We start from the raw sequence: 133,174 nt of genomic DNA on the forward strand, positions 1-133,174 counted from the left end.
AGAAACCTGGAGAACTGCAGCTGGATTGGAATAGAGTCGAGCTGGGCCAGACCTCAACCATCTCACTGTGTCCACTGACGGGCAGAGTGTAACCTGACACTTTGAAATACTCCACACATCCAGAAAGCCCTGCCATTTAAAAGAAAAGAATGGAGAATATTTGGTCAGTGTTACTCAAATTGCTACGCTCAACAACATATGTTGTATAACAATGAGTGCAGCAAGGCTAGTCAGGAAACTGTTGCTGGCAGCCGACCACTGGTGTGCCTCAGCTGCATGTTCACCTCTTTCACCAGTCACAATCACAGGATGATTATTTAATCGGGGATGAAACTTCCCATTCCTTCCCCAACACCAGGGGAAGTCGTTCCAAGTGTCAAAGTAAAGAAAAGGATTGTCCACATGCGATGTTCTCACACAAAAAGAGACGAGACCTGATGAAGCTGAGGCAAAATGTTGTCTCTTTGTTTGGTGTGTCAATATAAAGTACAGGAGTTTGCACAATATCATGTTTGGATAACCCCTTACCTTCCTTTGACAGAATTTTTCATTTTGTTTCAAATGTTCGATCCCAAAACACACTTTGGAACGGTTAAAACAAAAAAAGATGGTTTGAGAAGGCAAGCAAAGATGTCAAAGGATTTTGCTGTCTAATCCTTTGACATCTTTGCTTCTCTAATGCCTTTCTGTGAGAACATTTCCATCTACCACTATAATAATTGATGGAACTTAAAATAACATTATGAACCAGTTACATTTTGGTTCCTCCAAAAATGTTATTTTTTCAGATTCAGTTTCTTCCTTCCCCTTCCCTCTAACATTGCTGCTGCCACCTGCTTCAATCTGCTTTTATGTGCTGTGTGGGTGAATGTAGTATATTCCCTGCATGGTGGATTAATGGTGCACTTAGTTAAGTGTGCAAGAGGTACATCCAGTCAAAGAAGATTAATTCATCGCCAGCTAATAATGCCTTTTCATTACATTAAAACCCATGAACTATTAAAACCGCACAATATCTGACTATCTCACTAACTCACTATCTAAACCAAAAACATGAATTGTCCTGAGCAAGAAAAAAATACTTCTGTAAATTTGCTGGCCTTTGTTTTATATCTGGTCCACACATCAACACACCAAACTCAGATATGATTTGTCAGTGACAATATATAACCCACCTGGTTGTTGCAGTGTTGAATCCGTTGGTGGAGCGGCACCAAGAACAATTTTGTCCACACTAACAGGAGTGAGATCAAGACTTTTGTTGGTGGTGTTCATGACCGGTTTTGCATCCAGCAGGAGGAAAGTGTTCTGCCCATTGCTGAACAAGGAGAGGACATGCCAGACACCATCAGCCACTGGGGAGTCCACACTGAACTCTGACAGGTGTCCCGATATGGTGTCTTTGAACATGTACAGAGGTTTTCCATCCTTTATCTGAATTGGACAGACAAAAGAAAGGCTTACTGTTTCACATTACAAATACAAATGAGACTGAGACGAGCACAAATCCATCAAAGTTAATTTCAAGAGCATTTCATGCCTACCCTAAGCACTGTATATCCTTTGCTTCCGAGAACAAACACCAGCACTCCATCATCCTGGGTCTTGAACTTTATATCAATCACTGTTAAGTCTTTGGTGTTTGCTTCATTACTAAGTCCATCATCCACCAAGTCTCTTAGAAGGTAGTCTCTCTTGAATCGCTCCTTAATGACATACTCAATGTAATCGATCCCATTAAGTCGCAATACAAGCTCCTCTGATATTTCTGTTCAAAAATAAACATATGTTTAGTCATAATTCTGAGGGTAAAAAAAAACTATTATGAATATTAAAAGCTATTTTACAGTACCTGTGGCACAGTTGCTACCACTAAACGGACTTCTGCATTTGCAAAGATAGTGAGACCAAAGGTCATGGCACACACCGCCATTCTTACATGGGCTGCTGTGACATAGTGAAACTGTCCCCCGAGGACAGCTGAAACAAAAACAAGATACCCTGAGAGCTTGTGGAAATCAAGAAAGACACATACAAAAGTAACAGTGGCATAATATATATGTTAGATAAACTGCTAGTATAATGTACTGTACCTCTGTTTAAAGTTTAACAATAGCGTTGTCATGTTTTGAATTTAGCATAACTTACCTCTCAAGGATGTTGTATGCTGCAAGGGCCATTGAAGGCCTCAACAGTATGCCATTCACATTAATGTTTCGAACACACCCAACAAAGTCATGAGTTTTTATCTGAGCAGGATGCAGTAAAATGGATTCAACAGTCCTTAGTCCTCCAAATGTCATGTTACTGCTGCCAACATCTAGCGTCCTGAGTGCGGAGGTAAAGCGAGGGAAAGAGAGACAATTGTGAGTCGTGCTGACACAAGGCTTAAGACAGAAATGGTGAATTATGTGACAGTAGTAATTAATAATTCATTGCTACCTTTCTGAGCTACTGCCATCACTCTGGGAAAAACAAAATCCATCATTTCCAACATCTGTACAGTTGTCCACATACAGAGAGCCCATCTGTTAAATACAAAGAATTTGTAACATGAATCTCTTTGTCAACCTAAGCCATTTCTCCCATTGCTCAGAACTATGCAAAATGCAATGTGTCGTGTGTGAGTCTCCATATTTAGAACTCACGTTGCCGATCCTCCGGGCAGTGATACTGTGAAAATGTCCATCTGCCACTTGCTTTTTTGTCTCCAGCCTCACAGGTCCCGCCCCCAGGTCATAGGAGAGGTGCACGGCCCCGTCCAGTATCTCCAGTGCAAAGAATTCCCTGCTGGACGATCCTCCTGGGTTGTACAGCAGCAGCGAGTTCCTCTGCACTGTTGCAAGTTCTAGAGAGATTAAATTACTCCTGCGATCTAACGAGGGAAACTCCATGAAGGACAGCTCCTCAAAGCCATAACTGTACTCCTCACAGTGGACTCCGCTGACTCCTAACATAAAAATGAAAAAAGTCATAGTATGTTTTAACACAGAAGTTCAGTTCAAATTGTAGCTTGGTATGATAACATGTTTCAGTACAATTCAAGCAATTTAAGGATAATTCCTGTTTTGTTTTTTGTTTTGTTCTGTTTTGTTTTGGTCGCATGATATTTAGATGGCTTTTTGGCCTGAGAGTAGTATACAGACCAATTCTAAATGAATGGGAGCCATAGGGGCACTTTACATGTTGCATAATACATGGTCAACTCACTTAAAACTCACTTACAACCCTCTTTATGCTATATGAGGATGATGTTGCAAAAACACATCACAGTTGCCAGTGTGACTCTCTTTCATTTAGCTTAGACAAGCCTGAACTTTGCAGGAAAACACCATGCGACCATGTACATAAACAAAAGATGTAAGGAAAATCACATTAAAGGTAAGTGCAAAGTTGGAATTCACTGTATGAGCACTCAAAAGGCAGTAGTCAAGCAAGATCAGGGGGCAAAACGAAATAGTTCTTGGGTAAAATAAAGCATAGACAGCTCATTATTGAGTCTGCCTCAAGATCCTACATAATCATTTTAACTCATCAAATGAGATCAGCTCTTTCAGTTTTAAATCATGTTGTAGTGAGTTAAACACTACAGTAGGGGGAGTAGAGTACATGAAAGCTCAAGTTAATGAGGACCTTAGGAGAAGGTAGCAAAAACAATTGCTGTGACTATAAACAGTGGTTTCCATCAAATCTCTAGAGATTTACGGGCACAATTAGGAAGCAGCACCAGAATGGCCATATAGATGAAAGTATACCACTGAATAAGTCTATGAGTTAATAAGGTAGGCCAATTAAACTGAGCACACATGATACATGATGAATGAGAGTCTGTCAGTAATGAATCTCAGTTCTTCATGACATACAGTGTGTAAAGCGTGAAGACAGTGGGAGGAGGCATATGAATATGAAATATTGCCATAATCAAAACTATGCAGCAACCAATCTAGTTTTAGTTGAGAAAGAAGCTTCACTTTCCTTAGAAGCTGAAATGTGGCCTGTAATGAAATGTGCAGGGGCAGTTCTTTCATGATTCTGACAACTACATGAAACAAACAGGAATTATCCTTTAAGCAAGGTCACAATCATCACAGTCAGACAGCATTATTCTTACCAAATGGGCAGTGACAGGAAAATCGTGTCTGAGAATTGATGCAGTTGCCCTGGACGCAGGGGGATGATTTACAGTGATCTATGAACTGCTCACAGATTTCTCCTGAAAATAACAAATAAAGCCTGGAGGTCAAAAAGATTCTGGCCTGTATTCATGCTAAACAATGATATTTAACAATGACACCGTCTACCTTCATATCCAGGAACACAATGACAGTGAAATCCATCCTGCGTGTGCACACAAGTTCCACCGTTTTGGCACTTCACCTTCAGGCATTCATCCACATCAGTAGAGCAGACAGAGCCAGAGAAGCCAGTCTGGCAGTGACAGTAGAAACCTCCTGGATTATTCACACAAGTGCCTTCATTTTTACAGGGATTCCTCTCACATTCATCGATGTCTGTCTCACACAGCGTTCCAGTGAAGCCAGCTGAGCAGGTGCAATTAAAGAGCTCCTTCTGTGGTGACACAAAGATGACTGCCATGCTTTCCAGGACAGCAACATCCTGACTGATGTAAATATTTTTGCTGCATGTTGCCCCATTTTGACAAGGGTTGGTGAGACACGGATCACTGGTGATGTGAGATATCGTTGAATTGCTCTGAGTCTCCAGTAATCTCTTATGGCCCGCAGAGATACCACTAGCAACCTCTCGACTGAGATACTGACCGTTGTAGTTTTTGACCGCAGCCAACAGAAGGATTTCAGCGCCGACGTGCTTGATTCCAAATACATGGGTTTTAGAAGCCTGCAGGTTAAAAAGACTATCCAGAGCTTTGACAAACCTCAAATACTTGTGAGATAAGAAGTCTTCCATTGTGGATGATGACACATAGAATAGTACACAGTTGTCCATAGACCCATTTGTGAAACCTTTGTAGTTTATGTAGACACTGTTGTTGACTGGGAAGTGAAGCTGGTCTGTTGCTTCAATAGTGATGTTGTATGTAGCTTCACCTTGAAAAGGAGATGACCACAACTCACATGTGCCATTAGGTATCGTGAACATATTGAGAGGCCCGCTTTTGATGCTGCAGTTAAATCTGTCAGACTCATCCTGATCCTCCGGACGGACATTACCGATCATGCCTCCTTGGAAAGAGCTGCCGAAATATTTCACCTGGATGACGATATTTCTAGGCAATGGAGGATTATCATTTTCATCCACAGCACTGATCTGAAACACCGCTGTAGATGACAGTGGAGGGATCCCCGCATCCCTAACAGCCACCAGGACACGATACACAGAGTTTTGTTCCCGATCAATGGGCCTTGCGGTAAATAAAACTCCATCAGGAGTCAATGAGAAAATATTCCCCACCGGAGGCTTCACAAACCAGTAAGTAAAAGGTCCTTGGTTTGGTGGAAAATCAGAATCAGATGCATTTAACCTGGCCACTATGGTGCCTTGAGGCTGATTTTCTTTCACCTGAGCCTCAGTCAGTGTCAATTTGGGGGCATTGTCATTAATGTCGCCAATAGTCACAACTACATTAGCAGTCCCTGTGGCTGGTGGAGAGCCATTATCGGTGGCTGTTATAGTCAGATTATAAACAGGCCACTGTTCTCTGTCAAGCGGTGAGTTTACTGAAATAACACCACTGGATGGATCCACAGCAAAAGAGAAGTTGCTGTTTCCATTTTCAATGCTGAAGGAGAAACGATTCCAGTCCAAGATGGAGTCCTGATCCAGAGCGCTCACTGTTATTACAGATGTCCCAACCATGCTGTCTTCAGTAACGTTAGTCAAATAGAGAGCGGAGGTGAACATGGGTGCATCATTCGTGTCTATAACACTGATCTGGACCAAGGCCTCATCTACATCCATGCCAGTAATAACACCCGAGTTCTTTGCCAGAACCTTTAGAGCTGCATGGCTGTTGCCTTGCTTTCTCAAATCGCCCGTTGTGTATATTTCTCCAGAATGTCCATCAATTTCAAAGCCCATATATTTGTTTTGGCCAAACATTAAGTAAAACACCTGTCCCTCAGAGCCTTGGTCAAAATCTGTAGCTGTCACTTTTCCAATTCTAGTTCCAATAGGCACATTTGTGAATACGGAAAAGTTAAATTCCTTTGTCTTGAATGTAGGGATGAACTCATTGACATCTAGGATTTGGACGATGACATGTGCCACACTAAATAAAGGATGACCGCCAACGTTTGATGCTTTGATTGTCATATCAAATATCTGCTCTCGTTCATAATCAAAGACATCCATAGTGGTGATTGTGCCATTTCTTGAGTCAATTGCAAACTTATCAACATAGCCAGCAATGAGAGAGTAGGTTATTTGTGCATTTGTTCCTGAATCAGCATCAACAGCCTTCACATGGAGGACAGTTGTTCCAATGCCCGAGTTTTCAGGCACTGAAATGATGTACTCCAAGGCCGAAAAGACTGGAGGATTGTCATTCACATCCATAACTATCACCGTAACGTTTAACATACCCTTTTTAGATATCCAACCTCCATCCATGGCTTTGATTTGTAGATGATAAATGCCTTCTTTTTCAAAGTCAAGGTCTCTGATCAGTGTTAGCAGCCCAGAGTCTTTTCCTACAGAGAATGGTAAATATTGATTTTCTGGCGTTATGCAATATGTGAGGACACCATTGGCACCATAATCCCCATCTTCTGCTTGGATTTTTCCAATTACTGAACCTACTGGCAGGTCCTCAGGAACAGAGAACGTGACATCCGACTCTGAAAAGCTCGGGGAAAATTGATTCCTCCCAGTAATTTCAAAAGTAATTTCAGTCTGTGATGACAAAGGGGGGAAGCCTTGATCCTTTGCCATAACTAAAAGCGTAAAAAATAAATTGAGGCTTTCCCTCAAACTTTGATTTAACATTACTTTTCCATTGTCAGCCTGGATCCAAAAGAAATCCGATGCATTTCCTCCGTTCAAAAAATACTCAATACCAGTGCTGGTGTTATTCAAATCTTGATCTATTGCTGAAAGCTGGACCACCTCAGTTCCCTCTGCCATGTCATAGGGGACAGACATTAGAGGTTGTGAAGGCAAAAATGTCGGTGGGTAGTAGTTATATGGTTCTAAGCTCACAGTGATAGTGGTGTTACTGTACAGGGGAACACTGCCACAATCAAACGCAAAAACTGTAAATTGAAAGATTTCAGAAGCAGAATTATGTAACGTCATTGACTGCTTGGTATAAATATCACCAGAGGAGGCATTCACCCAAAACTCCTCATTTGGTGGTTCAATGACATACAAAATTTCACTGTTTTGTCCCATGTCTGCATCTGTTGCATGAACTTGCATAACAAACATGTCTTGATCTTTGGTTTCAGGGAGGATGATGGTGTAGAAGTGAGCAAAAAATATTGGTCTATTATCATTGATGTCTGTAATGAGTATAGTGACGTCTGTGCTTATGCTCCATTCTGAATCATTTGCATTCACTGTCACGATATAATGATCCTGCATCTCTCTGTCCAGAAGTCTGACAACAGTTATGTAACCACTGGTGACATCAATACTGAATGGGATATCATCATTGTGGTCAATTATTGAATAAGCAATCACAGCATTGGCACCAGTATCATCATCATTTGAAATGACTTGTATAATAGTGTGTCCAGTAGGAGTATCTTCTGGTATCTCTGTGAGAAAAATCTGCGAAAAACGAGGTGCGTGGTCATTTCTGTCTAAAACAATAACGATAACAGTTGCTCTATCTTTATGAAGAGGGTTGTCTAGTTCTGTAGACTCAACTGTTAAATTGTATTCAGGGATATACTCTCTATCTAAACCCAAGGTGGTGCTCAATACTCCATTTTCAGGGTCAATTGTGAAAACATCATCAATATTTCCTTCTATAATGTTGTACTGCACTGTGCCATAACTTCCAGAATCGGCGTCAATGGCAAGAACGTCACAAACCCAAGTTGGCGGGGAATTCTCAAAAACTTCACACGTGTACTCGACTTGAGTGAACTGAGGGAAGTTATCATTTACATCACTGATGTTCATGTGGATTTCCGCAAATGATGAGAACGGGGGAGAGCCCGAGTCTCTGGCTTCTATCAACAATGTAAAGTCCTTGGTGTTCTCATAATCCAGAAGGTTCTCGACTGTTAATTCGCCACTTAATTGGTGCAAATGAAACGTCTCCTCAAGGTTTCCAGAGGCTAGATAAAAAGAAACTGGTGTCACTCTGGTACTTGTTGCAGAAACCACGGCCACTAATGTTCCCACTGGCTCATCCTCAGAGAGCAAATATCTAAGATCATCCATATTTATCACCGGAAAGTCTGAGGCGTTCTGAAACCTCACACTAATGGTAGTCATGTCAAATTTAGGCTCTTCTCCACCATCTTCCACATGTACGTTGATGGTAATGTCTTCTGTTCTCCTGAGAGCACTTGAAGTGAACACAGTGCCGCTATGTGGATTGATGGAAAACAGATCTTCACTTTGTCCATATAATGAAAACTGAAGCTCTGCGTTCATCTCAGTGTCTTCATCTGTTACTCTCACTGCGCAAACAACTGAGCCTGTGGACAAAACAAAACACAAATGAACAATCTAAAATGCGAATCTGATCACATTCCTATTTTCAAAACCATGTTATTCAGGATTAAATCTATAACTGAGTCCCCTCACCTGGAGTCATCTCAGTGGGCACATAGGCCACATAAGGACTGTTTAGAAACTGGGGCCAGTGGTCATTAATATCTCCAATGAGTACAGTAACAAGCACTGAGCTTGATAGAGGATGAGTAGGATGCTTATCACTGCCAATCACCGTCAACCTGTAGATGGCCACTGTCTCCCTGTCCAGAACATCAGTTGTAAACAGCTCTCCAGATGTTTCTTCGATGGAAAAAGGTGCATCAAGATTCTCCATGAAATACCTTAAGTAGAGTAACACAATATCAGTGTACTGGAATAAAACATAAGGAAACATATTAAGAATAATTTTAATGCAACTGTTTTTAAACTTTTTCACCAGGGAAACAGCAGGGAAACGCTTGGCTAAAAACTGATTAGACAGGCCATTGCATAGGAAAAGTTACATGTTTTTTGGCTACTGTCCTTAAAGCCTATGGTATTTTACTCAGACTACCTTATGGTCCAGGGACATTGGTATCAAATAGAGAGAAGGAGGCTTTGATATCAAACAAGGTCACAGTCAAAATACTGTACTTGAACACCAATTTCTCCAGAATATATTACAGAACCATTTTAATTTCCCCGCCCACCTGTCAGATATTGTTCTAATTCTTTTTCACTTCTTTGGGACATGACATCTTTACCTTATTTCTCCACTGACACCCTCATCGATGTCAGATGCTGTTATCATGGCAAACACAGTGCCTACAGGGCTGTCCTCATATACTATGGTGTTGTAGCCATCCTCAGTGAACTCTGGCCTGTTATCATTCATGTCATCCACTATGATATGAATGGTTACAGTGCCTGTTAGAGGTGGTAACCCTTAAAGTGACAAAATAACAACAACAATAACAGAATTATCAAACCGTTTCAGGTGACATTAAGAATTTTTACAAGAGGAAACAATCTAATAATACAGTTTATTGCATTGTAACATCAACCTGAATTACCTGAATCAACAGCAATAATGGTAGTGATGTACAACGATTCCTTCTCCCTGTCCAGGCTGTGTAAAATTTGAAACGTGCCATTGGGAGTGAGGGAGAACAAACCGTCTCCATTTCCTCTCTGTATGAAATAGGTGAGCTGACTATTGAAACCTAAATCTTCATCCAAAGCTGAAACCTGGTCAAAGAAGACAAAAACAATCCACAACCGAATATCAAAACTTGCATCAACATTCAGTTAACTCTTCAGCAATTACATTTACTCAAGTTACTGTAATTGATTAGCTTTTTTGAGTATTTTGAGTCAGTAATTTTACTTTTACTTAAGTGTTAATATTATATTCAGCTACATTTTAAATGACATCTGTTACAAATGTTATAGTCTCTCCAGAAACTGGACCAAAATTGACAAATTGTGGAGCCCAATTCAGGTCAGGAGAAGGGTAATCTGGCTTTACTTTGTGCACTTTATTTTGTAATTTCCAAATTTTCCAATTAAAAAAATCAAGGTTGACCTCTGGACTCTCTTCCTTTTAGAACTGCATGGGATAGATCACATCTAACAGCGCTCTCTTTTCTAAAAAATAACTCAACTTTTAATCTGAGTACATTTTAAATGAGCTACTTTTTACTTTTACTTCCGTACTTCAGGTTTTTACACCAGTACTTAAGTAAAAAATCAGCTAACAACTAACACTACTTATACTTGAGTAGGACATTCTTGTATTCTTTCCACCACTGCTCTTCGGTTAGCCAGAGCCAGCAGTACCTGGTGTGTTAGCTGAGAGACATCCCCTTCATTCTCCATTATATGTATCGTCAGTGTTGCCGGAGAAAAGAGGGGTGGGAAGTCATTGACATCCAAGACAATGACACTGATAGCAGCAGTGGCAGACCTGGGTACGTCGCCCCGATCTACAGCTGTTACGATTAACGTGTAATTGGAGTCCCTCTCCCTGTCCAGTTTGTCCATGACTGTGATGACGCCTCGAACTGCGTCCACCACAAACGGATTCCTCTGGGACAACGCATACCGCACTTGTCCATTTGCCCCAACGTCTAGATCATGAGCGTGAACCTGAAACAAGCTTGTTCCTTTGGGGATATCCTCTCTTACTGTCAGGCTGTAGGTGCTTTGCGAGAACTCAGGGTCATGGTCATTTGCATCCTCGACATGCACTGTGAGATTCATAGAGGTTGCCATCTGCGGTGATCCATTATCAGTGGCTGTTATAGTGATAGTCAGCCTGTCAATCTGTTCCCTGTCTAATGTCTCCTGCAGGTATAGGATTCCGGTTTTATTATCGATGCTGAACACGCCACCAGCAGTGTCATTTAAATAATATAAAACCTCCCCGTTGGATCCAAAGTCTGCATCCTCAGCATGTATGGTCATTACAACAGAATGAAGTGCAGCATCTTCTGGTATACTAGCGCTCCCGGCTGACACGAAGGATGGAGCATTGTCATTGACATCATCAACCACAATGATAACAAGCGCTGTGCTGGTGAACTGTAAAGACGAAGGCCGGGCACAGTCGTTGGCCGTCACGGTCAGATTGTAGGATGATCTTCTCTCTCGGTCTAACTCTGTGTTCAGGCATAAAATGCCTGTGGGGTTCAACAAGAAGATATTCTCTTCATCTCCACTGACCACTCTCAGGTCCAAATCTCCATTCTCACCTGACAGAAAGGAAAAGACAATGCTTGCTTTAGATTATCAGATTATTATTATTATATATTATGGCATATTCTACCAAGGTTGTGGTCAATTCATGAATGAACTCATGAGGAATTGGAATTGGAATTTGAAAAAACCTACAGGAAACAGAATTGGAATTTCAGGAAGTTGAATTTAATTCAATGAAATTCTGTGAGATTCCATGTTTTTTTTATTTTTTCTTACCACATACAGTATAATGAGATTACATGTAGTGTTATATATTATCAGTACTGAATATCATAAAGGAAGGTGGTATGTGATGCATTACATGTAATCGTAATACATACAGTACATTATGATTGAATGTATTTGATATGTTTAATTTATAAATTATTTTATTTATTTGATTAATAATGGTTTATTTATAATGTTTAGCCAGTCAAGACAGCCTAAAGTGGAATTCAATTCTGGAATTCTGGAACTCCAGAAATTGAATTGGAATTTACCTTGCATTCTCAATTCAATTCCTGAATGACCCTAACCCTGTTTTCTACTCATAAAAGCTAGATGTGCTTTTATATCAGTCAAGGAGAAAAAGCTTCTGTACTTTTTGCACATCACTGACCCTGACACTGGTTGGCATATCTTAATAGCATACTGTTAGAATTCAATTAAATGTTCAGAAAGCAACAAAAGGGGACGAGGATGGGACTATAACAGCGCCTGCACTGGCAGTCTCAGTGGAAATGTCTTGCATTTCTTCTCTGAAGGCTTAGCCTTCTACTCAAGAGGATGTTTTTTATGTAGCATTTGCAGCACAGGAAGATAAACGGTTCCTAACCAATTTCCATGATCCAATGTTCCCATGGCATGTCAGTATCTTCACCTCAGACTATGAATATTGTTTTACAAATAGTTTATTGAAATGTACAAGGTTTTGATTTGGCTTTGGCTTTGATTATGCCAAAACATGGCATATGCAGCCAGGAAATGTGTGTATTAATTATGCCTTTAAAAGTACTTTACTACTACTACTAACAGTTGACTTTTACAAAAGTTTTTAGACAGAATTTCCCATAACTTTTCCCAGCCAGGAAAATACAATTAGAAGAGTTTTCCAAGTTTTGAATAACCGTAGGAGTCCTCAAAGATGTGACATTTATACAAAGTTGTATAAGATTGGAATATTTCTAATGCACATTATGCACTTACCATCATCGTTATCTGAGACATTCAAGGAAAGGAAACAAGCGCCAACACGCGTGTCTTCCAGCAGCGAGACAGAATAGGTATCCTGACTGAAAATGGGGGGGTTGTCGTTCACATCCAACACATTAAAGTACACCCTGACACTGGATACCTGCGAATCCCCCTGCTGCACCACCACTGTGAGAATGTAGAGTTGTTGAGTTTCAGAATCCAGGCTGCGGGATAATAGGAACTCCCCAGAGTGCGGGTTGAGGAGGAACAGGTTGTCTCCAACATCCTCCTGCACTGAGTATATGATAGGCGTGAGACGCTCATGCATTATCTCCACCTTTCCCACAACTGTTCCTGTCAACACATGGGATAAGGCATATTTATTGGGTGATCTAATGACTGTGGAGTGAAAAATAAAACATTTGCCAACATGATTAATCCATCGCCATGCGGTGCCACATGTACAAGAAGCTTATCTATCCTCAACAATGGGAATGAGGAATGAGTATTTAGCACAAATTACAGGTTGAATAATTTTATGATTTAATAAACTTTCATAAATTACTCCAATTAACTGTTGCCTGTCATTGCTATTGAGTTATATGAGATAGAAGATACTTTAAAACCTACTTTACATGAGGAAGGCCTTGGTACACAGTTGACTAACCTGGTACTGTGTCTTCTTTCACTTCAAATGAATAGACAGATTTGGAGAAAGCCATCTGTGTTCGCCATCTGTTATGAGAACGCGAGCTGACTGTGCCATGCTTAGGCTCAGCATCCGCAGCGTCACCAGCTGTATAGTACCAGGAGGGAAGCGTATGCTGCCCCGGGACAATATCTGCAACCTGCTTCTTGCTGCTTGCATTTACTATGTTTGCAGATGCAGATTCATGAGAGGATATGGTGTTGAGCACCTGTAGAACCACAAAAAAAAAAAAAAATAAAAATGAAATGTATGCCGTGTGAGGAAATATCCCTCCTGTCTGAGGACAAAAAATAAATCTCTGGTGGTTTACTTGTTTCCCTTTTGAGAGACAATGTTTTGGTACAGTGAGATTTACATGAATAGGCAAAGGTCTGAACCCAACGTACAGTGTCGACTTTTTTCTTGTCTATAGTTGCAGCTTTACTTCCACACCATCACTCATCAATCCATCTTAGTATCTAAATATGTTAGATATGGTATATCTTATTTATCAGCTTCTGCTTGATTTAGGATACATACTTTAAGCAGTGATTGATAGATTTAAACATACATTTTGATCAATTGTATCATACATCTAGCCCAACTGCTACTAAAGATCAGCTAAAATGAAACAGGCCAACTTACCAGAAAATGAAAGAGTAAAATTGTATATTTTTTCCATTGTCCAGTAGAGTCCATTATCAAGTTTACTTGCTAAGTGCAATTTTTACTTCATTATTACAGAATCAAGTATGGAGATGAGATCCTGTGCATAATAAAATAAAGTAGACTAGGCATTAAAGTGAAGTCCTGGGCACTGCATAGCATTACTTCCACACAAGACTAGCAAATGAAAAACTATAAAAGCAGTATCCATAGTGATGACTCAATCTTCTCAGCCTGTAATCCTGAGTGGCACGCCCCTTTGACATCACCCTATGCAGATCCTGTGTCAGAGAAGTTCCTTCTGTGGTCCAAAACGCAGCAGATTGAATGGGGGAACAAACTTTGTTACCGTTCTACAATGATGTATTTCATTCAGAAACGGGCCACATAAACTTGGAATTAAATTAGTCAACATATTCTTGCTTTCCTCAAAAAGTGAAATCAACTTCTGAAAACGCAAAAAAAGAGAAACATTATAACCTACTATGTTTTGTTCAATCAGTCCATCTTATATTCTCTCCATGGGTTTTGCTATTGTAATACTTTGGTTCCTTATTGTAGAAATTAAATGGACTATTTGAATGGTTGCCTCTAGTAAGGTAGGCTGGAGTGATCCTTTCTTGCCGCATGTCAGATGGGGGATTCATTCAGACTGCAAGGCATTCATTCAGCGGCTGAAAGGAGAGAAAAGAAGAAAAAAAAAAAACTGCCAGACTGAAGCACAGATTTCAAAAGGGAGCAGAGCTGAATAACATTGTAGCACAGAATGTTAAAATTGCTCTGAGTTAAGATTAACAGATTTAGTGTCCCAACATAACTGAAATCTATTTAACACGCTTAGTTTCTAGTTTCTTGGAGCAGCTGGAAACATTTAATTAGGCTATGTGACTTGCATCAGCAAGATATTCGAATGAATCCCCATCTCTCTGTGTGTTATTTAGAACAAATTGCTGCCTCTGCTACCATGAATGGATTACTTATCGCTATTATAATACATGATGTAACTGGTAGAGACCAGGGACAACCATCATTACAATATTTCATATAAAAAGAAACTAATATAATCCAAATGTTAACTACATGCAGGAACATTCTCTGGATGAAAAGCCTGTTTTGAGCTGGACTCATTGAATGGAGTCCACTGTGGATTCAGTCATATTTGCAAACACCTTTGAGAGGGGGACAGTTCTTTGTATGGCAAAGGGCAAAGCTGCTGAGAAAAGTCTGATAAATGGATATGTGAACCCCCTTTAAGTGACTCTGAGGCCACCGTGACTGTGAGACTATCTCCAATTACAAACAGAGGGAACTCTATCCTAGCACAGGCTCACAAAAGGTCCCTGCTGCGGGCTCACCGGGGGATACACACACAACACACAATACCTACTTTTCTCTGGACACTTTGGCTTCACTTTGGCGACACTTAATTTTAAGTTCCTATGTAAATGGGGTCAAAATACCTAAAAAATTAGGGCTCATCCTTTAGTCATGAAACAAACACCATAAACTGTCATGTGTGGACATTTGTCTTTTGTTTGCATGGTGCACCCTCAGACTGAAATATTGAACTATAGCCTTTGAGTAGTATAGCATAGTAATATATAGTATGGTATAGCCTTTAAGTATACACTCATTTTGCTTCATCATGGCGCCACCTTCTGGATTCAATTGTTTAAACTACAATGACCAACCAACACTAGGCCACACTCCCTCTGCTCGTTAAAAATGGGGAGAACCTATACAGTTACATTACACACGCCGATATCTAGGTGAATAAAATAAACTGATTTGTGGGGCACTCAGTGTTTTTAATTCTTTTCAAAGCACAACCCATACATTTGTGCTCGAAACTAATATAAGATTAGCAAAAGATTAGCATATTTCCCAATAACGCCGAACTTGGTTTGGATTCGTGTTCATTATAATTGGTGCTGTGGCTATTTCCTGTTCTGCTGGCCAAATACAATTCCCTGAATCTAACCATATCTATGCAGAGGTAGTAGCCTTTCATTACATGGAGGCAAACAATCCAACACAAACTAAGAATACAAATACAAAGTAGAGATTAAAAACAATCCCTCAGATGGTTTCAAGAGCTTAAAATAGTGATTGTTTTCAGCTACACTGAGGTCTTTTTCCTTTTTTTTTTTTTTTGTATAATTTGACAGCACAAACAGGGAATAGAGGGCTGTCATGTGATCAAGCACATATTCACTGGTGCAGTCATCATCCATGAATATTTTTAAAAGAAAAGCCTCAAACCCCATCAAGATTTATGCATTATTTATCCAAAATATGAAAGGCTAGATGTTCTCCAAGTTGGGCTGGTGGTGGGATACTGGATACCGGGATACTACCTTAGTCATGGTGATAACTGAATTTGGGAGAGCAAAAAACAAAGTCACTTTCTTAAAAAAAAAAAAAACCTTTATTGAAGACATTCTTGAATGTCAACAGCTGCATTTAATATTAGAGTGGTATTCAAAGAACAATAAAAAGACATTGTGACAGCACATGAAAAAATATTCCTCAAAACAAAGAAAAATACACTACCAACTCAGAAATCTCATTTTTGAGTTGTACACCTAAGACTAAGTATTTCGATACTGATTTATAGTCCTCCTAAATTGTTACATAGTATGGCAGGGATAAAGAACTACCACTAGAAAAGTTCAAACTTAAGATATGTAGTGTTAACTTTACAAAAAAGGAGGATAACACTGTACATCTTAAAAACATTAAATATACACATGTTCTTGTTCAGTCTGACTTTTGTTTCAAGATGATAAATTGAGTATAATAGGGTTATATGGCATAAACAAAACTTCAGGTCCCATCCCTACGCAATCTACTCATCATCGTCGTCGTCGTCATCATCATCGTCGTCGTCTCCCTCCTCTTCATCTTCCTCGTCATCATCATCTGCTGCAGCAGCTGATGCTGTATCCAGTTTCCCCTTTGTACGGTAAGCAATGATATCCTGTGGAATGCAGGGGGAATTTTTTTATTCAGTGCTACAGAGAAAGGCCTATTGTTTTACTTGCTCAGAGGTAAGGAAACCCAGTACATTAATCAAGTTTTGAATTCACAAAAAAAAAAAACAACACAATCTAGGTTAAATTCTCTGTTCACTATTTACCTTGTCATATTTCTCCTTCAACTTGGCAGCCCTCTTCTCATATGGCTGCTTATCTTCTGCAGATGAGCCGTTCCACATCTCTCCCAACTTCTTTGCCGTGTCTCCAATAGAGAGTCCAGGATGCTCATTCTTTACCTTGGGGCGGAAGTCTGCGCAGAATAGGAAGAACGCAGACCTGCGGAACGAATAACAAGTCATTGTCTAAGTTACCTTAATCCATTCAGCATTTCTTGTCAACGAAAAAACATTAGTCTGAGAAAAGTTAATTAGGGTACATACGGGGGTCTCTTGGGGGCATTGGGGTCCTTGAATCGCTTCTTCTTCTGGCCCTTGAGGGGAATGTAATTCTTCATTTCCCTCTCATAGCGGACCTTGTCTTGTTTCGCCATATCCTCAAACTTGCCTTTCTCCTTGGGCGACATTGTCTTTGGGCAAACACAAACACTATTTAACACCCACTCACCTTGCAAAATGCACATTTTATATTGTAAACAAATCAGAGATTCAGACAATTATAAAAGAAAACCAAAACAAAGTAGTATTGACTCTACCCTCCATCTCTCAGAGCATTTCTTGGAGAACTCTGCAAAGTTGACACTTGCTTCAGGATGTTTCTTCTTATGCTCCTCCCGGCATGTTTGCACAAAGTAGGCATATGAGGACATTTTGCCCCTTGGCTTCCGTGGATCTTTCACCATCTTGGGTTACCTAATGGGAGGAAAGAGGTTTTGAGTGAAATGTATCCAAGTCTGCTACACAACAGCAGTGGCTACGTCTAAATATCCCTCTGCTCAATTGTCTGTCTCTGCTTTGTCAGTTCCATCTATTGTTTAGACCGGGTGGAGGGAGGGGGGTGTCGGGGGTGACTGATGATCTATTGTATGTAGAGACCAACATGCTGCTTCTTAAAATACTGCACTTAACTACAACCGAGCTTAGTGGTGGTTAATTTGCAATGCTCATTTATATGGATATAGCCTAGACGTTGCAACAAAACAACAGTATAGTATGCAACATTATCTAGCAGCATCATATTGAGATAACATGTAACCGGCTGTAGCCTTGTAGATGCATACATTAACGTTAGCATTAGCTTCCAACTAGCCTCCCGTCTGTGCTTCTTCGCTAGCGTTAGCCATTATGGCTCCCTTCTTGCTTTGTGTGCTCTTGCCTTGAGCGTCACCGTTGGCTTTGCCAACTAGCTAGGCTGGCTAATGATAGCAAGCTGCCTTACAACAGTACTCATTTTCATATGACGATGATTCAAATGCCTAATTAGATATGGCTAGGATACTGCTAGGATAACTTTTAAAAGCTTTTCCATTGTTTTAACCCGTTAGTGGGATAACTCGTAGCTTGCCATGTTAACATGGGTTATTAAAATGTTTAAATGAAAGAGGCTTCGGGGAACTTCGGGGAAAGATGCTCCTGCCTGCACCGTAGCATTGCCTAACGTTACCTCGGCTCCAGTGAGCTTTGTTAACCTAACGGTACATTCAGTTACTAGCTAGCGTTAGCCTTTGTGATATCGATACGGCCGTATCTTACCAGCTGCCATTGTCGGGCTAAGCTAGCGGGCTAATTGAATGGCTCGTAGCTGCAAGTTACACATTAGCGGACGGTACGCTAGCCAAACGTAGTAATTTAGCTAGTCTTTGGGGAGTTATCCTTCACCATGCATATCACTTGATCTCGGCAGAACTCTTTATTGGCCAGATTAATAATAACGTGAGCTAACTACCTAGCTAGCAAGCCAAGTGTTTGTTACCATTAGCAAGCGCTTGATACCATGTAGCAACATAACTACTAACCAGCTCAGTCATTCAGCTAAAAATGTTCACTGCCCAAAATTGTGCAAAATGCATTAATAACAACGGACTGTTTGGTTCATAAAATGTATGAAGTAGGCGCTACGTCAATAAGTTAGTAAATGTGATGCTTACCCAAATAACGGTATATGAGGCCAGATGTGCGTCGCTATGTCTCAGACAATGGGACGAAAAGCACCGTCAGTGCGCGGTCTTTTGGCTGTGAAGAGCACTGCTCATTCTGCGTGCTGGGGCTCCGGTTACTGGGCATTGGCTACCGCCAACTCCTTGGAGTATCTTATTGGACGCTTGCTTTCCAAGGCCTGCATGTTGTGTGATTGGTGGTCTTGACAAACACGACGGGGTTGATGGCGCTAAAATTGACTAACAAAGACGCACAGTGCCAGCCAGGATTTCACTAGTGAAAAGATGCATAGTAGAATACAATATTACAGAACCTGGGAGACAAAAGAAACGACTATTCCTGTTGTGATTATTTATAGTCAACTTTACCTCTGCGTGTGTTTTGTTAGCTGATCATAGACATAACATAACGGGATTTCAGCACCACGGAGCTGTTCCCCTACCTTATTTTCAAGGCTGCACTATGAATTTATGAGGAGGCGGCACACCGACCCGCCGTCTAAATCTGACGAAACGTTAGCATCTACTACCAGCATGGTGAAAAATAATCTAACACCCTCAGTGGATTCAACGAGCGGTTGAAAAAGTGTACATATTTTGCATATTGAAAACAAACCAGGCTACCTAAGACAGGCTATGAAGTCGACCGCTCTGATCGAGGCGGTTGATGCTGAATCTTTAATGCAGCATCCCCCCTGCTGAGCGGTTCACAGTGGCAATTCAAATGTTGTAGGCTGCGTCTCCATAGCAACAGCGCCTATAACATAGCAACATAGCATATCTGCCTGCCTGGGATCATCTATGCCTCTGTGGCATATACAGGAAAGGTAGACTAATGCAAAAGTTTCTGTCTCTCATTACACATAGGCTCAGGCTTATAGACCAAGATTCAACAGTTCCCGAGTTCATCAAACTGCTGCAGCCAGCCATGAAGTGAACTTTCATCGGGAACTTGCGTGGAGGAATTGGAAAGGTTTGCATTAAATCGACTGGCCCAACACAAGGCACCAAAACTGCGGTTACCATGGCAGCCAAAGGTAACGTTAAACCAGGAAGGGCAATGGCAGATTTCCTGTATTGGCTAATTCTTCAGCTAACTAAAAAAATCCTGATACAGAATTTCTCATCAAAAAATATTTTCTAGATGGGAAACAATGGTGGGACCCATATGAAACATCTCAGCGAAGAGAATTCATCTACCGGCCAAACACAGCTTCAGAGGTTTTACTGTAAGTTAACTGCTGTTTTCCTGACTTTTAGACTTGCCATGAAGGATTGTCTTATCACTGGTTGTGTAATATGTGTAATATGTGCAATATGCGTAATGTGCAATATGTGTAATTTGTGGTTGTGATTTGCTAGAGTATGTGTTTCTTTGTTATATGTTGTTTGTTTTTTACTATTACTACTATGGAGGCAGTTATATGTGTGCAGCATTTGAGTCCAAGACAAATTTCCCCACGGGGACAATAAAGTATATTGTATTGTATTGTATTGTATTGTATTGTATAATGTTTCAGTGTTTATGCTGCATTTGTGTGTGTGTGTCTGTGCTTGTGTGTGCTTGCCTATCTATCTGTCTGTTTTTCTGTCCGTCTGTTTGTAGGTCCCCAACATCAAAACCATTCAGAGACTCATATTCACAATCTGGACCTTTTGGTTCAACTCTGTACAATGAGGATTTCTGCTGGAAGCCCGCCTGTAAACCTGAATGCATTCGCACAGGAACCGCTTCAGGACAGAGGAGAAACAACCCTCATCCAAATCGGGTTGGTATATTTAGGTTGTATTATATCCTCAACTGAAGGGTTTACATTTATCTGGTGCCATGCATGACCCTTCACAGCGGATGGTAACCTTTTATCCAATCTATTTTCCCCAAGTCTTTCATGATGTGGAGGCTGCCTCGGGGCACCGCACAGAGCTCTTTGGATGTCAGATTCCCCTGGAAACGTCCCCCGTCTGAGGAGGAGATCCGCAAGGCCTTGACAGCGCAGTACCGCTCCACCTACAGAACCGATTTCATGGGCGTACCACAAGGTAGAGAAGCCTGTGTATGGGCTATATGAAAACATGTAATGACATTCAAGCACTATCAAGCATGTCCAAATTAAATCATTGCTATATTGGGCTAATATTCCTCCTTGTTTTTCCTTTTTGTCTTGGATCTTGTTTGACAGGATGCGGTCACATTAATAATGCAGAAGAGCGACTTGCACCTCTGCACAGCAGGCGTCAGGTGCCGTGCTGCACCGACACAGAAATGAGGGACAATTACCGCCAGCCAAAACAAAGATCTGAACTGCAAGGCATCCAAATCCGCCGTGGCTACAGCGCACATCATAGCGCTTCCTGCCGGGGTATAGGTACGGTAAACTGACAAAAAACACATTATCGATGCATGTGAACACGGTAAAAAAAAAAAAATCACCAAGCCCAAGGATTGTTCTATGAATTCATTGTCCTCTACGTTGCAGTTCCAACTGTTGTTCAAAGTCACATCCACGCTCAGCAGAAAGCTTCGGACTTGACAACCTACGACAGGTTCTTTGGAAAGAGAGTCGCTAACGTCACGTCTGTGATAAAGACTCTGCCGCCTCAGGAGCTGCGGCAGCTGTGCAAAATCTTACCAGAAAAGGGTTAGGATCAAATAATGTGCTGTGAACTTTTGAGCATGTGAACAGACCGCTTACTGATAAGTACGTTTTAAAAGTTTTAACAGGCAGGTAACTGATGTTGATGTGTTTTGGCCTTCACAGAAAAGGAGGCGGTAGAAACATTTATGGGTAGAGATGCTCATCCAAACCACGGGGAGAAAGTGAAGAAACTTCCTGCTGTCACGTTTACTTCCAGTTCACCGGAGTGGATATCAAGCTGGCCAGGACCTCACTGAGCATTTTTTGGATCTGTGTTCATAATACAGAAGCCATTACTGTGTCACTACTGTGCTGTAACTTGTGTTTATTGATAATTAAACCTCTCTGCCTGATGAAAAGATATGAACATCTGCCTAAATGGTTCATCACTGCGTCACTGGTACATTAATTTTAATGCATTCCAACTGCAGTGTATCACCAACAGAAATAGAATATTTTTTTAGTTCATCATTTCTCTGTATCTGTTTTCGTAGTGTTCTCATCTTTGCAAAAGGCATAATAATAATCATTGTTTAATTCAGCCATTCTCTCATGGAAATATAGTGAAAATAGTAATATTCATAAGCATTAGGGAGATGAATTAAACTACATGATTGCCTGCAAAATGCTAAGTTAACAAATTGGGGATTCACTAAAAATACATACAATACAATAATTTATCAGTTCTAAACAAGATTCAATAAGTTATTTACTGGTAAAAATGGTGTTTTCCTCTTTGGAAATACAAGGCCTTGTATCTAGTTGTTTCGCAAGTTCAGTTGTCACGCTGCGTCTCTTAGTTACCAGAGCCTCCCATCTTGCCCAGGTGTAACATTAGAGTGAGTGTCAGGTAGACTCATGTGAGACCTGACTGATCGAGGTCTGACCGAGGGAATGTGCTGCGATAAACTCTGCTTTGCTCACAGAACCATAGACAACCAACAAGGATGCCGTTGGGGAACAAAGTCCGTCCTTCCTCAGCTTCAGGAAAATTAGAAACCCTGCATGTTCCCAGGTAACCTGCTGCTCCTCTAAAGCTGCCTCACTGCCACTGTAGATCACATGTTTTTGTTTTGAGTGCCATTCCAACTTAATCCTCTGTAATTTTGTCTTCAAGTTGCACTTTTTTCACACTGGGAGGTTTAATCTCAGCATAGAGAGGGGATGTTGAGATGATTTGGGTGGAGGCGTTGTCTTGTTTCTCTGCCATGTATGCCTCTATACAGGCATGTTGTTGTTCAGTTTGCTGTTGTCAAGGTACAGAAGTCGCCATCAGTGGCAGCACTGAGTAGTTACCATGTAATACTGGAAGTGGTGTTGCCTGGAACTCATAATCACATTCCCAAGCTTAAATAGATTTCAGTGCAGTTTTCCCTGCTGCCTTCTATTAAGTAAGTGACTGTAAGTGTGCCGCAGTGATAGCTCAATAGTGTCAAGTAAAGTTCATTTATAACCTCAGATACAGTAAGTTCCTTCTGGCGAGGGAGCAACAGAAGTCAGCTTGCTGGTATTTAACCACAGTAACAATGTAATATGAGAACAATATAATGACAAAATGATGTTGACCTATTTAATCAAAATAACTGAGAAAATCTCAAATCCTCTAGCATCCTCTCTGAACTGGGGAGTGCAGGAGAGAGGACGATAAACACTTCTGGGCCAGGTTGTCGGGGTGAGAAAGCGACAGATGAGGACAAGAAACAGCAGCCTGAGTGGCTGGTGCGAGAGCTGCTGAAACAGAACAGGCGGAGACACTCTGTTACACTGGGAGATAAGGCTCAGCTTACGACACGACTTCACCACAGTGCCGATTCAACTCACGGCCCCTGCAGCCTCAAGGTACAGCTTTTTATCTTGATGTGAAATCAGAAAGGTCAATCCAACCCATTTAGATGTCAACCAAAGTATCTCTCTGTTTAAAAAGTTTGTCTTATTCTATGTAATGGCATCATGACATTGTTGCCCTTCCCCAGTAAACACAGTAATGTATAGCTGCTGGTTTTAACCTCAAGGTGTCACTAGAGTGTCAGCTGTGCTCTTGCTGTGCTACATAGGTCTTAAAGTACAGTTGATGCAAACCTCACAAGCAGAATGAATTAATGTGAGGTAATGCCAAAAATGCTATTTTAAATCAAGCTGATGATCTATTTACTCATTGTCTGAGAGCGCATTGGGCTGGACAATCTGTCCCGATGGCCAAGATGGCCATGTTTCAGGCCAAAGTAAAACACAACACAATTGCTGTGCCATCTACTTAAAAGCATTCCAATAGATTCAGATTGAAGCTTTCAAGCTGACAGGAGTGATGGGATGACATAGGAGGACACTGGCTGAAGTTTGAGGGGTTCAGCTGCAAATGTCAGTCACTCGCTCCTGCTTAATGTAATGAGAAATTTACCATAACAGATTAGGCAGAACAGCCTCAAGAGTCCAAAGTTATGCAGTTCAAATAAAGGGATTTGGAAGGCAGCTGGGGTCATATGAACACTTTCACCATAGCCATCATGCTACACCACACACTGACTGATTAAGCAATTATTATCTCTACAATTCAGGAGATACCGTGGGGAAACCATGACTCCAGTTACATCCTTGAGGAATTAGGCTGTTTATCCCTGTTATTTATTAACGATAGATCAAAGAGTGTCATGGATGAAGGGCCCGTTGCTAGGAAACCATGGCAAATTGAAGAGAGGCCATTAACACCGAGCGTGGCCTGTCATCTGCCCTTGTGCAAGCTTCTCAGGGACATTTTCATGGGTGTCCCTTTGTCTCCAGTGGCCATTACAGATTGCCATTAATAGTCAGAGGTGGCACCCTAATCATGTGTGTGGAAATCCATTCTTACTATCTTTTTTCTAACTTTGTGTTGTACTATAGCACTCAGACTTTATTAACTGGCTGGTGAGTTAATCTTAATAACTGTTTTAATTGTTCTGCTCAAGCTTATCACTCTGTTTTTGTTTTCTCCTAAAGGTTTTTGCTCTAATATTCATAATCAACCTGCATGACAGTAATTTGGCGTGTTATGGTATATCACGCACATAATGACACAATTTCTTTCTCTTCCAAATAAGATTGATCAGACAGTATCTCTTGACAACCTCCAGAAACTGAAACTGGCATTTGAGGTATGAGCTCCATCTTTTCTAATACTGACAGTCTGATTTCTTGATATTCAGTTCTTTTACAGCATTATTTTCCTTTTGTAAAGGAATTTGAAATGGGCGGCTTGAGATCTGTTGATGAGAAGAATTTTGGCCGCATAGTGAAGAAATGTTTGGGTTTGCATAACACAGTAAGAGAGCATGACCAACTTCTCTCTCTCTCTCTCTCTTTCTCTCTCTTTGTCTATATCTCTCTCTCTCTCTGTGTCTCTCTCTCTCTCTCTCTCTCTCTTTCTCTCTCTCTGTCTCTCTCTCTCTGTCTCTTTCTCTCTCGCTCCTCTCTCATCCTCTCACATTCATTTGTTCTCTCTTTGTCTTGCATCCTTGTAATTAAAGACATACTTTACAATTACCTGATTAATTATGCCAATTTTTAATGATAATACTCTCAGTGTTATTATTCTTGATGCTTTTGTTCTCTGAATTTCACAGAGCAATGCGCAAATTCAAGGGCTATTCATGAAGATCGATTATTCAGGCCAGGGAAGAATTTCGTGGGTGAGATGAAATTCATTTTTTGTCTCTTATAGGACGCACAGCCCTTTCATTCAGTAAAAGAGAAATTGCCTTAACTAAAGCACTTCTCCATGCATGCTAACACCAAGAATCTATGAGTGAAAAAAGTTAACTATAAAATGTGATAGGCTTATTTCATGGCAACTGTAATTCAGTTTGGATTCATGAGCAAGTGTAACTAAATCAAATTTTTAGTGCCATCTTAATTGTACACTAAGCAATATTTCATTTATAAGACATGTGTGTTAACCTTTAAAAGGGTATGCTTTCCTGAATAGTACTTTTTTATCCACTCTGTTTGACTTTTTTGTATTTTTTCACTGGTTTTCAGAGGAACGATTAGTTTATTATTGGTTTATGTTTATAGATTGAAAAGCTGGAAAGAATGATAGATTGGTTAGTATACTTGAATTGAGGAGTTTAGAAGATATCTGTGTTTGTGGTATTACACTGTAGCATGGAAATGGCCATTTTTTGATTACAGGCAGCCATGGAATTTGAAATATGGGGTTTGAATAATCGCCTGTGAACTTCAAACCCTGCTGCTTCTTCTTTCTCTGCAACATCTTCATGTTATGGTCTCACACACCTCATCCTCTTTAAATTTTGAAAGGTCAAAAAGTAGGAAAAGGTTGTTGTGCTTAAGAATTGGTGCAAAAACAGTAATGCTGGCCTGCAGGTGTGTTGACTCATGACCTAAGGACCAGCATGATTCTGAAACGCCCTTACACCTGCTGAATCCCCTCAATCTTCTGTAACCTGTTGACTCTCAGTTTCTGCTTCTTCCTCTTCTTCTTTCCAGTCAAACCCTCTGTAACCTCTTCCTCTTCCTGAACTGCAGTTGCTGGTCTGCAACGGTTCATCGTCTGCAACCTCTTGATCCCCAGAAAACTTACATTCTCTGTAGGGTCTTTGTTCTGAGAAACTTCTCTATCCTCAGCAAAATTTTAAAGTATCAAATCTCCAAACGCCAGATGATCTTCTGTCTCCCAGTCAGACCATGTTCTTTGCTTTCTGCTGCTAAAATTGTATTTTGTTTCCACAGATTCTTGACTTAGCGTGCTTTATGTGACCATAACAATAGTTGGGTAGCGTTGTATATGACTGTAACACTGATTCCCTAAGTAATGATAAGATTACTGCATAGTCCACTTGAATTGCTTGTGTATAATATTATGCAAGATGCAACGAGAGGACACATGCATGCAGCTGCAGCTCTCTACAGCAACATAAATCTTGTAAAACGTATTCCTCCCTCTTCAAGCACTGGAGATAATCTTCTAGTAGTCTCCTGACCCACTTCTTTGCTGCTCGCAGCTAAATTTTAATTATTATTTGTAGAGTCTTTTTGGCTGATCTTGACCAAAAGGTGCCGATGATTATGGAGGACGCTTTATATAACCGCAACAAAGATTTCAGAATTATTAACATGCAGGATTGGCAACTTGAACTTTAATGGTTCCTACATAATATAATGCAGGATGAGTTCTGCACGTACATGCAGCTGGAGTACAGAGAGAAGGAGGAATCTGTAATTCGCAGTAAGCAGGTGGCCTTTGCTCTGCCAGCCACTGTGAAGGCCTTGAGTCATGGAGTTCCCATCGTAAACATCCACTCCACCCCTGATGGCACCGCTGTAACGCTGCGAGAAGACGGGGCTGTTTGCTGCTGGAGCCCCGACCTTCAAAAACAGAAGACCAAAAGCGTGTTTGTATGTTTAAACTTGTATACATTTACCTGCATTGATATATTGCCTATGCTATATACTATGTATGAGTTGCATTCATAATTCAGAAAAATGGAAAACACTGATTTGAATTTATAATCCCTAGTTCTGTATTGTAACTACTTTATTAGTTGTGTAAGACCATTTTAGTAAGGCTTTTACTGAACTAAACAAGGCATAAATCAAGTTGAATTTCCCGGAGATAGTACTAATGCTGCATTCAGATTAGGTCAGTAGAAATGTCCAGGGTTTTTAACTGGTGGGTTCTTTCATTTATCACAGCATGAAAGACCTGTAAACAGGAGTTCGAAGTGGGCAAGTGACTTTACCCCTATGACACAGTACAACAAGCTGATCATCGGAACAGGGTAATATGAGAAAGGGGTCTAGTAAATTGACTCATGCCTGGATTATTTATTCACTACATTCATTATACGTATTTACTGCAGGTCCCAGACTATGCTATGTTGGTTTTTATGTGTCTTTGCTGTCTTGCAGGGACAGAGAGATCCAGCTTTACGACCTCTCCTCTCTGGAGCCTTACTGCCAGGTTAGCGCCCTAGAGACCGTGCCGCTGACATTAGACTACTGGTGAGCAACACAACTGTATGTTAACATCATCTTCCAAACGTCCTGAAAAGCCCAAATTGTTCTGACGCTCTATATGCTTTTTTTTTCCCCCCATAGCTACACTGGCGCTGATGAATGTTCTATTCTGTATGGAGATGCCCAGGTAGATAGTTTCTCTTGTTGACACCAGATCCAATTAGCAGAGGAAAATCATTCATTATATCCCATTTGATTAATACTGTGAAAGGTTCATTTTCCTGTTTGTGATCCAGGGATGCGTGAATATCATATTAATTTCCTCTGCTGGAGAAACCCTGAGGTAATTTTGCTTTTCTAAAGAACTTGGTTTACTTGACAATATTTCAGTTATTCACTAAACCCTCATACACACTTTGATTCAACATGATCCCAACACAAATTTGAATTTGAAAATGAACATTAATTTCACGGTCAAAAAATTCTAGACTTTAATTGAAGAGTGTGTGATGCATCATCAACACATTATAAGAGTATTACTAGCATATATGCGCTATTCTTACATTATAAAATCACAAAATTTAATGCATTACAATGCAGCATGACATGTGTCACAATAATTATAAATCTTATACACTATTACTGTATTATGAGATTTTTTTTAATGATTTTTTCTGTTGTGATCATAAAATGTGTTTATAATATTTTGCCAAATATTACAATTATTCATTATTTTTCATTATAACTTGGGTTGTCTTGATGCAACATAATTAGTGACATCCATTCACTTCAGCTCATTACGAATCAGAATGTTTTCATATTTATTTTTCACTGTGCATACAAACTGCCAGAAACTCAAGTCATTGATTGAACTCGTCCTTGATTTTCTACAAAGGAAACTCAGCTGAACCTTAGGGAGACATCAGCCATTAAAAACCAATCAGATTTTGGTGCTTCCTCATTTCCCTCCTGCTGCGAAACAGTTCTGTGGAAAAAATGTCTTTAGCTGAAATGAATTAGTGACTTTCCCATGAGCCAGTTACTATTTGCCGCAGGTTCCTGACCAAAATAACACCTCTGGTAGTGAGTCCCATCATGAAAAAGTTTGGGAACCTCCATTAAATGACCACATGACCAGTAATGGTCACTGTAGGCTGACACAATCACCTTGCATGAGTATAGCATAATCAAAATCACACATCACAATCACACATCAGAATGGCTTTGTTAGCATGACAAGTCTACCCGAGTTACCAAAGCACTCATGCATGTTAATATCAATTAATATTAAAATGTACAAAATATGAAAGCAAGTTTATTCATGTACACAGTACAGATCTACTTTAACAGAATAAGGTAAATCAAAAACAATTACACAGAAAAACAATCAAACAAAGGGATTACATGATGTTTTTTCCAGTACTATTTTGTTTGACTGGTCAATATTCATCTTGTCACTCTTGGTCTGCAAATTGTGAGATAAATATACTAAATTTGCAGCAATATAAATTGTCTGGCTCTCCTCACCTAATACAGTTTTCATCTTTTCTCTATCCGATAGGGCATGGAATCCCTTAATTCTATCACAGAAATGTGAGAAATGCATAACTCTAATGGGGAGCTATTTAAGGAAGTGTAAAAGGAAATGCATTTCATATTCAGTCTCATTTGGTTGCAGTGTGAACAGAGACGTTTGTCTTTCTTGCCATGAATTTTTATGACAACCTTTTTAAATTGCCCAGTCATGGTGTCTGATTTGGTACTTTAAGTGTTTTTCTTTTAATGTATTTTACTGAGACAAGTATTCTACTGGAATATAATTTCTTTCCACAGATTTATAGCAGCTTCAAGCCAATTACATATGTATCTGGGTTTCTTTTTTTCCTATATATATTAATTTGGTTGTGTAAACCTTTGGGAATTTGTTTCTGGGTGTCATATATCTTCATGGCAAGTTGCTCCAGAGGGTCAGCACCTAGTGATTCATTGGCTTCTAGTGCCTTGGCATTGTGCTTCAGACATTTTAAAATGTTCCCAGAACCTTTTCGCTTTTTTTCTACTAATTCCATACTAAAACGTAGCCTATTTCAATGTATTCAGAATGAATGTGCATATACGCTAAATCTTAGAGTCCTATTCATTACATCTGCTTCACAGTAATGAAATTACATGTTATTTGTATCAGGTTATACTGACACAGAGTGCATCTGTACTATCTTGAGAAAATAGGAGGGTAAGAGTCATATCAACATGGCCACTCCATAAATATCATGAGAAATTACATCTTTACCTTTGCTTTCCATAGTTTCCATGCCAATCAAAAAAAATATGGAGACTGAATATGAGGCTATGCCATATAAATGTGGAAAATGCAAAGTGCATGCATGATAATACATTTCAGATCCTTTTTTTTTTTTTTATAGATTATGGAATAAATTACCAAAGATTGAAAATATGCCCAACATAGGAATTGACAATGCAGTGCTTTCTCCAAATGTGACTTACATCCGATGGAAGGTCCATCAAGACTGGGTGACACAGGTGACATTTTACCTTTCCAAGTGTACATTTCAAATCTGTTTTCTCTGTGGATAAATATCTTCATAGGTTGAGACCGAGAAATGAGATTGTCTGCCCAAACAATGGAGGTTAACATTGTTATTTCAGTGGTGTGGCATTTTCCTTGTTTGATGCACAGATAATGCCAGCTCTGATGCACTGAGTCACTAATGCTCTATTTTCAATTTAGGCAAGGTATTTTCAAAGTATCCGTGCCGTTGTCTCCACCTCAAACGAAGAGGCATCTGCTCTCGTTATAGGTAATACAAGCTCCAAAATAAAGATTAAATAATCTGAAATTTCCTTTGTTATAGCTTGGACACAAAACACATACCTTCATCTCCTCCCTGATTAAAGATAGAAGCCAAATAAGAAATGCTGCATGCTGAAAATGAAGACAGAAATTTATCAAAGTCCATTCACTGTAATGTGCGGTAATGAAATTTTGTGTTGAACATTAGGCAGCCCAGTAGGAGAGTTGTGAGGGATGACTCATGATGACTCATCTATCACAAATTCACCAATCAATGCCAGTGTGTCTGCGTGCGCGTGTGTGTATGTGTGCGTGCGTGCACGTACGTGGGCATGTCCACTTGCTTACTCTACTTACTCTGTGCCCCAGCTGTGTCATTTATTCTGATAACGACTTACCCTAAAGCCAAGAACATGTTTTGATTGATGCAGCAACTGTTAATTCGCATGGCCTTGAAATGAAACGCTTATTTCCCCTTGTCAGGCTGTGTGCTCCCTTCAACGAACCTTGAGCAGCAGCTGAAGGAGATCAGAGAGACCTGCTACGAGGGCAAAGCCAAGAAGGCCCAGCTGAACTCTAGTCCGCAGCCCCGGGCATCCTGCGACCAGACCGCCTTCACCATCTACAAAGGTGTGAAGACCTTTGACCTTTGTCGAAAGCACAACTTGCTGGTGACGGGAGGCATGGACAGACTCATACGCATGTGGAACCCGTATTTCCCTGGGTGAGGAACCAGATTTTACCGGGTTCCCCTTGAAGACAGTGAATATTGGGATTTTTCATTTGGTAGTACCTTGGGTTGTGCAGCTTCCTGGGCATGATATAACCCCAAAATCGTCAATTCTCCGGTGCTTTGGTAGAGACGATAAGCAGAATTGCATTTTTTTTCTCTCTCCATTCACTGCCATTGTATGGTAGAACAGGTCTGAAAATCACAGCACATGAACAAATGCAAACAAAGCAGATTCTGACAATATATAAAAAATGTTCTTTCACTTCTTCACTTTCTTTGTGTTTAACCTTTAACCTCAGTTTGAAAAAATATAACACTGGAATTCTTCTGACCGGATTTCTGTGTTAAAGTTGTCAGAATCTGCTTTTTTCCTGTTCTTTATGTGCTAGAAGTGTGATTTTCAGGCCTGTTTCACCATACAATGGCAGTGAATGGAGAGAGAAAACAGAGCTCCGGAGCAACAGATAACAGGGAATTGGAGTTATATCACGGCCAGGAAGCTGCACAACCCAAGGTACACTGGCACTGCCAAAGTTCAACATCACTTTAACTCCTCTTATTGCCTCTGCTTCTCTTTGACAGGAAACCAACTGGGATTTTGAAGGGCCACTCTACTCCCATCTTCTATCTCTGCATCTCCTCGGAGGACAGTCAGATCTTCTCTGTCTCCATGGACAACACTGTTAAAGTGGGTCTCAGAATCAGAATCAGAAATACTTTATTGATCCCCGAGGGGAAATTGGGTTACATTACAGTTGCTCACATTGTAGAAGAGAATATATATAAGCATAGAGAAATAAGAAAAATAGAAATAAGAAAGTAAGAAATATGTAAATATGTTCATTATACTACAATATATAACAATGAGAATAATAATAATAATAATAATAGTATAGAAATAAAAGAAATAATAATTATGTACAATATGTGCATCATACTATATACACACATAATATATACACCAGTGTAAATAATTAAATAATTATTGCACAGTTGAATTATTGCACAAAAAAAGGTCTTCCACAAAAAAGGTATTCCACAGTTAAATGTAAGTAATAAGTTATGGGTTATAAACTGCTGACAGGGGTGAAATAAGTCAAAGAGCCGGTCTATTGACTCAGAGTGTCTGACACTCTGAGGGAGGAGTTAAAAAGTTTGATGGCCACGGGCAGGAATGAGTTCCTGTGGCGCTCTGTGGTGCATCTCGGTGGAATGAGTCTTGCACTGAATGTGCTCCTGTGCTTGACCAGCATGTCATGGAGCGGGTGGGAGACATTGTCCAAGATGCCATGCAACTTGGACAGCATCCTCCTCTGTGATACTGCCACTAGAGAGTCCAGCTCCACCCCCACAACGTCACTGGCCTTGCGGATCAGTTTGTTGAGTCTGTTGGCATCTGCTGCCCTCAACCTGCTGCCCCAGCACACAACAGCAAACAGGAGAGCACTGGCCACCACAGACTCATAAAACATCCTCAGCATTGTCCGGCTGTTGAAGGACCTCAGCCTCCTCAAAAAGTAATGACGGCTCTGGCCCTTCTTGTAGAGAGCTTCAGTGTTCTTAGCCCAGTTCAGTTTATTATCAATGTACACTCCCAGGTACTTGTAGTCCTCCACAATGTCCACACTGATCCCCTCGATGGAAATAGCCATCATGCCATCATGTTTCATTAGCGATTACACAATGTCCTAAACCAGTGGTTCTCAACCCTTTTTGGCCCGCTACCCCTTAGAATGAAGTGGTGAACAGTTCAAACAAAGAATGATTCTCCCTTTTCCGGTTGTTTCATTCAATTTACTATGAGAGGAGGCCGAGAGGCTGAAACGAATCAGTATTTCACAAGAAAAATGCAAGAATTAGAGAAAAATCAGAAATAGACATGATAATAAATGTATATAGCAGCAATGTTTATTTTCCTATCCCATAAATCATCTCACGACCACGCCAAAATCATCTTGTGACCCCCCCCCCCCAGATTGAGAACCAATGTCCTAAACAATGCAGAATGAATACAGTATTAGCATTCTATTAATTAACCACTGAAGACATTTTACTGGCTCCCATTTCAGATCTGGGATATTCAAGATCAATGCTGCCTATTTACGACACACTCCAAAGCGAGCGGGATTCGTGGCGACATATCTGCATGCCTGTATTCTCCTTCTATGAAATCCCTTTATATTGCGGCAGACTCTATGGCTTTGCTCTCTCTTAAGATAAGGTTGGTTTTTTCGTTTTTTCATGTCTTTGTGCTTTATACATCACAGAATCCAACGCGCTCTGAAGATATTTTGAACATTTTGCTCAATTGTGTCGATAATTTTTAAGAGGACTAATTTACGGGCACAATGGCCACTGTCATTCTAACATGGACAGCGTGCGATTTTGAAATATTTCCTGTTAAGGGATTAAATGCTCCAGATTTAACCAAAAGATAAGGGATATAAGCTCTTTTCAGAATGCAGAGACGACTTCAGTACCTTTTTATAATCGTCTTCCCGCTCTTCATTTTTTATTTCTTTATCTTTTTTTTCTTCTAATTTAAGGCCGCAGCTTCACAGCCATTTGATTGTTTCACATAATGAGCCTGTAATGTGCTGCGGCTACAGTGAGGAGTTTCGTCAAGTTGTCAGCTGCACTGAGGGATCTGTGAGTAAAATATAATTGCACAACTTGACATCTCTATTGAAAAATGAATCTTGTCTAGCACTATGGTACGACAATATACAGCGTGGGAAACAGGACCATTAGTTCACATTTAATCCCCTACATATCAGCTGTTTATGCCAAAAATACTCCTTTGTTATACAATTCTCTGTTAATATTATTGGTCTTAGGTGGTGAAAGTCTGGGATTTTGACTCTGGGCGGCAAGTTTTTGAGTTTGGTGGCGCACATGGCCTGTCTGCCATTACATGCATGACTTTTGACCCCAAAGGGAGGAGGTACTGTACATGAGGCAGCATGTGAAATGTTTTCTCTTTATGAAATATACTGTATTTACCCACTTTATCACAACACCATGTTTTTCTGTTTACAGACTCATCACAGGGGGAAGAGACGGCTGTCTTAAGATCTGGAACTTCAACAACGGTCAGTGTCTAAAGATACTAAAGAGAGGTATGTACTGTAAATTTATATTTTCCTCCTCACAAGAAAATATTTCAAGCATTATATGTTCCAATTACTGTGAAATACCACATATGATTTTTCCTGTAGATGGTGAATGTCATGAGGTGTGCGACTGCACCTATCTGAAAGTCCACAGGAACCCGTAAGTATTGATGTGGTGTTTGTTTGGCAGGTGTTGGCTCAATATAAATTGTAATTCATGTTGATGTCTCGCATTCTGTGTTTGAAGCTATGTGATGTCTGTTGGCTGGGACCGGAAGATTGGCATTTACTCTGTGAGTACAAAAGAAAAGAGAGAGTTCTCTGTAGCTTATAGGTATTATTTCTCTGTTGGATTTCAGAAATTCACTGTCTTCCATTCCAATTATTGCTCCAACTCCTCCATTCTTCCAATTTATTGCATCCCACATAACCACTGCTACTTCATTGCCACATAGACATTTGAAGAATTCTCCACATCTTTGTTGCAAGGTGAATTATATTTCCTGGCTTTGTCTATTGTTTGCTGTTTATAAGGATTTTAATGTGCCGCTACATAGAATGTTCTATTGACTACCACTTTCACTACAGATCCAAACACAACAAAATGCTTTAATATGAGATGTGAAATGTCTCCAGTGTGTTGACTGCGTGGCTGTGTTTTGTCAGGACGCACCAGAGGACCCTCATCATGTCCAGAGGCCGCAGCCTTCATGGCAGGATGATCTGGTGATTAATGACCACCAAACTGTTTGGACAATAACTTTCAGATAAAATGTTAGGCCAGGCAAAATTGATTAGTAGTTCAATGGGCGCCGACTGAGACTTTGTATTCCCCCAGTGGCTTTTCTTTCAGGCAGACTAGATGACGGGGGTGTAAACATGAGATGGATTCAATCGTTGCGCCTCCGTTTCTGAACATACGGCTCTTTGTGTTGAAAGTGACACAGGATAAGTCAAAGTAAAATTGTTTCCTTTTGTCGTGGACTGAATATGTGTGATCACACAACGCATATAAAGCAAGAGTACAAGGTGTGCCAGCTGTGTATTCCTTCATTGTAACCACAAATGTAAAAAAAAAAGAGGTAGTATCTTATATATATTGTGCTTTCTTAACATTTTGCTCTTGAGTCTAGAAAAAGACTGAAGGTTTCTGATGCATTTTTACCTGTACTTGGTCATCTGTTGCATAATGTATCAACTCTGAGTCTGTGTATGTTGACTACTGTTTATCACAGTGTGTTGACATCTGTCACAGACTGTAAAGCCCTCACTCATTGTTTTGCATCATATCCTAGGGCTGGTTGACTGTTTCTGCCCATGCACAGCCTCAGTAACTGGTGTGCTTATAAGGCCATAGTGGGAAAGCTTTCCCACTGTTTATCTATTCATATTCCACAGACACATGGAGGAGACTGTAGTCTTAGGTCCCACGAATCGTTTTTGCTGACTGGCTCAAAACCTCAAAGCGAGATGGGTAAGAAAGCCTCCCTGATCTCTGACCTGCTGTGCGGCATCGCCTGCAGAAAAAAATCTAAAACTTAAGCAATCTGTTACCGGGCCATCCCCCTCCCCTTTGTCTTTCTTTCTCACTGTGTTTTCTTCCTTCTTCCATTTCTCTCAGTTTTTGAGATTGTGTATTTCTTCCTGTAAACCTGCCACTGCCCTTTAAAAGAGATCCTTGATCTAAACGGGACTATCTATCTATCTATCTATCTATCTATCTATCTATCTATCTATCTATCTATCTATCTATCCATCTATCTATCTATCTTAAAACATGTTAGAGAACAATATTTTTCTGCTGCTTACCAATTCCAGGTGAAATTTAGTTACAGTTATTAGTCATATTTCGTGGTTTGTAGTCCATGTATAACATTGTTGATATCTTCCCCTGTGATAGCATTATTTGTGTCCAAGCCCCAGTGCAGCAGAGCTTTGGCATTTCAATAGATCTCCAGTGGATTGCATCTGTATGACAGGCTCCGCCCCACTGTGTCTCAGCATGGTTTGAAATGCATGGATGGTTTTATGATTGACTCAGTTCAGCACCTAAGGTATAACTACCAAATAACCTTTGCCCTTCCATCACCATGCCTGAAGGTTCATATATTATGGGTTACTTCAGTATTGACGTTCCTCCAAGCTAATTCCCCATTGTTTCCATTGGAACATTTGCCAAGAGCTTTGATCCCACTACTAAAATGATCGGTTATAACTTTAGGATTTGTGTTGGGAGAGGACAAGTTTATGGCTGATACATAATTAATCTGACTCCAAAAGGCTATATATCCAATAACAAAGACAGATGATTAGACCCTCTCAAATATCACTATTTTGTAAGCCAAGGCACGTAAGTTAATAACATTGCTGATACTCCTTAGGGAATATTGTTTGGTAGTCAGTGATCATTTTGGCAGAGTAGGTTTCGCATTTTTCAAATGGTGGGTTTCTCATTTAGACAATCTAATCTTTCCCATAGCTGAAATTCAGTGAGATGCATTGAGATGCACAAAGTGACATTTCGGGCTTTCCGGACTAATTCAAAGGAAAATATCAACATGTTCATGGTTCCCAAGCTTGCCATATTTATCATATGTAGGTGGTGTGAGGCAAAAATTGACATTTTTCTAACAAATATCATCTATATAGTCTGCGGTCTGTACTTCTGCTTCATAGAAAGCTTTTAAACAGGAATATAAACTTGAGCTCACAGCAGAAAGAACCAAACTGTCCTGAGACATTTCCACTGACTTTAAATGAAGCCTGATGATAATTTGTCCTTGACTCCTTGCCTATTTTTCCTTATTTCAAAATTTTAACATTTAATCATGTAACTTCTAATGTATAATGTAACATGACAAATTTCCTATCAGTACATTACAGTGCTCTAAAATAACAAATATTTAATACCCTTTGCAAAACTCTCAAAACTAAGTGAACCTTCACTCCACTATCAGCTAAAATCAATTACTTCAGCATGTTTCCTTTAAGGTTAATCAGCCTCTCACAATGGGAGAATCAATCCCCAGTAACATCACACATTACACTCCAGCCCTTTTCTCCTATTTTACCTTTATAATGTGATCGGCCTCCCTCTGACAGCTGAGCACAATTCTCTCCATAGGCTGTAAGAATCAAAATTGATTCTCACTCAAGCGCTTTGATCCATTGTCGGAGGAGCCATTCAGTCCCTTGTCGTCCATGTGATTATGGCCGATGGATACACACACCCCAAAGTGGCCCATTAACAGGGAGAAAGATAGTATTACAGTAGCCAGTAAGTAATGTGACCTCTTTTGATTATCTACAGAGCCCTCTCATGAAATTGTTTTTCATTAATAGCCTGCAGAGGAGAGATCAATGTGTTCTATATATATATATTGGTCTACTTCCCCAAGCCTATAAGCCTCCGGTTAACTGTGAATTCTTATGGTGCGCCAGATGGCCAGTCTGGTATTGTGTCTCATTAAACTTTTTTTTTTTTTTTTTAAATGTGTCCCAGTTCAGCTTAACAGTATTTTGCTTTGATGTGGAAGACAATGTGTTTACTGATTGATGTCCAAGTCCAAAATCCCACCTGCCTTGCTGAGCTGCTTCATGCTGTGTATGGGTCCTTGTTGGTGGCGTCTCTCCAAGCAAATATTCCCGTTGTGTTCAGTAAGAAAAAAACACATAAGCAGTGATGAATCACTCTTTATCAGTGTTAAGTATGGTGGCAAAACTAGTGTTTGGCTTGTCTGCTTGCTCAAGGCTTCAACATCAAGTCAGTCATTGATCCAAAATGTATGACACGCTTGGCCAAAGTACTGTCAACAAAATCAAGTCTCTAATGAAAACTCATTGGCTTTCATGTGCAGCATACAGTACATGCCTTAAAACAAAAGCTGATTCAATTTTCAACCAGGATTCCTCTCAGCCATTGATTAACCCAGAGAAACATGTATTTACGTTGTTTTTGGTTAAAAAACCTTTGATGTTGTACTGAAATAGAGGTTCACTTATTCTGCTATAGGGGTGCAAACTGTTTGATCATTTTGAAGTAGATAATGTAAAGGTTGAAGTTGCTTTATATCACATCATGCTTTATCTATTAGAAAACACATAATGCTCAAATATTATTTTGTTTCAAAATAAGATCAACAGATGGCAGAAGCTTCACATATGCATGTTCCCCTGCCAGTGAAGCAGATTAACTGGCAAGCTTAATACTTTTGCTCAGTTTGGTTAAAAACATACTCATGTGATGGAAAAATACATAATAATATTGTATTTTTTAATTTGCAAACAAAGATAGGAATTCCTGATACAGTAACAACCAAAACGGAAATAAAGTCACGGTGGCCCTGTTGCACTACAAATTAATTTTTGCACGGCATCATTAAACCTTTCATCCTTTTGTTGTTTATTTATGTATGTTGTTTGTTTATGTTTGTTTATGTAGAGCTTCCCTGTTTCTGTCCCCAGAGAAATGGCCATAAGGATGACATCCTCTGCATCGCTCAGTGTCCCCCGTCTCTCCTGGCCACCAGCAGCTACGACGGAGAGATCATAGTGTGGAATGTGGTTTCCGGACACATACAGAGCCGGTTCCTCAGCCCTCTTCCACCTGAATACCAAAATGTTCAAGGTGATTTCATACCTTTGAAGTGAATGTTGAAAATATAGATTCAGCCTACAACAAATATCCAGATCTGGTGATTATATCTGGTGATCTGGTGATTGACCAGGTGTTTGTCATGGTCTGTATGCATACTCATGACTGTGTGCGTATGTGTGTATGGGTGCGTCCATGTGTATGTCTACTTATTTTATTTTTCTGCTCAGATGTGTTTTTATTCTTCTTGCATTTTTATTCTCATCTTCCTTTATTCTTCGCATTTTTATTCTTGTCTTTTATAACCGATTCTATAAAGCACTTTGGTAAAAACTTGTTTTAAGTGCTATATAAATAAACTTGAACTTGAACTAAATGATACTAAAGGAACTATTGTTCTCATTATATTTTTTCTCTGTTATTCAGGAGTGGATACAAGCGTTCCAAGCATAATTTTCCTCAGAAACTCCACCTTACATGTGGAGTTTTCCTCTGCTACAGCTCTTCTGTCATCAGGGAGCAGGGGTCAGTGTTGTGAACAGCATTCATTACAGCACATGATTGCACTATACAACCCTTCGCAATGTCTTGCAATTCAGCGCTAATCATGTATTTTCTTTCTTTGTTTTTTTTAAAAAGGTTATATTAATTTCTGGAATGTGCTCAACGGGGGAAAACTTGTGAGCAGCTTTGAAGCTGTAAGATATTTATCTGAACATTATCTCTCGATCTCCCCTTTGAATATAAAGGGATAGGACACCAGCTTCACTTTTTTTTTGCAATGGTTCTCTCACCTCTAAAATTGCTGATTAAACAGTAACAGAATCCACCATGCTCTACTTTGCTCTAGTTACTGAGCAGCTAGCAGTTACCTTCCTTGCAGCCACTCATTATTCCCACTGCAGGGAAGACAGGACCCTCTCAGTATCGGGAGATGGGTGAAGAAGATGGAGGCAGTGAGAGCAGCAGTGTCTCCTCCCCAAGGTTGAAATAAAACCTCTGCTTATAGTCCGTTTAAAGAAGGCAGAAAGTTGCTTGTAAAGTGTGTAACGTAAATGCTGCTAATATGTACAATGAAAGAAACCTGAAAAAAACTGAAAAGCTAATTTGTTGGCTTTATCAAGCCACTTGAATTTGGTAACCTAGCAACACAGGTGCACCAGGCAACAGCTCTGAACAATTTTAACATACTCTTATCATTTTCATGTAATTTCATTTCTTCATGATTAGTTTCTACAATTTGCTATTTGGCACATTTTCTATTATATAGCGGGTTATTTTGAGAGGGCTATTATCTGGGGGGTTGTATTAGGCCTAGCTTCTGGGAAGGTAACACTTACTTGCCGCAGGGGAGAAAACTGTTGGTTGGTATTAGTAAAGTGGAATCAGAAAAGGATGGATTCTGTCCCGTCTGTTCAAATAGTTACTTTAAGTGTAAGAGAACCATGGTAAAATAATGAATAATAGCTGACATCTACTTTTAATGTTAGACAAGAAATCGTAATAAGCTCCTTTCTTTTTTGTTTCCATTTTTCAGTCTAAATTCCAGCAAAAGATAACAAAACTGGCTAAAACAGAGGGGGACACGTTGCTGTACGCAGCTGACCAAATTGGTTACATCTATGTTTACAACATGGAGGAATTTGCTCTTGCCCCAGAGCAAAAGCCACCAAGAGGTCAGTTTAATTTCCTCCTGCCATTACCTATGATCTGATAACCTGTGAAAATATGAGGTTCTCTCTATCAGAGTATTCAAATCCACAGAGTATTCAAATCCATTTTTTTTTTTTTTTTTTACCTTGATTCAGCAGAAAACTATTGGCGTGCCCACACCAGCAGCATCACTGGGTATGTGAAATATGGACAATTGATACACAACATATTGCCTTGTGGTTTTCTGTTATTTCAGCCAGAAATCCCTCATGCCATAAGTTTAAAATTAGCCAGTGACTGCAGTCAAACTGCAATTAGACTTTGCATTATGGCCCTAACTTTTAGTGTGTTGCATACTCCAAACACCCCATGGCTACATCCTGGGTGGAACCAATCATTCTTAGGCTGGTTGGCTGGTTTAGCGGTGGCAGGAGCAGCATAATTTGCTGTTGCAGCAGTAGACAAACAAAGCGTGGAAGGCACTGTGTGTGTGGGACGGTCTTATATAAACGACCGAATCAGTACAGGTGAGGTGCTGCCTGGGGTGCATCTGCCATCAGTCACCCCGACACAGTGGATGATTTAGAGTGTCCTGCCAGAAATGCCTTCTCCCATTTCATCCCATGTCTCTTAATTCTGGTCTAGTCTGCAGATTGTTGACAATGATCAAGTGGTGCTTACCTCATCCACTGACTGCACTGTGCGGCTTTGGAGCGCCTATGGAGAATTCATAGGTGCGTGTCATTTTGTATTTGTCATTCCTCTTGTTGTTGACATTATTTATGTTAATGCAAATAACATTAATCTCAAGCATGGTACAAAGCATTAGGTGGGCTACTTTAGTGTGACAGTAGATCCACAGCAACTCTCGCTGACTTTTTTTTTCCAGTGTTGTTTCTTTAAATGCTAGTAAGCAGTCAAGGCATGCGTTTAATTCCATCCTGAGCCACCCACCTAATGAAAAATTTAATGCCTACTCTTACAAGATGATTGCTGCCTGGAAAGTAAAATTCATTATGGAATATCATTTATCAGCTATCTTAACACTTTTGCTCACCTTGCTTGTGAAATAGTAACCATGGCATTTGAGAGAATGTCATTACATTTTTGAAATATTTAGTAGCAAGCATTAGGCTTTTTAAAAAAAAAAAAAAAAAGATTTATTACATTTTCTTCTCTGGGACTGTAGGAGGGATGTTGCGCAGTAAGGCACCACAGAAGAGAAAAGATCCCAAATGAATTCAGACGTTTTGACATTTTAAGAAGTTAGGGTTTTGACTGTCACATTCCTCCAGCACCGTGGCATATAATTTGAATAAACAGTGATATGGAGAATTTGGTCTCCATCCACAGGGACCCTTGGGCAATCTGAGAAGTGGAGCATCCACATCTCCTCTTCCTGGAAGCATCCCGCTGTCCCCTATGAGGTTTTGATTGATCCCCTGAGTATGCCAGTTCACGAAATCCTGAATGGAAAAACACGTGTCTCTGATGCCACCGATCCTGACAAGACCGAGGCTCATAGAGAGGAACTAAAGGTGGGTATGGCATGTTAATAACGGAGTGTTTTTTTCCTGCATTACGTCACAAATGATTATCTAAGCCGTGCAGGTTATGTTTCTCTCTCTCTCTCCTCTCCAAATGCTGAACTGAACTGAACTGAACTTGCCTGTTCTTCTTGAGGCATAATTGCAGTCAGAATCACACAGCAAGCTAGAAAATCCTCCACCATCCATCAGTGACACAGACATCGAGGAAGAGATTAAAAACATGTTGTACCCAGAGGAGCATGGGAAACGGTGAGATAAGAATGGCAAACACTACATATCATGCAATACAAGTCAGACTCAATTGTGTGAGGAAGTTAATATATGCAAAGTGAATATGGCATTTTTTTTGCATTTCAGGCTCTGCCATGAAATAATCAAGCATAGTAACAAGCTGTCGGACCACAGCGGTCTGAAGTGCTTCGACATTGTAGAACCACCAAACACCTTTGAAAGACCTGACCTCTCCCTTGCTGCTATTGATCCTTTCATATGCAGCACAGAGGAGCTGGAGTCAACTGAATGAGATGAGATTAAACTTTATTGATCGCTGTGGGGAATGTGGGTCATTGCAGTAGCAAATTGTAAAAGGATACAGCAAAGAAAAGCAGAATGTAATTAACTTAATAGAGTAAATGGGGGTTATGCCTACATACTCAAGTGACTAGTCCATCCATATAAAGTAGAAAAGTAGAAAGAGTGAAAAAGTATTGCATTACAGCAGTCATTCGCAACCTTTTTCATATCAAGGACCCCTAATTTAATTCACATTAGAGCCACGGACCCTGATTTGATGAGATTTTGTCTCTTGGACCTAAATCTGAGAATATTTTTATTGTTTGATACGATTTTGTCAAGAATTCCATGACTGTCTGTATTGTAGGAGAGATAACAGTGAAACTATGATCACAATAGTCATTCTACATTCTCTAATTGTCTCAACTTCTTGTAAATGAAATAATGGTGAAGTTTAACACTTCATTAATTTTCCCCCGGGAGCCTCCTCAAGGACCCCTGGTGGTCCCAGGACCCCACGCTGAGAACCACTGCATTACAGCAGTGCAAAGATGCTGTGCAAAAAAAGCAGCAGTGTTAGGAGCAGAACTTAGTGGAACAAAAAGAATGTGAAATATGAAATATGTGAAAATGCTAAAAGAATATCACAATATATGCAATATACATGTTACGAACACAGGACACGGACAGAGTGGTGTTGGTAAGGAAAAAGGTTTTATTGAAAAGGAGGATCTGGATGAGGGGCTGATGGCAGGGAATGGGGAAACTGGTGGCAGCAGGTGTGAGTGATGGTGAGGAGGAGCGGGGCTTGGCGTGAGCGTGGAATGAGGGGGAAGCGTGGCAGGCAGGCAGGGAGACTACTAGCAGGAAGACAGGCAGGTGGGTGATGATCCTGGGACACAAGAGAGGCTGGTCAGTAACATGAACACGAAGAGACACAATCACTAGGAGTGCAAACTAAATTGGCCTTGAAGCGTAACTACCACTGTGGTTGAAACAACAATCTGGCGAAGAATGGTTGAAGAGCCGGGGTAGATATACTGCAGGCAGATGAGCTGATGAGAGGCAGGTGAGCAGACTGGGAGAGGTGATGAGCCGATTGCAGACAGGTGTGCAGGATGAGCAGAGCCGGGAGCCAGGAGAACGAGGAAGGGAGACCACGCCCACGCCAATACACACACCAACAAAACATAGACAGAGAGAGAGACAGACAGGGGGGCACTGGGAACACGGGGAAGGGGAAACACAAGGAAACACTAGGGAATCTTCTGGGGGTACGGCCACGGTCGTAACAATACAAAGTACAAAATATTAGTAACATCTTCCCAATATTCAGTTGCAGCCCCTTTTGCACAATCCACATCTCAACTGTCACCAAGCTTAAAAGTCCTTCACTAACTCATCTGCTTCTTTGTCTACATGTCCTCATTTGTGATTAATAAGTGAAATAAATAAGTGATAATAGCTTTTACCTGCATTCACTGTCAGTATACTTTATGATAAGATTAGGTGTGCCTGTGAGAGGAATATGAGAATATGAAGAAAAACAATATATGAAAATTACATTTACAATTCCATTTATTTCATTTATGATGTGCAAAACATGTGCTCATATTCAAATTAATGTGTCTAGACGGCCAGCGTTGTTCTAGTTATGTAGACGTTCATTGTAAAAGACTATGAACTTTACAAATGTTTCCACCTTGTCCACTTTGTCAAAAACTCCAGATGGAGGTACCAGAAAAAGTGACAATGAGACCATGATGCCGTGAATCCAAATGAGCCTTTGCAAGTCCAGAGGGATTCTGGAGGTTTCTGCAAGTTTGCAGCGAGTACAGCTCATCTGGTTCAAACTGGAAGGACACAAACTCGAAATGCTTTCCAGAGTAATGCTACACTTACTTCAGCCTGCTCTCTTTTGCATTTCGAAACACGCAACTGTCCAGGTGTGGCAGCTGGCAGGAAGAGAATTGGAAAGGCGTTGGGGACTTGTTACCACTGGACTAGAGCAGCGGTGATAACGTTCTCATTTATGACTTCAGACTGTGCAGAGGAGCACTTTTTCCTCAATGTTCCTGACACACAAGTAACCAATTTAGGGAGTGATCTTCTACAAAATTACCTAATTAATGTCTAAAGTAACATCAGGATGTTGTCCTGGATACCTTTCATTATAGCATGGCCAAATGTCTAAACTGAGAGCTGACAAAAGTGGTTTTATTGGGAAATTACTTTCACAGGCACAGAGTTACTTACCAGCACAGCCTACTACCTAACAACCCCTCAACATGGATGTAGGGAATGTATTTTTTTTATCATTATTATTTTCATGAGGGAGTACTGGCTGGGGGAGTGTGAGTCTAACTTTACTGAGCCAGCTGCCCATACTGGATTCTGATAATAAGCTAGAATTGGCTAAAACATAATATATTTCAGCGTTATAGCCTACTGCACACCATAAAATGATAATGGCTACTTTGCATACTATATTTGTTTATCTTTAAGATAATGATGTCTTCTATTGTAATAAATGTAATACTGATGCTCTTTAGGAGGTTATCTGGCTTACATTGTATTTACTTATGAAACTATAGACTGTAGACCTTCAGATTTGTCGGCCTTATTTTACAAATGAATCATGTTAAGTTTCCCCCTTTTCAGTATCCTCATTAAAGTCTGATGTAATGCCCTAGTTTTAGCCTTTCTACACCTGCTGCACAATTTCCAGGGATGCGACAAAGTGGGCGGCCTATCTGATTCTGGGGTTTGTCCCATTAGACGCCACCTGGCCAGTGTAAAATAGAAAAGGACAGTGAGTCTCATGGTACTTGATCAGACCACCTCTCTCTGTTATAAATAGTGGGGGCAGTAACATTTTACAGCATGTAGCAGAAGACCGAGCAAACACATCCACTCAGCTCTGCATACCGGGTGCCACATTCAGCCAATAGGAGGAGAATGAGCCACATTTACTGCCTGAAGTGCTGACACAAAATCATGTTTGTGCACACAAATTAAACAGTGATGTAGAGGAACCCAAATGAGGGAATGAGGTGTGTTGTATGTGCATGCAATTGCATTTTGTGCACTCGATCAAGAAAATTGTGGCCATAATAATTTAGGTTTTGTTGGGACACTGTGGGGTTCCGTAGAAATCTTACCCCACTGAGATCATGGAAAACAAACCTTTATCAGCTGTTCTACACACACACACACACACACACACACGCACACACACACACTCACACACACACACACACACACACCACAACAACCCACCTCCCTCTCCTTCTCCTATTGGGAAGGCATGGGGTGAATTTACTGTTAACAAACAATAATTACAATAGTAACCCTGGGGAGGGGTTACACAATGCATTTATTTATTGATTACAGTGACAAATAGGACTTGGCCTTAGCCTATAGCCGTCCACATACATTCAAAGCAGTGCATGCTATAAATTATTCAGCATAGAAAGCTGATAGATAGATAGATAGATAGATAGATAGATAGATAGATAGGCAGCAGCTACTGGCCCAGTGGCATTTTACTGATCTGTTTTCTAAAGGTTCAATAGTATGCTGATGTAATGTTGACAAAATGAGTCAGCTTTGGACTTTGTTGAGATTTTAACCGGACCATAAAGTGAGATGAGATCAAATTTGGGGTCTTTTATTATCGCATAAGCAGCCACTATATTTAAGAACTGATACAAAATCCCAACATTTGAAATTAAAAGGGAAAGCTGGGAGAGCTTCCCAGCTTTCCCAGCAACATCTGAGTTGCTTCATAACCTTCTGGGTAAGTTAATATGTAAGCCAGAAATAGCCTATTCTGGGCAGAAAAACTCTTCATTATAGGTCAGTGGTATCAGCAAATCCATGGGTTTCAGTTACACCAAGGCTAGACACCCATTAGGTAAAAAGTAGTATTGGCTCCATCAAAGAAAATGCCATGTTAAGGTGAAAATCCATCCTAAAACACAACTCATTCATATGTGTTACTCTAATTAGGTACAATGTATGTGTTATTCTTAATCTTAGTCAGGTTATTAATATTTATGAACACGATCAACTCTCTCCCAAAACTACAGAGCCAAGGCTTTATTCAGACAAAACTTGTAGCTGCTTAATTGATAGTGAAACTGGAGACAGACTTTGCTTCTTTTGCATTCATGGGAGCTTTACTTCATTGTGGTGCCAGCAATCACGAAGCAGAAAATCCGACCCCGTCTCTGCGAAATCACACTTAGTAACCGTCACTGTCCACAGATTTGCTCTTTTATTTACTGTCACTGGAGTAAAATCCAGGATGACGCTGTGTTGGTTTTCTTGTTTCTAGGTTTGGGAGAGACTTGTTCATGGTCACAAATCTGGACTGAATTGTCAAAGAGCATCTGAATGAATGCTGCCTTCAGGTAACGTCGGAAATATTGCAATTATGAGTTGATCAAGTGGTGAATACTGGGAAAGTTGCGGAAGATGTGACGTTTATGGGGCAATGTCAAACTGATGGTAAAAGTTATGTATTTTATTATATGTTATTGTTTTGCCTTCTGTCTACTGTATATAAAGAGTATTGTTCCATGTTTTCTTTTTCACTCTTTGTTTAAAGCTGCACTAAGCGATTTTCCAACCACTAGAGGGTGACAGAAACCGCAACACATTTGTAAATAAACCACAGCAAAGCTGCTGGACTATAGAGGCCCCAAACGCTAATAGCTAATCTAAACATACCTACAGAGTACCTAGTGTCGGCGATTACTTAGTCTCACTTTGACATATTTTTCTCTCGCTGAAGGTTAACAACATGTCCCACAATGACAAGTGAAGAGGTAGGTAGCAAGTTTACTAGTTGAGCAAGTTTATTCGCTCGCTTCATCGATTCCGCCATTATGAGAATTTTTTTCAGGAATGGGAGGTGGAGAGCGGCGCTTTTAAACAGCCAGGGAGGAGACAAGCTAGTATTAAAAAAATGAAAAACTACTGGATGGGTCGGGATCGAGGAGCTTTGAGTTGGTCCGAGTTTGAAAACAAGCTTTAGAAAAGAGTGTGTGGATATTAGTTTATATCATTATGTCTCAAGGAAATCTCCACATAGCACATGTTAGTTTCAAGATTGGTTACAGGGTCTGAAATCGCTTATTGCAGGTTTAACTTTAAATTGAAACACATTTCTGTTTTCAATAAATTAATCTAGAACATCTTTACATGCATTCTTGCATTTGGTAATTAAAAGACAAATTCATGTCAGTGGTGGTCAGAGGTGAAGACACTTCACTCCTCCGTAGCTGCACACTCTCAACTTTGCATTGCATTTGCATTGCATTGTACAGAAAATTATTTCCTACAAATTGTGTCTGTGCTTCATTGAGCAGTACTATTTAATTCATAAAAGGAAATAACACTTTATTAATGTTTAACATTAATTATGAATCTTAACTGAAATTAATAATTTAACTTTAATTATGAATCTTCACACCTGAGCTGCAAATATTCACACATTTCCTCAAAATCCTCTTCTCAAATGAATAAATGAATTCATGTGACACCCAAACTTACTTCTACTTCTTACTTCTAGATTGATTACTTTGCATGGACTGCATGGGCTACAGTGATGAATAGCCATACAGTATATAAAGCTATCTTTTTAGGATCATAAGACAACACATACTATGGCATTTCATTATAAAGCACATAAGCAGTATAAGCAGTGCCTCTATGACTCTATGTAATGTAAAAAAACATGTTTGCAAATGGTTCAGGTACCGTTAACGTAACTGTATTTTCCACAGAGCAGATTAATGCATCTGATCAACCTGGGGAGCCAGAGAGCTGAGTTCACATTCAAATAAACCAATATTTAATTAGGTCCACACATCATTGCCACACATATTATGAGCTTTGAATTATCAGGTGTTATCTGGATGGAGTGCAGTTCTGAGATACTGAGCATCAAAGATTTGACACCATCTGGCAAAACTGTCCTGTACTTTCTATGTGTTTAAATATTTAACCCCAAATATTCATGATCTTTAAAAAGATCATGAATATGTGGATAACTCAATTCAAGTCGAATAAAACATTATAATTGCAAGCTTACAATATGCCATAGGAATGTATACAATCTGCATGTCTCCTTCTCTCTGCTGCTGCAGCACAAATTAGCTCTGTGCTGCTTGATTTCTAAAATAAAACAACTACCAAAAAAACCCCCAAAACCTTGTTACAGGGTCTAAATTGTCTTTATTTCCAACCAAAAACACTTCACTGAACACTGAATGTGTGACAAGTTTTATGTGCATGAGTGTGAGTGAGTGCTGGGTGGGTGTTAGGTAGCCTACGTGGGTGAGGGTGTAATTGTATGTTTTTTAATTGGGTATTTCATTGTTTTTTTTATACTCTTTTATGTCTGCCTGTCCAGGGACTACAGATGGAGACGCATCATCTCTTATTATTTTTCAGACTTATGTTTTGTTGTGCACTGTCCCTGCATGTCTAAATACACTTAATACATACAGTACAAGCATACATACTGTACATACATACTGTACATACATACATACATACACAATGTACATACATACATACATACATACATACATACATAAAAAAAAAAACCATCCATCCATACATAAAAAACTTAAACATGCATACATACATTACATATATACATACAATGTTGGTATTTACGACTTCCGCGCTGGGAAGCAGGAGTTTCCCAGGAACACTTGAAGGCAGCAGGACGGCTGTGTGTGTGTGTGTGTGTGTGTGTGTGTGTGTGTGTGTGTGTGTGTGTGTGTGTGTGTGTGTGTGTGTGTGTGTGTGTGTGAATCATAGCTGTGAATAGTGGAGGGGTTTCCCTTTAAGGTCTCCATTTGGTCCGACTGTCTTACTAGTATAGCCGAGCTCAGTGAATCTATCCGGCCAGTAGAGCGCGTCCCTGCGCCTTGTACAGAAAGTGGGGATGCCTCCTACCAGAACACACTCCCCGTTTTCCGTGAAATTGTGAAAAGGAAAAAGCCTGCTTCTTCTTCTGTTTTTTTTTTTTTGGTAACACTGTCAAAAAGCCCATGCACTGCGAGCTTTCTTTGCCACCACACAGCTTACAGGAGTCTTTCAGGATGCTCTCGAACAATCCTCACGTCGGACAGAAAGTGGCAGGCTATTTGATTTTCCTCTCATTCTGTAAGTATACTCACTTACTTTCTAATCCTCATGTCAGCGGGGCTAGGCTGGACAGCTATGGGGAAATAATGACAGACATGCGGGAGACAAGATTGTTGACTTGCAGACGGTAAACTGAATTCTCACTTAAAAGCTGAACCTGGTGTTTGGAAAGCGACTGTACTGCTGGTCCGACCCGTGAAAAAAAACACAGAAACAGCTTTGTGTATTTCCATAACTGTTTCAGAAGTGTGGAGCCATGATTCTTCTCAACTTCCCGAGGAGTTGAAAGGCGAATAACACCCTACGTGGGTAGCCATGTGGGCTATGCAGAGTAGAGACTGTGATATGTTACTTCCAGAGTTAAATATAAATACGGTTTTTAAATCACACTTCATTTGCGATCACCTTTTTTTTCCTCCGCCCTTTCGGTTCCCACTCGCGACAAGCGGCAGTAGCCTCCTACTGACACATCGACGTTGCAATAGTGGGAGTCAAGCCTGCAGGATAAATGACTGTAAGCTGTGCAAATTCTATTTTCAGTCTTTTTTTTTTTTTTTTTAGATGTGTGCTGGCCTTTTTTCAACAAAAGTAAAAGATGAAATGACTAGCGCTATTATTTGATCCATATATACAGTGATTCGTTCCTCTTTTTGTTGCCATACAAAAAAAAACAAAAAAAACAAAACTCAATTCCCAAAGTCTGCCCGGCCAATGAAAGGGCAAAAAAGACTCTGGTGTTGAATTTTCATCGTACAATGTGTATTTTTATTTTGTATTTACCTTCAGTGGAGCTTAGTGCTTTAAATACTTAATTGGAGCAGACTCCAATACTTAATTGCCACAATGACAATTATTTAAGGTTTCCTGAGTTTCATACTAACACATGTTAGTTACCAAGGATACCAAGGTACCAAGGACAGAAGACTAAACATCTATACAAGCGTACAGAATATATTTAATGCTGTGTTGTGTCGTGTGCATTGAGCTGGGTGACACACAGTGTGGCTGCAGCTGTAGAGGGGATTGCAGTGAGTGACCAGAAATGCCATGGCCCACTGTACCATGAGGGTGTTATGAATAGAGGGGAGGTGTATCAAATAAATACTGAGTGCTGGAGCGCCTGCATTCCTGTGGCTGACAGTTGTCACAGTGTAAAAGGCCTGAAATGCAGAGTTTTGCAAACATTGTAGTAGCGCAAGAAAGGGAAACATCCACATGGGCAAACAGCATGGGGGGATAATACAGTGCTGTCATGTAAAAGACATAAACAAACCATGTACAAGCTGACAGTGCAGGTTACTACAGTATCTATAAACCTGAATCTAAGGAAGAATCAGTACGGATCCTATTGAATAGTAGTGATTTATTGTAAATTGCATTCCACTTAGCATAATCAATTTTATAATTCATTTAGCCTGCTCTTTATGTCACCCTCTCCCCTACCTTCCTCCTCTGCTTGTATCTGGTCATGCTCCTGCCTGGCTCCTATTTAGTTACCTTTCATCATTCATGAATATCCTGGGAAGGCAGGAGTATTTGTTCCATATATTGTCTAGGTGCTGCAGCTTTGACCCTTTCACTCCTTACTGCTGGCTGGGGCTCAAAACATTGAAGATCATTCTACTGTTGCGCTCTTTTTCAGTCACTTCTGGATAACAGTGTCGCCTAAATTCCTGAAATGCCTGAAAATGTTGTGCATTGAACAAAAAAGTACAGTTCAGTAAACCAGCACAGCTATCCAAGGATATAGATATTTAAAAATATATCTGCTGAGCTAGTGTTGGTGGAGCACATGTTGATTATCTGCTGAATTGCACTGACTAGCTCCCTAAAGATTTCAGTTGTGAGTCATAATATGAAACTCAGTATCTTCATTTTACACATTTGAATGATAATTTCCAAAGAAAACACTAAGGACAAGTGAAGAAGTGTATAGCCTTGCCCTGTGAAGGGATACTATGCTCCATAATGGGCCATCTTACTATAGTATTTATTATCATCTGAAGGACACATCACCAAAGGAAAGAGACTGGCAGTAATGTTAGGGTGTCAGCTGTACCTCCAGTACCCAGTTGGCCTCTATACTGCATGTGTATCTATACTGGAGTGAATGTTGTAGTGGAATTCAGTCGAATTAGAGAGCATTGGGTATTGGTTTACACTGTATTAGTCAATTTATTTATTCCAGACCTGCATTCATATTTGAGATATGTAATCTAATCAGATATGTAATCTAATCAGAGGAAACGCAAGATAAATGAATAAATGATTCATGCTGTCTATGTCACTGTGTTTGTTTACTTGTCAAGCTCATATTTTTGTAGTTAGTTCAGTCAGTTGCTCTTTTCTGGCCAAATTGCGGCAGTATCTACTACCACTGGGAGTGTAAATGTATTAAACAATAGGCTTATGCAACATCATAGTAAGTTTCTGTGCTTTCAAAATCTATTTGAAAGCCAAATAGCCTGTCCTAAACATGAAATAAACATGCCGTGTACGACAGGCTGAACTGATCAAATGGGTGAGACAAAGGCGTCTGCACTCCCCAACGCAGCCAGATCCTGGGGGTCAACTTCAATGCTAAGCCTTGTCTTCCTCTCAAACCACTGGAAAGTTACTTTAGCCATAAAATATTTGAGCATTTCAGCTCAATTATAGGTAAAAAAAAAACCATATATATAATTTCCTTCTTTGAACACTGGTTTTCCCAACAGGTAAACCAATTTGAGAATAAAAATGATGGAAAGTGGATGCATGCTTAAAATATGAGTCAGATTACTTTCAACTTGTAAGCACCAGTTACGTATTGATCACTGGAATGCGTAACCATTATGGGTTGAATTTTAGATGGTAATCGATGTGTTTGACTATCTTTTGTTAACGCCTTTCTGGCAGACACTAATTTAAAAGTAGTGCTAATTGTATCTCAACATTGCTGTATCACAATACCAGATGAAGCCTGTGCCTTGTCTTCACTAATATTTTGGAGAGCAGTTTTCAAAAACAGACACATCAGATGCTATTATTACACTTGTATGTGCAGTGACTGCACCCCATCTGTGCCAATCTTTTGGGGAGCTATTTTTATTAGAACGTAGCCTTTCTTGCCTGTTTGCTCACACATTAAAAGGAAAGGCAGGATTCAAATGAGTAGCAGTTCATTCCCCATTTTAACAATGGGGCTGCAAAGGAGTGAGAACTAAGGACTTCATTAATAAATAGACGTCTTTATTATTAGACTGGACAGAAGTATAGGAAGAAACTTCTGTGAGAGAAGTATACTTCTTGTAATTGACTCTCCACAAACCATGGAAAACGACAAAAACAAAGGTTAAAGAAGGCTGAAAGTCAAGCACCAGATGGCACAGTGGAGCTTAGTGTACATTGGAGCTGTAATGGAAGAATTGTGCATGTAAATGAGTGTGCTTGTCCATTTTCAGCCCCAATGCACTTAATGTTCTTTAGGAAAATCTTCCTCCTAGACCGCTTAAGTTAGCCTGCATTTCCCCTGCTGCTACCTTTCACATTATTTTCTGTTATGTTTTCACTATTTCTCTGTATGCCTGCAGGCCTGAATGGATAATAAACGGTATAAATACAGTTGTAAATATTTGTTTTTTAAATACTTTAGAAGTAAAATGTGTCAGGTCACAATTCCCTATTTCATGCAGTAAGATAATACAATAGTTTGCCCTCCAACTCCTACACAGATCGGTGCCTCATACGCTACAGGATGTTCTGTTCAAAGCCTTCTATCGCACATTTGCTGGAAAGCCATCGAGGGCAGGTGTAAACAGAAAAGGAGCCTTGTTACAAAAAGTCAAGATGGAATTAAAATAGTTCATTCAATTCCTGACTATATATGAATATGAAGTGCTGAATAAGGAGTAGGCCCACCCTTTGCCTTCAGAACAGCTTCAGTCCCCCTTGGATTGCTGTAATACAAATCCTGAGCTGTCTGTAGTGGGATACCTGACCATTCTTAAAAAAGGAAAGTCTTCATTTCTTTGAGGGATGAAGGAGATGGAAATCTGCTTCATACCTCAGGCTCCAGAACTTGCCTTAAAGGTCCCATATTGTGGAAAATGGGATTTTCCTTGCCTCTTTGATTATAAAGGAGTTGGATGTGCTATCTCAACATTGTGAAAGTATCAAAACACATGGTAGCCAACCAAATCCACACAATCCATATTAGAAAAGCAAGCCTCTAGACGAGCCGTTTGGACTTCCGTAACTTTGTGGCGTCATAAAGGCTTGCTCATTACCATTTTTGTAAGAAATAATAGACTAACAAAGTGTTTTTTTCAAAGCAGTTGAGTGTTTGCCATTGTCTATTTACCGGAGAGTTTTCCCTACCTGTAGCTGCCGTGTCTGTGGTGTCTCACGTTTCGCTCTTGAAACGGTTAGCCAATCAGAACAGAGGGTCGTTAATATTAATGAGCCTTAAAGACACAGCAACAGAAACAGCCCGTTCTTGGTAAGACTCAGAATAAAAAATGAACTCAAAATGAACGTGTAAAAATGGATTGAGAGTGTTTTTGGTACATGACACCAAATGACAAACAGCTTTGAATGGACCTCAAGACATAAAATAAAACACTGGAAAGTGTAGAATATGGGACCTTTAAAGGTCCAATGATGCTTAGATCTGGTGAATCTGAAGGCCATTGACTTCATCCTTGTGTTCATGAAACCACTGAATGAACTGAATTTGTTTATCGATATGAATTTGTTTAGCAGTATGCATTAGGTATCATCATCTGGGATAATATGGGAACATCAGGGAACTCTGTCTGCACTACAGGGTGCAACTAGTCCTGTTAAATGGCCTCAGATTCCCTGGCCGTTAAACAAGCCACCCAGAGCTATCATTGGACCTAATGACTCTGACGAGATGGCTGCCTACACTATTACTGATCCACCACTATGTTTAAGAGTCTGCAACAGACATTGTGAGTTGCAGATTTCATGATCCTCACACCAGCTTGTGCGTCTTTGTGTGTTGGCCTTGAATACAAATGCTTTTCAAATGGCAGCTCTGCTGTAAATATCAGCTTTGTTAAGCTCATGTACATTTTTTTTTTTGGAGATTATATGAAAGAGATGTTGATTCAATTTAATTTGAAATGCCACAATCAATTTTGTGGTGTTTAGCAACTATGTCTTTAAGCATCCATCTCCCCCAGGAGTAACCTTTGACTTCACTGTTTCTCTTTGCCAAAGCATTTGATCTGTGTTCGGCATATATTGTGATTTTCAAGACTTTCCCCCTTGCCACGTTAAATAATGTTGCAGTTTTTGTGACCGATGCACCTGCAGTTCAGGCACTGACTATTTAGCCTCTTTCAAACCCTTTTAGTTGCCTCATGTTGCTTTGAAAACTATGAAAGTTATATAAAAGTTGTGATTGTCAGACCTCCTTTAAGGCTGACACGTTCTGCGAATTAGTATTCAACTTATTCATGTAGTTGCCTTTGTAAATGGGATTTAGTTACTTCAAAGTTAAAGTCCTTTTTCATGTGTTTCCATTTTTTGTCCATGCCCTGTAAACCCATTAAAGAGTGTTTAAACCCTGGATTTGAGGGTTAGTAAGTAAATCAGACTGCAGCCATCTGTCGAATGAGCAGATCACTATTTTTTACTCAATCACGCATTCATCCATGAATCTTAAATTATTTTTTAACATTATAGACAAATCGTGTTATATATAGGGTTCCTTTGACAAAAGTTCCTAAATAAGAGCCCTTTGGAATTGTTATTTTGTAGAGCATATACCTGCAATTACATGTGTATATTTTCTCTGTTTCTTTAAATTTTGCTGATATACAGTCGGGACTACCTGTTTCCCTCACATTGTTTTGAGAACAATATTTGTTGGCAAGTTGCATTGGACTGATGCTTTTGTTACAATGACAAAGGAAAATGAGTAGCGTGTCGAAAAGCTTTCAACAAAAGTTTTCTGAGCTTTCATCATGTAGAGTAATTTTCCTGCGTTGCTAAAATCAAAGGAAGCGAGTTCCCTCGGTGCAACTCAATTGAAAACATGGTCGGAAACAAAAGTTGATTATGCAGGTTGAGGGGGCGGTGAGAGAGAGGTTCTCCCATCAGCGCCCGTGACATCATGTAGGGTGACCCCCCCCCACTCCATCCTCCACAATCCCCCCTCCATGCGTCTCCGTCTCTTCCTCTCCAGGGTGCGCCATGAAAAGATTGGAAGTTTGCGGCAGATGTAGCAGAACGTATTGTGAACTTGGATGTATTCCTGTAGGAAGCTTTGTTTCAAGCCAAATGTTGCATTTTTAATCCTGACAGGAACTGGGATGCCAGATGAGAACGCAGCCGGTCTACACACTCTGTACGCCTCTGTGTGCAGAACCCGAGATTTGGTTGGATCGGATGTTGACATATTTCTGAACTATACATTGCAATTTGGATTCACTCACTTTTGAACACGGTTTGCTCGGCTTGAATAATGAGATTAGATGGTTTCGCAGCGCTGATGAAAAATGAGGCAGTGAAATGATTAAAGTTATATTTCCCATATTGCGTTGAAATAGCACTCCTTTTATCACAAAGCACAGGCTTTTCTTTAAGAGCCATATGTCCTGTGAGATACAGTGCACTTGCATGCTGGTGCTGTATTTAGGCTAATGGGATGGTTGATTAGAAACAAATGAATAGGGCTTTGAGACTTTCTCTGTATGATTACGACCTTAATTAGGTAGGCTTCTGCTCTTCTAAACCCAACTCATAGATTCATGAGGGTATTTCGATCTCAGACATCGAGACATCTGTCTTCCTTTTGAAAGGAGCGTAAAAAAAAACAGTAGCGCTACAGCTGGGATTGTAATTTTGGACTATGTGAGAAAACTGGCATGCATCCCTGTTGTTTTTCCTGGTGCTTTCATTACTAAAATAATTAGGTTCATTACATTGTTCAAGTTTGTTCTGAAATGGTGGTTTTACTCCAGGCTTTACACACAGAAGTGTTTTGAAGTTAACTGAGCTCTTTGAATAATTTAAGAGGAGGTTTTTCCGTGCAACTGGTGGCATTAATTTCTGACCAATTTACTGCAGATCGGGTCATGAAAGGATACTTATAGAGAGTATATTTATGTTATGAAATATGTCGATTTATATTAGACTTTTTACCACAATACTGTGTGTGTCTTAGGTCTTAGTGGATATTCAACCATAGGAGCAACTTCTATCAGTGTTGGCCTGTTCCTAGAAGGCTTATCTTCTGCTTTTAGATTTTCTGTCTTCAATCAACACTGTTGGTCGCCCTGTGATGGCTACTTCAGAGAGACAGAAAATAAATTTGACTCCTCAGCCCTATCTTCTAATTAAAATCAGATTTAAAGCTGACTGAAGTTGGAGTGCAGGCTGTTGCCAGATTTGATATAGACTGGTATGTAAATTCATTCTCTATGACGCTGGTGTTTTGATGTATTGATTTGAAATCCTGGGAATCCTCTCGCTAAGATTTTCTTGTCTCGGAATCGATGGCAATATAATTGGATAGAAGCTCTCTGGGTTCTAATTACAAACTTGGATAGATGAATGGTGTACAGCTCAGGAATCCAGCATAGACTGAACATGAAGGAATTAGGCTGCGAGGTATCTTTTTAAATCCCTCCCAACTAACCTTTTCCAAAAATGATATCAAGTTGCTTTTTGATGTTGTCTTTTAATGGCAGCTTTTATTTAGAGGAGTGAACTAGCCCCAAGGCAGAAGGAGACAGTCTGTGGTTCAGTTTAAAAGGATTCGTTGCTCTTTGTATCAGTGCCAAAAATCATATGATTTTTCTCCTTTCCTTCTTTCAGTTCACATCAACCTTGCCACTGGCAGCTCAGGAAAAGGCTCACAGGTAAGGATTGCCTTGGACATTGTGTGATTTTTTTTTTTTTTTTCTTCTCCTGTATGCAAATTGGGCTGAAGCTTTGTTGGGCTCTCGCTAATTTCTTGTTAATTACTATGCTTCTCGTTCATTTCCTGGTTTCCTTACCTCTATTAAAGCCTTTATTACCTGAGCAACTCAGATAAACCCTCATGCTTTTTTTAAACGGATTGATCAATGGCCTTAAGATCAAAAGTTTAATTTGCACTGCGATACAAATCCATACTCTCTTTCCTCTCCCTCAAGTGTCAGATGATTTTCTTGCTGTTGCATTTCTAAGTGTGCAGTTGCTCAATAAATAATTAACATGTTCAGTTGCTCTACTTCTTATTGGTGTGAGAAAATTTTGACAGTAAGGCTCTTGGCAGAGGTGCTTAGCATCACAGAAATGGGAAATTACTGTCTCCCTTTTTACTGGTGTCAGCCATTTCTGTGCCCTCAATGGAAGTTTCACCCTTTCACTTTGTCACTTTTTCATATAGCTCATTGTAAAATGATGTTAGGCAGAAATTGTCATCAACAAAGAACTCTGGTGCAATCTGAAGGAAAGAAAAAAGAAACACCCTGAGACAGCTGTTTCTCTCTTTTGCATTGCCTTTATGAGAAGCACACACAAAGATATTGATCACTAATTTGAACTTCAAAGATTTTAAACTTTGCTTAAATCTGTTTCCTTCCTGAAGTCATTTTTCTTACTACATCATTATTGTCATCTTAAAAAAACATGCATGCTCAGTTAAAGCACATTCTCTTAAAGGGCTTTTTTTTTTCCCCATAAAAAGGAGGATTAGGGACAGCTGTGCCAAAGTAATGAAGGGAAGATTCAATTCACATCCATTCAGGAGAAGGAAAGCCGTTTAGGGAATGAAAATGAAAAATGGAAAAAGAACAGTGTTTCTGAAAGGACGGAAACACAACCAGGAACAAAAAGTGATGTCTAATGTCCTGGAAAGAAACCATTATCCTAAAGCTGCGAAAGCGGTCAATCATGTTCTTCTGTTTTTTGTCTTGACAGTTATTAGAGTTTTAGATGTAAATGTTGTTGGAGAAAGGCACTAGAAAAGCAACCCCAATGAACATGTTCAAAGTTTATTTCTTTCCCTCGCCTTCTCCTCCTCGTTCTTGACCCTGGCGTCTGCTTGCTAGTGGCTTTGAGAGCTCGCCAAGGGGGGCGTTGCCTGGTTACCACGGGACCATGGTGGTAGCTTGTTTCCTTCGTTCTGCCTTCATTCCACGTGTTTTAGACAAATGAATTCACAATCCAGGGTTCCCACTGTTCATGGATTTACTGAAATATCACAGTTTTTAGAGGTGTGTTCCAGGCAGAGTTAGTGGGAGGATTTGGTAAATTCTCTGGCAAAGTTAGGGGATATGAAGGAATTTTACAAAAGGGTCACTTTACAGCAATATACCAAATTGTATTTTGCATCTTATTTCTCACATTTGTCACATTAGATAGTGGTTTTCAGCTGTTTTTCTCCACACCAAGCTCAACTGTAGTGTAAACCACACTGTTCACCCCTTTTTAGACCCCTTTTTTAGACACCCCTTTTCTGAGCTGAAAAACAATATTAACAAACCAGGATGGAATAAAGATTTGAGGTCATGGAAGCGCTCCAGTTTAGTTACGGAAAGTCAAGGAAAAGTCATGGAATTTTACATCTGGGCCTCGGTGGAAACCCTGACAATCACTATGCTTACGAATTTGCAGACTCTAACGGAATTATATCATTAGCTCAAAAGTAAGTCACTCTGTGAACAAAGCAATTAATTATGGCTCATTCCACAGAGGATTAATCTTCACGGAACGCCATGCAAAGTTATATGCATAACATTTTGGTTAGTTACTCATTCAAAAACAAATGGAGCTTTAGCACTGGAAGACTATCTTTTGCATGTTTAGGCTGTAGTTTTACTTCTCATATCATCCTGCCATTCACATCTCCCTCGCATGCTCACTCATTATTTCCTTGCTGTCTTTTCCCGGGGCCATCAATTGAGATATCAGCTGTTCACGTCAGCTGGTCACATCTATCCAATAGCACAGCGACACACCTCCATTGTTAGCCTATCATCTTGCTGCTGTATTTTTAAATATGTTTCTCTCTCTCCGCTTTAGTCCGTTCATGCTGCTGTTATGCGCTCATCTGTCATCGTGCAGGTCGTATGGCGAGTTTACGTTTTGTATTGCTGCTAATTCTCGGCCTGTCATCTTATTTCATGATGTCAGACTCAGAAACGTAACTGTTCGATGTGGAATTAATTGAATCGGCTTCTACCTCATCGGCAGCTCGGCGCAGTGCTCGGATTGCTGTTCGTCAAGGAGAGTCAGGTTCAGAAATTCTGGAGATGTTAAAAGCTCATGGCATTACTCCGGCTCCGGGTCTGGAGCTCTCGCAGCTCCATGACCTGGCTAACGAAGTGGTTTGTGAATCACCAGTCCGGGATGAGCCCGCTGCAACCTCTGGCCCTTCAACAGCTCCTGGTTGCAAACGCACAAAGAAAACTCATCATCTAGCTCCTCAAGCCAAGTGCAAGAATGTCGGCTCATCCCGATCAACCAAATGCTGCCCTTCATCCATCAGATAATGCCTTCACATCAACTCTACAGTCTCTGGTAAATTCTATTCAAGCAATTGATGCTCGCCTCCAGTCTCTGGAGAACACCCAAGCCTCATCATCTTCCTCTGCAACGCTTACTGCCTCTCAAATCCCACTGATTCAGGCACCAGCTCCGGCACCTGCACCTCAGCCATTCATTCCCACCACAAGTGCCCCAGACGTGCCACAGCATTCTCTGGCCTCTGCTGTCTCTGCTCGGATGCTAGGTAGGCCGTATGTTCCTTCTGGAACATCTCTCCTTGTTTAAGGTCAAAAATTTTGCAGGGAAAAGACATTAACCTTATCAGTCTAATACTCCCATCTCCAGAATGTGAAAACAAGGTTTCCACCGGAGAAAACTTCACAGCTTTAATTAAATCTGCCGATCCCTGACTGACAAGAGACATGTCAATTGGTGAATTCGTAGTCGCTTTTGGTATTTTTCGTGATGTGATATGCTCCGTCTACCCAGAGTGTAGACAAGAACTGGACTCATATTTGGCTCTGAACGGTGACTTAAACTTGAGGTATGGGAGAAATATTTTTTACCAATACTACAAAGGTTTCTCCAGCAAAGCAGCTCTTTACATCGCTCAATCAAACATTTGCTTGAACTGGTCTGTCCTGGACACTGAACTGTTGGTCCTGCTAATGGGTGGTTCGCAAGCTGTGTCATGCTTTACTTGTGGCAACATGGGTCATTCAGCGTCTCTCTGCCCTCTGGTACCATTTTTTCCCCAAGAGCATGGGGCCCTGCCTAAAGTTAATCATGATCCATCTCCCTCTGAGAGTTATTGTGCCATGTAGCTGTGATGTTATAAGTGGTGGGTGATGGTGTCATTATTAAGCCTAATCTTTACTATTTAAGTCATTCCTGTACACTAGCCATTGCTGGCTAAGCTCAAAATTGTTAGCCATTCAGGTCACTGCTGACCTCTAGCCATTGCCATTTTGGTTAGTCTCATTCAAAAACAAACCGTTTCAAACAAACAGTCTTGAAACAATGAATACAGAACATTTTCAAATTATAATATAGATTGGGACTTTTGAACCGAAATGAAGGTTTTGGAACAAACCAAAAGCAAAATAATTTTGGTTCCCTCCTCTAGATCCATTTCACCAAAACAATCTGAACAGAGACAGAGGCCAATTGGTGCCAGATTTTTGGTTCCTTGAAAGTTTCATTCCCAACATTCATTACTAAGCTGTTATATATGCAGGACATTATTGATAATTCTCCCACCTGTACGATGTAGCGAAATCCAGATCACAAAATCAACAAAATATCCCAGTAGGACATAGAGGCAGTCGGTAGAAAAATAGGGCATGAAAACATCCTGCTGACTTAACCTTGGGGCAAACTGCATGGCCCAGTTTAAGCCATAGTTTGGTCATCAGCAGATTTTGGTGCAGTCAGACCTGGTACGGTCAGCATAGACAATCTTTCACTTCAAAAGAGAAGATGTAGCTTCAAACACCTGGGCCCATTATGATTGGAACCTGGACAAACATGCATGGACTCCTATAGTGTGACATCAGTCATACTGATCTAAGAATGCAAACAAGCAACTGCCAATGAATGTTAAATCTGCAAAAAAAAAATAAAAAAAAAAAATCGGCAAATATTATGGTGTTTTCTTAGGGAACTGTGGCATTCAAAACATCTCTACTAGCCTACATTGCCTACTTTATGAAATCCCTCTGTCTTGCTGCCTTGGTTCTTGCATAAGCAGGAATACATACATATGTTAACTCAGTATGCACAAACAAGTTTCGTGCAGATTTTTTATATTGCATCATACGGCTATCCCTGAATATTGTGGTTCATTTATTCAGGTGATCCAAGTTGTGTAGTGTGATTTCCCCAATCATTGCCTCATCACTCCCTTCCAATGGAGAGACAAGAAATTATTAAAAGACCATCCATTCATTGTGAATTTACCTCTGTTTTCATTCTTGGGCAGGATTCAAAAAGTCATAGCCCAGCTTTGATCAGTATTGGCTCCAAAAAGGTTTATGGTATATGGCAGCATCAGTAGACATCACACTGTAATTTTCAATAGTTTTCTTTGAACACAGACCATGGCCTCCATGCCTTTTCCCCACTATATCCCCTCCTTTGAAGACAGCCCTGAACCTCTGATGACTGGCATCAATTTTAAGTTAGAACGACGCAGAGAAGTTGGCACAGGCAAGCACAGGTGCTGAGACGATCTTCTGCTGCAGGGCTTAATAAGCAACCTAAACAGCTAGTGCGCTACAACGTTGCTAATGTAAGCACAGGGGCCTTGATCTTCTGCACTCAGAGGATTCACAACAGTGAGGGGATGCAAGAGGACTACACACTGTGAGAAATTATTTACCAACTCCCTGTAGAGCGTCCTGCAAAGCCCATGAATAACTTCAACTTGTTAATGTTCCTGTCACTCCGCTACCACCAGAGCCTTCTCTCGGTCCGCTGGGACACGCTCAGAAGAAATGGCATGGCCCAACAACGACGCTTTACACCAAAAGAGTGAACGCTTGCTCTGCTTCACTTTCAGGCTGCGTTCCCAAAGGCATGGAAAAGGCAACAAGGTTTAACAAGATTTACTCCATACGCAAGAACACAGCCACATCATCCAAGTAGAGTAGAAGCAATTGAAAGTGCTGAACCAGTATCCTCTCCGTGAGTCATTGAATTATTCCAAGTGTTTTTCAGAGGCTAAATGGTGGCCCCATGAAGTTATATAATCCAAACACTTTCTCGGCTTCGTCTTCCGGCTGTGTTCCCAGAAGCAGGATAAAACGAGATTTGCTCTGCAGACAAGAAGAACACAATTTGAGTTATTCCAAGGTTATTTCAAATGGTGTCCTCGTAAATGTGCAAACCAGACAGGAGACATGAACTCTTGTTCTGCCTGTTCTTATCTGCTGCTACGACCTAATGGTAAATCTGACAAAATTATTGACAGCCGCAGTGTCCCACTTAAAGCGTTGATCAATTCCACAATCCTTTCGGAGAGTAAGGATCTTTCTTGTTTTCCACTTCAGCTTCCTGTAGATAACACACAATCTCAGAGTGCCATCCATTTGTTTACATAATGACCCCGCTTGAGGAATAGAGGCTGAAGCACTCCCTAATGACACACTCTTTTCAGCTTGTCATGTTTGATTTGGCAATAACGTTCGTTTGTAAATGATTTTTTTTTTTTTTGCTTTCTGCCTTTCTACATCGTTTTGCAAAGATTTGCATGTTAAGTCACATCTGTACAACTTAAATCACTGTCACTGCATGCAAAAAGACATTTATTTTCCCGTGCATCACCCCCTCAGCGTGTACAGCTGCTGTTTCAGATGGGCTAGGACAATCACACTCAAAAGGAGATGACTGGGTCTGATGTTTTAGTTCCTTTAACTTTGAGTGTAACCTCAAGAGTCCGTGCTCACATCTCCACTTCTGAGGCCCTGCTGAGTGAGAAGCCGCCGCTCTAGCTCCCCATGCGATGACCTTCGCCAGGCAGAAACTAAGGAATCTGTGTCTGAGATGCCAAACATGTCTCAGCGCTGCCAATGCTAACCACAGGACTCACCTTTTGCAACCGGGCATAATCTGTGAATACCAACAGTTTGCCAGGCAGTGCACACTCATCTGACTCCATTAACACCTGCTATTATGTTATTCTGTAACCGTAGGCACAAAACCCTACGGGCACTGCACCAGGAGGAGCAGCTGACAATATTTCATCAATTCCCTCAGTAGGAACAGTTGGTGATTTTGACAAGAGGATCAGGTGGACATGATGGACATTCTCTGGTTTTCCGCAGTACGCTCATGCCAGCTCTGCCTGGGAAGTTATGTTTTCATCTCGGTGACAGGGTCAGAAGGATCATTTACAACCATCGCACAACACTGAAGATGCACACTGTGATTGATACATACAGCACTTCAAGGCTAAAGCAACTCCAATGGTTCTCTTCATCTTTAAGCGGAGCTGGGCGATATGGTTGAAATCGATATCACGACAATCATAAGGATTGTTTCGATATATATATCACGATATGACTTGCATATGCAAAATCACGTTAAATAATCAAATGAATGTTCGTCCTATTGAACCAAATGTTAGGTAATGTTAGGTGTGATATCAAACAAAATTCAAACAATTTCCTACCTCATTATGTCAGTTTTTAAATAATAGTTGCTTGTTATTATCAATTTAGACATCAGAATTGTGTGTCACGATATCCCAAAATCACCATATCATTACAATATGATTCCACTGAAAGGCGATCAACGATAACATTTCATTATTGCCCAGCCCCATATTCAAGCTATACAATATGCAACTTTTTGACATTAAAATCGCAAGTAAATATATCATACCTTTTTAGTCTGGGTCTGTGCAGGACCCTGTGTGTATGCATTGTATGTAGTCTGTATGCATAAATCTCTTGTTTACCTGAAATTGCCTTTTCAATAATGAACATTTTTGGGTGTATACCATTTGCTGTAGGCGTGGCCAACGGTAAGCTGGGTTGTGGCTGTCTTGCCAGAGGTTTACACAATCTGCTGTGGCAAAAAGGTGTTATACTCGATCCCTGCAAGGAAATTCTCTTTATGCTTTCCCTCCATACGAGGAGGTGAGAGCGCATTGTCAGATACAGAACAACCCCCCCAGGAGATGAGTTGCTCAAGGACACTTCAGCTGGGCAGAAACCCCCAGACACTTTAGATTTGTGTTATAAAGCTGCCTTGACCTATGCAGACACCTACCTCCCTTTGCCTGAAGCCATGCTAGCATCCGTGTTAATCTCTCTAGCCCTTTCCTCCTCTTGCCCTCTGCTTTCCATCAAAGAAAAACGGCTTATGTTAAGATCAGTGAATGACCATACACCTCTTTTACACTTCTCAGACATGTTTTGGGCCCGTCCTCACATGTTCGAGAATGTTAAATCTCTCGCTGCACCTTGCCTTGAAAGCGATAATGAAAGTAAACAAAGTACGCTGTTGCAACAGAAATTCACAAAATTCTGCAACTCATCACTTCATAACAGCACAGTAAGGTAATTTAGCTCCAGCCTGACCAAAAAATTAAATATTTTTCTTTCTTAAGGAATGTAAACAAATTTAAGGGAAGGGAATACATTTGTGGAAGAAGTTAGAGAGTGTTGCAGAGGGGAAACATCGGGGCAAGAAGCATACTGTGACCTTAAATAACCCGCACAGTATGGACGAAATGGTTGGCGTCAATGAGTTAATGGTTTGAGTCGTGTGTCTACTTTTTAATTGTCATGTCTCTGCTAGAGATTGGCTTGAACAAAAATGTTTTTTTTCTCCTGACTAATTTTCCTCCTGACAAATGCAAAAAGGCTTCGAAGAGAACCTGATAATAAGATATCAAGAGCCTGGTGATGTTCATAGGCTGCGGACTTTTCAAGTCATTAAGCCATTACACACTAAGAGCTTTTGCTTGTGTGAAAAGTGACTATTGAATGTTGAATGTTAATCTGTCGGTACATTTGGCAGCCTGAAATGGAGGGTGGGTACAAAAAGGGCTTTAGTTCTTAAAATGTTCTTCTGCAGATATCCTCAAAATGAAGCTGACATTTTGCACTTTAACCACAGTCAGCATGTCAGTTTATGTGCTAAATGCTAAAAGTGTAGAGAGTGAAAAGAGTAATAGTATGTAGCTCCACAAATACTCATGGAGCTCAAGGTAAATCTAAATTGTGTCAAGACAGCACAGCAAGCCTTACATTGACATTTACAGATTTTGATGTTTCTTTATTATGTCTACATGATTATATTATTGTAGCATGTTTTACTGTAAACACAATAAAAAAAAACAAGCATTCACAGATTCTGAAGTTAAATGATACGTATCTAATAGAAAAAATACCAGCTTTCGTCCGCTATCCCGACTTCTCTATATGTCACACATTTTCCAACCGTATCTCAAAATTCAGAAAATCCGGCAACCTTGAATAATTCCTGCCGTCACCGAACAGAAAGCTAATGTGACATGATGGGTCACTCATATCAGTGGAGCGTCTGTACCCTCTGGGAGTGAGAGAGGCGAGGCAGGAAGCCAGCCTTGCCTTGTATGTGAAGGGCTGCCAAATCAAAGGCAGGGATCAAAGGCTTGTCTTACCAGGTGTCCTTGATTACATAACAATTATAAAGTAGGTTCAGCATCGGTCTTGACGAGTTTACAAATTTTCCCCACTGCAGACAGGCAGGCTTTTTTTTTTTTTTTTTCTGCCGCGGTGCTGCCGTTTTTCTGTGAGGTTACATGAGAACGCTGTCAGATTTATTGGCAGACACAATCTCTCTGTCTGTCTGCATCAGTATAGTGGAGCCTCACTCGTGCTCAGATCAAAAACACTCAAGGGATGGTGAGACTAACCCTTTCAGATGCACAGTGTGGATTCATTGCAATTCCTTTTTTTAACACCCGTGGGTTTCTGGACCCCACTGCAAATGGCTGACAACCTGCTGTCAAATGGGATTAAGGAGAGCGTTACCTGGGTGCAGCAGAAGCATATAAAGGCCAGAGAGAACAATTCATCTCTCGGTAATGGCAAAAATGATGCTGGACCTGATCTGAGTGCTCTCTGCCACTGACCATAAAATCATTTACAAGGGAAAGATTTGTAGCCCGCCCTCATGTCACTCAACTGTGGAGGTTTTCGAAAGTGCCACCCAGGAATATGAATTGAAAACTCTTTTGCTAAAGGTAAATTCCACCCTTATTAGCAATGTACCTTGCATTTCTGGGTCCATTTTGTTGTTTGGTGATGGTGTTATGTTGTATATTTTTATTCCCGCGGATAACGAGGACAACGTGATGTCACATCAAGATATTTCCGTCACAGCTACATTGGAGTTTGATAGCAGAACATTTTTCAGCTATCTAAAACATCAGTAGTAAACAGCAGGTTTTGGTGTCAGCCCCTCTAGACTCACTATTTTGCACCGATGTTCAGCAATCATACAGGGAGAAATCCATCATAGACATAGACAGAGATACAAATTTCTCCACAGACAGGAGCCTCAGTAGACCACAATGCAATACTGCCATAAGAGGCAGAGATCACGGACATGCCACAATGTTTACAAACTAGTTAAATAAATAAAGCTAGCTAGCCAGCTGTATTTCTATCCCCATACGCCCACCTTTGATTGAAAGCAACAAGTTCCCGGCCGTTCTCTTGGGTTGTTGAAAGTCATTCTGGAAAACTAACTCACAAACTGAAGTAGAGTAGATCTGGCATAAAAAGCAAATTACAACACCTCATCACAAAATAACTCCTAGAATGCATTGAACATCACAAATTTATATTTAACAATGAAGGAGTATCCGAGGGTGGATTTTTCCTTTAAGGCTTCTGAATGCACACTGAGATATCCTTCTATATAAAGCTTGCTTCAGACCTGTTTTAGGGCCGTGCAGAAGCATGCACTGGACACACATGCACGCATGCATGCACAAACACAGTCACACACACACACACACACACACACAAAAAATCCATTTAATTGGCAACATTTCACAAGCCAGTCAATTCATCACAGTGGACATCTTAATTCATTTTGTGTGACAGTGACAGTGCAGTGATTTACCAGTTCTCCTCTTCCTGAGAGTGGAGTTCTGCTAGAAGAGACTCGAGTGGAAGGCTGCTGTCGTCCCTTGAGCGCCGCTGATAAGTCCTGTTGCTGCCACTCTTCTGTCACTCTCCTGTCACAGCCACCATCTTCATCTAGGCAAAGTCCTACACCTATTATCCTTAATTTCTGACTTGTTTATTGTCATTTGCTTCATATTTTTCCCTAACTTCTCCTCTGAATTGACATATTGCTCTGTATTTTTATTTATTTATTTTTCTCAAATGGAAAATATTTTAAATGAGTAATTATCCGATAATTCTGTCAGATCCCTCAGACTTCTGAGATGCAGTTTTCCTTGAGGTTGCCTTCCCTCTTCAGCGAAGGAAATAGTTTCACAGGAATTGTGTATGATGAGATGAGACAGGAACCTTGTGGGCATGACTAATGCTACTGAGTCCAATTAAACTGATGTCTTGTACCCACTGAATTAAATCAGCCTGATATGATCTTGTCTGTCTATGCATATATTTGCCTCTAGCTCTGATCACCTGAAAAAATATGACAACACGGAGGGCTTGAAACATGCGCAGATCTTCGTTCTCGTTGGTGAACTTCTACTTTGCCCTACATCCTGTTATTCAAATGCCTTCGCTGGAAACTTGTCAGGATGCTCTATTAGGGATTTGATGTATATCAGAGGAAAGGCTGGAAGTGCGGGAAACATTTTAAATGATATGTAGATATGACAGTTGCAGGGAGCCAGTCAGCAGCAGGGAATGAGCTAAATGAATTAATACTGTATTATTTAAATCGGTAGCCCTCTGAATGTGCTGAAATAGGTGGTTGCACTGGCTCACTCGCACAACCGCCACCAAATTACTGTGATTCCCTGGCTGTAACCACTGCACCACACCCAACTGAGCGTGAATTTACGACTTGGTTAAGTTGTGCTCTCCGACGGCTGCAACAGCTTGGGTGTGGAATGATTGTTAGTCTAGAGGAAGTCATAAATCAAAACAGGCCTCGGTTTGTCATTATCTATTAATACTCTGCTGCTCTTGCTCTAGAGTTCTGGAAACAGCGAGAAACTTGCACATTCTCGCTCTCCCCCAAGACTGAAAGATTTCCTTCTGAAAGATGGAGGTGAAAAGACAGCTCTTCAAAGTTTGCTTGGGTTGTGATTGATTTACTCATCCCACCATGGTCTGCTGCATGCGCTGACAGCTCTGGAGGTGGAACAGTGTTCAATGCCTTAATTGAGCCGAATGCTCAGAGCTTAAATGCTGCAGGCACAAAACCCACACAATTAGGAAGGACTAATGACGTGGAGTATCGCCCATTATTTCTCCAAATAACCCATAGGGGTTTCCACATTTAGCATCACTAAGTCTTAATGAGTGATTAGGAACAGGGAATATATAGTCTAAATTTGTGTTCGTCTTCACACGAGTCCATTTTAGTCAGTTCTACATCTTCTTGTGAAACAGAAAAGTGTCTGTATGTAGGTCGTTATTTGAAGACATGTTTGTTTGTTGCTGTAATTATTAAAATGTCCCTCTGTCTTTTCAGAGCCAAGATGATATGCATGTCATCTACAACAGTCAACTGGGTAAGTCTGATTTTCTTTTCCATTTTGTTGCAATAGCTGCCAAAACAAAGAAAAAGAAACAAGAAAAAGGAACACAAAATCAGTGTTAACAGTGTTGCTATCCTTTTGTTAAGCTCAGTTCTTAGACAGCACCTGTATTCAAGGCCACTATTAATTTATTTGGGTTCATATTTTTGAATCTGTTATTGTGTTTGATATTTGGATGCATCAGTGCAAATGAGTGTAATCTTGGATGACATTCAAACGGATGAACTATTACTTAGTATTTTTTTTTTCAGTTGTAGGAGAATTATACACTCAAAGGAGGGAGATGTATTATCACTTTATACGATCATGAACATTAAATCTTGACATGAAATATGTTGGACAGAGCGAAAATTGAACTTGCAAAATGCTATAATGAACATTTATTTGAACTTTCTGTCTGATGTCAGTCTCGAAGAATTCATCTTTTCCCATCTAGGAAATCTAAGAATAGTTTAAACTTATTCATAAATAGAGCCCCCCCCCCCTCTTTATCGATTTGACAACAACCAGGAGTTTCATAAGTAGAGCAAATAAAAAGATCTCATGCTTGCTTTTCATGCTTGAGAGGGCTCATACAATTGCAGAGTGCTCCATCTGAGAGTGATTTTCAGGAGCCTGCAGAGGAGTTTGGAGCCAACGTTCTGGACCTCTGCCTGTTGTTCATTCAACTGGGTCACCATAGAAGCAAAAGCACACAAAAGCAAGTTCATAATGCTCTCATTTGGCACCTCAGCACTGAGAGGAAATACAAACAGACAGCTATCTGAAAAATGGAGCTGCACTATCTGGCACTGCCATAGTAATTCCCTTTGTCACACCAGCAAAGCTACGGTCGCCTGCAGAGAATATTGTTTGTGGGCAGGAATTCTAAAGATGATAAAATGAAAGCTGTAGTGTATGTTGAGGCAGGACTTTTTCTTTGTTATAGCGATTCTTTGAACATCTAAAAGGTAGAACTGATTTATTTTCAGGAAACCTGCGGTGACCTTTTGTGTGTGTATGTGGCTCAAATGATGTTTCTTTAGAGAGAATACATGGTGCCGAATCTAACTGGAGTAATTGCATGATACATGCTGTGTCGTTATTAAAAAACATCTCATACTCCTTACCAGTAAAATTACACGGTTTAAAAAAAAAAAAAAAAAAACGTGTTCCATTCCTCCCCTCTGGCTGGAAGGTATTGCATGTAATTCATAAATATGCAACATGCCACCTTCAACAACACAGATTGTCAGCAGAAACACAGTTCAGCGTCGCCTGTCTTAGGAAGAGACATTTCAAACTTTCAAACTAACGACAATGTTGAGATGACTGGAACATCAAAATGCTGGGGCAGTTCATGCTCAAAAACGTGCATGCATGCACAACATACTCCAAAAGTAGCCAGAGCCCCGTGTGCCTGTTCAGTGAACCGTAACCCGCTGCAAAATAGTCAACAAAAGGGATGCATAATTCTGCGAGTGTTTCCCAGTTGAGCAAATAGGCATTTTCCGATGTACCGAACGTGCCTTTGTAGCACCAACATCACTGCTGTTAGACAGGAGCGCTCTTCTCCAAGTGACCATTATATTTCAGCTTGTGCATGTAGGAATATCCCGCTAACACTGGATCTGTTCTTAGATCTGTTTATATTAAATTACAGTGTTGATATCAAATGTCTAGCCCTAGCAGTTTAGCTAAAATGTTGATTTATAGGCAAAGTGTCAGGATACATGAGTCACAAAAATGAATAATAATGCGAGTGTTGCAATTCATCAATCAATCCAACCTTTTAACTAGGGATGGTGGTGAGATTCACATCGCAATATTCCACTAATACTGTATCTCTTCTTAGATCTGTTGATATTAAATTATAATTTTGATATCAAAGCAGCATTATGTTCTGCGGCACCACCACCAGCAACAGACGAATAATACAGATCGGGTAAGGCTATCGACTGCCTAGCCCGAGCAGTTTAGATAAAATGTTGATTTATAGGCAAGGTGTCAGGATAGATGAGTCACAATAATGAATAATAATGCAAGTGTAGTACTCCATCAATCAATCCAACCTTGTAGGTATGGATGGTAATAAATTTCAGATCATGTCCAGTGGTTTAACTTAGAAAATCAGATCTCAGGCTCATGTTTAGGGCTACATACAGTATGTGTATATAAATACACTTTAAGACAATAATATTTATTTATGAAGACTGTGGACAATCAAAGAAGTTTCGCCAACACTATAATTTTGTTTAAGATACACTCTGAGCCAGTCTGACATTTTGCTGTGCTTGCCAACCCCAGCTTTTTAAGTAAGTGGAACCAAGGCAATGATGTTCTGATCTATTATGCAATGTTTAGATGAGGCAGTTGGCAAAATCCAGTTGGCTGTTCACCCAGACCACAGAATCAGGAATGTTAAATTGCATTTACAGAGAGTGTTATCACTTATTTTATCATTAGACTATAGCTTTATGATTCTATATACTTTGCGGTGGCAATTTATTTATTTCAGATGTTGATTACAGATGATTACAGATGTTGCTGATCATTAAATGTATTTTTTTTTTTTTTGTTCATTTCGCTTGAGCAGTCAGTTCAGATGTCTGAATTTTGAAAACACAAGATTTTACTCTGCTGTATGATATTACAGTTGGCCTCATTTGGATTAAATTATTTTTCCAGTCAAACTCTATCAAGATTTCCCCAAGGGTTTTGAACTGAGACCCACTGAGACCTGGTTATGAAATCCCACATCCCAATATATTAGATGTCCCTTGACCCACTTTTGGGTTGTGACCCACCAACTGAGAAACACTGATTTGAGGAACATGAATAACATGGAAAAACAAAACAAAACAAAAACCCTTACTCTTTCCACCCTTGTATACTGTTATGGTTATGCATCATATTTTGTGATGAAGTGTTGTAATTTACTTTTTCAGAGTGCCCACTTTCCCTCAACCTGCATTGTATACTTATACTTCAGTTAGGGATTTCCTACATTTCCCAGAATGCCTTTCGACAACCTCCAGAAAACGGGTGTGAACTTGTTGCATTCCACTGTTGATTATATGTGTAGGTGGAGAGAGCAGCAGTGATAGCAATAGTGGAGGAGTTTTTCCTTATTGCTTTCTGTTGAGGCTCTACTGCAGAAATTGGTCTCTCTGCCTCTTCTACGGTGGATTTCTGCCTGTATGGTTGTTGAAAGTTGGTGCAAATTGGTGAGTCTAGAAAGAAGCCCTTGCTCTTTGATTCTGAGAGACTGACACCAAAATGTATCTGCCTTTGTAGCTGCACTGGAAATATCTTGACACGACATCACATTGTCTCCATTTGGCTACTTATCCACGGGTATAAGAAAAATACACCACCAAACAACAAAATGTGCCCAGACATGCAAGTTACATCACCAAAAGGTTTTTTTACAGTGTTACATTGTTTTAAGGTGGATTTTTCCTTTTAATGTAGAGCGTTTGATAGTTGAGAGTATAGGGCAAATCTGTACTTCAAACAGTGAACAGTGCCGCTTCAGAGCAAAGAAGGTCTGCCAGAATTTAAATCAGATTATCGCTATAACAATAATTAGGCCTAGGAAGGCAGCGCTACTGTCCCCTCTGCAGCAGCATTATATTCGTGCAGTGGCTGCGAGCCAGGCCCTCCAGGCCATGGGAAATCAGCATTGTAGCTCCTAGAAAGTATGTTCACAAGATGTTGATTGGACTCTTCCTGCCTACCAACTAGCATTTCTTGTCTCTGTCTCTGTCTCTGTCTCTTTCTCTCTCCCATGTTTGCCAAGAGCTGATTGTCTGCATGCCTGTCTCTAGAGACAAAAATCCATTGTCTGTGCTATTTTTTCTGAGCCTTTTTTTTTTCTGAACATGGCTGATGACTTTATTGTCCGGATTAAGATGGCGCCACGCATTCAACCTGAAATGTCACAAACCCTGCCAGCATTTTTGGACACCTCGTGTTGCCCAGACCAAGACCTAATCTGCTCAAATCAATGTACTGTATATCAAGCAGTTTCACTATTATCTGCTTGTCTTTCATGCTGTGGCCCATGACAAAGTGGTCCTAATTTTTGATTTTATTGTATCCTGATTTTAAACTCTGTGCATATGTTCTGGATGAATACTGTGTCTTAGTGGGACCCCAGGAAGAATAGCTGACACCCTTGTGCACAGCTAATGGGGATCCTTATCAATAAACAAAACAAATAAACAAACATATCACTGTTTAGCAGATAAAAATTGTTCATCTTCAAAAAAGCTTTTCAGCTTTCCAGGAATGTAGAAATACAGCCTTATTTTCAAATGGACATCCTTCCATTTCAGAAATTCTATTATGGGTATTGAATGGGTTTCATAAGCAAAACTTGGAATCTGTTAAAAGTTAATTGCCTTAGGGTCCTGAATTATTGATGCAAAGTGGGGTTTAAGGCTGACTTCAACACTCATTAGTCTTCGCCAGAGTTGTCCATGGAGTCGTGAACTCATGAGAACCTATAATGAGTGTGATTATTACAGGTTGCAGACCCTCTTTCCGAACTTCACGTGTTGAATCTGGTGTGTGATGTTTGTGTATGTGTGTGTGTGTGTGTGTGTGTGTCTGCTTTCCTACTTGGAGAGAATTGTAATGAGCTAATTTTTTTTACAGGCTTTTTCTCTCTGATGGCATTCCCCTCATGCGTCCTGCCTCCCTCTCTCCCTCCCCCACTCTCTCTCTCTTTCTCTCTCTCTCTCTCTCTCTCTCTCTCTCCCCGACTCTTTCTCCAATCTTAGTGCATCTCCCTATCTATGTTGGTTTGCTTCTTCATTTCACTCCCTTTCTGTCCTGCCACCCCCCCTCCCTGCTATTTTTCTCTCCTCTATTTTACAGAGAGATATTTATGACACTGACCTTTTCAGCGGTAAGCTAAAAGTTAAATACACCATGCTCTCTATTGATCCTTGAGCAGGGTAATTAAAAATCTGTATTAATATGAGAAGAAGGCTGATAGGAAATCGTTCCACTTGCTGCATGACACATAGGCTGGCGCCACACTGGATGGTTGCCTATAGAGAATATAAATGATTTTTATATGGCTAAATCAAACTCTCTGCAGCCTAAAAGTTGGTTGCATTGGATTTGTGCCTCTAGATTGAATATCACCGCGTGTCTGTGGATTGGCTATTAAATTCTGGTGTTATCCAGTGTGACGGTCATGGTTAGCTTGGTCAGGAAACTGCAGCCCAATTCTCTCCGGTGGGCTCTGTCTCTCGGAAAGCACCATTTGGGCACCGGGAAGGGAGAGACGGAGGGGGGATTTTTTAAGGAGAAGGATGATTCTAGGCCATCTTGTCTCGGGGAGTGCAATGATGTGAGTCATCGGAGTGTGGCGGGTTTTACACCGGCACAATCAGCCGCTGGACGGGGGAGCCGGGCCTGCCGCCTATGGAAATGAGCTATTGACATCCTCCATCATCCCTGACGATGTGCCGGCGATGAAGAGCTCAGGATCTGTCGCGGCAGTTTCATTGTTTTCCACAACAGCCTAATGGCCCCCGCTCACACACTTCCAGCTTTTTTGAGACATTCTCCGACGTTTGTCATCGCAATTGCCCTATTGATCTGCCTCCCGTCCTCCTGCGTGTTCTTCTTTTCGTAGTCAGAATTTTCCACTAGACTTAACAATCCCCCTGCCCCACAGTTAGTCACACTTTCGTTTGTGTGTGTGTGTGTGTGTGTGTGTGTGTGTGTGTGTGTGTGTGTGTGTGTGTGTGTTTTTCTCTCACTTGCATTGCCACGGAAGTCTGTTTACTTCACTGTTGGGATGTAGACTCTCCAGGCTGAAATGGAAAGTTACTGTGACAGCTCTGGTGACTACACACACCTGCTCTGTGACACTGATGGAGATGACAGAGCTGCAGGAGAGCCCACAGGTCAGTGTGCTCTCAGCTCCTCTGCCACTTGGCACCGTCTGCCACCCTGCTCTAAGGAAGTGTCACCACTGATTTGTGTCAATGAGGTGACAACACCGCAGGGCCAGGCCGCCACGACAACACACAAACTACATTTATGTGCAGATACAAATGCACACATACCAAATACCTTCTTGGTTTTTTTTTGCCTGTACCTCTCCCCTCTCATGTGTAGAGTTGAAGAGGTAGTGAGTACACACTGCATAACACTCAAAGCCTTTACCGAGAGTTTGCCATGGACCAGATGGTGATGGTCTTAAAAGGATGGCTCCATGCATTGAGAAAAGCATCAGATCAGAGAGAAAGAGGCAGAATTCTCCCGTGTCTCATTTCATCCAATATATTTCAAGGCTGATACAGTCTTTTTATCTATGGAGTGGCCTCTGTGGATTACTGAACGAGTGAGGGGAGATAAACGAACACTAGACTCATGCTCTCTAGTTCCAATGGCCTGGCAAAATAAATCATCTGTGCTGAGGTGACCAGAAGCCGGCTGCGGCTCTATCTCCCTGGGAACCACCATCTCTTTCATTTGAGTCATATTTTTCTCAGCCAAGAGGCATCAGCGGATAATCTCAGTTTGTCATTGAAAAGTGCTTTGCGCCATCTTTGGCACCAAAGGTGCTGTTTCAAATTTTTGCCCTATAATTCAATAGATTTATTGATTGCATACTTGCAATCTGGGATGGCCTGCATTGAGTGGCAATGGAGTGTACAAAGGTGATTGTGACCGCAGAGGAGAAGGACACAGGAGTGATGGAGATGAGAGGAGAAGGGGACTCTAAGAGGATTTTTCCTTTTCCCCTTTTTTCCCCGTTGTTTGATGATTAATCGAAACCCATTAGTGTAGAGCCGAGGCCAGTGAATTCACTCTTAATTAGTTTCTTTTTTTACCCCTCATTCTCCTTTGCTTTGACATAGGGTACGCATTATCTACACAATGAGGGATTGGCAAACTGCTTATCTGATTCTGCTGTGAGTCTCATGCAGCTGGTATTATTGCTGTACTTTGCAGTATCATGGGGCTGGTACCTCACCTGGGGCTTTAGAATACACTGCTTTATGTGAAATAAAATGCACACACACGTATATACACGCACACACACGTACGCGCACACACACTTGTTCATTTAGCAGACTCAGCAGAAGGACATTTAGAGGTGGTGTAGTGGTATGGGAGACATATTCGCTCTCTAAGCTCAGCTCTCGGCGGAGGTTAGATCTGTTGGAGATGGACATGCTGAGATTTAGCAAGTAAATCCCCCCCCCTTGCCAGGGCTTGAGGATCAATGGGAGCTTTGTTATGTAGGGAGCAGGGCAGAGACACACCCACCCAACTAAATTAAAAAGATCTGACACAGATACAGTGATCCGACATAGTGTCTACCCCTGACCCCGGTGCTAATATCCCAGCCCAGGGTGGGAATAGGTTCAAGTAGTGTAATTGAAGAGGAGGCAATCCATCTAATCCTGCCATTGTCAGCACTCCCCCTTCCTCTCTCCCCTCGCATTGCTATCGCGCAACTATTCCAAAGGGAAGATTATAGACCTGTCAGCAGCTGCTGTTACTTATTTATGTTTTTGAAACGCTAAAATACTCGTACTCAGCAAATTTTGTGAAGCTTCGTAGAAAAACTCCTTCTGGTAATCAGAATTTATGACACACAGTATATCCTTTATGACTACATTCTGTACAAATACTTAAGTAGCTAATTAAAATGTCTCGAGTTTGTGTGAATTATTTGGCACCAAGCCCCTTATGTTTGTTTGAGCCCAGATTAATTGGAAAGTATACACAAGAAGGCCTGCACATCTCATTACCGGGAGTATCTGAGCCACCCATCATGGCAGGAAAACTTTGACATCTCTTCCACTTTTCTACTTACTCCACACCTGGATGTGGGCTGCCACCTCTCAGCTCTAAATCCTGGCTTGAAAAGGTTTTTTTGTTGTCACAGTCATTCCAGCCAGGTGCTGCTGGAAAACTTCATTTTGATGTGGAGGACAGCTTAAAGGATTTAAGAGCTGGCAGATGTAATTGTACAGAGCAAAAGACAAAACTGATGATTTTTTATTTTTTTTTATTTACACCCCCCAATCCTTCAGTCTAGTTTTGATTGTATTGGCCATGAGAGCCACAGGGTTTATGTGGACTTGTTTGTGCAGCCAATGTCATTCCTCACTGAGTCCTGTCACTATTGCTGCACTCTAAATAGATTTCACATGAAGCAATAGACCTGCAACTTGCAGGGCCAATGACAAAGATAGTATCTAAACATGTCGACGCTGAGGCAGCTTATATTAGCAGCAGTTAAACTGACATTGTTGAGTTACCACACTAAATTGGCTCTGTGTTAACCTTGGCCATAACATGCATTAAGAATACTGAATAATATCGACAAGGTGGTTCAGATGCTCAGCCAGACAGCTGGGCTGTGTAAACCTTTTGGTTTTTTTAAGGCACCAGATACAAAAAACTCATCTGACTGCTAATCATTTTATTAAGTAACACAATCTGGGCTGTGACATTTACATACACTCTCCCCAAGCCAATTAAGCTCTTGATGTGGTGGTTATTATCACCAAGCCAATAAGGGAGATTAGCAAAAGGAATCTGTTAACGCTGCCCTCCGCTGCAGAAGTCACCTCGGATATACAGACTGTGTCTCTTATCTTGTCTTGCTCTCAGAAGGTCATCGATTGCCATGATCCTTTTTCACAGTATGTGAGCAGTCTCTGATCTCTGTCCTTTGTGTTTCCTCCAGACCTGCGGGAGATAGTGTTTGTCATCCAGAGTCAGAGCAACTCCTTCCATGTGAGGCAGGCAGAAAGACGGAGAACAGATTTACTCAAGCAGGCACAAAGTCTGACAGAGGTAAGAACCTAGTGACCCTTCACTCACACACATGAACACACACACACACACACACACAAACATACACACACACTCTTACATTCACCAACAATAAACCTGTACAGGCTCACAATTTAAGAGAAAGATTCAACAAACAGTCGCTCTAATCCGGTACTTATCATCACCACCAGCACCTAAAAGTCCCATCTGAACGTGAGCTGGTGTAAAATGTTTTTATTGCCACATGGTGTCAGTACTGATTTTGAAAACAGATGCAAATACTGGTTGTTTAAATTGGTAATCCATCTGGGAGGATGGATTTCATACGACTCGCATTGCCTACACAGAAAAAAAATGTCTGTTTTGCTTGATGTTTGCTATTTATTATACTGTCATTTCAACACTATCATTATAATCTTCAATATTGAATTCTGGCACAAAGAATTATTCATGATAATCTTCAGATTAACCCCCTGCAGTACTTTCAAGTATGAAACATGAAACTGCGATTTGAAATATGCAGCATACTTTAGAACATGCATTAGAAACCCACAGCGCCCTGCAAAGTCAAATTTATTATTTATATGTTTATAATGTCATGTATTTATAAGGAAATTCCAATGTTTGTGCATATAAAGTATAATGTGTTTTGACATATTTTAGTCTTAATATCCATTCGATTAAGTTGTCATGTTAGATATCTGATTTTCAGATATGTATTGCTCTACTCAACTCAACTCTCCATGTCCGGGCTTCTTCTGGGTAAATTCTTGATGGAAATTGGTTATTATCACATGGCGAGGAACATGCAGTATGAGCATTAAGTTCATCTTAATGAATATTGTAATGCCTGCATGTGATTAGGGGACTCCAGGGACTATTTTACCGAATATTTGATGTAATTTGTAAAATTTCAGTGAACATACCAGGATCATGTCATAGCAAGAAAAAGAGCAAATCTGCAGGTCAGGATGCCCTCTGCTCCTGTTCATTAAATCCCTTCCATGCCCGATGAAATGCAGCGTAATACATTATTATATTCCACGTGGCTGAATAGTGAAAGCAGCATCACTAATTGTGATATTATAGGAAATTAGATGAAGAATGTCTCTGTTCGCCGTATCTAGAGACCAAGTTAGATCTCTTATTTGGGTTTAGATTTCTGTGGTCTTGGATTTGTCTCAGACTCAGGTGTTTTTTGACTTCGTCTTGTCTCAGTTTCTGCCACTGCTGGGTGTCACTTATCAGTTATGTATTGAATGACTGATTGATTCATTGATTCATTGGTTGCACAAAACACACGTTAAAATATTTAAATAATCATAGTTCAGCTGTGATTTCTCTGTCCCATGTGTTAGTATGATTGGAACATAATCACAAAATATTTAGTATATCCCACCATTTAAGTGCCATGGTCTTGAAAATGACTTGACTCTCTGGTCTTGTTCTGGTCTTGTTCTTGTCCCCCTTTGGCCTTCACCTGACTTGGACTCACGTAGATCCAGTCTTTGCCTCAACTGATATTTGTCTAATGTGGTTTTGACAACAGCTCTAAAACCCTGCATCTCAGTTATGAAACAATATAAAGTCCGGAAAAAGAATTTATGCAAACCCAGATCACAATTGCTTGGATAAAATGACACCAAGCCCTTATCATCCTGAACTTTCAAATCTGTTCATACATCAACTGTTGGGACACCAACTTTGATTGTTGGTTGTCCACAATTTTGAAAGACATAAAAGGAATCTGTAACATTTCAACTTGCATGCAGTGAATAGTGACATCAGTTTTTCCCAATAGAAAAGACTTAGTTACACTAATGGACATCAAATTGACAAGATAAGATGGACTTCATGAATGCCATGTCAGTCCTGTGGCTACATTTATGATCCCAGCAATCTCTAGCGTTTTGCTATCTGTTGAATGCAATTACGCAAACTGAACCCCTGCAGAATTTAAATCCGCAACTTTTCAAAGAGGCTGCAGTAAAGGCTTGACAGCTTTTCAAAGAAATATGAGACTCATGACCTAAATGAGTTATCTTGACACAGTTATAATGGAAATAACTTTAACCATAAACACAGGAATAAAAAAAGGCTAAAAAAAAAATGGCAACAATGGATAACACAGCCAGCAAAATAGCTTGGAAAGTAGAACCAGCTCACTCTGACTCATATTTGTTTGTGTAGCACATTTCCTTACAAATACTCAATGTGATTTCACAGAATAAAAAGGCAGAAGAAATAAAACCAAAGCAGAAAATTCTGATTACATGAGAAACGCCAAGTTATCCACACAAAAATATACACAAAAAATTGCACTCCCCCATGTGACCCATTTACCACCCCAACCCTCCTAAGTTATACATAAAAGCTACACTCTCAACCTGCCAGCACCACACTCCCAGCCCCACAGCACAACACACAGGCACTATCATTCTCACCATATTATGTGTAAGCTATACTGAATAATAAGGTCATAAGTTTATTCTTGAATGAGCATATTGTTGGGGCTCATTTCAGGTCAGCAGGCAGGCTATTCCATCGCTTGGGTGCGTAAACGTTAAATGCTGTTTCACCAGACAGTGTGTCTGATATATATTGTGCTGCGAGGTCAGTGAGAGCTTTGTAGACCAGGAGTAAGATGTTTGAAATCACTTCAGAAATTTACTGGAAGCCAATGGAGACATATGTTCAGATTTTTTTAGTCCTATAAGACACGAGCTGCAGTGCTTTGGATAAGCTTTAGTCGTCCAATAGTTCTCTTAGGAAGTCCTGAAATTTTAATTACGCATTAATGACTGGAAGTAAGTAAGTAATTTTCAATTAAAGTAGATGCAGTATCTCATTATAGCATTACAATGACTGGTAATTATTAATTAATATGAAGGTAAACAAAAGGTGCTGTTTACCGAGCTAGGCCCTTTCTGGGGTTTCTGTTGTTTTCTGTTGTTTGTGTAGAGTTAGCATGGAGTCTTTTGTATACATATGTAAATATTGTGCAGTGTCAGTATTGATGTGTCTTCTAAAATATATAATGTATTATTGTATGTATTCAATATTATAAGCAAACGAAAACCTAATGGAAAAACATTGATTGTCTCTGCACAGGTGTAGTCACTTTCTCTAATGAATGTTCTTGCCCTCTGTGGAAGATAAATCGATGGAAATAGTGTGCGGAAGCTTTGTTCCTTTTTGAACCAGCTTATATAACCTTTTTCGCCTCCAGCACCTCTCTAAGTCTTCAGAAGTGTGCAGTAGTTTCCCTTATCTAATACAATTACAGGTAAAAGACCTTTTCTTTTTTTACTTATATATTACTCAGTAATGCTATAACTAGTTATTACATATATTTTACCTGGATATTACGTAGTTATTTCCACTCAGTACTGCATAATTAATGGCCTGTAATTTAAAGAGTTACCCACTAGTCTAGCCTGCTGGTGAGATAGGAAATTTTGGTAACACTTTAGATTAGGGAACACATATTAACTATTAATAAGTTGCATATTAGAAGCGTATTGTTTCATTATTAGTCATTACAAACCGCTTATTAGCACCTTATTCTGCACTATTGTATTCTACAAATATGCCCTCAGTAGCATCCTAAGTAGTACTTATAGCAGTCAGTAAGGAAGTTGTAGCACATGAATTGGGCTTTTAGCATGCTTTGCTCAGAATGGGGCTTATAAGGTGCTAGTATCACATATAATTGAGAGAAATTATTAACCTATTGAGGGAAAACCCATAGTTAATAGTTAATGTGTTCCCTAATCTAAAGTTTTACAGAAACTTCTTATTTTGGAAGTATTCTTCAAATGATAGATGGCTGACTTACTGATACTACGATGATGTGATTTTGAAAATTCAGGTCAACACCCGTGATAACTCCTGACCTAATCACTGCTCCTCAGAGAAGTAACCACAGACTTAACACCCAAGACAAGTATTTCTGTTGTATCCTTGCTCAGCTGTAGCAGGTTTTGTAACATCCACAAATTTACATCTTCCAAGCAGTTACACAGTCTACACCAGGAAGGAAACCCTGTTTATTCTGTGTGATTGCTCACACGCTTTGCTCCTACAGTTCAAGATGCCTCCTGCCCTCTGGGAGGACATTTACATTACATTTATATTTCAGGCATTTAGCCGATGCTCATATCCAGAGCGACTTACAAGCGCAACAGTAGAATGAGCTTAAAGTCCTAAATCTCTAACAATACAACCTAAGCTGCTCCACAGCACCAAGGGCAACTGAGAACGTCTCTCAGATGCTGTTCATGTCAAGTACAAACAGCCTCTCGACTCAAAATGAAACGTAGCCTTGGAATTTGCACAAGCCTCACTTGCAATACCTCCACTAGATATATGTGCATATGTTATTGTTTTTTTAGTTTTCTACCTTGCGTGGGCAATAATGTTATATTATTTTTTTATATTAATGGAAATTGATTCAAACACAAACTAAGGATGACTTTACTATGCTTTTACACAAAGATTGACAGTAATTGTGACATTTTTATCATAAACATTAACACACACTTGAAGTAAACTTCCATTTCACTTCCATCCTTTCCCATGTATCACTTGTCTTATCTTAAGAATTTATGCCAATGACTAAAGTCAGACAATTCTGAATCAGAGCCTAAAAAAAGACTGGGAATGAAAGTGTTTTAATAGGGAATGCTGCACTGAAATTACAGATCGGGCCTTTATTGGCTTTAGCTATGGATAACATATGTCATTCTTTACTCCAGCTCGTTATTGTTGTGGCTTTGACAGGCGGCAGCTGTATCTGCAGTCTGCCCCCAGCCTCCTCTATGATTAAAAGCATAGCTTCCTGTCCCTCCATTATAACCGGGTCTCAGTGACCCCCATCTTCTCCCAAACCACCAAGCAATCGGTGTCCTATTCATTGTTAGCATGTCCACACAAGGACAGGCTCTTATCTCTTGATTAGGAGTCTGCAGCTGGCACACAATGGCCATAAAGAAATCACTTCTGCTCAGATGCCTCTCTCATGACAGGAATGTTGACAGCTCTTTGAAGCAAAAGCTATGTTTCTGAGGCTGTATTATTATCTGAACACTACAATGTTTCCTTTCTTTTTAATTATTTTTATATGTTTTTCTCTTTTTTTCGCAATGGACGTAATGTGAATATCAAGTTAAGACAAATTGAATAAACATGGTAGGTGTCATTATGCCATTAGCTTTGAGATAAAGCTCATCTTAGACGAGTGCTAACAAACCCCAACTGACTAATAGGGTTTAATAACAGTAAACAGTGTCAGACTCGTTGCTTAAATCAAACAGGCTGCAGTTAGACAGAGTGTGAGAGTGGCTCAGAGGGAAATGTTCCCCCTGACTTCCCGCATGATGAGTGGACCATGCAGTAATGAACCACAGGGTCTTACGCTCTGCTGCTTTGTTTTCCTCACAGTGTGAAACATCCCCTCTCATGGCTCTCACTGACAGTCCTCACACGCCTTCTCCATTCCTTCCTCACTACACAAAATTGTACTGAGACAGAATTTCCTTATTTTGGAACGACCGGAAATTTCCATGTCCTTGTCTTGAGGCCTAAAATAGGCTGCCCCTTTTTTTTCCCAATGATGTTTCTGGGGTGTGTTTTTTTTTAGGAGTTTGTTTCATATATAGAGTGCAAGAAGCAGCACCCCTGTAGCAGATAGGCACCGTAACCGGTTGCAGGAATCGAACCTGTGGCCTTCCAGTAACGGGACAGTCTCTCTAACTGCCCCTCACTGTACAAGGCCTACCTTAATCATCCTTAGCTTTGTGTAGACTTTATAAACAAATGTTCTGTCTGCTTGTCTCTTTCAGAAACCACCTGTGGTATTGCTTCTTCACAGTCTGTCAGATCATGAGGGAGACTGGAGTATCCTTCCTCTGCTGCCTTAGTAAGTGTGATAGAGCTTTCTGGTTTAAATGAGCACATGGTAGCCTGATTAACCAAAGATTTGAGGCTGCAAGATGTGGCCAAAATAATATAAACACCAAAACAGTGTCTTCTCACAGTTGGGTACTTTTGGTGGTTGTGTAGCGGTTTTGGCGGCGTTTAGTTTGCCATGGTTTTAGGTTCAGCGGCTCTTCAGAAGGCTATGTAAATCACTGCTAAAAAAATAATTGTGATTGATGCAGTCATATTATGATGCATGTCTCGCCCGATGGGTCTGTAACAATGACAATAAGCCTATTGGCAACGTGTTTGTAGTCATCCAGTGGTCTGAACAGCATGATAATGATGGTAAGTGTATTCTCTGGTCTCCTGAATAACCAAATATGTATTCCGTAAATAATTTTGGGAGGTGCCAAATAGCGTCGGAATCTGTCTTTTCTCCTGCCATGATAAAGATTGATGACCCAGATGATCAAAAGCCAAACCGTTACAGAGACACCCTCCATGAAAGAAGTCTGTATGCTGGTGTTGCTTTTATTGCCTCTCTGCCCTCTAGGGAAAACTGTGTGGCTGCTTTGATCTGACTGGGTCAGGAGCCGCAGTTAGGTCACTCAGAGTGGGCTGGAATAAAAAAAAACAGCTTTTCTAGGTTTTCTCTGTGCATGGCTATGTTCAATTGATAATTTATCCTTGTTGTAACCCTGTTTCACCTAAGGGTACAGCACTGCTATTTGGCTTATTTGTTGATACCTTATGTTTTTTTGTGTCTCCTAAGTTTATCTCACTCCTTTGGGAAAAACTCATCCTGGATTGTATTTCTCGAGGAGGAAACCCATGTGAAGATAGCTAAACTCGTTCAGGTCCTCGCAAAGTTTGACCGGAATAAAGTGAGTAGATACGCTCTCCTACTTTGCACCTCTCTCTCTCTCTCTCTCTCTCTCTCTCTCTGTCTTCAGCCAAATTCATCAAGACTAAAGATTTCTGTTTCAAGCTCCAACTTGGTTGTTGATCATCGGCTCAATTAGAGGCATCAGGTTGGCTCCGGTTCCAGGGCAGCTGCTGAGCTTCACTGCTCAGTCAACTCACTGGAACCTGTCAGACATGTGAGTCACTCCAACTGGAGATGTAGATTGGAACAGTTGGAACCTGGAACACTGTCTTATCAGTTATAAAATTGTTTTTTTCTGTGTTTTGTTGTAGAATTTCTTTATATATCTGTTGGTGAAAAATATTGGATAAATGTCACTGTCAGAAAGTGATGAATTGGCATTGTAATGAAAAGTCACATTACTTGTTTTCTAATCAAGCATAGCAAAATAGCTTTCCCCACCAATTCTGTTTGCTTTATGAATTTTTTATGATTTCTTTTTCTGAGCAAGAATTTTTTTTATTTTCATGGCCTGATCTGTAGATTTAGCAGTTTTTCGTGGCTAATTGTACTTGTCGACAAGCCTTGACAACACACTCGCATGCTTTAGTAGGTTTTCCACTGTAACAAGAGCCCAAAATGTTGCTAATTACTCTTGGATGTAAGGCCTGCAGGAAAAAAGTTACCAGCAAAGGCTCAAGTTTGCTTTGGTCTGCCTGAGAAAAGCTGTGCATAAAAATTAGTAGAAACCCTTTCATATTCATGCTGGGGCATTGTGGAACCTGCATGCTGTTTCAATTCCAAGTCAGAGATGGAATTCATTATTGTGTCAGTATCCGTGACTTTACCCTGAGGAGGAAGAGACAATGGATACAACATCTTATGATTTGATTCATTACAACGCGCCCTAAAGCGCAGACTTGCGAGCCCTCTCTCACAGGTGTTACAATTCAATATGACCAGCCTGGTATTGTGCTAAGCAAGATGAAATTTGTGCTCTCTTCAGAATGTATCAAGTACGCACGGCTTGTCTCGTCCAAGCCACTTTCAAATTAGCATACACTGAGACACCAAGATAGATAGCAAGACAGTTAATTAGACATGCAAATTTTGACACATGTATTGATTAGTTTGATTGACAGGCATAACTTCTGCATTCACAGACATTTAACGGGGCTGTAATAGAAATATTGTTTATGCAAATATTTTTGTAATGTCTGTGAATAATATACCTTGGCATTTGGAATAAAAGCCAATAGACTAACAACATGCATGAAATAGAAATATATTAATACAAATAGAATCTTGTGGTAAATTGAAGTCAATTAATTTGCTACTGCATGAATTCAAATACCTCATTACACACGTGTACAAATGGCACTTTTAAACTAACTGTAATAGGATTTTCTCTGAATATAAAATTAATTTTACTCCAAATATGCCAAGAAATGTGATGAGAAATTTGGGACTACATTCTGGCAACTTTGAGCTGCTTACTATCAGCAAAATCTCATTATTTCCCCACCCGGTTACTTTTAATGCACAACTTAAGTCACCGGAAAGAATTTCAAAGATTTTGTGGCAAGTGGAGTGTGAGAACTCCCAAATTGGGCCAAAAGCACAAATGTGTCATCACAATAAATCTCACAGTTATACAGTATCTAAATGGGAAAAAAAAAAAGTGGAGAGAACTAACATGCACCTGGTAATGACACTGTGTCCATTTATCAGGAGTGGTTTCTGGGTAAGCCCCTCCACGATGCGGAGTCAACCATCATCCATCACTACGCCTTCGCAGAGAATCCCTCCGTCTTCAAATACCCGGACTTTGCTGCTGCTTGGGCCTTAAGCATCCCGCTTATTGCACGGTTAGTTTGTGTATCTGTAGACTTTAACCTGTAGGTTGTTCAATTCATGTCACAATGCCGTGCTGTGTTTTCTGCTGAACAAATTGGCTTTACTATATAATGCATATTTCATTGTGCACTGCTTTAGAATTGTTGTTTTTTTATTTTTTTAGGCTTGCAAACAAAGTGAGAGACGAGCCGCTTAAATCTGACTTCACTATTGACCTGAAACATGAGGTAAGACAACATGCAAATCTTGCCTTTAGGTTTTGTATTGAACATCCCAACAAGGTTCCTATAGCCTTTCAGCCATTTTCTCTTACTGATTCCTTGTTTCTCACACTGAAGCCAACACCAGCCTACTGTAATTTATTTGTGCATAGAGCAAGGCATGAAATTCATCTAACCTTGAAGCGAAATCTCATTACTTCCTACAATTGTCATGGTGCAGTATTGAGGTTCTTATTTCTTCACAAGGGAATACCACCGAATTTCAGTCCAAGAGGGAACGAGGGATTTTGACACTGGATAGACACGGCATCAGGCTGCTCAAGCACAGTCTGAATAGGTGGTTCGGTTACAGATGGCGTGGAGTTCATTCTTCAAGATCCAGGGAAAATATTGTATAGCCTTTTCATACAAAAAAGAAGATCCATTTTAAGTGAATTTTTCTTGCAATGGAAAATAAATAGATGCACCGCAACATTATGTGCATATAAAAGGAATTTCAAGTGAAATTAATATCAAATTATAAATTGTTCCTTTAAACACTACGATACACATTTGCAGCTTTTGATATATATGAAACTTCATATAAAAGATATTTTGTATGCAAAAGTGCAGACAAATGTTGCATGAATCTATGGAATGAGTCCAGTTTATTGTCAACAGATCGACTCCAGGCTGTAAGTTGGCATATCATCACAGTAGTTTCTACTTTTTGGAGACAATCGCTGATATTCACAGTACTGATTGTGCTGTTCTAGGCTATGGGAACGGCTTATGTGAATGCTTAAATTGGTGGTTTCACCTCATTGCACATTCTTTTACTGTAACTTCTACCATCTACCTCCTTAAAGGATACTCACAAAATCCTAGATCTTTTTTTGTATTCTTTCAGGAAAGTGGTAATACTCACCATTTCTCTTTTTATCCTCCCTCTCCCTCATCGCCTTTTCTCTTTTGTTTGCCTCTCTCTCTCACACATAAAGTACACTCGCCAGGCTTTTTACAGATTACCTGACACACTGTTGTACCTAGAGCATGACTGCCGCATTTACCTTGAAAGACAGAAATGATCTCGGGCTTTTCCTGTTGAATTTAAAATAAGGCGTTTTGTGTCTACAAGGTGTTTTATCGTGGCTTGAAATCCTGACAAAATCAATCTCTGTCACCGCAGGTTGCGCTGTACATCTGGGAGAACGGGAAAGGTCCACATCTCACTGCCGTGCCTGAGCTGTGCACGGAGCCGGACGACGCTCCTCGAGCCCAGCAGTGTGCCACCACTCTCAGCAGCTTGCCTCCCCTGTGTGTGGGTACCTGCTCCATTCCTGACTCTTAAAAGCATCATTTTGATTCTCCTTACCCCCCCAGAAACTGGAAAGAGAACACAATGATGATGGTTTTATTATTGAAGAATCGCTATTGTATATCAGCTTTTAAATAATCGTTCTCATATTTGGCTTCTTATTTGTCAGATGATAGGAAGGACGATGTAACAATTGTTTTTTGTCTGCGAGGGGGAGAGGACTAGGAGGATGAAGGGCGGGCCAAGAGTGGCAGTGGCAGATTTAGGGAAACAGACAATAATCCCACGGGAAATAGTGAGCACTATTATAGCCAGACTTTATTTTGTGGTCAGAGGCATAGTGGATTTTCTATTTTGTGGAGAGCACCGTGCCGTGGAAGAACAGAAGTTGAAAGTGAACAGCCAGGTAAAAAGAAATATCTGGATCTGAGCCAAAAATCGTAAAAATAAATAAATAAAAAAATCATCCTTCTGGAGGGTTTGTGGTCCTAATTCGATGAAACATCTGTGAAGGGAGATGCCCGCTTGATAAACCCACTGACATACCCGCACTCACACACACTCACACACTGTAACATTTGGATTAGGTGGCTGGTGAATGGTGCTGCCTGTCTGACGGCCCAGTAGATTTATGACTGTGTAGCCTGGTGTTCTGTATGGTCACCGTTTGTGGGGTAGTACATCATTCCTTTGACATCTAAAATGGGCTTCTGTACGAATGCTCGCCCCGGACCTATTAGAGATTGTTACACCACATCCTGTGTATTGGTAAATGCTCCCGGAAAAACTCACACTGTAGCTCACGCTGAAGACATTTTTTAATGTATTCTTTCTGTTGTTGATTTAGTTAATCTCTTCATGTGATTTTTTTTTTTTTTTGGAGCTCGAGCAAAACCATTCCAGCATCCCGACAAGTGCACTTCCATTTTAGGCTGTAGGTCTATGTAGTGATAAAGGGCACAGAGACGCTCCAGTTCCAATTTCACTCTGTCGCTCTCTTTCCTTTTATTCCTCCACATGCTATCACTCCGGTTCTCATCTGTTGCTATCATCCCTATTTCCAAGCCTTTTATATGCAGGAAATGCACACCTAATTCAGCATAAAGCCCTGAAATTTCTAGATAATGCTGTAGTGTTATCAGCAGAGTGCATTGTGTCCCTGTAGCTTCAGATGGAGAGCCAAAGTCAGAGGGCCAAAGGACCTGAGACCAAGTACAGAAACATCCAATTCAGATTTCACTCTCAGATAGCAGCTACCACTGATTGCTGCCACACTTTACATAGCACAAGAAACTCTGGACCTCAAGTTTCAACCAAGTGGCTGCATAATTTAAAAATGTAGTTCAATTATATTTGATTTGTGCAGTATTTTCATGTGAACATTTCTTTGATTCTTGTCTCTTACTGCTTTCTCCAAAGGGGGAGCCAGTGAATACAGAGGATATATTTGTTGCTGTGAAAACGTGTAGGAAGTTTCACAGTGAGCGAGGTGAGTCATACACCCACTCTAAGACGATCCACCAAAGACATAACATTTCCCTGAAATGGCACACATTTTTCTCTTGTTGTTTTCTCATAATGGATTTGTCGTACCTTTGACATGTGTGACTGTGTAAGTGCTTTTTCTCATTATCATGATAAAGTCTTTGACTAAATTGTTCCGCTGTCATGTCTTGTGTGGCCTGAATTGAAAACAGAGTGGAAGCTGAAAAAATGCTCAGTATTTGGTAGCATTCCCCCCTTGATGTAGGAAATACAACATCCAGCAGATTTTAAAACATCACTTATTGACGTTTAGACATTTTTTGGCAAGCTATGCTTGACATTAGGCTATCTACTGTAAATCTGCTTCTCTTCCAACTTGATAAAAATGTGGCAGGTTGAATGAATAGATTGTATAGCAGATTTCAGAGAGATCAGACAAAATCTACACCATGTTCAAATGATGTCATACAAAACTAATTGCACTGATTACCTTCATTACCATATCCTCTGCCAAGCTATCGTGATAATAAAGGTAGCAGGATTAAAATGAATATTAGATTTATAGAAAGATTAACTTAGACCCATAAGGGATACACATGAAAGAGCCTCTCATCTAATTTACTATTTCACTAAGTGTTAAGGCTTTCTAATCTTCTAAAGGGGTGTTTTTCTAGTAGTTTTTGTGCACAAAAAGAATGGGATGAACAGAAAATACACACTGCAACTATTTAGAAATCAGAATTAAAATATTATTGGGTTTTGACTGATTGCTTTTTATGACAGCTCTGGGGAGCACAAAGGAATAGTTCACCCCAAAATAAAAATGTTGTCATTATCTACTCACTGTTATGCCAGTTGAAAAACTGGTCAGGTTTATATGTCAGTATCACACACAGCAAGCTAGCCTTCTCCAAAACAACTGTGAATGGAAACCAATTTTTTAGAGTTCCAAAAAGGGCAAAAAAATGGCCATAAAATTACGCCAAACAGCATAACCCAAGTGTTATGAAGCCAAACGATCACACTGTGGGCCCAAAAGTCCAATATTTACCTCCATTAAGTTTTGCAAAGATAAATTAATTCCTGGAAAGATCCAGAACTGAGCTTCAAGCTTTCAAAACTATTTAAAACTTAAAACAGAGCTGCAGACTTTCTCACTGTGTCTCTCTCCATACAACTGACTGAGATAAAGTGTTACAGTTCATGGTTGAATGTTCAAGGTCATCTTGAATATTCAATAAGTTGGGAGGATTGAAGAAAATATAAGATTTCTTCTTACTATCCTCATTAATTTCCATCTATTTACCATCTGTCTCTACTAATGCTTTATAAACCTCTTCGGTGGTCTTTAGTATTTTTTTGTGCACAAAATAAAAACAAAACATCTGGGAGAAAGTGTATTGCAGTTAATGAAATAACTTGAGTTATTCATCATTCATCATTTGCTCTGGGAATAACAAACCAGTCCACATTGCACAGAACCAGAGGTCTGCCTGTTGTGGAACTTTTAACCACTGTATTGATTGTTTTTTTGGCCTTCGCCCTAGTTCCAGTGGTAAAGAAGACTTGGGAGAAAGATGCCTTATTTTTAGAGTACTACAGTGACCATGCCGATCCTTCAATACCAACCATCAATCTAGGAGTACCTAACACTGAAAGAGGTAAGTTCTCCCATTGCAAACTTGACCTCTTGGACCAAAGTTGCCCCAAACAGATGCTGGGTAATAATTCACCCATGTAAATGATAGATCTTATTCAAAACAGTTTGAAATAAGTGCATTTTTGTGTAGTTCATAATACATAATAAGTGAGATCTGTTGGTATTATGTACACTGCATGTAATGTTAGTCAGGTTATGATGTTTTTGTGTTCCATGTTGTTTATTCATGAGTTTGAGGCGCTCGTCCCTGACCGAGAGCTATAAACGGCACATTTACTCACCAAAAGCTTGACTAATATCCTCTGCTGATTTTTAAGTCCAAAGACTGGAGGACTGTTAGCATTTAATAACAAGATGTTTGCTCCAGATCTTTGTTTGTTTTAAGAGGTGGTGATAAGCTAACATTAGTTCATTTCACCACTAGCAGGCATATTGTCAGTCATAGGGAGTTTTCATGACTGCCGCTCCTCTGCATTGAGAGGAGCCAGTAGTTGGGGCACCTGGTAAGGACGCCCCCCGGCCACCTCCCTTTGGAGGTGTACCAGGCTTGGCTGACTGGGAGGAGACCCCCAGGGCAGGACTAGGACACTCTGGAGAGACTGCATCTCCCCGCTGGCCTGGGAGCGCCTGCGGATCCCCCAGGGGAAACTGGAGGATGTTGTTTGGTTAAAGCATGCTGGGCTGCTCTGTTTGCCCTGCTGCCTCTGCGGCCCTGATAAGCAGCAAGAAAACAGATGGAGGGATGGATGGATGAATATGTATATTGTGGCTCCACTGCTGCTCCTAAATGTATTTTACTGTGCCCTCAAGTGAGAGATTATTTTGGTATGGCAACTTCACCCTTTTATAGCACGTACCTTCATATAAGTTTGTCAGGTCCGACCTCAGCTTTTGGAGGCCTGAAGCAAGATTTTGGATGTAGCACTAATGCGCCCATACCAAGAAGGCCCATTTTTGCCGAGTCATGGAATTGCAGCACAAGTGTCACCAGCCCTCTTGAGACGATATTGAGGCCACTCGATCTACGGGCCCAGATCTATTTCAAGTCTAGGTTTATGATTAAATTGTAGCATTAATTTACGAATTTGATAAGATGAAATGATCAATGATCCCTGTGGAGAAATTGTTGTTGTTTCCGTAAGCAAGCATTAATCAGATACAACAGAGGAAAATAAACAGACAAAAACAATGTAAACAAAAATAAGGCAAATGGGAGTTAAATGAACATACACAACTGACAGATTAAAAAGATCATTAAGTAGAATGTATGAATGAAAAGCATTGGAGTATTAGGGTGTTCAAAAGAACAGCAGTAGAAATTACTGAGACAAAGAATAAATGCAGAATATGTACAATATGAAAAAAAACACAAATGCAAAATATATGCAGTATGAAATGGGTGGAAACACTGCAAAAATATCAATATGTATGCAGTATATGACAATGAGAAGGATATGGGAACATGACGAATGTGTATTTACAGCAGATGGACATGATATGCAAATGTGTGCCATATTCATATTAACTGGTCTACAGAAGGCCATACCTATGCACAGAAAATGGCCACGTGTAGATGTGCATTTTAAAGGTATTTATGTATTCAATTTACAGATGTGGATAACATATGCAGAGAATGTGCTGATCTGGATACATCACTCGGTGTCCCCTTATCAAGACTCCAGATGGAGGCATCATATGCACAGAAAAATGACAATGTGCTTTGTCTGTTCTCAATATCACTTTCATCATCAGAACAAGAAAAGACGTGGCATAGGCACAGAAAAGGTGTCATGCAGCAATTCATATGCAGAGAATGTGCAGAAATACAGATCAGAAACGAGTACGAGAGCAAATGTTGGACAGAAAACCCCAGAGCATAGGAATGCTAAAAGCAATACAGTGTAGTTTGTAAAGACAGTGCAGGCACCCTGCTTCAGCACCCTGCTTCAGCACCCTGCTTCAGCACCCTCCCAGTTGCCTGAGGCAGGGGCCATTGGGGCAGGAAGCATTGTACAGTCTGATAACTGTCGGCACAAGAGAGAGCCTAAGACCTTTCTTGTTGCACTTTCTTGGAGAGATGAGACATTGGCTGAAGGCATCAGCTTTTTAGCAGCATCAGCTCACCACAGAGGGGGAGGGAGGTGTTGTCTAGGAAAGAGTTCAATTTAGTCCTCGTCCTCCCTTCTGCTGTTACCTCCAGGCAGTCCAGGCTCAGTCCTACAACAGAGCCAGCTGTTTTAACCAGTTTGTTAATCCTCACTACATCCCCTGCCTTGATGCAGGGGATACAGGCTGCTACCTTGCACCGGCTACAACAGATTCATAGAACATGTGGAGTAATCCATATTGAAAGACAGGAGTTTCCTCAAGAAGAAGAGTCTACCCTCTCTTGTACAAGTGCCTCTGTGTTATCAGTCAAGTCCTGTTTGTTGTTGATGTTGTTGATATGCAACCCAAGGTGCTTATAGGTAGGGATGGGACAGTATATCAAAATTGAATATACTGCAATACAAAAAAGTGACAATACGTATTGTGGGGCACAAAAATGAATCATGATATTAGCTCCATTTTATTCTGCTGTAGTAATCACACATGAGACGGCTTGACCATTGACCGTCACAATCTCACAAGCTCTCCATCCAAATTATATTATTTGCACTTTGTAATGACATTTTTAAATTGTTGTTTACATTCCAGGAAGCCGATGTCGTTGCTAGAAAGATCTGGGACTCAGAAATAAACATGATTCTGCACAGTCAGACTTTGTTGTCTCTGAACTTTCATTTATTACATGGTATAGTGGTTGCATTGAATCGTGAACCCCATATCGCGTATCAAGACGTATCATGAGATAAGAATCCCATCCCTACTTATAGGGCTGCATCGTCTCCCCCTCGGAAATCCACTACCAGCTCCTTTGTCTTACTGACATTTAGCTACATTGAACTGACTAAGCTCTCCCCCAGACTCCTCCTGGTACTCCTCCTCTTCCTCCTCTGTGCCCTCACTGATGCATCCTACAACAGTGAAGTCAACATTGGAGAGCTTCTGGAGATGGCATAAGTTATAACCCAGAGTTGAATTGGAAGTCTGATGGGTAGAGAATGAAAAAGAGGGGTGACAGTACAGTTCCCGGAGGCGCCCCCATGCCACTCTGCTGCATGTCATGTACAGCTAATGTACAACGATTAGGAGTTGGGCCACGTTTGATTTGGAGGAAAAAAAGCTAAAAAACATGTTGAGTTTAAGCCCCCCAAAAAACTCTTCAACATGTTCCTACCTTGTTGTATCGTATTGTACTGTGAGGGACTGCTTAGGGTTAATCGACGTTGGAACAAGAAAAGCTCAAGGGAGACTGATGCTGTCAGAAGAGATCAGTCATGTAGATACTGCGCAGGTCTACTGTGCACGAGTGATTTTGAAAAGCCTTGTTGAATTTACACTTTGGACACAACAGAGCCCTTTGGTTTAACTAAGGTATTAAACTCTCTGATTGCTTTTCTGTTTGCCTATTCTATTGCTCTTATTGAATGACATTAACATATTGGCTTATTGATCGCATGCCTCCCATCCCATTTTAAACAGTGAACTGAGTGAACTAATGCCCCTGTAATGGATGGTATTTAAAACTGTTGTGTCTTTGCCATTACCATTTAACTGATTAAGATGCAGCATTTGCACATAATAACAGGCAACTTGAAGAAGATCTTGCAATGATTTTCTAACATGAGGCGTGTCATTTTTTCTGTTTTTTGATGGTTGATCTAATGTGTTATAACTGCTTTAGTGCCTCTTTCTCTATGCTCAGACAGTAGGTGGGGGGGGGGGGGGGTGCTGTCCACATGCTTAGCACTACACATTTTGTCTTGGCCATCATGTCCTAAGGGAAAACATATACTTAACATTCACAGTACAATCGGTGCTAAATAAAATTCTTTCTTGGAAAATTATTTAATATATAATATTTTACTATAAATACGTCAGATTCCTTGCCAAATAGAAAATACAAGCCAAGGGTTATCAAAACAGAGGTCTGTCTACTTCCTTCTCTGCGTTACCCACACACCCACACACATGGACCAGGTCCCTCACTTTTTGCTCATCTTGTCCACTTCACTTTGTTAGTCTGATGAAAAATAATACATAACAATACAAAACAAAACTCATACACACAATATACAACTCCCAGAACATCAAATTAGCCTAATTATGGAAACAGTAGACATACTGCATCTCATATTGCATTTAATGAGGCTAATGTTAACCAGCATTAACGTTAACAGGTGCCAGGGCCAACAGCCCCGATACGTGTCGTACTATCTGGTGTGGAGAGAGGGTCAGGCCAAACTCCATTAAAATGGTTTAATGTTTGCTTATTGACAAAGGTGCATATATGGTATAACATAACTTTAGACCTTTTACAGATAATTTGGGTCTTCTGGTAAATTTGCCATATAAATGATCCACCAAGCATCACTTCAAATCAGACTTCTTTGGTTTAAACTGCTCGCTACTGCCCATCACATTGTATTTAAGTAAAAAAAAAAACTGTGGGAGTAACAGGCAAACAACTCTAAAAGTTGAGATTTTATCAAAACTGCTGCTTGATGTATTGTTTCTATTCAGAATTGAAGAGTGGCTTCTAAGGATTTGTAAAAGGTCTTATGTTCAACTAGGTATTTATCATTGCCGATAAGCAAGGCAACATTAAATTGCCAGATTTTTGAATCGTGTTTGGCATGACATTCTCTCTGTATGAGACAGAATGGCATACTGGGGCCAGGGCAAGCAGCACTGCTGTGCTCATATTCACAGTTTGAATGCTGCCAAGCTAACAAGCTGGCTGCTAGCTGCTGGCTGTGCCATGGCAAGAAATTCCAGTGCAGGATGTCTGGTTTCTCAAACACGGTCATTTGTCTAACTAGACAAGTTAGCTAATCCAGGCGTACCTAGCATTAGTGTTAATTACCTCGAGTTTGTGACCTCTTAGTCCCCAAATAGCCATGGTACAGCTCCTTTCGACATCAAATTACAAGTAAATCTAGTGTTTTTTTAAGCCAGCAGTTAAAGTCTTCCTTCCAAAAGACAATGCAGACAAAGTTTGTAAGACAGAGTGAGTCCATCCCTCTAATTGTGCAATCCACTGCATACCAATCCTTTTATTTTTGGGAGTGTTGGAACTGCGACACCCGTCTACAATCTGTTTTAATTTTGTCTAGTTTGGTAAGCAGCCACCTGGCCACTGTCTGACAGACTGCGGGACACCTCATTAGCTTTGCATAATGTTGACCAATCAGAGCATTCATGATGTAATCTCTACCGAGATGTAATTTGGGTTTCTAAAATAGTTTGATTCTGTTGACCACCAGAGGGAGAGTTACTCAAAGGACAGCAGTGACAGTGATGGTGCTTTGGGTGACTTTACATAATCAGGCTTATGATTAAACGATACCAGGAGAATAGGAAATGCAATTCTCATTGCACTGTATCTTTGAGATAAAATATGGAGTATAATTTATGATTAAGTAAAAATAAGGAGTTCATCTGTCCGACAATACCAAATACCTACAGTATCTACTGAATCAATCATGGGACATCATTTGGATTTAAAATCAGGACACATATAATTTATTTTTGTTTGTTTTGTTTACTTCTATCTGTTCCGTTCCCAAGGCCAGTGGAGGGCTCTAGGTGTGTGCTGCTTATTGCTGAGTGCAGACCTGGAGTTCATCAACAGTCGACAGACATCAATATCCCAGGAATCTGCAGTCACCACCATTATTCTTGCTTTTTCCACCTTCCATTGAGATGCCTATACTTCCAGAGCCAAATCCAAAAAAAAAACATACCGCTGATGCATCGATGGACTACAACAATGCAGTAATAACTTTATTTTCCTGTGTTAAGGGATAGTTCTGAATTTCAAGAGGGCTATCTAATTAATTATAAACACAGTGTCCTTTCGGTCCATAAATGCAGTGCTTGTAGAACAAAAAACAAATTACCATTATGATGTGGAACATTATTTGATTACCATACTGATTAAATAATTATGATGGCCTTCATTGTAGAATAGTGGAATTTGGTAAGTGGAGTTTTAATTAAAGCCAAGTAAAGGCCTTCAGTAGATAGATAGATAGGTAGGTAGATAGATAGATAGATAGATAGATAGATAGATAGATAGATAGATAGATAGATAGATAGATAGATAGGGTTGGCTATATAACTATAACCAATAATAATTAAAAGTGTGTGTAACTGCAAATGAAAGACTGATACAATACTATCTGATAACTCAGGCTCATTATACTGCAATTATACTAACTTAATGCCAAATAAATCTTTAAAGTGCAAGATATCATATATTGAAATTATTCTGGAAACCCCAATGGAAACATCAGGAAAAACTGGCTTAGAGACCTTTAAAACTTAAAAATAAACTTCCCTCCTCAGTGTCTGTTTGCTTCCAGAAACGAGCTTTGACCCCATTTGAAACTGTGTGGGTTATCGCACTGCCATCTGCAGTCACAAAGAAATATGAAATCTGTTGAAAACACACAAGCTTTATATTTTGAAAATGGAAAAACAAAACTCTATAGTTGAAGGTTAAAAATTCTCGATAGTCTGAGCAAGCGAGGAGAAGAGTGATGCAAGAGCTTGAAACAGGATCATGACAAAGAAACTATATACAGTAAATACACTAGCTGTTCCTGGTCAAGTGTATTGTTCTTATGTCCAGTGATACAAAAAGAGGCTTAGAGAGCAGAGACTTACAATATAGCTTCTTCTAATATAGCATTATGTTGGTGTGAATGTGCTGTTGTTTTGTTTATGTCCTATCAAATGAATGGGAGTTTCTTCTGCAATGTCTGGTACATAAAGTCCACTTTACTGTAGTTTATGCTAATGTTTCAGCACTATGATTTTATACTCCGTTTTTAAAAGAAGTAATTAACTGTTAATGACCTTTTTATAGAGAAGCATATCTGCTAATAGGTAAAAAAAAAAAAAAAAATCCCAAATTTAATTAACATGAGAAATGATCACAAGACGGTAATAAAAACTACCGAAACAATGTGTGGAAATATGATAATTCTGGATTCACTGGCTTGCGCTCTGCATAAATTTGATCCACAGTTGCATCGGGACCCGGACTTGTATTACCTGTCGTGTGGTAAAATGTATCTCAGGCCAAACGCTTTCTGTCATTTTAATGATAGATCCTGCATGAGAATTGGACTTGGTAGCTGCTGCGTCTTCCCCCTGAACGTCACCCAGTAACCTCTCTGCAACGGGAAACAAGAACACCCGGCTAGTCTGGAGACCTGCCTCTAAAAGTGTGTTTTTGGATTTTATTCCTGACAGCGGTTCAAGGTGTCCTTTCTTATTCTAAATTCGGATACTAAGAAAAAACACCTTGGGTGCCTTATAAATAAAACAGTAGGGCCTCAGCATTCTTTGTGATGCTTGCCACCAGGGATTTCCGTGTCTCAGCTCTCAGCCCTGATGGTGTGTAGATATTTGGATTCTGATGGGTATATTTCCCTGGCTTCCTTGTATTTGTTGTGAAGTGCCCCCCCGGCCCCTGCTGCTGTTGTTTTCAAGGTGATGGCAGAACATTTTGCTGAGTAGTTGTTTGCTCTTTCCGGCCCATCATGCCAAACGCACCGTATTGTTTCTTTGCAATGGCAGAGCGTAGACATCGTAGCCTTTCTTTCTGCTCGCAAAGCTCTACAGTACATGTCTTTTCCATTGAAACCCCAGAGAGGATTCATTTTAATGCTTTAGATTACAAACCTTGAAAAGGTGTCTTAGTAGTTTGTCAGACAATCCCATAACCGTGAGGTCACTCATTTGATCTCCACAATAGCCAATGTGGCCGCCAAATGTGGCCTGTTGAAGTGTCCTTGAGCAAGACGCAGAACCCCCACCTGCTCACTCATTGTAAGTCGCTCTGCACAAGAGTGTCAGCTACATGCTTAAAATATAAATGTAAATTGTAAATGCAAAATAGAACTATTCAGCTGAAGCAGATATTCAGCAAACTATACTGTGGTAAAAGCCGAATCCTGTCTTATTGAGCATGGGCACAATAGTTCCACTTAGTTTCTGTCTCCTCAAGGACTCTTCTGCGAGTAGAATGAAAGTCCAATTAGTAAATTGTCTGTTGCAATGGTTTCCATGTTGTAAAACTGAAATACTATAGGCTACATTTAGTGGTTCTGCAGCATAATGGGTAGAGCATTGGAACTACCACTGAAAATAACACAGCCTGGGTTCAGTTCCCACTGGGGCCGCCCATGCTAAAATATGTACACACTCATGGTACTGAATGGTGCTATGGCATATGTTGTGTTAGTTCCTTAAAGCTGAGGCATTCAAACAGCATCCAGCCAAGTCATGTATCACTGTTCTGGCAATTATTGATTGTGACTCTTGGTCAGGCTGCATCCTTTCAAGTGACTTTATCATAAGGATGTCTGCGGCTTTGTGTGATTGTGCTTTCGCGCATGTGCGTGTCAATACCTAATTATGTCAAGCCTGTTTGTATTTCAGCAATAGGGTTATTTATCTTTATGAAACAGAGTGTATCACCTGGTCAATATGTGCTTAAATCCTGCAGGCCAATCTATTGAAAGCATGTCTCTATTTGCAGGCCACTGTGGGAAAACCTTTGCAATCCTAAAGAGATTTCTAAGCAACGATGTCCCAAAGACCAACTGGCTCCTCGTTGTGGATGATGACACACTTATCAGGTATGTTTTCAAAACACTCCCAATGCATTCATAGCTTGCAGTAATTGCTGCTTTGCCCCTTTTTCAGCTGGTGTACCATTCTACAAACACCCTACTCTTGTTTCTCAAAATTTAATCGTACATTTTCTACTAGTATCTGTCTCATAGCCGTGAAAAAAAAATTGTACAGGGACTGAAAGAACCGCTTTGAATGCAGTCATTTTGGGAAAACCAGCTCCAACGATATCGCCATTCTGTCGATTATCTAAAATGCTCAGTACATAAATTCAATTCCAACTGGCTTCACTTTGTATCTGTCGGATTGCCTCTTCATGTGGAAGTTACTGGATGTGTAATAGTGCCTTAGGGAGAGTAGCTATTTCAGCATCTAAAAGGAAAGTTTCATATGTGTGTGTGTGTGCGCACGTGCACCTGTGTGTGTGCGCAGACATCGGTGTATGATGAGTCTGATCTGTGCTTTTTCCAGCCTCCCCAGACTGCAACTCTTGCTGAGCTGTTATGACCCCTTTGAACCGGTGTGTCTAGGGGAGAGGTACGGCTACGGCCTGAGCCAGGGCGGCTACAGCTACATCACAGGAGGTGGAGGGTGAGTTACAAGGCTCCGATGCTTGAGGAATATTGATGAAAGAACCAGACTCAGCAGAGGGACTATAAAACTTGTAATGAAAAACCCATAATCGGTAATTTACAGATGAACCATTTCGGTTCAATTCAAAACCGTGTTGTCCCCCTAAGGGAAATTTGCTTTGCAGACGGCCTTTACAGTAAAGGCACTCAATAAAAACCTATAATAAATCACCGCAACATACAGCATACAGACAAACATCAGTTGATAAGACCAGACAGGGAGTCAATACTTACTCGTACCCACAAATCCAAAACCCTGCTGTTGGTCACTGCAAGAAAATAATCTCTTTGTGTCATATAAAACAATTGCCAATACATAAGATGCATTCTTGAAAGTGAATTCTGCACAACTTTCCAACCTTCTTTATAACATGTAAGTAAATTTCAAAATGAAATTGGTACAGATTTTTTAAAGTCGACAAGAAGTAATTTCTGAATGCCAGCTGCTGTCGCTGGAGGTAAAGATGAACTGCAGGTAATAGTTGAGCTGCAGGAGGAACTCTATTTAGGGAGACTTCAGTTGCTGTGACATTTTACAACACTGCAACTGCCAGTTTTCTCAAAAGCATTGTCTTCTAAACACTGTTTTTGAGTGGCAATGAGCTATTTTCTGGCAGCCTAAGATTTTGTCTTTTTCTAGTGTGATTGCTTCCCTTTTCAGAGAGATGTGTCATCATCAACATCATTGTAGTGCAGAACCACACCAAATGATTCAAAGAAAACAACATATTCCTCTCAGCTTGATTTGCACAGTCCCTACTTTGTCTACCTCTCACTGAATAAATAAAATAAATACTGTGAACCTTGTGAAAATGATTGGAAGTGGAGATATTGTTTTCGGGTCATTTTCGAACAGTAGCTCCTAAAATGACAGTGTACAGTGCAGCAAAATCTGCTCTCGATGTATATATTTTTAATGATTAAATTTGTGATGTCCCTCTCTGTGTTGCTGCAGCATGGTGTTCAGCAGGGAGGCAGTGGCCCGACTCCTTAAGAGCGGCTGTAAGTGCTACAGTAATGACGCGCCGGATGACATGGTGTTGGGAATGTGCCTCAACGCTCTTGGACTACCTGTCACACACAGCCCCCTCTTCCACCAGGTTATACTCACACTCTTCAACTACACACTGTCTGTGTCGCTCTATAATTTGGGTTTTTGAAGGCCGACACCTACTGTTTTCGTGCCGAATTATCTATTCAGCGTTTCCCTGAAAATGTTATTTTTTGGCAGGGTGGGAGAGCATCTGAAACTTTAAAACTGTCCAGCACTTGTTCAGTAGTAGAGGAAACTCTGGGATGGGATACATTAGGCCTTCAAATGAATAAGTAATATACAGAAAACGTAATTTAACAATTACATGAATAAGTAAAACAAAGAAAAAAAAAAAATCATTGCAGGTTTTACAGACTGTTTTTATGTAGCTGTGGTCAGGGAGGAACCTCCATCTTATTGGCAGTGGACGACATGACTGGCTGATATCCAATATTTAATAAAAGGCCATTATCGGCCCATTATATCAGCAAACCAATATATCAGCTTAATGCTAATTATATGTTTGTGTGTGTGTGTGTGTCAGTCTGTCTATCAGTCAATCAAATAGACAGACAGACTGATTACCAATTTACCAATGCTTGCGTAAAAATATTTTTTGCAAACATTACAGTATCAGATATCACTCCTTTAGCCTTCCATGTATGGAACATAATCTTGCACTTTCAAGCTCTCACTCTTGCACTGCGCTAGACTTTTTACGCAGTCTCTTGTGAGTGCTTCCAAATATAAATTACTGCACTTAATCTTACCTTTCAGGCACGCCCAGAGGACTACGCCAGAGACTTCTTAGCTCACCAGGTGCCCATCTCTTTCCATAAACACTGGAACATTGACCCCATTGCCGTTTTCAACAAATGGCTGAAGAATGACCTGAGGGCAGCATCTTCGGATGGACTTAATAAGAGCGCTAAGACAGAGTTGTAATCATTTAAGCACACAACTAGCCTGTATGTGTGTGTGTGTGTGTGTGTGTGTGTGTGTGTGTGTGTGTGTGTGTGTGTGTGTGTGTGTGTGTGTGTGTGTGTGTGTGTGTATCGTGGAGTCATGGACAGACATATTGTCAGGATGTATATCCTTCATAGATGTAAATGTTTTTTTGTAATTGTGAATCTTGAAGAATTATTAAGAGGGACCATGCAAGCCTGTGTCCATGACTTAAAATTTGAGTATTTTCATGACTGTGAGGTTTCATTGAGTTGCATGTTGAGGTTATTGGTATGTTGGAAATATGAATATAATGTGTGTGTATTTATATCACATGGATAATCTAAACCTTGCCATGTACAAAGAAGGATCTCCTTTTCTGGCGGATCTGTATACTGTATCTTTCAAAGGTATCACTAATGCTGTACAATGTGCTCTATTTTGACATAAAAGTATCAATATTTGAGATTGTGTTGTCTTTCAGTTTCATTGGAGGCCTTCATTGGAGGTTTTATACCATTAATGTTCTGTAAAATGTGCAGTTGTTAAAGATTAAGTGAGGCTAAGACCACATTTCCAATATGAACACACACAGTGTTTGGTGCAGTTTAAAGGCAGCATGGATGCTCTTACAAGTAAAATTAAAAAGAAGCAGTCAACATGTAAAGGGTTGTAATTACTCATTTTTGAATATCTATAAGGGTCCAACTGATGCAGATAAACATCTTACCTTTACTTTAAACCTTAACACCTTACTCCATCAATTATTTTGGCCTAAAAGTTAAGAAAAAAAAGTCAAGTTAAAAGGTTTTTTTAGGCTTTGACCTCAAGGAATGTCACAGACTAAAAACGTCCAACTTAGGCATACTTTCATGGGCTTTAATGCAGACATAGGAGAACTATTAACTGATATGCTAATGAGGTGTTTGGGGGGAATTGGATTTTATCAAGACAATTACCAAATTTTCATTTTCACTTTTTTTTTCTCACTAAGTAACTGTCACAAATAATTAATTGACAGACTCAGCGATTCGCTGACCGTTATTAAAGGTCTTTCAAAGACCTTCAGGCTTATTGGCTTTTTGCCTTCTTCAAAAAGTTCATTTGCAGCTGCAATGCTTCGTTCTCTCCAAAAACTGTCAAGTTATTGCTCTCTCATAACAGTACTAAAAGCTTGAGTACCCTGAGGATTATTAAAAAATATATATTAATTACATTGAATTAATGGAAATTTAAAATCATAATAATAAGGCAATATCCAATATTCTCTCTGTGAAATTGACACACTGTAATAAAGAAGATGTCCTGATACTTGCTGATTTTCTGAATATTTTCAGTGATAAATGTACACTTCCTAATATTAAGTTGGCTTGAGTTCATGAAAAGTCTATCAGCCTGAGGCATTTGAAACAGGGCAATAAGTCAAGTAGACATCTCATAACACACCTATGAATTGTAACCTACTTGCAGGAAATAAGTTAAATTCCTGCAGGGACTGGCTACTGCCACCTGCAGATGGAGTGATGAGCATTGGTAAAACAGAGTATATTGCAGTGAGAAATGTCTCAAACAGCAATCTTGCTCTTGGTCAGGTGTTGCATTTTGAATTTGCGGTTTCATCCCTGTCGAGCACAGTGGACGAGGTGGAGGTGTGTATCACTTTATTTTAGCTCAGAGTCTCCTGGAGCAAACCCCACCAAAAAAGGTGGCTGTGAATGTGGCTTTTATGATCTTTTAAATCACTGAAGGGATTTTGCTGCATCATGCACCAGTGTGCTTAAAGAAACACCACAGGCACACGTCTGAACAGTTCCAATCATTATTTGAGCCACAACTGTTTTTAATTTGACCAGATTATATTTCTTTTTGTTCATTTGGAAACACACAATTCATGCAGTTCATTCAGTGATGAGGTCTGTGATACACTAATCCTGTGTTGTGCTTTTTGGGTCAGTTTTAACGTGTTGAGTTAGTTAAAGCTGCAATCTGGGGTGTTTTCCAGTAATAAATTGTTATTTTATCCATCTGGACCGTGGAGTCAGGTTACACAATACCAATTGGCAGTATTACCATGGTTGGAGATGCTTTCCATAGACTGCTATCAAAACTTTTGACCAGGTAGGACAAAAGTCTGCTAACTATCCAGTTAACGTTAGCCAACACAGGTTACCTGCGCTGGGTAGCTGAGTGCTAGTTAGCATACTAGCCGACCCAAAGAGCTTACACTGAAAATATTTTTTGCCCAACCTGATATGTTAGCGGCACACACTGTACGCCACTGTTACTGTCAAGGTGCAATATTTATACCAAGCAATGTTATTGCCTAATTTCATTACAAATGTTACAATCATTCAACGTCAAACTACCTGGTCTGGGGAAGCCATTTTTACTATAGGGGGAACTACTGGTGAGCTGATGGTAACACAAGCAACACCAACTGCTACACATACTGTATATGGTTGGTTGGTTGTAGTCTGAACATCATTTGAAATACTTTTCACCACCAGAGGAGGAGACAAAGTAAAGAAATCAGGGAAATCCTGGTTCAGCTTTAAAGGGACGCAGAGGGAGAGAGAGGCCAGTGTTTCTGAGCAGGTCGACTGTGCAGTCAATCTGTCTAAACCCATTTAATCTTCCCTTTGAAGCAGGCCCACCAAATCACATATGTGAACCTTTTGCCTATATTAAAATAAGTAATGTTTCTTCACCTTTGGAAATAACAATTTGGGTTCAGATGGCTGGTTTGTTATTTGTAAGCATTTATTTGAAGAAAAAAAAAAAGAAAAGTGGCTAAACTGCAGAGATTGCTGGCTGGAGAGAGGTTGCAGGGTTCACAGTTGTCAACTGGGGCTGTTAGGACATGAGTGTGTTTTTCTCAGAGGTTTCAGTGTGACCAGCAGGGCTTCCAAAATAGAGCAGATGAGAAGAGCTGCAGTCTGTGCCATCTCAAATCTCCGTCACAGCCGGCTCAACTGAAGTTTCTCTGTTTTAACATCACTCAGTTTTCTCACTTGTTGCCAATCTGCTTCCCAAAAAACAGTGCCTGCAAGGATCTGTTTTGCAAAACAATTATGAGACTTCAGCTAGAAAGACTCCCCAGTTACTGTAAGAAATCTCATTAAACTACACTGAACAAAAATATAAACGCAACACTTTTGGTTTTGCTCCCATTTTTCATGAGTTGAAATAAAAGATCTAAGACTTTTTCTATACACACAAAAGGCTTATTTCTCTCAAATTTTGTTCACAAATTTGTTTAAATCCGTGTTAGTGAGCACTTCTCTTTTGCCAAGATAATCCATCCACCTGACAGGTGTGGCATATCAAGATGCTGATTAAACAGCATGATTATTGCACAGGTGTGCCTTGGGCTGGTCACAATAAAAGGCCACTCTAAAATATGCAGTTTTATCTTGAAAAAAGACATTTATTAGGCACTGAACTATGGATCTCACATGACTAGGGTTACAGATATGCATTTTTTGAAAACCAGTCAGTATCTGGTGTGACCACCATTTGCCTCATGCAGTGCGACACATCTCCTTCGCATTCCTGTTGATTGTGGCCTGTGGAGTGTTGGTCCACTCCTCTTCAATGGCTGTGCCAAGTTGCTGGATATTGGCAGGAATTGGAACACGCTGTCGTACACGCTGAGCATCCCAAACATGCTCGATGGGTGACATGTCTAGTGAGTATGCAGGCCATGCAAGAACTGGGATGTTTTCAGCTTCCAGGAATTGTGTACAGATCCTTGCAACATGGGGCCATGCATCATCATGCTGCAACATGAGCTCTGATGGACATTCCTGCAGTCAAAACTTGCGACATCTGTGGCATTATGTTGTGTGATAAAACTGCACATTTTAGAGTGGCCTTTTATTGTGACCAGCCCAAGGCACACCTGTGCAATAATCATGCTGTTTAATCAGCATCTTAATATGCCACACCTGTCAGGTAGATGGATTATCTTGGCAAAGGAGAAGTGCTCACTAACACGGATTTAAACAAATTTGTGAACAAAATTTGAGAGAAATAAGCCTTTTGTGTGCATAGATCTTTTATTTCAACTCATGAAAAATGGGAGCAAAAACAAAAGTGTTGCATTTATATTTTTGTTCAGTATAGTTCCTGTATGAAATCTGGTAATATTGTACATGTTGCTGTTGTAGCACTTTTCATTCGGTTGTAGTAGAAATAAAAAAAAATTTTGACATGTGATTAAGGTGACATTTAGTGAACGCATGTTTTGTAGATCTAAAACTGTGCCCAGAAAGGTGCCATGTGCTTTCAAACCAAACTCCGATTGCAGATATCAACTGATATTATTTCTGTCAGAATTTCATTTTTCTTCCTTTTTGATTAAACTTTCCTTGCCATTCAATAATGCATGTCGATAACATAATTGCAGTAATTTGTGTCTTCAATGCCAAACTGAACCTTTTATGAGTAGTGAAGACCAAGAAATCAATGAAGAGGCTTATTTTCCACATGTTCCAGCGAGATAAAATGGCGGTTTGAGAGTGGAAGAAGAGATTCATTCATAACTTATCAATTTCTGACATTCTGTTGTTGACGTGAGCCCACTGACAATCACCCTCCCACCACTTCTCACACGTCTCACACACACAGGGCCAGGAGTCAAGTCTAATGAAAGCTATAGTGTTCATCGGATAGGCGATGAACAGTTTGATGCACGCAGAGCAAACTTAGAGGTGTCCAGACTCTTCCTGATAAATTGAAATTTGTTTTACCTGAGGGAAATTTAACTCTGATGGCATTCAGTAGAATTAGGCTGTATTGATTGTGAGAATTATGTATTCAAAAGGTGTCCCTCAGTTGGGGTCAGCTCTTTCCTTGTCTAAGTAATAAGAAAGTCACTACCATAATGAATACAGTCTGGCCCAGAAAATTAATTATTTTGATGTAGATGTATAATTCAGCAGTGTCCTGAAAGTGTAATGTGAAATGTGAATGTGCCCACATAATATAGACCCTTGGTATAAATTCACTGTCTAGGTAAAATACTGTTTGAGAAGAATCCATTCAATGTGGATAAAAGTATTCAACTTTTGCGGATGTGGTGGTGATTGGAAGGTCTGCAGTTTAAGCCAGGCCACAAGGACAAGTGGTGAGAGACGAAATGCTTGCTGTTGGCCAGTAACCATTGGTTACGCAAGTCTGGTTTAATAGCTCAGTCAGTTGTCAGATAAACAGCATACTCTCACAGTGTCAGGCAACTGTAAACGATTAATCTATTTACCTTCCAAGAGTTTATCACCAGATATTTATCATAAAATCAGATGAGATAAGATAAAAATAAACTTTACTGTCCCTGCAGCAGGGGAATTTATCATGGGCATCAAATCCGCAGCACCAAGGACATAAAAACGGTCAAAGACAGCAACAACAAGCAGCAGCGCAGGACAGAAACACCGTGCATCATACACCCAGCGCCATGTTTAAAAAAATGCAATCAATCGCTCCTTTAGATAATTCAGCATACCCACATTACAGGATGTGGGTATGCTGTACAAAATATGTTTCTTACAGTCATACAATCAGTCACTACACTGCAAAAAATCTCAATAATTTTCTATTATTGAGACCCAAGATCATAATTTTTTAAAACAAGTGAAAAAATCTGCCGGTGAGGTTCGATAATTTCACTTGTTTCCAATGCAAATCCAACTTGTTTCAAGTATTTTGCAGAATCATGTGTCGTTTTCTTGATAGTAGTGCAGTGATCTGCCTTATTCTGACTCTCATTTCTAGAAAACTCTGGAAACAAGTGAAACTGCATTGGAAACAAGCAAAGTTATCTCACCCCATTTGCATTATTTTTCTCGTTTTAAGAAAAGGAAGATTTGAAGACTGACTGACATGTTAAGATGGACGTGTTTTACAGTGTATGATTAAACAGAGAGGAAAGTGATGTAATGTGTTGGTGTGGGGAATCAGGGGCAGGAGAGACCCAGGCTATCGTATCACTGCTGCTATAGCTGCTATATAAGCTGCTATAACTGCCAGTGATCCCACAGCATAATGCAATCACATAATCAGTATTTGGTGTTTCATCCCAAAAGCTCTGAGTCGATAGGGAGTGCAGCTGTGTGTCCGAGAGCACAGGCTCTCTGCAGTACATGTATGTTCCAACACAGCTTCGTATCTATGTGTAACTCAATGTGTTTGTATGTGGCTGCCTGTTCTATGGCAGCGTTGTGGAATTGCCACTGGCTGGTAGTCTTCTGCTGATGCTGAATTGAAAATCATCTCCTTTGTTTTGCTTCCATTTATCAGGAGGAAATGGTCGTCCCACCACTGGGCAAAACTGTCAGTCACAGATGTATGTACCGCCATGTTGGATTCTGTTTTTATCAAGCCAAAGATGGCTGAGTCATCAGAGAAAATAACAATGTGGATGTTGGGAGTGTTGATTTTACAGGAATTAGTGTAGCCTAGCGTGTAAAGAGAAAGGGGGGGGGGGGGGGGGGTCACAGTCACAGTCTGAGAGAAAGTGTCATTAACTTTAACGAGCTGTGTTCGTTAAGTGAGAAGGAAGTGATACCACTTGATTACGTGAGGGTTCGCTTCTAATTCCTGCAACTGTCTGAGTAGCACGTTTGGAGGTGTGACACAGACGCAGGATTAAGGAACAGTTTTGTATGAATGACACCGTAACGGAAAATGTCCTCATTCTGATTCTGCCCCAGCTGTAACCCTACAAACAACATCTAGCTTCATCCATGCAAACATGGAGAGTAGAAAGAAACTGTACCATTGTCAGCATTTATGCTCTGCTTTTACTGCAGACCGAGGACTATAATGTGTTTGTCCACTATAAATACCCTGCCCCTCCATTGCCCTTACATTATGGTTTGTGCAGTATGGCTATAGAGGTATGCTAAAAGCATGCTGGTCAGCACTGGTCCACTTTAGGATAGTATACCACCATTATGTTGGTAATGAGCAACAGATGCACATAGTTACTGAACAACAAATTAAAAACCAGAGTGCATACAATGTACCATACCCATATGGCTCAGTGTGTGTGTGCAACTTGGTAGCTGTGCAATGCAAAAACTCCCAACTACAACATGGCTCCGTATGTGTGATGAAACTAGTCAAAATTCCTCCCACACATGCTAATCCTCGTTTATCTTTGAGACACAGAAAGCAGAGGAAGATGGCCACCTGTTCAGTTTAATCTCAGCATGAAATGTAATTATTTTGTGAGCTGTGAGTAACTTTGAGAAGCTTAAGCTCCATAAGTTGAAGCTACAGTCTCTGATGTGAGAAGAAAATTATGAAAATACTGCACTCGGCAATTTTGCACTTTGGCGGCTCAAAATGGTAGTGGGAGATAATTTGAATTTGAAGGACTTCATTACCCAGAAATCTCATGACATCATTGAGCTGCACACTCACTGGACCTAAATTTATTCTTCTTAGTCGCTAGTAGGGGTGGAAAAAAAAATATTTTAATAATATTATAAATAATATAGATTCAACCATCCTTGATGAGCGCTCACTCGCTGCAGTTTAGTAGACAGTTTTGTATTTTTGATTTGTCACTTCCAGTGCGATGAGATTTCCCGCCAGCGACCAAACCCGACACCAGAATTTAATTTGGGCAAATTGGGCGAATCTGCGGGGTTTCAATTAGTGGAGATGGAACGCTCTTCTCTGCTGCAATCCCACTTCATGACTTCAAGACTGATAAAATGGGTGTATTTTTACCGGCTTTAATTTATTGCATTCATAAAGATGAACAATAATATAGACGTGTTGCACTTGTTGCAGCATGACATGTATGAAAACAAACAAGCAGTATCTTGCCATTCAATTATGTAAAAAAAAAACCTTAGAAACACTTTAGAAATTGTGATATTTAACCTATGTAGCTTGTTTGTAGCTATTGATAGTAATGTTTGGGATTTGCAAGATCACACCATTCATGTTTTTTTTATTATACCATTCTTGTTTTTTGTTTACTGCTTTTAAAAAATTATATTTGTTATTTTAAGGTGGCGATTATGATTTTTTTTTTTTTTTTTCAGAATTGTCATTGGTAACTGCATGAGTTCTGTATCCCTTTCTGCGTCCAATGGCTTGCAAGCTTGTAATAGTTGAGCACAATTAATATTTAGTCATTACATGGCTGAAACACTACGTAATTTGTCTTTCTGTTGTAATGCATATCCATTCATGTGTTGCTTGTTTTAATATACCCTCTTCGATAACACTATCATGTCAGAGCTGATATGAACCTGTAGGGTGAATTGCTCTCTTGCTTCAGTGAGGTTTGACATGAGGGATTATACTCAACCTTTGACGAAAATGTAAACAAATTTGTCAAGCATGAAATGATACTATAGCTTAATGTCTCTACATAAACCCCTTTGCTGTTTTTGCATAAATATTGAATGCTTTGGGTTTATCTTAAATGCTTTAAGTTTATCTTGTATAATGTGCTAAAACATTTTGTATTTTTTATGTGAAGTGAAAGCAAAGCACAACACTAAATCATTTGATGAGATCATGTCTGTTAGTTAGGAGATGGGATTTTTATTGTGTTTTTACTATATTACAACTATCTCATCCACAACTGCATTGTGTCATTAAAGGATGATGTATTTTAGGGATCTGTACAAAAAACAACGGCTCGAAGCACAAGTACCACTGATTGAAGCAGCATTGTATTCATTTGAATGGGGCAGTGTTTGAATAATGGTATTACAACTGTGTCTATTTTTCAAAGATAGATTCATACAATAATGGATTATTTTTTTTCCATTTGCTGTAACAAGAGCTATCATAATTATTTACTGTCTGCCTTAATCTTGCTCATTGCTCTCATTCAATTTTCAACACGGAATTTATGTGACTAGTAAATTTCTACCTTTCATGTTTGAGGTGCTGTGGGTGAAAAAAAACAAAATTGGAATGAATTCAGAGAGGCAGATAATCCTCTTATTGTAATAGTGGTTGGTTGTTGGGTGATTGTTAAATAAAGCTGTCAACTGTCAAGATGAGAAGTACTTTTTTATTTATTTTTTTCAAAGAAGAGTGGGCAAGCCAGCCGCCTCAGAGCTTTCTCTAAGTATTTCTGTAACAGTATCGAGAGAAGAGGAACAACAAAGGGAGTAGGGAGATGTGACAGTATAGTGTCATGGACATTGTGTTTTTTTCTTTTTTGTTGCAGGATTGCTGGTGCATTACAGAGGCTTGGAAAAGCTAAGCTTACTGTGAAATATTATTCATTAGATTTTCTTCTTTTTTTTTTTGATGTGCATAGTTCAATCGATTGGTGGGATAGGTGCAGTACAGGATGATTTTTATAGCATAAGCAAAATCTAACCTCACCAGTTGGAAGCGGTTGACACTCCACTCTAGCTTGCTCTCTTTATCTGTCTTTTCTCTTGACATCATCAGCAGCATCATACTGCAACACCTCACTACTGTTGGTGATGTTACACCTGAGGAACAAAACCGATGGGAGATCGTCTTCTATATGCAGAAACCTTTCCAACAAGAAACCAATAACATTACCTGTGCAATCAATATACAGACTGAAAAACAATCTGACACACACACACACACACACACACACACACACACACACACACACACACACACGCACACACACTCACACACTGACTATACTAGACTAGTGACTAGTGTAGGCACTGTGTACGCATTTGTGAGATACACAAAACAAACATGTAGAAAAAATACAAAACATATTGCACAACCATAAAGCACAATGATGTTCATTCACAACACCAATAACATTTGTTTGATTCTTCTATCACTGATAAGACTATGACATTCATTGTCATGCTAATATGCATTACAGTATGAAAGTGCATATTAAAAAATATACAACAATGTTTTTGCCTCAGGCAAATAAAAATAAGAAAACAAAATTCTGATAGTCCATCTCCCTCGATTCCTCTCCCTCAGTCTAAACAGGCCTATTGAGGACTTGTGCACATTTGTGAGGATGTTTGGAGTAGGTGTGGAAGAGCGCCTGAATAACAATACTTTGAACTTATAACCTCTAGCCCTTTAGCCAGAATAATATGGGGTGGAAGACGAGAGAGAGCAGTTTGGCAACAAGGTGCAACATGCATTTTAATGAAGACCCGGATCAAGTGTGAGCAACATGAATAAGCAAAAAAATTCCAAAGATTTAACCTAAAAAATAATGCAGTGTTTTTTAAAGATTACTTTATGGCCTTTCTGTATTTTTGTCATTGGACAGATGGGAGAGATGCAACTAAGTTCATGAGCTGGTTTCGAATCCATGTCACCATGAGTACATGGTATATGCCATTTAGTGGATGCTTTTATCCAAAGTGCATATATTTTTAGCATGGGTGGGCCCGCTGGGAATTGAACCCCTAACTCTAGCTCTTGCAGTGCCATGCTCCGCCCACTGAGCCAAACAGGACGCCCCAAGAATGTTGTACTGTAAAATTAAAGGAGTAAAATAAGCACATTAACAATCAGCTAGAATAAAGGCAAAACAGTCACTACTGGGTCCACAAACACCCACTCAGCAGAACCAAAATAGATGTCATAATAAATGTCATACAATACAAATATACATAACAAATTGCTCAAGGGAGGTTGAGGGATTGATCAAAAATAGTTTCAAAATACTTGCTTCTGACGACTTTTGAAAGAAGAAACAGTAACTTTATGATTTTCCAGAACCAGGAGTCCAGAGTTTTCCATTTTATTAATTCTCTCATGATGTAAGATTACTGATGTAAGAGCTGTAGCTGTGCTACTACAGCAAGATGGCAGTAAGATCAAGCACCTAGTGAGGTTCTTTTCAAAGCAGCGTGCCCTCTGGCAACTTTGGCACAGATCTCTCAAGAAAGAGATGCTTGCCCTGACCCTGGCTCTCATGCGCTTTGAGGCTGGGTCAGCTTCTAGCCTCCAGTTGTTTACACTGACCACAGTCCTCTCTTAATACGACAAAGAAATCGTGCTAATGAATGCTGACTGTGTGACAGGAACAGGAGGTTGAAATCATTATTTTACTTGAGCATTTGCATCTCCAGTTTCACTACATGACTAATGTGAAAGAATAAATACGGTGAATCCTCCAGTGTGTGTGAAATTTTATTCAGACCAATAAACTGTCATTGGTCACGGTGGTTTGACTCTAAAGGAAAGCATGGGTATCATTTTTCTATCCGGTTCACAAAAACACTGATAACATGCACATACACAAGTCCAGTTTATGTCCTTTGTTTGTGTTGAAATGGCAGGGATACACTTTATGCCCATTCAGGTTTGATCTAGTTAAAACTGCAAAGTATTTTGTAACCCATTGACAGTGGTGGAAAAAGTAGTCAAATCCTTTACTTTTCCTTTAAGTAAAAGTTCTGCATTCAAAAGTTTACTAAGTAAAAGTATAGAAGTCTTAGCAGTAAAAAGTATCAAAAGTAAAAGTACTCATTCTGAAGAAGATCCTTTTCAGAGTGTTAAATTATTGATGCATTAGTATTAGTAAGTATTTTAATGTTGTAGGTCTAACTGCTCCATATACTGTTGGGGAGTTTAAACTCTAACAATGCAACATATTTTATGAGATCATCATATGTTTTGCATGTAAAACCTTATTCTGCAATGTAACAAGTAACTACAGCTCAGCTAAATTTCCCTCTGAAATGTAGTGGAGTAAAAGTACTAAGTCTCACAAAATGGAAGTACAGTACTTGAGTAAATGTACTTAATTACTTCCCACCTCTGCCCATTGATCATGATTATTATTATTATCATTACCATCCTTATTTCTATTGTTTTCATTCTGCTGCCCTCATGAAGTCTGACGAATTCACGCAGCAAAGGCAGCGTGTCGAATCTTTCAACATATCAGCACAAAACAGTAAAGATATAATCAAGCATGACACTTAACGTTGAGTAAAGCTCTGTTGTTTCATTTGTCCTCTCTGCACAGGGACTTTGATGGGTGCCAGATACAGACTGTCTCCACTTTTGTTTCATGTAGTAATCTCACAGCGCTGCATAAGCACTAACGGTTCACTTACTTGCATGTTTCAAGTCAAAGCTGCGTTAGCGGTGTGTGATTCCTGAGACCAAGCACGGTGAAAGATGGTTTTTTTTGTTTTCTTTTTTTATTTATACCAGGTTCCCATTCATGACAGAACGCATTTGAATTACTCACTTCACAATACTTCCAGAACAGTGAAAGGCAAAGAAAGTTCAAACCCAAGTAAGCTTGTCTTTATTGCCTGTGTTAACCTTCTCACCCAGACATGATTGCTTTGTCGACGTTGTAATGGATTTCTATTGTATTGCAGTCATCTCTGAACAGAGAGTCTTCATGGTCTGCTTAATGTTTACACTAGTTGCCACTTATCTAAAACATTTCTGAAAAACATCCCAGCTTTAATTAGCAATTAATTTCTAATGACAAAGAAAATGGTTAAAAATATGAGACGACTGATTCCACAAGATGAGGATAAAAACATTCTTCATCTCTCTCTGATACACTGAAATAGAATGTCACATTATGTTGGTGAGAGATGGCAGCATTATCAGCGATGTAAGAACAGTAATAAAAGATATTGCCCATGACACGGTGATATTTGTCTGCATTTGCTTCTCCACAAATGCATTGCGTGTGGCTGAATGTCTCTCTTCATTTTGTTAGTTTGTATTGAATTTGCCACCCGCAAGAGATTTAATATCACTGATAAAAGCTTTGATTGAAGTCGACCAATCCAGTAATGTGAGGCAAATTGGTATAAAAGACAAAGGGCTGATGTATATGCCCACAGTTAATGGTTTGATTTCACTGTCCTTCATCCTTTAGACCCCTACATGCTAATCAAATTAGGAGAATGCCAGATAACATTTTCCCCTCCACATATTAAGAGACACGCGGACCACAGTTCACTGGCAAACCTTCTGAGACTGTTTTTTGTCCTTTCAGTAACCTTACATTACAAGGTGCTTTACAACAAAATGGGAAGAAAACATAAAATAAAAATGAAAAACACTGAATACAAAGGAATAAAACAAAGGTAAGAGCAAGCAATACAAGTGTAATCAAAGGAAGGAAAACAGCCTACATACAGAAAAGCAGAAAAGCCCCACACAGCATGAAGATCTTAAAAGACATTTTGTTTAAAACAGAAAATCCCTACATTATATTAAGATGTTAAAATGGCCTTTTTTTTTAATAAAAAATATGTTTTTAAAAGAGATTTAAAGAAGACACTGTGTTGGCTAACCAATAGGATTAGAGATTCCCTTTATTATCAGAAGCCTCTGCATAACTTCTTTTGACTGTTAATGTCTTCGAAGGGAAAATTTCAACAATGTCTCTTCCACTGTCAGTCTCACATGATCTTGAGAGGTAGAAAACTTGCATCCAGGCAGATTTGATCACCCAGCTGCATCCTCAGCCTCTGTGGCTACATTAGATCTATCATATCTCCATCATTGTGAGTTACTCCATGCTCAAGAATAACCTCCTTACAAAGTCTTGGATTTGATAAGCCCATGTGGGCCTTTTTTGTTCTTGCAATTTTGAGCAGTACTCTTTACAGCAGCCCTGTAACTTGAAGCAGTGTCGTCTTGTGGTGTGTTATATTTCCAGGAGAGCAGATTGTTGATAAAATCAAAGATAAACAAGCGGCCGTCCTGCGTGCCTCTGTGCCAGGTCTAGCCTGCTGTACCTCAAGGGGGAGATTAGCAGGTGGAAGACGGATTGAAACCCGACAGAGAGGGGATGATGAATTGGAGCATCAGTTCCAGGAAAATGATACACAGCACTCACCTCTGCTTTCCCATAGGGCCCTGGCACTGAGACTGAAGCTATTCACACGCAGATGTTCTAGCCGCTTTCCAGCTTTCATATCCCTATCTGCGCATTCCTCTCTATAACCTTGTGTTGGATCCTCATATTCACTCCGTATAATTTCTATTTTTTTATTGTCCCACATGGGGAACAGTCATTAAGAATTACAGAGCCATCATAACAACAACAACAACAACAACAACAACAGAAACATCAAGGTCAAAAAGCGATTGGATGCAATAATCGCAGATAGCGCAAATGAAGCCAGTTGGCCAATGAGGTGTAGAAGTTATTAGATTTCCTAGATTTCATTTTTGGTGCCTTAAAACAGCAGTTAGGGGGCAAAGCTTCAAAATACTTATGGGAATCCAAGATAGAAGAGACAATTCTGACTCTCCTTTGTACAATCTTTGTGCCCTCAGACAAATTACCTTACACTTACCTTAAACTCCAACAGAGCAGAGTCATCATAGGTTTACAGACATGAAAGTAATGTATTTACCTCTGAAAGACTAGACAGCATCACACCTCTTCAGATGGCACCGCTGTTAGCACAAAACACAACTTCTTCCCAACAACAGTGCCAATGCACTTCAAGTTACGAACTTGCCTTAAAACCACTTCTACCCTAAAGGTCCCTCATGTGGGATCACCGTTACAAACACATGTTTCGCAGCCAAGCTTTGTTCTTTATTTTAAATTCTAGTCAAGATCCCAAGGTTTCCCAAGGCAAGGAAATGTGTATAAAATGATGCACAAGACATCTGGATTTTTCCATTTGATGTAATGGTGCAGCCATAAAAAAATGGCATCTTGGGTGTGAATATTTCACTCAATATGAGCAGCTATAGCTTCAATAAAGCGCTGGAACGAGCAGATACAGAATACGTATGTAATATTATCGTGCAGTATGGGAAAAAGTGCAATATTTGTCGTTTAGGGCGTGGGTGCAACTGTCTGTAACAGGTTGCATCTGCATGTCAGGCAATCACTATCACTTTAGACCTAAAGATGAAAACATAACAAAGCTATTAGTTTCCTTGGGATGCATTGTGGTATGTAAAACACTGACCATTCATAAAGCCTTCAAACCAGACAGGTGGCTCAACTGATGTCCTGAGCAGCAAGTGGTATTAACATTTGTTGCAAAAACCTAATGTGGTTAGCGTTGGAGATGCAGCATTACATGTTGGAGTGGGTAAGAAAACCTTATTAAGGTCCTGTTAGCTGTGCAGACCGCTGTGGCTGCAGTGTGCCGTGCAGAGTGTGCCAAGTGGCTAGTTGTGCATAAAAGAAATCATTGCTGTGGCTGAAGCTGCCAGCTGCTGTTCTGCACTTAAGTCAACTGTAATTGGTTTATTGTAATTACATAATACATTGTCTTTGTTTTTCATGAGTTAGATCTACTCTTCCCTGGTGGTTTCCAGGCCCCAAACTGGAGGAGAATCTATTTATCCGTCTGTCTGTCCACTGGTGTGTGGGAGATGGCATTTGTGTGCATGTTAATTATCACTTGGTTTCAGGTTTGATTGCTCATCGTGTGTAGGCTGAATATTAATTTGCACCATATTTTTTTTTACCACTTTTACATGGATCACTGTTGTGTAGATTGTTTTGCTGTGTGAACTAATTCTGTATACAGGCCACTCCTTAGCTCTGGTGGCAGCAGAGCCCATAACTACGGTGGCAAAATAGTATTAAAGCTACGTTGTTTTACTGTTGTTGTTTTAACTTAAAAATGACTTAAATAACTTAAAGCTGAGTTATTTTATTTATATTTTCTCAGGCTAAATCATAAAGTGGGGCTGCAACAGAGAAGAGCGTCCCATCCCCACTAATTGAGACGCTGTAGATTCGCCCTATTTGCCCAAATTAAATTCTGGTGTCAGGCATGGACACTTCTCCACCCACAGGAAGAGACAAATTGACAGTTAAGTGCAAAATACAAACTGTCTCCTAAGGGCAGCAAGGGAGCGCTCCGTCCAGAGAAAGCTGGACTCACCAGATCTTTCGCCTCTCTCGTCCCTTTGGTATCAGTTGGCATAAAGCGATCACAGACCAGTCGGGTTGGTAAACATGAGTGTGCTGTGTGCAGTTTATTGACAACGTGTTCCATGAATTCTGCGTATTTGCAGTTCAAACTTTTCAAACAGTTACTTCTTGCTGCCATTTGGCGCCGCCGATACGTGGAGTTGCCAAGTGAGTCTTTAAAGACAGAAGAAAAATCTTTGACGCTGATATAAAAACATCAGTGAGTGTAAGGTGGCGTCTTTACACCTCCCCTGCTCCTGTATGCAAATTGTAAGGGATCTAATACACTTTCCATCTGTCTGAAAACCATTAGTTGCATCGACCAGCTGTTTATTAGTTAGAGTTAAAACCAGACATAAATCTCAGACCCTTCCAAGTAGCCTTTAAGTTCTCGCTCGGCCTTTAAACATCTCTACCCTCACCTCCTTTCTAGCTTTCCCCACTGCAGCAACAGCAGCATCACCAAAAGCTGCACTCGTTTTACACAGCAGCCCTCTTTTCTTTTCTTTTTTCTCTCCAAAAATCCAAGGTTTATTATGAAAGGTCTATCTTTAGTAGGACTTAAAGAACTCCAAATATCTGAACAGTGACACAGTGATGCTTTGGTTCCTTCCTCTTAGTATTTTGGATGTGAATTTCAAATGGTGTTTATGAGGTGTAAGCACAGAGGGTATTTTCATTTATATCAGATGAACTGTTAAACAACCCCTAACCCTACAGTCCTTATTTTCTTTACTAAAAGCTCCCCAGGTCTTGGTCAGATGCAGCTTATATTCCTAGAGTTCACAATAACCTGACACAGCCATCCATTACAGAACCACACATCAAATACAGTGGAGTGTGGAGCCATAACTTCAAACAGCGCGTCCTTGTTCAAATAGTTAACGGAGCTCGCAGTAGCCGCACACCTCATCCGTGGGCTCATCAATATTGTTTGTGGAATCGTGCAACACGGAGCGATCCATGCAATCAAAGCGGCCCTGCAAGACATGAGAGCAGCCATTGATCCACTCTGACCTGCCGCTTCACTGCCTTCTTCCTCTGCAGCCCCGGCTCTGCAGGAAACTGATCTATTGTGCTGCGTTTCAAAGGTTTCAAGGTCTGGGCTTGGGTCCCTCAGCATACCCGTATACTCCATGAATAGAGGCCAAAGCATGAATCCGGGGTCGTCCTGACTAGTTGGGACTTATGCTTTGGGGCAGATAACAAGCCAAAAAAAACTGCTCAGTGGTTGTTTCATATTACAGTGATAAGAAATCTCCCCGTATGAAGTTTAGGAGTATTAGCAGTGATAGGCTTCAGCCACAGAAATGCCCCTTTCTAGCAGAAAATGTCTAGGCATTATCGCTCTCACACCCCTCATGTGGAAACGCAAGCACAACTTATAGCATTTCCGCCTTTGAAGAGGATGTGGCTAATGTGATTTTTACGCGTGTGTTGTTTGGGTCATGGCTCTCAAAACCGGCTTCGGGAATCTCTTTTTAATTGGTTTGCAAGACTTTCATCCGAGCTGAATGAAAAGTACCTGCGTGTGCATCAAGGCAGTGTGCTGTGACAATCATCCACATCCTTACAGCCACACGTCTTTTATATTGCATTTTCTGTACCTCTATGAAACCAGACACGAGTGCTTGATCAGGGTCAGAGCGTTACGCAACTGCTTTGAATTTCACGTTTCTTATGTACTGTGAGACTGTGATGTGCCATTTCATTGTGTAATAACAGAATAATCTCCACAGCTAACATGTTTTAACCAAGCACAAGTCACGGACTAAAGTAAAAAAAAAAAAATAACACACATTCTCAGATCAAATTGTTTTACACTCAATGCTACTTTTCATGCAAGTTACATTACATTACATTACAGTATGTCATGTAGCAGACGCTTTTGTCCAAAGCGACTTACAAAAAGTACATTTTGTCAATAGTAGAATATCACCATATATCACTCATCAACATCAGCTAGGCATTCGTAGAATCAGAGAGGTTTTTTTTTAAATTTCTTTCTTCCTTTGTCTTTCTTTTTTATTAAGAGTAGAAGGGGACAGATTTAAGACTTGCTGTTTTTTTCTTTTTATCAGTAGCCTACACCCTAGATATTTTCACACACACATACACACATCTAAACGTTTATTCCTTGCTGATTTCAACTGTTTCAAATGTATGTTTTTATATTTGTCTTTCTCTGCACCTGGTGCCCTATAACTGTATGACTCTGCTGTCACCGTGACAAGCCATGGTGTGTGTGCATACAGTTGACAAAGCAATTTTCTTGCTTTGAGGTCTAGAGCTGGAGCTCTTGGGCATGCTATCATCTTGAATCAGTACTGTGGCCTCCCTGAGCGATAAAATGGTGATGTCTGAGAGGTTGATGGCCAGCCATTGAACTCTGTCGACCCAGTCACGGTATCTGCTCCCATCAATAGCTGCATCTATCTAGTGCTTTGGGTTCAGACACTGTAAGGATCTCTTTCCAAAATCAATCCAGGCGTGGGGTCTTAACTTCAGCCACCTCTATTAGTTACATGGGAGAGGTGTTTGTGAATTATTGCTCCCCAGGTACTCAAAGTCTGAATGGGAATGACTGGAGCGCCTATGTTGAGAAAATGCCAAACCCTGTCATGGTGTGTGTGTGTGTGTGTGTGTGTGTGTGTGTGTGTGTGTGTGTGTGTGTAGTCATGTTTGCTTGGTGATCTTCTTGACAATCATCCTCTCTTACACTATTCAAACATATTCTTTTCCAAAGACCACAGTGGAAATAAGCTTTTTCGAGCTTTATTGTGTCATCCTGATCATTTTATCGATGTGTCCTTGAAAATGTCCCACACTATTTTTAAAGATTATCATAAAAAAAAAAAATCAACTCAATTAACTGCGTGTCAGTGCTGCTGCTCTTCACCACCGTTTGCCGGAAGATATTTCCATTACCAGTCATTTATTCTTTATCATGTTCTCTGATGCCATCTGCTGGATCCTCACACTCACACTGATTAAATTCATTTCCCTGGGAGTTCAAAGTGGCAGACCCCACTCACAGTAAGCTGCACACTGTATACTCTATTTCTGTGTTTACTATACAGTGCTGTATGCTGGATAGTTTGCATGATATTTGGTGATGTTTCCATATTGCACTGGCAGCACTATGGGGTGAGCAAAGGTGGTGATTACTTGTCCCCTCTGGGCTTAATCACCAATGCCCCTTTTCTGCTTATTGATCTGGTGTGGAACCTCTGATAAACAAATAAAGAGATGCAAAGGGAAAAGTGGAGAGGTGAAATCGTTGGCAAGGCCACAAACCTGCAAGTCTTCTAGCCAAAAAGCCTAAATTTATGTCCTGTCATATTTAATACAAGTAGTCCAAACATACTGTAGAGATAATTCAGAAGTTTGGCTGGTAGTGGACAAACTGTCTTCTACTAGAATAATTGCACACCACATTTTCCTAATGAAAAATCATCATACTATTCCTATAAAATACTGTATCTTTAGGGATTTTTACTGTCTGCAGTGTCTCGATAGTGAGTTTATAGTGACCTTATGGTATTGTTTTACCTCTATAGTATTACTATAGTATTTCCTGTGGTATATTATTGGCCTTTATAGTAGTTGCATGTGATATTTGTATAGCATCCTTCTAAAATTTACCACAGCAACAACAATTCTTTCTTTCTCAAAAGGGATGGCATGGCCCCCAGCCAGGTCATCAGGCAGAGTAAAGAAAGGCAACGCTTTGCATGCTTTTCATTATTCAAGAAGGCATCAGGCTGAGTGTGGTTGCTGGGGGTGGAGTTTGTATCTCAGGGAGCCCGGTTGATGGAGACAGACCAAGTGCCAAAGTACATCTGAACAAGTGGAGCTCGGAGGGACCAGTGAGGCAGCAACTTGGACGCCATTCACAAGACGAGATGGAGGAACCAAAATAAACGGCCCGCTGCTGCAGTTGAAGGTATTTATCATCGCTTTACACTCAGCTTTTCCAGGAGTTCAACTACCGGCGCGATAGCAGTAGCAGGCTTGTTTACTGTTTCTGCCAGGAGTAAAAAAAAAAAAAATCAATTCTCCGTTTTTCTCAGTTTTCTGTGGCTTTTCCTCTTTGCTGTACAGTTACATTACGCCTCAACTTGAAGTTTGGTCGTTGAATTCGTGTTGCATCGCGTTTATAGGCTACTAACATCGAGCTAACTTCTCTTTAGTGGAGCGAACTTAATGCAACACAATGTGGCCAAATATCCCTTTAAACTTGTTTTTTTTTTTATTATTCTAATATCTTTTAAGGGAAAATGTCATTTCTTTTTCACCCTAAAGCAAATAGATCCAAAGTCCATTTGTGTGACACTGTGTTCTCAAACTCAAAGCTGCAGTGAGGTTAATCTTTAAGCATATTTTGTAAATGTAATACTGTATATTGCCCCAGCTCTTCTGGCTGAAGGCGCCCAAGTGGCCTTTTCTCTGATGATAGTGCAGTAATCCGCAGATTTAGCTGCCTGTAGGGGGCGCTGTGTCGTGCAAAAGAGGTGAGGTGACTTGAAAGGGGTCGCAAATGAAAGTACAAAAAGTACAAAGACCAAAGACTCTCTAGGTTAAATAAATCAGTCAGTGTGGTGAAAAACTGGCCTATCTTTCAGTCTACAAATGTGGCAGTCACTTGCTGCAGTCTCTTCTGCATGACCAAGCACTGATCAATACCATAAACTGGAAATATAGCCTATAAAAAAGGTTATAAAATGGTGGGAAACTGCGCAATTAAAATAGCAGCAAAACAAAAAACAAATTGAGTCAAGTTGGTAAAAGTTTACTCTCCCTTGTGTCCTTTGGTCTAAATTGCCACACAAAATGTAAGCGCTGGCCTTAACTTGCACCCTGCATTTTACTGAATGTATTTCATCCATCAGTCACAAATATGAACAGTTGTGTCTCTTGTGGGTTTCACTACAGATTCATCGTGCAAAGATTATCCTTCAAGCTCCAATCTGTGGGTTGTCAGTTTGTCAGTTTTGCTTATAAGCCTATACCAAGGGACTCTCAAACTATGACTTCCAGATGGAAAAACAATGTAGGGTTTCCCAACTTTTTCATTCCACTATTACTCAACTACAAATTCAGTTTGCACCATTATCAGCATTTCAGTTCAGTATTACTTGTCCTTAAAGGGAGATTGTTATGCATGTTAATGTGAACAGAAAATGCATTTGACATAAAAAATACTGTCCAAAATTAGCTTCCATATACAGTAAAAGTAATGATATGCCTACTGTCTTCACCTGTATCAGTAGCACTGTAAACCGAAAATGTTTGCAATACAATAATTTAGATTTCCATGACAGGTCTAGCCTTTTAGAGTGAGGATTTTTTTGTCATTTAGAAATATAGGCCTACTCATACCATGAAAAGTTACTAGAAATTAGTTTTTGAAGGCAGGTTCAAACTGAGGCACCTCCAGGAAGAGTGCAGCCTGGGATCACCCAGGCATTTTTAGAGGAATAGTGCACTTCTACAGATTTCCAGCCGTCCCTTGTGAGAGAGAGTGTGTGTGTGTGTGTGTGTGTGCCTGCAGGCAGTGGATAAAACGGAAGCTTGAACAACTGAACTTAGCATGTCCTTCCTTTTTGATATTCATAATTCCTTCTGAGTTATTTAGTTAAACCCCTGGGCCATCAGCCGAGCAAAAAGACTGAAACTATGACCGTTGACTTAAGTTAATGTACGTGTCATGCCTTGTATAGGCTATCTCAAATATCCATCAAGAGCCATTGATAGGGAGACAATGAGATGTTGTTGACCATGTTGATGCAGAATGCATAAGAACATAATCACCTCACTGTAACTGGATATGCGTGGTGTTCACCTCACTGGGTCTCGTGTTTTCCACGGCCACAGTGGGTGCGAGTGTTTCGGTATATGAAGCCCCTCCCACGCCAGGTAGATAATAGGCAGGTAGTGGAGGGAACAGGTGCAGTTTGCAGCCAGTGAATGGTCCTATTGTGTGTTAACCCTATACTCACACAGAACAGTGTGGAGGATAGGCGACCCGATGAATAATTACTGACTCTGGATGACGGCTTTTTGTCCGGTTTTCTCTTACCTGTCACATGGTGGAGTTATACATAGTCTTCCAATGCAATGTGAAGCTTTTAAGTAAAACGTGGAGATGGATGATGAATCAAATGTGGGTTCAGGAGGTTGTGGCGTGCCTGGGATATAAGGGAAGGGTGAACTGACACCCTTGATCCCATGTGGTGTTCAGTTGTCATCATGGAAAGTCCTTCCACTTTGCATTCAGGGGATTTGTAAATGTTTAACAGCACTCTGTACAGTAGTGTACTACTTCTCTGAAAGTCCTGAGAGAAAAAAAAAAAAGTAATAGAAATGCACTGGGAGATTCACACACACATACATTACTTTTCTTTAAGCTGTTGTCTGAATCCACCATCAGCAGTATCCTACTTGTTGCACGTGTTTCTATTCAGGAGTCCATTAGCATAGCTAGAATTAACCTTGAGCGGGTATGTACTAACATTAGGGCTTGATATCTATCAATTATTCATCATGCTCTGCTCTGCCTGTGCAAATCCAAATAGTTCTCACCATGGTAACAGCCTTCTGTGTCTGCTGGAGGGTATTGGTTTCCCCGGCCTGCTGACTCCAGCTCTGTTTCTCGGTCCAGGCTGCTCCGCTCTGCTCCATATTCTGACACAGATACACACCACGGACCAATCCTGGTGTAATTTTATTTTACAGTTCATATTAGATTTTAATGTAACAGTTAGAGATGAAATTCAAGTTTTGGTGCAGTTAGTTTTCAGACTTTTTAGATGACCAGAGTGTATATCACTGATAGTTGATCAGGGGCCTTTTTCAGGGGATCTTTTTTTCTTTGCCCACTGTATGACAGTGTTGACTGAAAACTGAAACTGAAAAAAATTTGTTGATCACTGACTTGTTAGTGTGGCTTTTTATTTTACTTAAGTTATGTTTGGAGGCATAAAGTATAGCTTCAGTTGTTTTTTTTCATGCATTTTTTTTGTTTTATTGTGAAACAAGGTCTTTTTGCAGCTTCCTTTTTAACTTTAATCTACAGCATTTATAATAAACTTGTAGGGTGCACTAATTAAAAAAAAAATCATTATCACATTAGAATGTGCAAAATCGTGTTAATACAGCAATTCACAATTGGTAGATGAAGTAGGATACTTTCTATAACAGCTAATTTGTATTCCCCTAGTAATGTTCTCCTCACCACTGAAAGTAGACAAACTGTCAAATGGCTAAATTCTACAGATATTGGATAATTCTGTGTTTGTATTCTCTAATTCTGTGTGTATGTATAACCCCAGTTGTATGCATGTCAGTAGACCTGGCCGCACATTATTGGTAAAATATGAACCCAGTGACACCTGCACACGTTTACTAGGCCTGTTGAATGATGACAGGACTGCAACCAAAACCCAGGAAAAGCTTCCGTGTGAGAGAAATAATTTGCATCCCCTCACTGGATGAATTATGATCTGTTTTCTGTTTTCAATGAACAGTCTGTTTTGGCTAGGTTCAGGTCACACATTCACCCAGCAAACAGATAACTGTGTACATTTTGTTTGCACTGTAAACTAAAGGCCTGATTTCAGTTGTGTGGGCCAGCAAGAATTCAATCAGTATTGATTATGATTATGCAGGTATTTCAACATCTCTCTGTCAAATCTAGACAAAACAGAGCCAAAAGTCAAATCTGTAATGTGATGAAACTGTACTTGACTGCAGTATTTAACTGTGAAATTATGCCATTATCCTTCAGTGCGTGTTCTCCTGAACAGTAGAGGGAGCACTATTACCACAACATCTTTTGCCGGTTCTTGACGTTTAATTCTACATTACAGTATCCAGTTGTCTCTGTGTGTAAAATAGTTTGCACTGATATCTTACAAGTGTTTTAAGGTTTGTCATAGTTTAGTTTCCCATAGGATTTTTGGTGTTGTGTTTACTTGAAAATATAAACATGGATATGGGGAGGAATAAACACTAAGTGGGACAAGATGCCGTTTAGATGGTATAAGATGGAAGAATTTCTTATGGACAGAGAAAAAAGTTTACAATTAGACTCAAATTGAAGATTAAAAGCTTAAGCTTGGTGTTTTTAGAAACTTGAAAAAACTTGAGTCCAGTAAATGGAGTACAGTAGTAGTAGGCAGGGGTTTGATGTTAACTGGCTTTCTTTTTAAGCCCATGTGTGTTTGTGTGTTACTGGAGAATGTCATTTTTTTTTTTTCATAGGTCTGCTGACTCAACGTTCAAATCCTTGGACCCAAAACAGAAAGCACGCCTTTGGATGTTGTGGAGAAATTCTCTCTGGTTTGTTTGTTCTGCCTCTCTTTATGTAGTATGACAACACGATAATCCCTGTCCTGAAGGAAGTTTTTAACTAGGTCAGGAGCGAGCCGAAAGGTAATTGTAATTCCGACTCCATTAATCCGCAGGAGTGGCAGAGAGAAGATGAATTTGCTGTGTGTAGTGTTGGACATATTTCTCAGGTTTTGCTCTACAAGCATTCCAGTGAAAGTTTTCTTTAGGCTACCTTTTTCTTTGACAGGTGGATGAAAATTAAATTACAGCTGGACTCATTAGATTGTTAAAACTTGTTGCCATGGGGCTTCCTGATGAATGCTGTGCAGGTATTCTGGTTGACGTAGCGCAGCATGTTCGGTCAACTTTTAAAGGTAGTAATATGTTTAGGTGTGACGTTTGACATTTTAATTGGGGGCCGCATTTTTTCTGCGCCGTAACACTAATCCACGGAAAACAAATCAGCAGCCGGAGAACAAGAGCAGTATGGGCCAGTTGTTCCATGTTCTAACTGTGGTTTCTTTCTAAAACAGAAAACGCCTTCACACACATACACAGGGTGTTTGTATTGCTGATGTAGGTCAGACTAGGAAAAACTGGTTCATGTGGTAGGTGTGTCCAGTTCATGTTCACTTGAGGGGCTGAAAAAGATTGATTGAATAGAGCATGAGCTACAAGCTGTGTGAACGTTTCTTTGGCTTTTCTTCTGAGTAACTTTTGCAGCAATTGATGGTTTCACACTTTTCTCTCATTTCCTCAATGACACCAGCCCTAAACGTCAGGAAATAACGCAATGGGAAGACTGGACATGCAAGACACTGCTGGGAATGTGCAGAATCCATGGAAGCAGTATGGACTTTAGTTTTCTGCATGTGGAGGATGTAGTTTTCTATCCAAACATCACAAAATATGAGGAGTAGTCGTGTAACTTTTAAATACTGTTTTTTTATGACCTGATCATTAAAGAAGTGAATGTGCATCTCATTAGGGAATGAAAACAGCCAGGAGCGTGACACGTCTGTTAGCCTTCGAATGTAGACTCTTAGACAAATAGAGGATATTTATTCAGGAATACCTTGTGGGCATACAGTAGGCGGTAATGTTGTAGCTGTCAGAGCAACATTTGTTCCTGCTGCCCCTCTCTCTCTCTCTCTCTCTCTCTCTCTCCCTCTCTCTCTCTTTACTTACTGCTTTGCCCCTCTCTTCTCTGCCTCTCGCCTTTTCGCTGAAAAGAGGAGGGGCTGTCTAGTAATCCAACACCTGCCCAATTCATGAATGTTACTGTAACTTGCTGAACTGCCCCGACAAGTGCAGGGGTTAAAACACATTAACAGAGCGGAGCTGGCATCTCTACACAGGAGACGTTTCGCTGCTTGACTGAGAGAAAGAAAAGAAACCGGGCTTGTGAGCAGGAAAAAGGAAGAGGAAAAATTAAACATTACGCTGAAAAAAATCCCCCCCCCCTCCTGACACAGCTTCAAATGACTGCTTTGGAAGAATGATTGAAGTTGCAGTGGGCTCCCTGCCATCCGACATGTCTTTAGAAGAGAGCGCTGTGAGAGACATGGCTGAGAGTGAGACGGATTGCTCTGAGGGACTGGATGAGGTTGTCCTGGGGCGCATTGCCAGCTTACCTCTGGATCTGTTCCCACCCAGGGACTTCAGAGGGAAGTTTAAAAAGATGCGCCATAAGAAGAGGCCAACCATTCTTGAAAGTAGGTACTGCTTTAGCTCTGTGGAGCGCGCGCCGATTGCCTCGAGAATTCTTTATTTAATCTGTGAGAAATGGGACTTTGAAAAAATGCTGTGTAGACTTGAGTACCGGCAGACTGATATTGGACACATTTCAGCTACTATACTGCCATCACTTTGTGAAATACCTCACCTCCCAGTTGTATTTGACATAGGTACAGAGGAATCTGGTGGCTTGTTAATAATGGACTCAGATAGTGGGAGGGTACATCACATAATAAGTGTAATAAAATGGGATTTAATTGGCAGGTTATAATTTGACATCATATAGTTTGAACTCTTTGTCACTGGCTTCACTTTCCAAAACCGCTCCTTGTGTCCTCAGAAAAAGAAACATCAAGGAAACTGATTAATAAGCATAACCAAGTGATTTGGGATATTAAAGAATAGAACATGTGAGGGGAGAGAGAGAGTGAAAGAGGAAGAAAGGAGAGGCGCCAGGGGCAGAGAGAGAATAAGAGGGAGTCAAGAGTTTGAGCTGATACCACAAGGATGGCTGAGCTGGACAGACATGCCTCGCATTCCTCACCTTCATCAGAGCTTGATAATGCTTTTAATAAGTGCTTAATGTGACGGAGCCCTCGCCCACTTAAAGCCTAATTAAGGAAAATGTTTACAATCATTTTTGTAATTAGCAATGCCTTTCTGATTGATGCGGCTTACAGTATGTGTGTATTACTTAGAGACCGATGCTGCCAATAAACAGATCTGCAGGTTTTGTGCTAATTATCACCTCAACAGTTCCCATTTCCTAAGCAGTGACACGGCTCATCAGTATAAGCCCATGTCTTATATCTAAATGTTCGGTAGCAGTGTTACCCTTGATAAGTTTAAAGACATCTAGATAAGGTGTTGTGCCATTAAACACTGTATTAAAGTTCCTCAAGAGTGACAGTAGGCCTGATATCTTCACGATATCCACTTGTGGCTGTTATGATACCAGCGCTGAGTTTTCTTCTCTGGCATATTCATTAGACAAACCTCTGATCTGCTGTGACGGCTGGGACATCTGTAAACCTGTACGTTTAACTGCTCTCCAGCACGGTGAACTCCTGTCTCTCTGAAAGACAGATCCATTAGACAAGCTATTACTGCTCCACACATAGTGGAGAGGAGGCTCGTAAAGCTCATACCCCCAGTGTTATGAGGTATAAATGTATAAGGAAACTAATGTCTTGTTACTTCGGGTGTTGTAATATTTACTTGTGAGTTTTATTGCCAAGTTGTAGATAGTCATATTATGACTTTAGTTGAGATCACATAGTTTCAGCTCCACAGTGATATTCTGATTTTAGGCTATAGATACTGTATGGTTGGTCACATATTTTAGTATCTTTTTTCTTAAATGCTCTATATGCATAGTGTGGTTTATTTGTTTTCAAACAGAAGTGGTTCATAGTTTTGTCTTCTCTCCATTCAACTCAAGGCACAGGGAAGTCTGCGATGTCTCCATCCGTCCGCCTCCACTTTAACTTTTTCCTGTTTAGCAGCCTTGTTGAAAAAACTCTGAAATTATTCAACTAGGGAATTACATAATCATTTGCCCTTGGGAAGGCCTCTTACTGGCCAAGTCAAGCTGACCAGATTATAACTGATGGATAAGGCGGGGAAGTGAATTGTGTGTATTCAGCTTTTAAATGATCCATTAGGGCCAGTTGCTGTTTTCAGTAATACTTTAATGAAGTATTTTGCTGTAATGGGCCAAACGATTGCCAAACAATTAGTCAAATTAACCACAACTATGAAACAACAAATTAGTACTTGTCAAATTATCCAAACAAATTTGTTGTCGCTGTTTGGCGAAACCATTGGACTAATCTGAAGCATTACGTTTTCTGCAGACAACGTGACAAGGATTCCTTTCTGAATGTGCCCAGATCATATCTATCCACAGCTTCATCATGTGGGAAAAATGCCACATTATCATATTACTGATAATTTGCAAAGAAAGGGCTGATTGAGTGTATAGTATGTGCTGTAAAAACCCATACAGTGATACAGTATAGTGTAGTTAAAGCGTTCTTCCAGCACAGTGTTGTTACTGGTACATTGCATTATGTGTAGTCAGAGTACATGGTGATTACTTTAGACTTAAGGCATGTGGCTGAGAGGGCAGTGATACTGACATTGACACTTCAAGATTCACTTCTAGATAAAAAACAGAAGAAGCTAACATTCATAAGGCATAGCCACTTACCTTCAGTGAATCATTTAATTCATATGCATGGAAACACACAGTACAGCTGAATGATGCAATAATAGGTGGGAAATGTGGATTTGTGTGAATTGGATGAAGCCTTTTCACCAAATATATCATCGCCATGTGATTGTGATAATGAATATCAGCACTATGTTCTGTAACCTCTGAGAGCTGCTGGTTTTTTTTTAATTTTATAGTATCAGTAGCAACTTCAAAACATGAGCACATAATGCTTTTCCACTGTGCTCATACCACCCACTATGTTGATTGTTCAGTGTGTGATTTGTTTCCATTATTAGCTGGTGCTCAGTTCCTCTAAAGCGTTTAGGTCTCCAGCATTGAATGACCAGTTCACACTAGCAAGTCAGAGAACAAATAATAAGCAATGTGTTTTGTGAATAAATTGTACTGTGGATAACTAAAAACTCTCAAAAAGGGCTGTCACTTTTCTAAAAAAAAAACAAAAAACAAAAAAAAACAAAGCGTGAAATGAATCCTGAAAATATTGATCTCTTTATCTCAAAAAATGATTGAGAAATTAAAGCTGACCCAATATTTAGATGTTGTGTTCAAGCCATTTGCTTCATGCAAAATCATATAAACCCATAATGGTATGACATAGTTAATGGTATGTTTTGCCATGTTGCTGGGAACCAGCTGTACTATTCATTTTACATTCTCAAGTGAAAATGAAACATAACAGTCCTTTCACTGCTTCATCACAAAACTGCAGCACAAAAACAAACTCAGCAAATACGGGAACAAACAGGAAGAAAGAATCAAGCAAGCAAGCAAGCATTTTATTATTTATTATTTATTTACTATTAGTTTTATTTTTAGCTTGTGGAGATTAAGATTGTGATTCTTCAATTGGGCAAACTGGAGGACATTGACATAACATTGAAGAAACAAAAACAAATCAGCTGAAGTGGTTGTAAATTGATAGTTTTAATTTCTTCACCTTCATCTTCAACTTTTCATCTTGAGTTAGTGTTGAAGCAGCAGTGAGCAGGTGGACAGGGTGGAATTGGAAGAGACAGGAAAACTGCAGCTGTGGTTGAACAGAAATGCTAGTCAGGAAAAAGTCAGTTTGTCAGAAGGATGTATGGGTGGTTGACAACTAAAAAAAGTTTTTGGGTTTTTTTTTTGTGTGTGTTTTTTTTGCCAACCCATAAATATCCTATGGTGTGACATCTCAATATTGCGCAAAGAGAACCATTTCCCAAAACAGTGTTACCACACTAACTGAAACAGAAATTAACACCCTTGAGGTAGTGTTAATGTTGTTATGATTGAATATTAGTCATTTTATTTTTTCCAGCCTTTTGCTGGTGTTCCAGAGTGCTCCACACAAAAGATTAATTAATCTTTTGTGTGAAGCACAATGTTTTGTGTTTTAACTGTTGCACTATTGCTCCTGTATGCCACACCATAGGACAAATGGAGAAAAAAGTTTGTTTGTTGTCAAATCAATCATCATTATATTCACTTATCAATGTTATACGAGTGGGGTGGGGGTTGGGGGGGAGGGGGTATATGATTAGAAGTATTGATTGGGCTAGCCTGAACAATAGTATGTCAATGAATTCTCAAACCTGGTGGCATTCCCCTTTAATGTGAAATGCTTACATGCAGAATCTTTATCTGCATAACCAGTCGAACTGCTCCACAAAGTATACAGTGTCACCAGTCATGATCTTAACATATTTAAAAACGAAAGCAGCCTGGCTCCATTCCCTGGAGTGCAAATCGGTTACAGCCTGACAAATGCGTGAGTGCGTTACGTAATGAAGGTCAAGTGGTTATCGCTTGATGGACAGACAGAGTCCTGATAGGATTAGTAATAGCGCTGAGAGCCGCTGGAGGAAGGGGGGGTTGGGAGACGTATTTTATAGCTCACATGGTTAAAGTTATGCATCTGCTCTAGAATAGGGCAAAATGTAGTCAGTATTAAAAGTAAGCAATGAATGTGAATGGGAACTTGTAGCAGAAAAAAAGTTAATCCCATTTTACTTGGAATTGGAGTATGGTAAGAACTTAATGGCATCCATATGAAGACAACCAGGGAATTGGTTTGCCTATA

General features: G+C 40.1%; 4 protein-coding genes across 4 annotated transcripts; 3 read left to right on the forward strand and 1 right to left on the reverse strand.

Moving 5' to 3' along the window:
* Positions 1–16,325: 16,325 nt before the first annotated feature.
* LOC139647659 (high mobility group-T protein-like) lies at positions 16,326–19,109 on the reverse strand. The gene is made up of 5 exons (XM_071523593.1): positions 19,001–19,109; positions 17,609–17,765; positions 17,337–17,482; positions 17,058–17,232; positions 16,326–16,898 (listed from the first exon to the last, which is right to left on the reverse strand). Exons 2-5 carry the CDS (start codon positions 17,753–17,755, stop codon positions 16,767–16,769), a joined length of 600 nt encoding a protein of 199 aa, XP_071379694.1. The 5' UTR covers positions 17,756–17,765; positions 19,001–19,109; the 3' UTR covers positions 16,326–16,766.
* A 924-nt stretch (positions 19,110–20,033) lies between these two features.
* tex26 (testis expressed 26) lies at positions 20,034–21,902 on the forward strand. The gene is made up of 7 exons (XM_071523586.1): positions 20,034–20,046; positions 20,154–20,238; positions 20,616–20,778; positions 20,893–21,049; positions 21,190–21,375; positions 21,487–21,648; positions 21,769–21,902. Exons 1-7 carry the CDS (start codon positions 20,034–20,036, stop codon positions 21,900–21,902), a joined length of 900 nt encoding a protein of 299 aa, XP_071379687.1.
* A 690-nt stretch (positions 21,903–22,592) lies between these two features.
* wdr95 (WD40 repeat domain 95) lies at positions 22,593–42,578 on the forward strand. The gene is made up of 30 exons (XM_071523587.1): positions 22,593–22,660; positions 23,253–23,484; positions 24,723–24,776; positions 24,860–24,943; positions 25,245–25,310; positions 26,809–27,039; positions 27,337–27,422; positions 27,553–27,645; positions 27,742–27,787; positions 27,897–27,943; positions 30,024–30,141; positions 30,350–30,419; positions 30,896–31,136; positions 31,728–31,833; positions 33,215–33,366; positions 33,692–33,794; positions 33,983–34,089; positions 34,185–34,264; positions 34,364–34,418; positions 34,506–34,551; positions 34,925–34,984; positions 38,723–38,885; positions 39,279–39,377; positions 39,492–39,550; positions 40,390–40,528; positions 40,661–40,700; positions 41,151–41,239; positions 41,859–42,043; positions 42,201–42,304; positions 42,413–42,578. Exons 1-30 carry the CDS (start codon positions 22,593–22,595, stop codon positions 42,576–42,578), a joined length of 3,189 nt encoding a protein of 1,062 aa, XP_071379688.1.
* Positions 42,579–49,630: 7,052 nt separating this feature from the next.
* Positions 49,631–103,420, forward strand: b3glcta (beta 3-glucosyltransferase a). The gene is made up of 15 exons (XM_071523622.1): positions 49,631–49,753; positions 57,563–57,606; positions 69,398–69,437; positions 78,175–78,284; positions 84,107–84,183; positions 84,958–85,069; positions 86,782–86,918; positions 87,071–87,134; positions 88,297–88,428; positions 89,845–89,914; positions 91,458–91,571; positions 100,227–100,326; positions 100,793–100,912; positions 101,909–102,053; positions 102,764–103,420. The coding sequence occupies exons 1-15, from the start codon at positions 49,639–49,641 to the stop codon at positions 102,929–102,931; spliced, it is 1,548 nt and encodes a 515-aa protein (XP_071379723.1). The 5' UTR covers positions 49,631–49,638; the 3' UTR covers positions 102,932–103,420.
* The last annotated feature ends 29,754 nt before the right edge of the window (positions 103,421–133,174 follow it).

This window comes from Centroberyx affinis, unplaced genomic scaffold, assembly GCF_046629955.1.
Source record: "Centroberyx affinis isolate AG114_WGS23_722 - 3 ecotype Tasmania unplaced genomic scaffold, CSIRO-AGI_Caff_v1 ptg001095l_1, whole genome shotgun sequence".
Taxonomy (NCBI): domain Eukaryota; kingdom Metazoa; phylum Chordata; class Actinopteri; order Beryciformes; family Berycidae; genus Centroberyx; species Centroberyx affinis.

Bases quoted from the DNA above. Each gene is read 5' to 3' on its own strand.
- LOC139647659 (XM_071523593.1), bottom strand. From the start codon at position 17,755: ATGGTGAAAGATCCACGGAAGCCAAGGGGCAAAATGTCCTCATATGCC. The intron at 17,233-17,336 runs GTATGTACCCTA...TTCGTTCCGCAG, and splicing joins AATGCCCCCAAGAGACCCCC to GTCTGCGTTCTTCCTATTCT. The intron at 16,899-17,057 runs GTAAATAGTGAA...TGCATTCCACAG, and splicing joins TGAAGGAGAAATATGACAAG to GATATCATTGCTTACCGTAC.
- b3glcta (XM_071523622.1), top strand. From the start codon at position 49,639: ATGCACTGCGAGCTTTCTTTGCCACCACACAGCTTACAGGAGTCTTTC. The intron at 87,135-88,296 runs GTAAGACAACAT...CTGTCACCGCAG, and splicing joins CTATTGACCTGAAACATGAG to GTTGCGCTGTACATCTGGGA. The intron at 88,429-89,844 runs GTGGGTACCTGC...CTTTCTCCAAAG, and splicing joins GCAGCTTGCCTCCCCTGTGT to GGGGAGCCAGTGAATACAGA.
- wdr95 (XM_071523587.1), top strand. From the start codon at position 22,593: ATGCCGTTGGGGAACAAAGTCCGTCCTTCCTCAGCTTCAGGAAAATTA. The intron at 27,788-27,896 runs GTAGATAGTTTC...TTTGTGATCCAG, and splicing joins TTCTGTATGGAGATGCCCAG to GGATGCGTGAATATCATATT. The intron at 40,701-41,150 runs GTATGTGAAATA...ATTCTGGTCTAG, and splicing joins CACACCAGCAGCATCACTGG to TCTGCAGATTGTTGACAATG.
- tex26 (XM_071523586.1), top strand. The intron at 20,239-20,615 runs GTAAGTTAACTG...GTCTGTTTGTAG, and splicing joins ACAGCTTCAGAGGTTTTACT to GTCCCCAACATCAAAACCAT. The intron at 21,649-21,768 runs GTTAGGATCAAA...TGGCCTTCACAG, and splicing joins CAAAATCTTACCAGAAAAGG to AAAAGGAGGCGGTAGAAACA.